Here is a 121,896-nt window from a genome sequence, read left to right on the forward strand (position 1 = left end):
AGTGGTAATCTTTGTTGTGGCAATGTTATATAGGTCAATGAAGCTTAGGATGGAATGTAAAAAATACTGGACCGTGAAAATCTGCCATGTTTCTGGCACCAGTGCAATATTATCCTTACACAGCAGTTGCAGACAGGGAAGATGTCTATGCTTTTCTCATGATGTTCTGCCTTTTTGTCATCGCTTTCAGCAAGAGCCGTTTCAAATTGCTGTGTAGAAGACAATTCAGAGTGCTACACTTATCAATTTTGCATAAGCTAGAGGAGTATATACCACTAAGCAAGAGAGGAGACTAAGCTGGGTTAGTCAAGCACAAACCCCTGTCATGAAGGCAGCTCACTTTACAGCGTGGTTAGATCACTATTGTAACAGAGCAGCAGAACTAACCTGGTTCAGAGCAGGTTAAGAGCCTGAGTTCTGAGCCTTATATTCTGTCTCAGCCTCAGAACTCAGATCTGTCTCTCTTTGAACAAGTCTTTCTACACATATTATAGATCAGCACTGTAGTTTAAGTGTGTGGGCAGTGGGTATACACTGTGATAAACCTTCTCCATCGCATATAATCACTTAGAAACATGAGCGTTCAGACAGAGGTTTAACTCACTGAGGCTCCAAGGCAGTTCACCAGAAGTAGCAATCTTGCACACAGCTCTTCTGTCCTTTACAAGATTGCTTTCTTTGGTCCTCCGGAGTCCATCTCCAGATTCATAAGTTTCATATTCCATCGTATGTGCAGTATGAATCACAACCTCACTTTGCTCCTGGTTCATCTGTGCAGTGGCAGCGATGTTATGAACACAGCACATTTATGCCACAGTCTAGGCCTACATTACAAATTACTGGATGAAGCAGTGAGTATAAAGTGTGCTGTCTTTTCCAATGTATTTTAGGCTACATTTTATTAAACTAAACCTGTCAAAATGTGCAAAGAAGTAAGTTCAGATAAGCAATAATTTGCTCGATCCTGGCAAATTTACACAAATCTATTTTGTTTGTTATTAGTAGCTTATGTAATTGAATATTTTATAATCAGCTGTTCATCAGATGGCCCATTCTGGGTGTAAAACTGGTCAAATGACGCGGCACACACGCCTTTCCCCATGAATGAGCACAGAGACTGAAGCTCAAACTTTGGCTTTACAAATTCTGTGGCTACCTGATTTTGTGACACTTGTTATCCCTGAACTGAGACTCAGGTTAGTGCAATATGTTCATAGACACAGATTAGCCAAAACAATGGCAAAAAATAAACAAGCACGGTGGAACAACACAATAAACTGCAGGGGTACTGATTAATGCATATATCGATCTATATAGTGTCAGAATAGTGACTTCAGCTATCAAGTCTACAAAATTCCATGTATACCTAACAACGGAACACTCACCTCACAATTAACAAGGCTAAAAAGACTCTCTCGGATTTGAATCATATCATCACTAAATAAAACCCCAGCACCTGCAGCCAAATATTAATCAGTGCTAGTGCAGCCTCTACTTCTGCTATATGCTGGCCATATAAAAACCTGTATGTGTCACTTTAGGCAGAGTGCATACAGTTCTTTAATGGCAACACTGAGATTGCACATCTACAAATCTAAGGATGAGGTATATGGAAAAAAATGTATCTCGATTTTCGATTCGATCGTCTCCCATCTCATTGAAAACATTTATATGTTGACTCTACAGGCACAAAAAGCAGGGTGTCAGGATCACTACAGTTTTTTTATGGGACCAATAATCCCAGAGAAATCTACACGTAAAGTTTGGAATTAGTTTGTATAATGTATTAAGCCTAAAAGCTACTTACTGCTACCAGCTGAAAAATGTGAGATGTCTGTGCTCAATTAGGTCTTAAGTTTCACTCATAAATGGTCAAAAAATAGCTGTTTACTTTGTGTAACTTGGATTATCAGGATAGAAAACACAAGAGAAGGGAAAAGAGCAGAAAGATGGTGAGGAGCTGTGGTTGGATCAGAGAGAGGAAGGGGCACAGCAGACGGACAGGAGGGAGCGTCAATTAAAATACACATGCCTTATCATTGAGATCGACCAAAGTTTAGAAAGCGATCGATTGATTTTTTGAGTTTTGGCACATCCCTATACAAATCATTTCGTAACTTCAAAAATTCTGCTAATTTTGACATGAAAACATTTGTACATGTTTGGTATGGTGGCCCACAATAGCCACTACACAAATGAGGTCTGTCTTACTTTTGCGACGCCTCTGTGTGGGTCTATTGTCCGCCGGCCTGTCAAGTTAGGGGCCAGCTGTTGGAGGTTTGATCAAAGCGGAGCGGGGCCCGGGCCCTCAGCAGCTCCTGTGTGTTTGGGATTATCACACCTGCGGATCAGGGATTAACCCATCGGAGACATGGGAACCAGGAACAGAGTGGTCCGACCGGAAAATCTGCCCCTTCGCCGCCACAAAACCAGGAAAACAAAGACGCAATTAAAGCACTCGAGAGTGTTTAAAAACGAGTAGACGAGACACAATATGACATTGTTTAGGGGACAGTTGAGGTTTCATGAAGAACTGAGAGGGTGATGTTAGATATTTGGTCGACACAAGCATTTTTTTAAGGTAAGGTAAGTTGTCCAATCTGAGTTAACAAATTTAATTAAGTAATCTGGCATTTTGATTTGGCCCGAGTAAACTTCTGCACCACATAACTAAACTAAACATTCACATTGCCAAATTTCACAAACGTGATATATTTTTTTCTTACTAAAAGATGTGATTTGGTAATGTTTAAATTCATGGAGTACCACAGAATATTTTCATAAACTTTATTGTCTCCTAGAGAAAATTGTCTTGCGCTACAGTGCCATTTTAGCATAGTCTTCCACACGCATTCACAGTGACTCAGAACCATACACAGATTTTTTTTTAAAGTCAGCTCCTAAATAAGAAAAGACCAAATGGCTACATGTAGATTGTGAGCATTTGTGTATGACCCAGAATCTGAAGTGTACAAAAAAACTGCATGTTAGCCCAAAGGCGACAGCGATTGGAACTTCAAAGGTAGGTCAAAACTAAAATTTTCTGACCACTCATTACAATTGCAAGACAATGCAGGATTCCTCTAACATTGTATAAATTAGACAAAATAAATCCCTGGCAAATCCAATGCAGTCAGATTTGTTTATTGCAGACATGCATGTGAAATAAAGGAGCTCATGGGTCATTTTGTACAAAATCATCTCAGCAAAGTTGAGTGCTTTGCTCATTGATTAAGCAGAAATGTGTAACGTTTTTCAGACCCATGATATTTTCCCCCCTTTTTCCCCTACTAAGCAACCATCTTTGTTTTGATACAGACAGACCGTGCATGTCCCTGATTGGCTAATCCACCAGTTTATTTGAAAACTGGGAGATTCGCCGGTGACCAGACTCACATCTTCGTAAAGTATTTAAGTAATGTGTATTCTGGATCCCAGGCAAACAAAATGCAATACTTAATGGTACATGATGAGAGAAAACCATTATAATATAGTTAAAAGATCATAAAAATTCCATTTATAAATCACAGGCTTTTTACCAACTGTCCCGATCGAGTAGATAAAGAAGCCCATTGGAGATGAAAATGGATTTATTTTCCCACCGCTTCGCCTGTCATCGGTAAATAAGTAACTCAAGCTTATTTATGGAACAACTCTAAGTGGAATAGCTAGGACTTTGTTTGCCATCGCGATTGTGTGAAATGAAGGAGCACTTTCAAGTCCATCAAACTGAACAGAAATCTGACGGGTGGATTTTTGAGGCAACTTTTGAAGAGACGTCTCCGAGTGTTTAAAGGTAAGCAGGCTGCAGACGCTAAGCTGCTAGCAAATGGACTGGGAAATGCCAGAGGAATTAGCTAAACAAACACTGAGAGATTTTCTGCGTGGTTGGGAAAGGCTGATCCAGCACTGACACATGACACTGGCAGGGTTGTCAGGCTTCGGCGACCCAACCCACAAAAGAGCATCTGAAAAAACATCCAAAACTCACAGAATGAACACCACGTTTGCATTTTCCACTGTATTTATGAAAGTAGAGCTCTTCCAGTGATGCAGACCCACCCCCCTCCCCTCTCTCTTGCAGAAACAGAAGTTACACACAGCGCTGAAGGCTTTGGGTATTCAAATTTGTCACCAAACTTCAGAACTTTCAATAGGATTACTCTAAAATCAATACATTTATATGGTAAATAGCTTTGGTCAAATCCACAGACAATATTTTTCAAAAGCCGCCCAATACACAGGTAAATCATGTATCTGGCAACACTAAAGACTGGTGCTTTACTCAGGTTGAAGTAAAAAGTTATTCAAGTAGCAGTCAAATGTATGCTATTTGGGGAATTATAATAGTAACTTTAAGTAACACATAAGTTCAAGTTAATGTAATTTGAATGACAAAAACATTTAAATAAGCACATCTGGTATTTGCCTCAAACAAATGATAAAAATGCACCCTTTATACACCCCTGATTCCTGCTTACTGTGCTTGCTTTTGTTGTCTTTGCACTCCAAACTAAAAGTGGCCCTACCTGATTTTTTTCTGCAGAGTTGAGTAAAATTAGTTTTACTGCAGCACAGATTGTGTTATGCCTTGTGTTATAATGCCTTTATCTGACATGGTACAGTCATGCCTAACTGTTGTTTTACATAGCTATTTTTCAAGTCTATGGGCCTATGTGCTATACCCATAGACGGCCCAGCCTATAAGCAGACTAAACAGCTGCTTAGGGCCCTGAGGCCACGAGAGGGCCCCCAAGAGCCCATACATTTATATTGAAAATAATGATTGGAAAGTTCTTTTGGAAACTAAACGGCACTCGGATGTTTATACTCGTCTAAATATCCCTCTAAAATAATTAGATATGTATTATTTCCAGTAGCTAAATATGTCCTGCATACATTTGTTTTGAGTGGGGCAGTGGTGTGGACAGTTACACCGTGAGCAGTGCCCCTCTTCCCTCGAGGTGCACTCTGGAAGTACATCATGGATATATTTGAATTGGTGTTTTACTAAGTTAGTGAAGTTAAGTTTATCTCAAGTTTTGGAGAATGCATGAGGCCAGAGGAAGATCATTTTTGAGAAAGAGGGACTTTTCAGAGATGTCAAAATATGTCCCATTTTAGGGACCACTGGACCTGCAGATAAAACAGTGAAGCTGGATGTGTATAATTATCCAGACAGGACACACTTCAGAGGGACAGAGGACAGACAGGACACACTTCAGAGGGACAGAGGACAGCAGGTGAGTCTGTGTAATACACTGCTGTTTTTGGTGGGTCATTCTCACAGGGATGCACTGATACCACTTCCTAAACAAGTATGAGTACTTCATTTTGAGTACTCGCCGATGCCGAGTACTGATACCAGACATTATTTTTTACAGGGGTTTGATGATGTTTTAAAGTTCTACTGAAATCATTGTAGTTAGGTATAATTCCAATATAATTTATTTAGATAAGCACCTGGCTTTAATATTTACCACTTCCTCTTTGCAGAGTCCGCGCTAACTGCTAACATGCTAACTGCTAACGAGCCACTGTTAGCACAACAGTGAGTGTGACCTTACTTTTACCACAGCCACACTTTCACCAATATGTACATGCTATACCTGTATATTTGAACCAGCTCTGTTCAGTTGTTAATTTTTTTTTGTTAATTGCAATAAGGTACAATGTAGCACAAGCAAATAATTGCCAGCACCACTTAGCAACGTTAGCATGCTACTGTAAACGTGAACTGCGCACATATACTTTGTGAACTGTAAAACCTAATCTAACCAAAATATTTGTGTATTTCATGTGACAGTCACATATGATTACATCTGTGCTTAATGTGCATCTTTGTGGTCACCTCTGTGCAGTGCTCTGCTCAGAGCTCACTGCTCAGCTGAGAGATGAGCTGTGAGTCAAACAAGAGGCAGCACAGCTACAGTGGTATCGGCTCTTGGTATCGGCAGTCCATTGGTGAGTACGAGTACTGGCATAGTGGTATCTAGTGGTGTATCCCTACTCATTAATATTCACAGAAATTTCCACTAATTTCATATGCAAAAAACTCTGTGTTCTTTTATTTGAAGTTACCAGATTTTGTGCATTATCTAATGGTCAGTCCAAATGATCTGATGATTATAAATCTGATGTTATGTCCAGACTTTCTCTGATGTGAATCTAACTTGGATCACTACTTTATACTTCTTGAAAATTATGCTTTTGAAGTAAACGTACCTTTGCTTAAGTATATCTTTTGGCTACTCTATCCTATTCTGCATTTTATGACATAAAGAAAAGGTAAATGTAAGCTCATTTTAGTCAACTGTAAAGCACTAAAACGCTCCAGAAATCAAGAAAAAAATGCCTCCTTTCCTTCCGTGTTTTTATACTGTTATACATATGGCTATTGCTGTTGTGAGCCTTTAGAGTTTTCAGTCTTTTTTTACAACTGGTTGAGATGATGTCTTAATTTTGTCAGACATGAATACCTGGCACTGAAGTGACTGAAGTGACCTGATTTTACAGTCTTTAAAAAGAAATGTATACATACCTGAGAAACATTGTACTGAAAAGTTACTTAAGTAAATGTAATTGAGTACTAACTCCTCTGATCAATATTAAAGCACCACCATCCAGAAATGGCAAACGCAACAATAGTTTTTTCCCACTGCTCGACATCTCATGAAACATTTGTCTATGATAAAAAAAAATTCAATAATCACAAGGAAAACACATTATACTAAAAGATACATTTATGTGTTTATACATTTACTTATACAACTTGGGTATACAACTTACATTTTTTCAATGGATAAGACAATATTGAATGAAAAAGAAGAGTTGTATTTATGCAGGTTGTCCAGGAGGTGGCACCAAACATCAACTTTTATACTTACCCAAATTTGAAATCGCTTGCAGGTTTAATATGTAGTACTATTTACATTATTACAATTATCAAGCAATATCTTCCAATAGTATCTGCTAATACTATTTGGAAGAAATGTTACTCTTACTTGAGCAAAATATTTATGGTTTGGGGATACTCTACCCACCTCTGCTCACTGATTACAATATTTCAGTCCTCCATTATTGATCATTTTTAGTAAAAAGTGTAGGATATCTCTGCAACAGAACAACCTTTACAATTAATGCATGGTTAGTTTACTGCCCATTAGCTACAAGGAATTCAATATCGCCTACAACTTACAGACAACAACAGTGACATGAACATGAAGTAAATAAATATATATCAGCAGTTCAAATGTAATAAATACAGGATTTCACAATTTTTGGTGATATATCAATAACTATATAATCGTAAAAAATATATATATTTTTTTTCTCTACACAAATTTGACATTGTGATATCTCTACACACTACTTTTTATTTGAATATTGTAAAAATCACATATAATCACAGCATATAGTTTTCATTGTTACACAGTATAATGTTGAAGAGAAATAAGTGCAAGGTCAGAAACAATTGTTGAATGGATAATAGATTGTTAATAAAATAATTAGAAATGAGAGAGAAAATGCATTACAATATTTTGAGACCAATTCTTAATGGTATGTCAAGTATGCGCCACAACAGTCAACAGTAGGTCCTCTCTTGTGTATCTCCTATTATTGTATTCTTTTGGATATTTTGCTTGAATCAATTGAATTTGAAATTAAACAGCATAATTGCATTGCTTCCATGTAATATTGTGGTAAATATACATTCAAATTATTCTAAAAACGTTGTAGTGAATTTTCTATGTTGAGAATGGTTCTGTTTTAGCTGTTCTCGGGCAGCGCAGGAGCCTTTTAACATGTTTGTATATCTCTGCCACTTTGAGCCCGTAGACCACTGGGTTGAAGACAGTTGGAATCACCACTACAAGGATAGATGTGGTCACTGTAACACTATGAGACTCTAGGCGCCTGTGCAACAATTCAGTTGAGGCAGTGAGAGAAAAATTCATGAAGACAAGTATATGGGGCAGACATGTGTTCAAAGCCTTAGTGCTGAACGTTCTGGAGCGCTTCAGACAAATGACTAGAATTCTGCCATAAGAGAAAAGCACAAAGGTGACAGGTAGGAAAATGGTTATTGTAGCACTCATTAGGCCATACATGTTGCTAATTCGAGTCGATGCACCTCCACAACTCATACTAATAAATGTGTATGTGTCACAGTAGATTCTGGTGACCTGAGTGTAACAGATTGGAAGGCGACTGCTTAAAAACATAGCCCCTGCCACACGACATGCGGGCAACATCCAGCAGACCAGCAGAAGGGCAGTGACAGTGTAAGGAGACATGAGAGCGGCATAGCGCATTGGGCGGCAGATGGACAGGTAGCGGTCAAAAGCCATAGCCGACAAGAGCATGAAGCTGGAGCTGCCGAGCGAACCTGTCAGAAACGCCTGACACAGACATGCCAAACGGGACACCTGCACCACACGACATCCTTGTACGAGATCCCACAGTAGCTTGGGGTAAATGGAAGTGCTCCCCACAGCTGAGTTGACGAGCACGGCCACCACAAACACATACATGGGCTGGTGCAGCCTGCGCTGGGAGCAGACAATGTACACCACCAGACTGTCACTCAGCATCACAAAGACATAGAGCAGCAAGAAGAGGAACGCCAACCACAACCTGTGCTCGTACAGCTGGGCCACGCCGTCCAGATGCAGAGTGCTCACTGAAAAGTTCATTTTCACAATTGGTCGACGGTCAGTTAATTACATAGTAAATCATCACAAGATTAAAGAGTAAACCGAATGCAGAGCATACAGAGCCACAGAGCCATGTGACAGCATCTGCAGCAGCAGGAGCAGCTTGTTCTCAGAGAGCTGACGGAGAGAGACAGACTTGAACAGCACACACATCCTGTTCAACATACTGGAGCACACACCTTCATGCTTCACACACATGTGGTCCTGACATAAGTCTGCTCTGCCTTTTATTGTACAATACACTGAAGGATACTCCTTGGGGAGCTCATTAGGCACAGAAATGTTTAGTTTTGTCATTATAAATGGTGGGATTTAAAATGTTAAAAGATCTGTTTTATGAGCACCAAACTTCAACACCATGGTTGTCCAAAATGTTAAATAACAACAGGCTTAATATGGGGTATGCCACAGACATACATGATAGCACCACTACTGTTTATATACAAAATAGACCGTAAGTGAGCATTAATGGTCTGATAAACCTCCAGTGTAATAATCCAGAAATGTCAATTTTGTCTTTTTTGTGAATTAGCAACTTGGGTTCTGTCACCGATGGCATGCAGCTAGCAACCGAAACATGTCAACAAGGTAATTACATCTCCTTCTGTATTGCCTTTATAATTAACCCAGTGCTTCTCAATTATTTTCTATCATGCCCCCCCTATAAAGAAGAAAAAATTTTGCGTTTATTATTAAATTTTTATTTTATTTTTTATTTTATCCTTATTTGAACTATACATATTGTTGGAACAACTGATTGAACCGTTTGATACTGAAAAAATAAAATTTAATTAAATATAAAAATAAAACAAAATAATACATTAAAATTAAAGAAATATCAAAATAATACATTAAAAGTAAATAAATATCAAATTATAAGCAATTTAGCAATTTGGTACACCACCTTATATGATGCTAACAGTGCTCGCTGCTTTAAGTGACATTCACAAAGAGGGATGGTTGTTGGCAATATTTGGCACGTTTATGCTGAAAAAACTCCAGCGTCTTGTCAGCGTGACTGAGGTGTAATGAGGTGGTGCTTTAACTTATTTGGCTTCACACTGTCCACTGCCATCATTTTCAGACACAGCAGACACCGGTCTGTCCTCGTGTCCCACCGGAGTCACGGTGAAGCCAAGTGCTAAATACTCTTCATCAGACTTCTTCGTCTCACTTTTCGGGTGACTTTCATGCATCTCATTACCTCTGTCTATCTCCGCCTTTCTTTTCATCCCTGTTATAATGTTTTCTATAGTGACTCTTTAGCAAAAGTGTTTCTTGTTCACTGTGTCACGATCTGTTTGCTCTCTCTTGTTCTTTGCTGTGTGTGCACTGCGTACGCTGTCTACAGTACTACAGTGCTATCTACAATACCTACAGTGTCATACGCGGAGTAATACGTGTATGACAGTGTAATAGTCCATTGTTATGGTGAATGGTTTTCGGTTAGTTTTTTAGTAATTGCAATACATGTAAAGCAAACAGAGCTTTATTTTTCACTTTTAAAAGTGTGAACCAAAGAGATGTGTAGGGGCTGCTCACATTAAGACAAGGCAGATGTGTTTAGTGTTGGAAAGTAACTGATTACAACGATAACGAGAATATGTATTTAGAATACACATCTTGAGTAACTGTATTCCAGTACAGTTACTTTTCATTGGTGGTATTCAGAATACAGTTAATTTTTTAATTTAAAGGAATACATTATTGTACTATGATCACGCAATTTTATGTATTATTTTACAATTTATTTTTATTTATACAGGGAGAGCCCAATGAGAGTACTGGACTCTTTTTCATGAGCGTCCTGTTATAAAAGAATATGGTAAAATAAGAACAAACAAAACAAATAACTGCATATGTCCATCTAAAACATTAAAACCGGTGCAGGTGTGAATATTAGTGTTTATGACCAGACTATTCATGTTTCCAATGTATCCAGTTTTGTGTGTCCTTGAAAGTATTCCATTTTTGGGAAGCAAAATTAAATGAATTAAATAATATATTAAATTGTGTGATTATAGTGTGTGCAAACCTGGTGAAAAACTATAGGAAACGTTTGACCTCTGTAATTGCAAACAAAGGCTACTGTATCAAATATTGACATTGATTTTCTCAGGTGTTCAAATACTTATTTGCAGCAGTAACATACAAATGAATTATATGAAAAATCATACAATGTGATTTCAAGATTTTTTTTTTAGATCATGTCTCTCACAGTGGACATGCACCTAAGATGAAAATTTCAGACCCCTCCATGATTTCTAAGTGGGAGAATTTGCAAAATCACAGGGTATTCAAATACTTATTTTCCCCACTGTATGTGTTCAGGCACTGACCAAGTGGGATATTTTTGGGCCTGACCTAACCTCTGCTCTTTACCCACCTGCCTCAAGTCTGACACAATTGTCTTTGTTCCTAAAAAATACAGCCATAACTGGTTCAAACACCTACAGCCATCCCATCTCCCATCAGTTAGCCTACAAGGTAACGATCAACGGAGAAGGCTATCAACAGCTCTCCATGTTGGCAGACTGTCTGGATGATGAACATTAGTTGTGTCTTTAACACAGTCATCCCCAGCTTACTGTGGGAAAGCTGACACTTAAGGACTTCACCTACTTCAGGACACTGGACTTCCTCACAAACTGCTCACATGATGGTCAACGTCACCCCAACCAATGGCCTTCCTCAGGGGTGTGTTCAGAGCCCTCTACTGTATTCCTTGGCACCCCCCACCAATGCCAACTGGAAGAGACATCACGAATAGTGCATAGTGCAGATCTTCTGTGAGTCGACCAATGAAAATGATAATGTTAGGGGACGTCATCCACAGAATTTGTCTTTCTCTATCAGTGCCTGCTGTTACACACTCAAAATCTGATTACTGTCAGATTTCTGGTGTTTAAGGTTAATAAAATGACATGTAAACAGCAAAATCATCATATTTCTGATCATGATCCTTCTGAATACTCACATCAGATTGTGCAGTTTTCATGTCATTTAACGCTTAGCTATGCTGTCAATCAAACTTGTTGCGTACATTAGAGGGAGCTGATCTCAGGAAAAGAAGGCATTTGATTGGTCAGTTGTTAATGTTCATATCTTGATTTATGGACATACAGTCCAAGGCGTGTTATGACAATCAAGTGTCAAGTGTTATTTGTATCCCCATTAGTTGCTTCCGTTCTACCTACTAGCCTTCCTGGGGTCCATATCTTCAAAATACAATAAAATATACATACAATTATAAAAGAGGACTCCAATATGGACCAGTAGGTAAAGAGCACTTTAAAAGACATGAATTTACACCTTGCTAACCAGAGTCTTACTTGGCTCTTTTTTCAAACAAACATGTTTATTATACTCACAGTCACCCAATATGCATTACATGTTTTTATGTTTTATTTACATGGTCTATATCATAATGTAAAGACATACATTTTGTTTACAATTTTAATGTAATACTTGATTAATGTAAATATCTAATTTTAACTTGCAGATATATGCACATATTGTTACTGTGGTGTGATTGTGGACACCTTTACCATCTGTTTGGTGTCACTTTGTGATCTCTGACAGTGCAGCAGCTTCTTTAGGCTCTGGTATATCTCGCGCACCTTTAGCCCATAGATGATGGGGTTACTCACTGTGGTTACGGCCACAATGAGAAGTGTGGAGGTGAGGGTACCGTGGATCTGGCCTTCGCTTGGTGTTGCCTTTTGCTGCATGTCTACAATGGTGCACACCGTGTAGTTCACTACCACGATCACGTGAGGCAGGCAGGTATTCAGGGCTTTCGAGGCAAATGTCCCAGAGTGCTGCAGGCAGAGGATTATAATTCGCCCGTACGAAAAGAGCACAAAGGCTATGGGGAGGTAAAAGAGCATTGTCCTGCAAAGGAAACTATAAACTATCCTCCCCTGCATACTCGCATACTCTCCTGAACAGCTTAAACTGAGATAAGTATGCATGTTACAGTACAATCTAGTGAGTCTATCAAGGCACGGCTGCAAACGATGAGCTATTAACACGGCTCCTGCTATGGGCAAGGGAGGGAGCAGCCAGCAAAGCAGCAACAGTGTGGTGACAGCAGCGGGAGACATGAGAGCAGCGTAACGCATTGGGTGGCAGATTGAAAGGTAGCGGTCAAACGCCATGGCTGAAAGGAGCAGGTAGCTTGAACCCCCCAATGAACTCAGGATGAACGCCTGAGAGAGACATGCCAAACGGGACACCTGCACCACACGACGTCCTTGCAGCAGGTCCCACAGCAGCTTGGGGTAAACAGAAGTGCTCCCCACGGCCGAGTTGACGAGCACGGCCACCACAAACACATACATGGGCTGGTGCAACCTGCGCTGGGAGCAGACAATGTACACCACCAGACTGTCACTCAGCATCACAAAGACATAGAGCAGCAAGAAGAGGAACGCCAACCACAACCTGTGCTCGTACAGCTGGGCCACGCCGTCCAGATGCAGAGTGCTCACTGAAAAGTTCATTTTCACAGGGGCTAGATGCTGAGATGTATTGAAATCAAATTGTACTCACAATTTGTAAATGGCAAAGACTGCAAATAGAAGTTACATAATTTCCTCTACAAACAACAAAATTTCACATCTAATCATGTCTAAATGCTCCTGTATGTTCTTAAATGCATGGGATTCTTGTATGAGTTTAACAGTTCAGATTTCAATCTTCTCGCAAATGTTTATAGCTTGGTTGTGTTTAAAATGTAGACAGAATCCTACAAATTTACATAAATCACAAATCTAAACCACAATGTGTTCAGCCCCATTAGACACTATTATTTACCCTAGGCCCGTGTGTGCGTTTTTTAATTAAATCTATTATTATTATTATTATTATTATTAAAATTGGCACACACAAAAAAACAAATAATAAATCAAACAAAATAAAATAAAGAACAAAAACTGGGGATTAAAAAAAAGTAAACACAAAAATAAAATGATGCCACTGCTTGCCTTATTCAAGTAGTATTGCAGACAGTATTCAAAAATGATTTCAATCTGTTTGACTACAGTGTCAAACATACACAATGAGATATTTGGTGTTTTTAAATAAATGTCCTTGACCTTTGCCCAGGCTCTTCACTGTCCTTTAGAACATGATATACCCAATACAATTATGAAACACTTAAACAGCAGCAAAAATCAGAACAAAGGTGAATCTATGAACAGCAGACAGGAATGATCATATCGTGGTTTAGTTACATACAAATCAATACACATGAACCATACAACAACAATAATATAATAATCAGTATACCTGATTGAAGTTGACAATAACCAAGCACTATAAAATACACTATAAAAGTGAATCACATTATTTTTGGGCAAAACAAATGTATATATTTTGGTTATTGAGTTGTATAATTATGTTACCAAATGGGTAATAAACAGCAACATTAATATAGTTACATAAGACCAGCTGACAGCTCAACCCTCGACCCTGTCAGGAAAAACTACGAGAGATGTCATACAAGTGAATCACAGTTACAATTCATATTTTGGTCAAAACAAATGTATACGTTTTCGTTATAGAGTAGCATAATTATGTTAGCAACTGGCAAATATATAGAAGCAATAATTGTCAATAAAAACACAGAGAGAAGATAAAACGCGCAGCAAACAGAGTCAGCGATATCAACCAAGGTGTGTAGCAACTGTAGCTTGTCCTCTCGAAGCTGAAACATATTCACATTTCATTAGCACACACATTAACATGTTCACTTCACTGTCAGGTTCAAACTACAGTCCTGACAGGAGCAGAGGGGGCACTGTGGTCTGTAGGAGCTTTTATCACCCTCCCGACTCTCCACAGAGCTCATTAGAGACCGGGATAAACAGTTTTCAAAAGTAGTTTAGTAAATGGTACATGGGGTTCTCATAGTTAACCTTTAAACCTGATACCTCCAAATTCATCAATTTTGATTAGTTGAGGGACAAAACATACAGAGATTTAAAAATAAAAGGACATAATCTGCATAAAGTGAAATCTTGTGTGTTCTAACATTACTTTGGATTCCTTTTATGAGTGCAGCTTCTTCTTGCTAAAATGAAAAGTAGGGGTGACAAGGGACAGCCTTTTTTGATGCCTTTACTTATTAGAAATGGGGATGATGTTACTCCGTAAATACAAACTGAAGCTTGTGGTGCGGAGTAAGAGTTTCACCCAGTCAGTAAAAATGTCTCCAAAAGAAATTTCTATTACTCTGTATAGAGTATGAAACAAATAGGGCCATTTGATGTGGTCAAATGCCTTTTCAGCATCTAGGGTTACTATTCGGGCATTTGATTTTTGGATCCTAACATATTGCAGCATATTAATAAGTCATCTTATATTGGTATATGAATCCCTGTTTGGCTTAAACCCTGTCTATTGCTTCTGGCTTTAGGAACAATATTGTTCATTCTACCTGTGAGCAGTTTAGCCGCTTTTGCCGTCCGTATTTTGAATACTAATGAGCCTATATGAGGCTGGGTTGTTTGGGTCATGTTCTCTTTTAGAATAACTTTTATGGTAGTTTGTTGCAGAGAGTTTTTTAATAGTGAAGGTGTGAATATACATTTTGGTTAATAAAGGCACAAGAATATGTTTAAATGTCCTGAGATTTTAGCCAAGACTGGTACTTTAGCTGAATACAAGAGAGAGTATTATTCATTAAAAACTTTTGCAATTTCCAAATTTGTATAGCAAATCTTGTTATTTTTATCCTTTATGTTTAGTATAAAAGGGGTAGGCGCCATAAGCTTAGGTTTCTGCCTATTCCTTTTTTTGGACTTTTCTGTATTTTGATTTGCTTCTTTGAATTAAGACAGAAATGTCTGGGAAAAAAATAAAAATAAAGTCATCATCCTTAATTCGGGGAATTCTCTTTTTAGCTTGGCAATAGGCAGTATTTAGCCTCTTAAATAGGTTTTGTTGTTTTAAATAGATTTGAAGAGTTTGTGTCAGGAGGAGCAGTGTGGTTTTCGTGCCGGTTGCGGAACACTGGACCAGCTTTATACTCTCCATCGGGTCCTCGAGGGTTTATGGGAGTTTGCCGAACCAGTCCACATGTGTTTTGTAGATCTGGAGAAGGCATTCGACCGTGTCCCTCGTGGTGTCCTTTGGGGGGTGCTCCGGGAGTATGGGGTCCGGGGCCCTTTGCTAAGGGCTGTCCGGTCCCTGTATGACCGGAGCAGGAGCTGTGTTCACATTGCCGGCAGTAAGTCAGACCTGTTCCCCGTGCATGTTGGACTCCACCAGGGCTGCCCTTTGTCACCGGTTCTGTTCATTATATTTATGGACAGAATTTCTAGGCGCAGCCAGGGGCTGGAGGGGGTCTGGTTTGGGAACCACAGGATTTCATCTCTGCTGTTTGCAGATGATGTTGTCCTGATGGCTTTTTCGAGCCAGGACCTGCAGCAGGCACTGGGGCGGTTTGCAGCCGAGTGTGAAGCGGCTGGAATGAGAATCAGCTCCTCCAAATCCAAGGTCATGGTTCTCGACCGGAAAAAGGTGGTTTGCTCTCTCCGGGTGGGTGGTGAGTCTCTGCCCCAAGTGGAGGAGTTCAAGTATCTCGGGGTCTTGTTCACGAGTGAGGGAAGAATGGAGCGGGAGATTGACAGGCGGATCAGTGCAGCGTCTGCAGTGATGCGGTCGCTGTATCGGTCCGTTGTGGTAAAGAAGGAGCTGAGCCCAAAGGCAAAGCTCTCGATTTACCGGTCAATCTACGTTCCTACCCTCACCTATGGTCATGAGCTCTGGGTAATGACCGAAAGGACAAGATCGCGGATACAAGCGGCTGGAATGGGCTTCCTCCGCAGAGTGGCCGGGCGCACCCTTAGGGATAGGGTGAGGAGCTCGGTCACACGGGAGGAGCTCGGAGTAGAGCCGCTGCTCCTACACGTTGAGAGGAACCAGTTGAGGTGGCTCGGGCATCTGCTCAGGATGCCTCCTGGACGCCTCCCTAGGGAGGTGTTCTGGGCATGTCCCACCGGGAGGAGGCCCCGGGGAAGACCCAGGACACGCTGGAGGGACTATGTCTCTTGGCTGGCCTGGGAACGCCTTGGGGTCCAACTGGAGGAGCTGGAGGACGTGTCTGGGGTGAGGGAAGTCTGGGAGTCCCTGCTTAGACTGCTGCCCCCGCGACCCGGCCCCGGATAAGCGGAAGAAAATGGATGGATGGAGTTTGTGTATTCATTATTATTCTTCTATATAAATAAGTGCAGTTCTTTATGAATCACAGAACAGTCTGACAAAATAAAGTGATTACAATTCCATCTGCGTCTACTTGAATAACTATTACACATATTCATGTGCAGGAAGATCAGCATGGTCTGATATATGATTAGATCCAGAACTGCATTTTTTAATAATTTAAATTGAATTTTGTAAGACAAAATAGAAGTTAATTCTTGAATAGAGCTTAGGAGCCTTTGAGTGAAATGTGATGTTCTTATCTAGAGGATTTCGTCTGCACCAAATGTCTATCATGCCTTTTTCTTGAAGCGTTTGATGGATGGCTCTCTGTCTGGACTTAAAAGAGCTTATATTGCTAGGGTGTTTATCTAGTTTGTGTATTACGCACAAGGTTGTTGATTCAATGCCCTGGACCACACCATTATAAGTCAACTGTCCCCTTCACAATGTGAATAGAGCAAAGAGCAGATAGTGGCCTGGACCAGGGGTCGGCAACCTGTAGCTCCAGTGCTGCATGCGGCTCTTTCATCCTTATACTGCAGCTCCGCTTGGCCTGGGAAAATACATTTTTTTAAAGTATTTAATTGAAGTGTATTTTGTTTGTGTTAGTTTTTTTAAAATTGTAGTTTAAATTGGAAGATTATTGTAATTTTGAAATATTAAAATACAATTATATTTTATTATTTTTCAGCCCTCAAAATAAGCATCACTCTTACGGAACTATGTTAAAAACAAACACAGACGACAGCTTACAGACCTGCATAAAGATACAGCCCCGATTTGCAGACGCTGTGCACAGAGGTTCAGGAGCAGAAGTCTCTGTAGCACTTCATGGATTTCATAAGTAATACACTATAGTTATTTATAAAGAAAAACGCAAAGGGAAAAAAATTATATATATATATATATATATATATATATATATACATACATACATACATACATACATACATACATACATACATACACACACACACACACTTTTTTTTTTTTGGGTATGTGTGTGTGTGTGTTTTTTTCGAGCAAACCAGGTCCAAATGACACTTTGGGTTTTAGACAGTCCATGGCGAGGGCCTCATCGCTGCTTACATCTTTAATTGCCGATTGCTTCTCAGGTGTTTATTTGTTAAATCTGATTTGGAAAGCGCGGCCTCTGATTGACTTGCTTGTGATGGTTAACGTCTTGTCTGAATGGCCAGCCCAAACCTTTTCTCCAACCTTAACCATCTCAGCCAGGGCCTCACTTGAACCTGACAAAGGCCTTACAGCAACAGAGAAGGAAAAGCACCCAGTCAGGGACTTCTGAGTGAATCGGTACAGTCCAAAAGTCTGAAACATAAAATTAACCATATTTTACAAACAAATGAACTTTTTTTTAAAGTAAAATTAAGTAGCCTAGGAGCCTCGTCATGGCCATGACAGATGACATGCACTTGAGAATCCGCAAGTAGCTTCACATATCTTTGTGATTTACAGAATAAAACCTGTGACTTATAATACAGGTCAACTCCATGTGTAAAACATATTTTAAAGATAAGTTGACCAAACAGTAACACATCGTATGGGAGAATAGTACATGATGATATAACACGCCCCACAACAGTTGTTTGTCCTGAGCAGGTCCCTAATGAGCTCATTAAGATTGACCTGCTGCCCATCTGAGTCCCTACAGACTCTGTCCACCAGGGTCTACAGGTGTTTACCTTCAACTAAAACTCACACAAGGAATCATATGCAAGATTTTTACTTAAACATTACCTGTCTTTGTCCCCATATACAAGTGTTCCTGTTCAAACAATTAAATATCAAAGATAATTCTACTGCTAACAATTGTAATTCAGATTTATTCTTAATTAGAGAAACAATGGAAATGGTCCCGTTTATTTGTACTATAATTTGGTGATTTGGCTCTCAATAAATTGCTAAATCAGAAAGCAGTTTCAATGCTGAAATCAAGAGTAAAAGCCAAAAGTAAAATCTGTCAACTGGACAAAAATGTTTGAGTGAAGACTTTTCGCTGTTCATCTAAGAAGCGACTTGGATGAGCAACAAAACGTCTTCACTCCAACAACTTTTTTTGTCCAGTTGGCAGATTTTACTTTTGGCTTTTACTATGGATCAGACGTGGACGACTGAGGGATTACACAGGCAGCTGAAATCAAGACTCGACAAACTGCTAAACTGTTCATTCGCTCCAAACTCTGTGGACTGCCCTGGAGCAGACTGACGGAAGCAAGGCTGCCAATCTGCGCCATCGGCCCCTCTGATCACCACCATCACTCACACACCCTCTGATGGTGAGGTATCTTGCCTAACAGCACAACAACAGAACGAACAGTCCTCCAGAGTCACTGTTACCCCCATGTTCATGTAGCCTTTGTTTAATTTGCATTTTAATAATTTACCAAGGACACATAAGTTTATCACTACCTACGGCAGGCACATTTACCCATGATGCATTTGGTCTTTAAAAAAAAAAGAAAAGAAAAAAAGATTAACTTTGCTGGCATGGAGCTGTACTACAGCAAAAACAGTTCATCTACTTAAAAAAAAACAACAAAAAACCAAATTGTGTTTGAAAGTTTTAAAAATGCAAATAATTATTTTGTCATTTTGTGGAGGAAATGATGGTACTGCAAAAAACTGCAGCCTTTGTGATTTGTTAATTGTGCCATTTGAAATAGTGATTAATCTTGTTTTTATTGTCGGCTGTTACTCAAATGAAATGCCTCTGGAGGGATAAATAAAGTCATCTAAATCTGAACATTATGCCGTTACACTGATAAAGGACATATAGACTATTAAACACACAGAAACAGCATTTTATTTTGTGATAAAAATTTATTTCGTTTCTGTGAGCAACTGCAGTCGTAGTGTTCTCATACATGGTATTCGCAGTTCATCAAACATATATTTATAAAAATGACTCATCTACATACAACGTCTAATACAAAACAATCCAGGTGAGACACTGCTTTAGGAGGACAAGAGAACACTGGTGGAAAAAAAAAATTAAGTGCAGACAAGAATCTCAGACATCAGATAAGATAAAAAATACCATAATTATGAATCTGTGCTTTAAATAAGTCTAAAAATAAAACATTTGTTAAAACATTGAACACAAATAGACAGGTACATTTCACACTGACACTCCGGTGAAGGGCAAAGGCAAGTCTTTGGTTTTGGCTGCAGCCCTTAAATACATGAAAACAACAGCACACAGTCTGCTGGAATGTGGCAACACTAAGATAACACTCACAAGTGTTCAGACAGGGACAAGAGCTCAGGCAGGTGCAGGCAGGTGAAATGAACAAGGTCTATGATCTTGAAACGAAATATTTATGTAGCAGAGTTATTAAAGGCACTGTACCTAAAAATGTGAAAAACAGAACTAGTTCATTTTAAAAAGGTTTGCAGTGATCTGAAGTTCTTCCTCACTTACCTTATGCATTCTAAGCATTCACTGTGATGAGTTTATAAGCACTTTTCACAAGAGAAGAGTAAGTTCTGCAGTCACGGTAACAACAACTAGCATGCTAAGGTACACTTCCTGAATATCAGACAATTTCTCATTACAGACAGCACACAGTGGACATGTTTTGAACTCAAAGCTACATATACAATATATCTGTATAAATACAGGGCCTTTAATTGTTACAGTTCTTCCAATGTGTCTGTGTTCAGTCAGAATGGTCAGTGACACAACAGAGGTGGGTAGTTACATTCAAGTACATTTACTTGAGTAACTTTTTAATAAAATTGTACTTCTCCAAGTAGTTTTACTCTTAATCACACTGGGAAGAGCACCCAAAATATTACTCAAGTAAGACTACAAGTGACAAAAGCTTTATGTTGTCAATATAAAATTATTTGAAAATGTGTGTTTCTTGCAGCTTCAGATATGATTTAGCCTAAAATGTGTCATCTACGTCTTTGAAAATACCAGATTTGGGGCATTATTTAAAGTTTTGTGCCAAATACTGTTTTACTCTTACTTGAGTAATTTCCATGACCACTACTTTATACTTCTATCTGAGTAAAATCATTTTGAAGTGATGTTACTCTGACTTGAGTAGAATTTTTGGCTTATCTACCACCTCCCAAGAATGGCACACTGCTGGAAACTGATATGACAAATGACAGAATTAGAACGTTTTTTATACTTCAATTTGGTTTGCTATAATCCTAGTGATGGTTTACTCCTTCTACAATCTTCAGAAATTATATTTTTAACCATGCCCTGCAAAATTTGTAGCTGAAATATACTGCATAATTCTTAAGGCTCATATTAAGGCAACAGTGGAAAACAAAGGCACAGTATAAATAAGTGCTCAGACAGCAGAACTTTTGACACAGAAGCAGCACAGCAAGACATGGAACAAAAATAAGTCTATCAATATCACCAGAGCCTTGTGTTGACAGAGTTCAGGTATCACCAGAGCCTTGTGTTGACAGAGTTCAGGGTAGCTTCAGTTATAATAGTGTTTTGACAAAATTATGCTCTTATTGTAACTGTCTTATGTTTTAATCAGTGATATTTGACCTTTCAAAAAATTTGAAAGCCATCGATAAATTTAAGTGTGGTTGTTAAAGGAACGGTATGTAGTCTGTGCTCTCACAGTTTTAAAAATTGTACTACAATCACACACAAATACAAGTTTTTCTCATTCTCAGTATATGGACAGCTCATACTTCAAGTGAAAGCTCAGAACCTCCAGAATTCACTCACTGAGCTGCAGAGGCTGCACTAGCACTGATTCATGATTGGCTGCACATGCTGGAATTTAGGTATTTCAGCATTGAAACTTGCAACTCAAATGGGAAACTCAAGTGAGGCTCATTCTGATTTCTGATTGGATAATTTACAGTTGTTATCAGTAAAACTTGTTTTTGATTTGAACATGTTTACCTCATATCTGGTGACAAAGTTAGGTCGTGTTTAAGGAATTTTAAATTGAAATATTGCATACAGTTCCTTTTATTGCAGGTTGCTAAACCCATGATTACAGACAGTATGTTAAGAAATGGATCCCACTACTGCCATCCACCTATTCAATGGGCCACAAGCACTTTCCTGCTTTGCTCCTGTTTTTAATGTTTTTAATAAAATGGTACAAGCAAAATGTCTGCGTGTCAGGCTAGTATGTTCAACAGTCATTATAAGGCTCCAATTATCACATTTGCGAGACCCCCACAGGAAAAGTTTAGGGATATTTAGTCACATTTAACCCTCGTAATAAATAAATACAAATCATTTTAAAAGTGGAACTCGCATTTTCCTGAACAATGTTACAAAATATTGTAACATTACATATATATTATTGTAATAATATTTTAATATTACAACGCTCACTTTTTTTAGAAAACTTTTTCCTATCCACACCTTCTATTGGTCAGTCTCCTTCATGATTTGAGTGATGGTGGATTTAACCAATGAAAGTGCAGTGTGCATTCTGCATTAAAAATAAAAATCAAATCTAAAATACAATGCAAGTGTTGGTGAAGAAAAAATCATATAATCTTAAAAAGCAACACAATTTGTACCACTACAAAAGTAATTAGATGCTAAAAAGAAAAAAGGAAATTCACAAGTTCCACCTTTAAGTATTTTAATTGGTTAGTGCTTTTTAGTCAGCTCCGGAGAGACGTTGCCAACCTTTGTCCTAACCCTAACCTTAATCACTACCAATTTCCTAACTTAAATTATAACCCTGTTCCTGATCTTTATCACGTCTAATGACCAATCACAGCACACTGTCCCTCTGGGGCTTACTATCTAGCATTAACCTTTGTAAATGCATTAACGCTTATAGCCATTATATATCCTGCTTAAGAACTCTTCCTGTGGGGACCCAGACTTCTTGAAATTCCTCCTATACTCCACTTCTTCACTCTTCCTCCTCTTCCTCCTCCTCCTCCTCCTCTCCGGCCATCACCTCCACCAGAAGCTCAGCCGTGCAGGTGGCCTCCCCGAGACTGTTCACTGCCTTCACTGTGTACTTGGCGTCATCGTCCCCTGACACCTGAGAAGGTAGATTTGTGTTAGCAAATAATTCAAAGGTTATGTATGTAACTACTGTCCCATGAATCCTGGATGACCTCCAGAGGGCGGTGCTAAAAGCACTGAATTTTCCCTGCACATGTGTGAAGTGAACCTTCAGTGCTTTCTGCACCGCCCTCAGGAGGGATGAAATACAACTAAACATAATATAATGATTTTTTATGTCAGCATAAGTGCATATGTACAGTGGTGTATGTACAGTTAACAGATAAAATAAAATATGAAAGAGTGGAGTGGTGACCTCTGAAATGACCAGGCTGCAGTTGCCCTCCTCGTCATAGTCGATCTGGAAGTGCCTCGTCTCTTTGATGGGTTGGTCGTCCTTGTACCACACCACCTCTGGATCAGGGTAACCTGGTGTGGGGACGGTATTATGCACATTTACAGGAGACTACACATACTGGATACAGGATGTGTGATAGGTCATAAGACTTGCTGAATGTTGGAAGCTGGAGTTGACAATTGAACAATTTACTGGATAAAGGTTATTTCACAATATAGTAAAGTATTAATGCTAAATACGTGAGGATTGGGTTGTTCAAAACGGTAAATGTCAAACACATCAGATTGATCTTTGCCCGTGTGCTTTTTAGTGGACAAGTCCATCTGTGGTGCATTGGTAGTGTGTGCTGTGTACCTTCTATCTTGCAGTCAAAGCGAGCGGCGCTGCCCTCCACCACTTCCACGTCCTTGATGACTGAACTGAAGGTGGGCTTACACTCGGTCTTCTGCTCGTACTCCAAACACTCCAGGAACTGGTTATCCTCTGAACCAAAGCAAAGACATGCTTAGTTTTTTTTTTTTTTTTTTTTTTAACAAGTTCTAATCAACATGATTAGTGAGTTTTGTTATAAACACAGAAATAACTAATAATTAAAGGAGCATCGAAATATGATAGTAATTAACTTTCACACTGATTTATTTTAAATCTAAATGTACTAAAGGCTCTGCAGACCTTCTGTGGGTGAGCCTTTCTTGGCGCTGACTCCTGCCATCATGGCCATAGAAGACAATCTGCCAATCGCTCTCACTGCATGGCCCGTTTTCTGTGAGAGAAATATGAGGACACAATCAGAGAAAGCAACATTTTCAAGATTAAGTAGTAGGTAGCAATAAAGTACATTTAGAATGATGTAACTTTTTGCTTTACACTTCACTTTACTAGTACTTAAGTACTGTTATTTTGAAGTAACAACATGTTTTTAACATTATCTTGAGTAATAATTTTGGCCACCACTTTACTTGTAATTGTAATAGTTTTGAAATATTAGTACTCTTACTACGCAAATAAGGCATTTGTCTTGATTTACCTGCCACTTCCTCCTTAGTATATACTTCTTCATCCTCTCTTTGGACAGTTTCTTAGCCTTCATGGTGTTGGTGTCCTGTTTGAGCCATGGGTGTTCGTAGCACTGGGCACAGGTAAGTCTAGTCCTGCAACACACAAATACACATGCATAAAACCATCCCAACCCTCAGAGCGCCCCCTGGTGTCTGCAGACAGTACTTCATGTCCTTCTTGAGCAGATTAGTGATGAAGTCTTTGGCATTGTCTGAGATCTCATCGAAAGCCTCATCCTCAAAGTCCCAAGTTGCTGAGGTGACATTGGACAGGGTCTCGTTGTCGTTGTCCCCCATGAACGGAGACAGACCCGAAAGACTGGAGAGTGAATCAGAAAAAATATAAATGTAAAATTTTTCCTAGTATTAATTAGGCTGTAATATCAAAGCTAAGGTATGCTAAAGTAGTTTTAAAAAATAAAACTAAATAAAGAAACTAAACAATGTAAGCAATGTAAGCAATGTAAACGGATTTGTTAATATCAAGTTCATATCCTGATTTGTTTCGCTCTAAAAACAGTCGAAATAGGAAATTCAGCACAAACTTTATTAACAGACTAACATAAGATAAATAATATATCCACAGGAAAAGAATAAGTAAATACACAATTATTATGTGGCAACAAGACAAAAGATTGTTGTATTTTGAAACTGTAAGTAAATGTTGCCATGATTATATGTGTTTGCACATAAAACTTAATGCTTTTAATATATTTATGCTAGAAATGAACAAAAATGTAACCTATTATCTGTAAAGAATAAGTACATGCAGTGTCTCAAATCCCAATGTGTGAACATCCACAGTGTAATGTGTTATTTATGCCACCAGATATCGCCAAAGAGCCTAATGCCACACACAAGTCAAAGGCAACAGATAGAAATTTGTACATTTAAATGATTGGAAATTAAATTAGGCCCCAATAAAAATAAAAATAAATAAATAAAAAAACTTTTATAATGAGTGATTTTATATGTGATTATATGCAACTTCTTCATTATACATCTTTAGTAGCCCAGAAAGGTGGGGAAAGAATATGCAGAGCCAAAGGATTATTAACTACTCCTTTCTTCAGTAAAATATAAGACATATGCTCACAGAATGTAGCAGATGACTCCTATGCTCCACATGTCTGTAGGATAACTGATGGCTTCATAGTTGATCACTTCTGGAGCCACAAACTCTGGGGTCCCAAACAATACCTTCAGAGTACCAGCATTTTCTGCACAAAAACAACAATAAAAATGTATGAGTCCACATATTTTATTCTTTATCTTCACTAAATATTAGTGTTTATCAAACTGTGGTGTATGTAATTAGGGTACTGTGTAGCTGTAGTATTAGTATATCTTCAATCAAAGTACAAGTTTTTGTTGAGGGAAGATCATTCCCACCTTAATGTGGCTAAAAGTAACAACTATTAGTATGAATGTGGTTTGTGGCTAGATTGTAAGGGCCTCAGTCTGCCCCAGGGCAGCTCTGGCTGCAGATAGTTTATTATCACTGTGTATTGAATTAATGAATAATGTACAAAAATGTAAAACTACTTTGAGCGTCGGTAAAAGTGATATACAAGACTAATACATTAGAACCAAAATCAGAATTTATTCATCCCCAAGGGGAAATTATTTTTATTACAGACATGCAGCCGAACAGTGAAGAATAATTAAGAAAATTAAAACATTTTAAATGAGTAACATAGAGCAAATAAGTACAATATGCTTTTATCAACTAAACCCCCAGAGAAAATAAAATTGTAAATATGTTATTGAGGGTAATACATTTTTAGATCTCTATATTCAGTTTCACAATGATGAGGTATGAACAGGCATCAAAGAGACCAGGAGAGGAACTGCAGCCTGGTCATTTCAGAGGTCACTATTCCACACTTTCACATTGAATTTCATTTCATTTTAACGGAATAATATTTCATTATTACTAAAAGGACAAGTATTATGCACTACTTGTATTGTTATTTGCCTTGAAACAAGTACCTCTGTTTTGGCATGTCATGTGTTAGAACTCAAAATAATGACTTTTCTGACAATAGACACCGTATTCATACAGTTTTCTGTACTGGAACTGGGGTTATGTGGGCATCTACAGCCAGCGGAGGGAATTACATTTACAACAACTGGAGTTCGCAACTTTTTCCACATACTAACAGCATGCGGTTGTAATGAACACGATTTGACAACAGAAACGCTCAGATTGTCATTGATGGACCTAAAAATAGCAGGAGACCTCAGGACATTTACCTGTGATGTAACAAACGTCAGAAATACAATTTTTTGGTGTTTGTTCACAATGGCCACAACTTTTTTTTAAATAATTCAATATTTATGATTAGAAAAATTATGATTAGATTAATAAATACAAATGAGAATATTTTGTATTTCATTAAACTCAATGTTTAATGTGTCAGTAAATGCATTCCCATTCCTTGTGTGTAAATTGTCACTGCATGTTGAATGGATTTTTCTGGGTTGATGACATAGTGGTATTCTGTTTTAAAACTCACCGCTACTTCTTTTTGTAATATTCTTCTCAACTTTTTTCCCCGCAAACTGCCACTTAACTGATGTAAAACTACTGAAAAAATGTCCCAAGTACTTGCAGATTGTCATTGCTGTACCTAGTCTCCTGGCCAGTCCGAAGTCGATGAGCTTGATCTTGCTGCCGGTCTTGTTGACACACATGATGTTCTCTGGTTTGAGGTCCAGGTGCACAATGCCCTGTTTGTGGATGAAGCTCACTCCATCGATGATCTGCAGCATGTATTTGATCACCTCCCTCTCCGTCAGCTCAAAGTCCTCGTCGATGATTCGCTCAAACAGCTCACCACCAGAAATACTGGGGAACAGAGTGCAATGTTTTTGATTTTAAACATGGTAAATTAAAATATTCCACAAAGAGCCCTTACCCGATTTTTTCCATGTATTTGAGCTAAATTTGTCTTATCCTAGTACACATATACTGTGAACAGCTTGAGGTATAAATAAGACCATTGTGTTCTGTCTGCTTCTAATTATAAACTGGTGTATTGTCCGATCAGGAAATGTGCAATTAGCATGCCAGTTGTTGTCAGCTTTACTGTAGCCGTACACTCCAATGGGGTCTATGAAAGTTGTGAAATGTGCTTATAAACTCATCGTGGTGAATAATTAAGGGGAGTGGAATGCAATAGGTAAGATCGAAATAACTTTGTACCACTGCAAACCATTTAAAATGATTTTTTTCATGTTTTCAAGACAGGAAAAATCAGGTACAGCTCCTTTCATTGATTTGATAACTGTGTTTTTTTGCCTCGGAAAAACACCTTGAAAAACATGCATTCTTACTGTAAGTGGTGTCCAGGCAAACCAATAACTTTTCCATGTAGATAAGTAGGTATTGGAGCTACCACCAAAAAAGTTACATAGTGAAGCTATTAAGTAAACCTGTATTGTGTGGAACCACCTGTACTACATGACTGTGGTAGAGCTGATGAAATTTAATATGAATATGAATATGTTATTATGTTTCCATTGCTGCTCTATATTTAGCAGAGGAAATAGCTGCTTTCAGATTCCTCTCATAGCTGAATCTCAAAGCTGTAAAAGCAACGCATCAAAACGCAAAGTGCTCAGTAACAAAACACAATACCAATAACAGCATTATAAGAGTGGTATAATAAGATACAATTACTGTTACTTTTGGGGCCCTTAAATCGTGAACTTATACCCATTTCCCTGTTCTTAAACTTATACAAATATTTTTGACGGAATCATATGATGTAATTTTTTATTAAAAAAAGCAATCCCTTTTAGTTCAACTTCCTCTTAAGAGTTTAGAATGCTAACGCTAATGCTAATGTGAGATCATTAGGCGGTGATGCATTAAAAGCATATAACAGGTTTTTGTGATTTTTAAATTACTCTGATTCTTATAGAATCTTAAATATATTTATGTTAACTATGTTGTAGTGAATGATGTCTAACCTGCACTTTAAAAGAACTATCAGGTAGTTTTTTACCTTCTTAAAAATGTGAAAAACAGAACTATGTCTGTGTAGACAGTCAGTCGTCCAGGTCTGATCCATAGCAAACAACGAAGTTAAATCTGTCAACTGGACAAATCTTGTAGGAGTTTCACTCCTACAAGCTATGCTAACAACTAGCATGCTTACAGCACACCAGCATTACACACGATCTACTTCCTAAAAACGCTTACATGACATAAAACCAGGACTAAATTAGGACTCGAAATAGGACTAATCCAGAACTAAACCCGGACTAAAACAGTAGTGAGTGAGTAAGCACGATGTGGGACGTCCACACACTGCATTAGTTTGGGGTGAGCAGACTGCTCATGATGCTGATTCCCAAAACCCAGAAAAAAACAAGACTAAACCAGGACTAAACCAGGACTAAACCAGGACTAAACCAGGACTAAACCAGGACTAAACCAGGACTAAACCCAAACGAATCCAGAACTAAACCTGGATTTAAAACAGTAGTGAGATGCTACGTACAGCTCTAGCACCATGACGATGTCAGACTTGCCCTCGAAGGCGTCCACACACTGCACCAGTTTGGGGTGGTGCAGACTGTTCATGATGCTGATCTCTTGCCTCACGTTCTCCTTCTCCTTGGCTGAGTAGGCTTTGATGAACTTGCCCGCCCAGATCTTCTTTGTGGACTTCTCCACCAGCTTGAAGACCTGTCCAAACTTACCCCTGCAACACGCAACACAATGTGTGAAGTTAATATGGTTAACTGAGATTCAGAGGGAGGACCATGCCTCAACCTCCTTCTGCTCCTCTCCAGCAAACCACAGGTCACCTCAACCACTCACCATTTACAGAGAGACAAGTCCTGAATGGGCTAACCACCTGAGACAGAGCCTCCATCCTGAGTCTCTACCCAACCTCCACACACCTATTCATATCATCATATCACATATCATTAATAAATAATCCTCGCTAGTGAAATATTTCCAATAGTTTTTGAGGAACACCTGTTCTTTTTAATAATATATATATATATATATATATATATATACACACACATGTTTCGCAGTATGGCATTAAATTTAATTATAATGAATTTATTTGATTGCAAGTCTTTATAATGCTAATGAACACAACACTATGAGAAACAAACAAGAATTGTAACTTTAAGCGCGGTCACCACTCCACATATCTGAAGTGTAACTTGGCAACAGTTACAATCATGGAGATTTGGATCAAATTATCTAAATCTATACTAGTTATACTAAGCTTTATTTAGATAGATTTAAAGGTGTACTATGTAACTTTTCTGGTGGAGGGTCCTCCACCTGCTTGTTTCCATGGAGATCTTATTGCTTTGCTTGGTATGTTCCCATATCCCGATGGAGACAAGCAGATGACCATGCCAGGTCAAGTTACAAATCAGGTCTGTAGAGAGGAAACCCTGTCCTGTGATTTTGAGCAATTAAACCACCTGTAATTTAATAAACACATAATAGATGAGTTGGGTGTTACACAGTGCTTCTTTAACTCCATTAGTTTGGCTCATGCGTGTTCTTACGTTCCCAGCCTCTCCTCCACGTCGTAAAGGTCCTTCACTTTCATGTCTGCCCTGATGGTCACGTCTCTGTACTCTGGCTCCTTCTCTGCGTCTGAAACACCAGTGTCACTAATGACTCTACATGTAACATATAAAACATACTGCTGCTCCCTCTATTGAATGAAGATTTTAATATTCTATTCAATTTGTAAAAGAATCGTATGAAAGATTTTCATATGAAATTTCATAAACATGACCTGACGTTGTCCCCAGATATGAGGTAGAGATTTTCTAATCAAATATAGCTTTTACTGATAACAACTGTAATGTTGATTCACTCTCACTTACATTTATTTATGTTAGAATTTAGTGTTTTTGTTCTCAGATGATTATCAAATCAGAAAGCAGAATGAGCCTCACATCAGTCACATGGCCTGCCAGTTTCAATTCTGAAATTTGGTTTGTTTAAACCTAAAGAGACTCTCAGATCTGAAAAGTCACTACCTAAACCCCAGCACCTCCAGCTAATCATTAACCCTAGAGCACTATCGCCGGGTGATTTTCACCCGAGCAAATGTATTTACATGATTTTCAATATGTTGCATTTTTCTGAGTGTCATGAGTCCCTGGGTAGCTTCACCATTATTTTTGACATCTATGAAGGTGTGGGTGTTTCCCTACCCCAAAGCCCACTTTTTCCTACAGGCTTGCTTTCGGGTGATTTTCACCCGGCAATAGTGAAAGAGGGTAATGTACGTTTTGGGTGGATTTCACCCAGTGATAGTGTTAGTGTTTAAAATCAAGCGATCCTGCCACATGTCAAGGGTGACAACATTCAGGCTACTTCATCTGCCACACCTGATGAGGTCCCTGCAATGCATGATGAGGTCCCTGCCACACACTATGAGGGCCCTGCCACACACTATGAGGTCCCTGCCACACACTATGAGGTCCCTTCCACATCTGATGCGTTCCCTGCCACACCTGATGCTGGTCACAGGAGGAGAGGACGTTTCCATGAGAATGATGGTGAGGCCAATATTGTGAGACTTGAACACAGCTCTTACAAGAGTAGTTCTGGTTTCCAGTGGAGTTCTCGGCCTCAGACATTGGCAGCTACCAGGACAGCTGCACAAAATATTATGCCTGCTTTTGCACCAGGACCAACACCAGAAGCATCAAATGCTGATACCCCTGAGAAGTACTTCACATTATTTTTTGAGGACCAAATCAAGGTGTGCTGACTGCCCCGCAGGCTCGGACAGGAAGACACGGCACAGGTGCCATGTCTGCCGTCGACCGGTGTGTCCACGCCATTACTAACCTGCGTGTACTGACTGCATGTAAGGAAAAGGTAAGTAAGAATGTTCTTGGAATGTGTATGCTAGCCTTATTTAGTGCAGTGGTTATGAATATATATCACAAAGTGGTGATTTCAAAGTGAATTCTTATGGTGAAAACAATATTTTAATCAAGTGGTCATTTTTACACACTGAAAAAATACTAATTTTTGTTCCTCTCTCCTGTAGCTGTTTGCGTGCCAAGGAGTCTGTGCCTTCACCAGGGAAGTCTCACATGTCTCAGGGATGGGTGGACCAAAGACCAAGTTTCCTATATCTTTTTTTTTTTTTTTAGGAATTTTTTGTTCTCAAATTCCACATTTTTCAGTCATTTTCGAGCATGTTTGTAGGATCTTCCTATGTTTTTATTTTCCATTTTGTTACACATACCACAGTTGAAAATAAAAGAAAACCACTCTAATTTATCAAGTGTTGTCATATTTTGATCTATTTTTTATGACAAGTACTTTTTGTTGGGTATATTATATCGGGTAAAAATTACCCGGCAAAAGTGATGGTGTAACTTTTTATAGCGAAAGTGTTCTAGGGTTAATCAGTGCTAGTTCAGCCTCTGCAGCTCAGAGACTGAATTCTGGAGGTTCTGGGCTTTCACATAAGGCATGACCTGTTTATATACTGAGAATCAAAAAAACTTGCACGTGTCCTTTATCTGCTGGTTAAGGCATCAGCAACTGAATTCTGCCCTGTTTATGTTTTCAATATTGTTACTTGTTCAAATGAATATTACATTACAAAACTAATTTTAGTCACATTTTTTTTTTGACAACCTAATGATTTAGTTTGTTTCATTGGTTAGTCCAAAGTTTAAGTGACAAAGTATTGAACTAATTATGCTTGTATAGAAAAAAAGAGAGTTAAACAGCGCTAAAAACTTCAAGCACATTTGCTCAGTAGTTTTATGAAATATGACTATGATTTCTTTCATTATTGATATTTCTGCTGTTTATAAATGAATACAATGAAATCTATTACTACTACTACTACTACTACTACTACTACTACTACTACTACTACTACTACTACTACTACTACTACTACTACTACTACTACTATTATTATTATTATTATTATTGTTATTATTATTATCATCATTTACATTGTTAGAAAGACTGAAATTAAAAATGAGTAAAGCCCCATACCATCGTCCTCTTCTTCTGCCTCAGCCTCCTCCTGGTTCTCTGTCAGAAGAACCACACACACGTCAGTGCAGTTAAAGTGCCAGGTTTAGTCAGGGTTAGCTTAAACGGCTGCTTGTTAATTAGTGGACCAAGAGCAAAAAAAATTAATGCTTTCAGGCCTTTTCAGCTTTTCTTTCCCTCAACACTGCAAAACAATAGGCCCAGGAGAAATCGCTAAAATACTCAAACATGCATAGATGACATTTAAAACCCCTTCAGGCATGTTTTTGATGATGGAACAATGTTAAAACATTGTAGAACCTAAGTAAGTAACCAAGTAGAAAATCATTCTGATAAGTTTTGATTTATATGTTTATTGGTCTTTATTACTTGGCTAGTTTCATACTGTTTCTGACTGATTCAAATATTCTTATCCAAATTCAAAGTATGGTTGCCAGCTTGTCGTTACTCGAAAGGGGTGGGTCCAAAAACCACACCAGCTGAGGCCTATGAATCATCCTGAGTTGGTCTTGGCAGTGTTCTCACCATCTTCCACCAGCCCCACAGTCACAGCCTCTGACTCTGCACTGGGCTCTCCCACTCCATAGATGTTCTCCGCCCGCACCCGGAACTTGTACTGACGCTCAGGGAGAAGGTTCTGCAAACACATACAAATATCAAGGATGATGGTGTGAGAGATCAAATTATCTAGATGGAGACTTTTGATCACTGAGGCAGCGTTCTGTAGACCAAATACATTTTTACCCATGTGATCTATGTCTGATTTTTTCATGTCAATGTGAACAGCTCAATTCTGATTTTTTCATATCCCACCCAGGCCTCCTTTGTATGTGATCATATATCTGATATGTGTTGGGTATGGTTGCAATCTGAATGCTCATGTCTCATTCATTCTACCTACACATCATCGACATTTAGGCTTGTTTGAGATGACTGCACCTCGCCTGCATTGATGGCAGCAGTCGGGGAGTAGAAAAAGCAAGTTGGACTCCAGGAGCCCGAAATCAGCCAGGCTGCCTCAGATCACCTATTGTCCCATCTCACAAGCTTTCTGATGCCTACATACCCGTGATCTACACAGATCAGATCAGTGCAGTTTTTGCTCATCACAAACAACATTGACATCATGTGTAAGCAAGCACCTGTAGCCAGCCAGTACGGCCCAACTTCTACACACCTGCTTAGGGGAATGGATCAGTGGAAAGAGTTGGGGAATGGCAATCAGGTAAAGAGAAAAAAAGTTGGATTCAATGAAATGGCTCACATTAGTGTCCCAGCACTTTTGGCTCTGACTCCTCACCCACAAGAAGAAGAGAAGAGACAGATTGCCATAACCAAAATCCTTCCTCCTTCATAAAATAATCTGGTTAAGGAATTGTTGGCTCCGGTTGCCCAAATAACTTGAAGTAGACTCGGGGCCACGTTTACTTCTGCAAACACAGGGTTGTGTATTACGTTGTGTTTTGTTGTGCACATGTGGGCCTCTATTCCATTCAGTATTCCATTCACATTAGGGATAAATAGCAGTCACGTTTGCATTTTTGTTGTAATGTGAATGACTACATAAATAAACACAAAAACAATACAAACAAAAAATCTGAATTGGGCCACATACCCTGCAGTGTGAACGCAGCAGTAAGGCTGTACTCAAATTATTGCAGAGGATTCATAAATTGTGTTTGTCGGGTATTAAGGGCATTGTGAACATGAAATTACAATGTATTTGCTTGTTCATTCTGAACATGCAATAAATGTTATTTCAAGACAAAACATAATCAAAAGACAATAACATAATCTCATGTAGATGATGTTTTTACATATCACACCAAAAGAAAACTGACCAGTATTGATAATTCATAATCTTGATGATATGCAAGTAAGTATGGTACATACATATTTAGTCCCACCCAAATGTACCTTGTATCAGGATAAGTATTGTATTGTGAGATACTTTGCAATACCCAGTCCTAACTAACTGCCAGATTAATGTTATTTCAAAAAACACAATTCTGGCAGTGCTTTCCTTTTGGGAAGTTTTTCCATCTTAATTCGATTTTGAAGATATATGCATTTCATTAAAAATATTTTGATATTTTCCTAGATAAGAAAAATAGATAGATAGATAGACAGATAGATAAATACTTTATTAATTCCCAGACCAGGGAAATTCATTGACAGGAGCTGCTCGGACTTGCTGCCACCACGTCGGTGCACGTTAACCTACTGCCTACAAATAACATTGGACAACAGCATTTTCCATCTTGGATGCAGCAGTGAACTGGAGATTTGACAGCTACGCTCACTCTGACACTCACTGACACAAAGGCAAAGCCAGTGTGGGGCTTGATTCAAACCTGGGACCCACTCATTCTTTGGCAAATGCTGAGCTACTGACCACAGTACTCAAATTAAACTGTATCTCATGTGTTGTGCACACTCAGCCTAGGCTTCAATTACCTCTAAGGTTAATCTAGTAAAGTTACTGAAAGAACGCTGTATATTATGCATCTTTAAAAGTAAAACTGACCTGTCTCCATTTAAGAGTCTCTATACTGTAGAACATTCCAAAACAAAAAACACCTCCATAAAGAAGTAGGTGGCAGACCTTCCAATAAAAAGTTGCATTGTGCAGTTTTAAACAAGGAGGACAATATTCTTTTCCTCTCTTAGGCCTGTCACAATAACACATTTTGAAGTGAGATATATTGCTGAAGTACATGTAGACGATAAACTTTATTATTGAAACTAATTTATGTCACTGACACAATAACCAAAGAGCAGATTTAAACCACAAAAACTATTCTAAATCTATGCTCTTGTTTAAAAACCATCAGCTGCAATACATCAACAGCAGAATGAAACACTTTAGTTATTAAATTAATTATTCATTTAATGAATGCATTTGGAAAACAATTTGTACAATGAGCCTTGCATATTCATGCTTTGCTACATGTTACAGGCCAAATCTCTAATGTAATATATACATATATATATCCTGGCCCAGCCCTGGTTAAATTTTAGAACCCATTGTGGCCCATGTGTCAAAAAGTTTGCCCACCCCTGGGTTAAGGTCTGGACTCTGTGGTGGACAATCCATGTGTGAAAATGATGTCTCATGCTCCCTGAACCACTCTGTCAGAATTTGAGCCCGATGAATCCTGGCATTGTCATCTTGGAATTTGCCCGTGTCATCAGGGAAGAAAAAATCCATTAATGGAATAACCTGGTCATTCAGTATATTCAGATGTCAGCTGACCTCATTCTTTGAGCACAGACTGTTGCTGAACCTAGACCTGACCAACTGGAGGAGGCTCGGACCCATTTGCTTAGTTAAATCCAGGTGCCGACTTTATTTTTGGCCAGGCAGTGTACATTGAACAATGAGTCAATATAGTAATGATCGTTACCAACCTCTTTTTACTGTCTGTTACTGTTAACCAATCATAGCCAATTACCTCTCCAGCCATTCTTAAAAATACTAAATAGAAAAGACTTATTTAAGTAAAAAGAATTGTTTAAGTTACTCTCTGCCGAAGCAAAACTGTCAGCCTCTTTATCTCCTCCTCTCCCCCGTCGCCCATGGTGATGGTGGGCACATTTTTTAAAAATTAGTTTTTCCTTTATTTCCATGATTAGTTACATTGTAGCTTATCACTGAAAGCATCAATACTATTAATCAACACAATTGGAATGTAGCAAGCAAAAAATAAACTACAAATAATTCAAAACTTGCTTAAGATTTCATATTGTTAAAAATAGCCACCCTTTGCTTGGATTTTTTACATTGTTTGACCTTGAAGTGAAGTGAAAACCATTTCAGGAGATTTCATCAAGAAGCCCACTGAGAGGAGGCAAAGGGTTTGCTGCACTGTCAACAAAGCAAAGGGTGGATACTTTGAGGAGTTGAATGTAAAATAAAAAAAATAAAAAAAAAATATATATATATATATATATAGTTCAGTTCTACCTTTTTTCTTTGCTACATAATTCCATATATCTTGTCATATATTCGATGTAGTCCATATGTATATAAAATATAGAAAGTAGTAGACATAAAGAAATCAAACACTGAAAAAAAGTGTATAAATATAAGCAAACAGTGATGCGGACCTGTACATTGTAGGAGGTGCTGTTGCAGGAGACCAGGTGTTTCCACTCCTTCCCTATAGAGTCCCAGATCTCCAGGTTGTAGGATTGCACAGCGCTGCCCCCATCGTAGGTCGGGCCATACCAGGACAGGGTCAGGCTGGCGCGCCTGATGTCGGAGGCGGCTGGGACCTTTGCTGGAGGGTCGGGCTTATCTGGAGAGAACAGGGAAGAAAGAATTGACACTTTGCAGCTGATGTCATCAACATTCCCCTGGTGGTGATATGCTAACTATAAGCACTGCTCTGTCTGAGGCATGTTATACTAAAATCAAAGCTTTATTTTAACACAATCTGACCAGAAAGAGCTGGTTTGGTTGGAACTACAATAGCTGAGCTGATTTGTGCTGTCTCTAACACATAAAATTAATCTGCTTGTCTGTTAATGGCCAATGACTAATTCTCTGTTTATGTTTGTTAAATCAGATATTCTGCTGTTGTGGGCTCTACAAAAATTAATGTAATTGAATGTTTTACAGAAAATAATGTTTGAAACAAAAGATAGGTGTTTCCATACCGACGATGGTGAGGTTGAGCGCGGCCTGCCTGAGGCCATAGCTGTTCCTCAGCTCCACAGTGTAACATCCACAGTGCTCCTGCTGGCCGCTGGAGATCGTCAGTCTACTGCTGCTGTCTGTGCTCTCAATGGAAATGTCTGATGCCCCCTCCTGAATCTAAAATCAGATAATTTTTTTTTACATAATTAAGTGAATTTGAAAGATTGATTTGCAAACCTTTTGGTGTGATAGTAACATTCTGTTCTATTTTAATGAGAGACTTCAACTGAACATAATATGTGTTAATTGGCTTGCAACGTGTGCGTGCCCACATGTTTATAAAGTGGGACTAAAACCCTCAACTTCAGCCACAGCTACAGTCTAAATGAGCTATTTAACTGGGCAGTGCCTGGAGGACTAAAGAGAGTGCGAGAGAGGAGCAGCAGGATCTGGAGGTCTTAAGGAGTGTAATGGGGGAGGAAGGGTGGGGCCACAAAGACTAAAGGTGAGAGTGAGGAGGGGCATGGCCTTGAGGTGCAGGGTTTGGAGAGTTTGTGCAGTGTCATACTGTAAACAGACACATGGCTGAATAATACATGTCTTACTGGTTTCCTGAACTTGAGCCAGGTGCAGTTGATGGGTGGAGCTCCGGAGAACTTGCAGAGGATCTCCACCTTCTCTCCAGCCAGGATCTTCATGTCTTCTGGGAACTGAAGGATCTGAGGAGGCAGTGCTGGGGAGATATACAGAAGGAAACTGGTATGTGAAAGGCTCATAGTAATAGTACATGCTTTAAGTATGCTTGAAAAGGATTCAAAACAGCTGAAATGCTTTAATACATTTCATACGTTAATTTCAGTAATTAAAAACAGACACCCCACTATTTTTCTCAAATATAACATTGTCGCGAATGAACAAACAAAGTGCTTTACACTATGTAATGCAATACCTTGGAGTGTACCTAGGGGGCACACCGGTAGAAGAAGGTAGAACTACAAGGGCCAGTGCTGCAGAATAAACCCTGCAGTTGTATGATGCACAAAACAAATGATATTTCCCTTGTATTTCCTTCTCAGATTTGTTAAATGTTGTGTCACATCCAAACAGTACTGGTGTTGAGATAAAACCTTTAATAATATGAAGACTGGTTGAAGTAAAGTTAGGTGTAAAACGCATTTTGAACCAGTAGCTAGTATAGGCTAGGCTAGCGCGGAGTTTTATGGTAACAGCCGCGGTGAGATAGTGCTGGTGTATTCCAGTTAATTATTAGACACTGTGAACTATTCACATATGTCTTTATTTAGTACATGCTGTGAAGTTTTAGTGCTGAATGTAACAGTTACATTTGCACATGTTCAAGTGTAATTACTGCTATCACATTTGAACATTTGAAACAAATCAACCGACTTTATATCATATTTTAGCGGCAAAACCTTTCTCAAATTCTCCATTGAAATAAATGGGATTCCTTAACCGGAAGTGCCACCGCACAGAAAGTGCGGTTTAGAGCATTTAGAGGCAAAAGTGGCAGGGGTGGAATAAGGTCAATAGTTACTACAGAGACAATAGCACATTTTTGTTTAGGTTATAAATTAATGTAAAACTGGGAATATTTGATGAATAACATCTTTAAGTAAAATATGCAATAAAAACATTGTTGAAGAGGTTTATAAAACAATATGATAATGTTTGTTAAAAGCAGAATAAACCCTGCAGTTGTATAATGCACAAGACAAATCAACTGTCCCTTGTATTTCTTTCTCAGAGTTTACGTTCTCATCCCTCTCAAGAGTGAGAGCAGCAATACATGCATTTAACCAGGACTTCTCTTTCGACACTGTCCCATTACATATATGTACAATTAAGAATGGGCAAGATAGGTCAAATTAAATATCTTAGTAGTTTTGTTGTTTTTTTAACTTTATGTCAGTGATGATAATGCATCAGGAATGTGTTAAAATGTGCTTGTACATGTTTTGGTTGAAGTATCGCACAAAATGTGAATGGGCCATCAAATGAACAAGAAAATGTAGAAATATCACTTCAAAAAGCACATCGTCAAGGACTTATATACTACAATAGAATGAATGGGTGGTAGTTCATAAGATTTGTGCACTATTTTAACCTGTAAAATAATGTTTTATCTGTAAGCAAAGGTCTCTATACATATTATCAGATCCTAGGGTACTTGCAGTTAACTAGCTAGCCAGATTCTCATTGTGCTTTATATAGAAATCAACAGTGTTGGGCATCTTACTTGTGATTTTACTTTAATCTTACTGTAATTAGTTATAGTTACAAGTTACCTTGCTCATAGTTACAAGTTACCTTGCTCATCTCAAACAAGCCTTTTATCTCACCCCTAGCCTCCTCTTTCACCAAAGAAACACAACAGCGTTGCAGCTCCCTTGGCTGAGAGACTGCTCTGATGAAGAGCAGAGTGAACTGAATTAATAATAACGCGCCACATTTTACTGTCAGTAATGGTAACGGCGTTGGGACACTGGGAAAAGTCATTAGTAACGCCGTTATATTTTAACTCCGTTCTTCCCAACACTGGAAATCAATCATAGCAGTACTACACTGAAATTCTGCTTGGAATAAAATAAGAAAGTTAGGGTTAACATGAAGTAGCATTCACATGATAAATCCTGATAAACACAATTAAAGCCCCACCATGTTACTTTTTAGCCAAAAAATGACTAAAATAAAAGCATGTTTTTTTTATGGTTTTAGTGCACTGAAAACATGCGTCCTTACTCTGAGAGAGCTTGCATCTCCACAAACCCTTACTTGGCCTGCATGAGGAGGCCCTCCTGCTTGTTTCCATGGAAATGTTCCTTTGCCTATAATATTCAACGGTATCGCTAAAACTTATTTATGATATGGTTTTAACTTTCTGTTTCCAAGGCATCATGTACAATAGCATTTTCAGTTCATAGAGATTGCAGATTTCTTTAGAAAGAGGGATCATTTCAGAGTCTCTCTTCTACATATTTGAAGAGTTAATTTGCAAATGATGTAAATTACATTTTTAGAAGTCATTTGAGGCTTGCAATTCACTCTAATCAAAATATTATTCCATTCCTCATTGATGGAATCCACAATAAATTATTAATATCTGTACAAATATGTAAGAAAAAGACTTTTAAAAATTGTGATATGTGTTTTTTCATGTTTTTCTAAGAGTGACATGAGTGGAAGGCCTTGCACATGTATCATTCACTTTTACCTTGTTTTGGAGGTGTTTTTGGAGTTGGCTTCTTTATCCTGGCTTCACCTGTAAAAAACATAAATCAGTCAGATTAAACTGTAGGTCACAAAGAGGACATGGTTCACGTGTTTTTACAGTGCATACAGCAGCATACAGGGGGGAGAGGAGAGGAAGAATGCAGGAGAGACTGTCCTATGCCCTTATATGGTCGGCCCAAAAATAGCCCCGTGTTCAGATGGCTGCAGGGGAAGAATCTCACTCTGAAATATGAAATGTACACGCTTTAAATAAACCTCTTTAAATAAAATGTGGTCTTCTCTTGGCACCGCCCCTCAGTGGAAACATAAACACAGATTTCCAACACAAGATATACTTTCAGGGAAATTCTAGCAAAGCTGAATGCACCATCTATGCTCCAACATACAGTACAATACAATTTTAAGATATTAAATAAAATACATTCTATGCTTTTTAGGAAGAATAATTAATCCACGCTGTTAACTAAATAACACAAACAAGTTTTGTTTTTTGTTTTTTTACATGTTTCAGTAAGGAAGATCGACAGTGACAATTCATTAGGACATTGTGACCAGAAAAGCAACAAAGCAAAGAAACATTACAAATACAATCACAAACCTGGAACTAGACCAGGACTAGAATAGAACCAAAAAAATCTAAATCAGAACAGAACTGGGTCAAACTAGGATAAGTGTGCATCTACCCTTAGTTACATAAGTTACATATTATATATAACAACGTGCTCTAACTTGAGAACCCTGTGGCTCACGCTCCATATATTGTTATCCTGCATAAGGACAATGTAAACCATCATGGGAGGACAAGCCACTGCTTGGGATGTACTACCGCCGGAACATAACTGAAGTGGCTGATATCAAGAAATCCTACCAATGGCTTGAGAAAGCTGGACTGAAGGACAGCACAGAGGCACTCATCCTGGCTGCACAGGAGCAGGCCTTGAGCACCAGAGCAATAGAGGCCCAGATCTACCACACCAGACAAGACCCAAGGTGTGGGCTGTGCAAAGAGGCCCCTGAGACAGTCCAGCACATAACTGCAGGGTATAAGATGCAGCAGGGAAAGCATACATGGAGCGGCATAACCAAGTGGCAGGCATAGTGTACAGAAACATCTGTGCAGTACGGACTGGAAACTCCAAGATCAAGGTGGAAACACCTTCAAAGGTAGAGGAGAATGATCAAGCCAAGATCCTATGGGACTTCCAGATACAGACTGACAGAATGGTGATGGACCAACTGGACATTGTGGTGGTGGATAAACAACTGAGCAAAGCCGTTGTGGTGGACATCACAGTACAAAGTGATTGGAACATCAGGAAAAAGGAACATGAGAAACTAGAGAAATACCAGGGGCTCAAAGAAGAGCTGGAGAAGGCCTGGAAGGTGACGGTATCAGTGGTGCCTGTGGTCATTGGAGCACTCGGGGCAGTGACCCCCCAAACTGGAGAACAGCAGATCCCGGGAAAAACATCAGACATCTCAGTCCAGAAAAGTGCAGTACTAGGAACAGCAAAGATACTGCGCAGAACCCTCAAGCTCTCAGGCCTCTGGTAGAGATCTCTACCATATATATATATATATATATATATATATATATGGTAGAGATCTCTACCATATATATATATATATATATATATATATATATATATATATATACACACACACACACACACACACACCCACACACACACACACACACACACACACACCCACACATATATATATATACACATATACATATGTATATAAAACTCTGACCACAACACATGACTATTAATTCATGATTAATTGGAATCAATTGTAACTGTATTTTGTTAATTGTTATAGTTATCTGGACTATAAAATACATGCCAAAAGACCTGTTATAATGAAGACAGCAGCATTCAAAATGAATAAACAATTCAATAATAGTCTTTCTGTTTTCATAAATATTATATATCTGAAAGCCTTCATTCACCATATTTCAGTTTTTTGGTTAAAATGTGTTTTAAAACATCTCAATGTACAATAGAAGCAATTGTTTGACTAGTCGACTACTAAAATAATCGTAATCTCCAGCCATAGACTCTATACATTAATACATGCTGAAGCTACAATGTGCCCCCCATAGACATTACTCCTATACAGTTATACAGCAGTGGCGGGGTGAGTATATTAATAGCAGGACATGGGGGGACATGCTGTTGCTGTGTTGACAGATCGATACTAGTCTCAGTCCCATCATGTCATCACACTCACACATACTTAGTGCTGTGATAAATAGACTGCTGATAAGCCTCTATACCGTCAATGGGGTCACACCAAGAGCTTAAAAAAGGATAAACTTTGATACAGACCTTGGCAGGTAGAGATATACATGAAGCAATAAAGGAAAAGCTTGCATTAACTGTTTTATGAATTACCTACAGATGAAAATGAACTTGTAACCATCTCTGGAATATTATGTAATGTCCCGGTCAAATAAATAAATAAACAAATATACAAAATAAGATAAACAATGCATTATTCTTATTTATTATAGTCACAATACAAAAAAATATATTGTACGGGAAAGGCTCAAAACTTGGCACAGATTTCAATACCACAAGGATCCTAAAAAAAACACTCTTGAATGTAATTTTCAACTGTAACTTGTCTGATCTAGGGCCTTTCCCCTGCTTATAACCAGGGAGCATTGTTTTTCCTGAAATGTTTCACAATACAGAATTAATCTTTCATATCTTAACAGGTCAAATTCCAGGTCAGAGCTGGGAAGAAGTGAGCCCACTCACAGCACCAATGCATTTGTGAGCATATGAAACCCCTGTAACTGAATTAATGCAAGAGAGAGACATTTAATGCCATATTGAGGAACATTTTGGATAAAGCAATAATAGCTTCATGGAGACAAGCAGATTCTTCCTTGCTACAGTGAAATAGTGCACATTTCACTCAGCAACCTGTGGTATTACACTAGTCCTGACAGAGAGCACGATTTATGTAGCAGCTTTCTTATATTAAACTGGAACTGTCAAGACAACCATTCACTCTCACATTTATTTACAATGGAGAGTGGAAGAATATGCAAAGGAATACCGTAGAATATGTAACTTTTGTGGTTGGGGTTAGAGTTATGTTGTTGTTACTACTTTGTCCAGAATGTTCCACAGTATGGCATTAAACATAAATACATGTTTTACATTTATTCAATTACAGATGGTTTTATAGCTCAAAAATACCTTAAAAACATGCACTCTTGCTGTGAGTAGGCTTGCCTCTACACAAACGTGATCTGTGTCTTTGCCAAGTAGCGTTACCTGCTTGTCTCCATGGCATTATACTTGTATATCTTCATGTAAACAACCAGGTAAAGCCACCAGGCTACAGTTCAGATGTATGGAAGGGCAGAATGTATGTTTTCCCAAGATATTTTTCAGAAAATGAAATGCCCGTACTAAAAAAAATCGCTAGTTAGACATCTTAAATGGCATACTGTGGAACATTTCCCGCAAATGCACCCTTCAGCAGAAAAGTTTACCAAACCCAAAGTGATGAGTATGAGTGTGAGGCAACACGTCCTGCTATCCTCTGACCACAGTCAATCTCTCACTACTAGAGGAGAGTATAATGCACTTTTAACATAAAAAGTTCAGACTAAAGACTAATGTAATTGTAACATTTGAGAAAAAAAATTAACTACAGTGCCCAGTGAACAAAAATATGACCAGTAACACATTTTAAACAATAGTGGTGAGAGGAGATGTATCTACACAACCAGTCAAAAGTTTGGACACACTTTGCATGTTTCATGATTGTTTAAATTGTAGATTTTCACTGAAGCCATCAAAACTATGAATGGACACATATGGAAGGTATTGAACAAAAAATAAACTAAACTTTTTTGCTTTCATCACTGCTTTGCACAGTCGTGGCCCTCCATCTTGACAAAAGCACCTCTGTCATCATGAAGCTCACTGAGAGAAGACCAAGGGTCTATAGCACTGTCAACAAAGCAAAAGGCCACTTTGAGGAATATAAAATATTTAAAAAACGATTTAGTTGACTTATTTAACTTTATTCTTTCTCCTGCATAATCACCTATATCTTGTATCATATATTTAATGTCTGTGTATCAAAAAGGTAGAAACTAGTAAACAACAGAAAAAAAAAACATTGAATGAGAAGGTTGAACAAACTTTTGACTAGCAGTGTAGGTGAAGAAGAGCACTGGACTGTTTGTGGACATTCTCCAGGAAGTATTTTACAGCAGAATCCTGAACATAGCTCCGAGCTCTGGTTTAGATGAGACAGATCAGCCTTTTCCACCAGTTCCAGAAAAACCCAATAAACAGAGCACCAAGAAATGTGGGAGGGCATTTATGATATTTTGAGGACAAAAGCTTATGCACACTCACATCATCATGTTTATTATTCAATCAACAGATATGGGTTAAAATAAGTTAGTTTTTGTTTCAGATTAGACAAGTAGTGACTATGGTTAAGATTGGGATCAGTCTGCAAGAAATTAATAACACTGCATTAAACATTTACCTCAACAACAACTATTAACTTAGTTACGTCAGTGAAAGTGAAAAAGTGAATTTATTATTTCATTCGACCATAAGTCACATCCTTTTGTTCTGCATCAAAATTTCCCAAATTCTTGAAGCATGCACATTTGAACAAAAGGGTAAAGGTCATGAAGTTTATAGCAGTGTCACAATCAGAAAAGGCTGAATGCCATCTTAAGTGCACATATCGAGCATTCTTTTGGTATTCATTGCCTTTAACATGTCTTTTTTTTTGCCTTTTAAAAAAAAGTTTAGAATGTCTAAGCCCTAAATCCTTTGATTTGCACTAGAGCTCCCTCTGCTGACAATAATATGAACAATGGAATAAAAGCCATTTAGCTGCCATTTAAGCTAGAGGATATGCATACAAATATATCCATGTGTTCGTAGTCTCAGCTTTATGTTTTGGAGGCAGCACTCCAGAGGCCACAAAATGTCCAAGTACTACATGACATCACACATGACTCCCCTTATTACAGCCAGGTGTTTCTGATTACAAACACCATTCTTTGGAGTGTGGATAGACCAATCACACTGTTCCTCATATGTCCAAACTCCACCCCTCGTCCCCTCTCACTCCCCCGTTTAATCCTCCAGGTACTGCCCAGTTTAGCAGCTCTCTTTGCCATATGGTTTTGGGCTGTGTTTAGGTGTTTAGTCCCACTTTAATGGAACAAATGTGATTGAGGTAAAATGCAACTCCAGGAATGTTTTGGATAGGGGAACAACACTGTTAAAAGCTACTTTTGCATGATATATCCCCTTTAATATTAGACGACATCTGCAGTACAATGTGGCTTATTTATTACATTTTTAACTAACAGATTCTTGGGTGTTAACAATTTGTGCTCACATTACAATGGACACAGTTGATGTACAGCTCTTCTGCACATGGGAGTCTCATTGTTCTAGACACAGTAAGGCTCTAAGGAGAGCAAATGTCCTGGGACAGTTTGTTACATTGTTAATGTGTCTTGATATATTTCCATGTAGAAGATTACGTTACTCACAATACAAATAAATCTTGCCTTTAGTTGCTAGTAGTAGTATTTAGTTCAAATGATGAAGTTAATGCTATACTTTGAACATTCCAAGAAAAGAAACAACATCTCTGTGGAGACAAGGAGGTGGCAGACTAGAAGTTAAACAGTGCCCGTTCAAGCTTTATATTTGAACCACTGTATTGTATTGCAACCACATCCTGTCTTACAGTCTTTACCTCCCAACCAATCAATCTCAATCAATTCATCAATGCACTTTCTTCCACCTCTATCACCTTACTGTTTTAGCTCTTTTTATCTCTTCTTCCCAGACTGTATATATAAATGGACTTGGCTAACCCCCTAGCCGCCATATCCCAAATAGGAAGTGAGCATGGGCCTACTACTGACTCCTTTGACTCCAATTCAGTTTACAATGAAAAACTGTGGCCCCTCTCTCTGTAGCTGCAGCTCTCAGACTTGTCATTTTGGTCTTACAATGTTCATAATAATCGACTCTACATGATCCTGTTTTTTCATTTCACTATTGTGTCTGGAACTTAAGATATGAGCATTAATAACAGACAAATTAGGTCACTCCTACTAGCAATAGCTAAGCACTCCCTGATAAGTCAGCAGTGCGAGCGTAAAGGAGCATTACTTTCAATAGCCTTGTGTCAGATTGGCTCTTTGTTTGATATGATACTTATGGTCGGAATTCCAAATAGGGAACTTGGCCCCAAATTCGACTCTGTAACTGCTAGAGCCTCAATGAGCTTCATTTGACTCGATATGGGTGACGTCACACTCACTTAATCCACTTTATACAGTCTATACTTCTTTCCCAGTACCAGTTTCAAAGCTATGGGAGTGAGTTCTTCTTGTTCTCCTTTACTCTGCCTAGGCTTGTTACGAAAACAAATACCACGAATAACACGATAATAAATATTGGATAATCCCAGTAAACCATTTTTAAATAGACAGTTTCATTAAAAGGCCTGAGCTGCAACAAATAAACAACTGAAAAACAGCAACAGCTGCTTTGCTTCTCTTGTTATGAGTTTCTGGTAATGTTCTACGATATGGCATTAAATTAAATATATTTCATTAAGTACAGGTGTTCTGACAACCCTAATTTTGAGCAATAAAAAGTATAGAAAATCAGGTACTAATCAATATTAAAACTAATATCAATACTAAAAAAAGTTGCATTCACAGGACAGAAATGAACCTTTCCTGAATATCTTTAAAATGATCTTGAGCTGTATCAGAACAAGTATAAGAAACATAGACTGGAATACGCCTATGGACCACTATGCAATATACCTGGACGAGTGAGGGATTACACATGGTAATATAAAAGAAAGTACTACAATTTAATTTTGAAAACCACATTCACATTCATTGAAATTTTAGTATCATGACACTACTCAAAACTACATTGAAAACCATGCATTCTAACACTCCACAGATTTGAAATTGGTGTCACTTACTGGTCTCCAAGATATGTTTTATTCCCTACTGTGAAACAAATACGCTTTTGTATGATGCTTTTGTATGATGCTTTTGTATACTGGAAATTGCCGTGTGGGAGCACAGGTTATGTAGGCTTGTTGGCTGAGTCTTACACAAAATCTAACTGTAAGGAGGGTTTGACTAGAGCCCGGGAGAGATCGCAAAATTACTCAAACATGCATGGATGACATATAAAACCTCTTCGTGTTTTTGATGAGGGAGTAATGTTATAACATGGAAGAAAGTTGATTTTGCATAATAACCCCTCTTTAAATCTTGCGTGGAACTTGACAAACAGCACCACCACAGCTTACAATCCTTAACAACATCAACTGTCACATCTTGCAAACATCTCGGAAGCAAATTTCACACAGTTCAATTTTTACAAGCTCGTAAGAACAGTGTTGTGCCCTGCTTGGCGATATGCCCATTTATACTGGCGCTTTTAACAAGAAGAGGACATGTTCATATGGTTCTGCACAAGTGTCGAGCTCTTCCAAACTTGGGCCCTTAGACTGCAGACTGCGGAGGTGCGCTTCTTAAAAGGAGAGCGCTCCAGTGTTTAGTGTGCACCGCATGGAGGGAAAACAGTGCTCCTGTGGAGGAAAGACGGCCTTATAAGGAAGTGGTGCCGAGGGGCCGGTGTGAGGGAGAGGGCTCCATCGCACACTTATGTACAACTTTATGCTAGTGCTAATTCAGAGAATCTCAATGTCATGTGAGAACTGTCAATGTTTTTTTTTAAGAATATGGTAGTATTTTTTCAGGCACTGTACCTGATTTTTACCCTCTTCAAAATGTGAAAAACTGAACTAGGTCACTTTAAACGGTTTGCATTGGTCCAAAGTTTTTCCTCCCTACATTATACATTCCAAGCATTCCTAATTACTCACAGTGTTGAGTTGATAAGCATGTTTCACAACTTTTACAGTCTACCAGAGCAGATTTTTGCCATCACATTAATTCTTGCAACAACTAACATGCTAAGAGTGCACTTCCTGACTCTCTGAGGATAAAATGCTTTATAATTAGACAGCACACAACAGTTTAATTTTTACCTCAACACCTGCTTATGCATCTTTACTGTGGTAAAATAAATTTTATTGAAGTACACAGAAAAAATCGGGTACTTTATGGTTAGGGGACACATGTAAAATGAGATTTCAACTATGTTATAACGATGTTTGTTCATCAATGTTTAATAAAAATTGTAGCATCTTGCACCTGAGGCTTGAGCAATTAAAACTACGTAGCCATTTCCCCAAAATAAAAACACAATAAAAATTGCTGCTTGCTATGGTGAAATGACAAATGCACAAATCACATTTTTTCCCCATATAGATCGATCATGATTTTTTACATTTATTTTGCCTTATTAAAAACAAATAATAATGGCTTTCAATATTTGTGAATATTGAATACATATTCCATAACCATAAACTAACTTTGTCCCATGATATGAGATAAACATGCTCAAATCAAACATAGCTTTTACTGGGCTGCCAGTTTAAATGCTGAAATCCAGTTGGTTTAACCCTAAAAGGACTCTCTGGTCTCACAATCTAAACCCCAGCACCTGCAGCCAATCATGGATCAGTGCTAGTGCAGCCTCTGCAGCTCAGTGAGTGGATTCTGGAGGTTCTAAGCTTTTACTACATATTTTTACTGAGGATTGGCCCAAGCTGATCACTGACATTGAGTGCATTTACATGTGTACGAGTATCCTGGTTATGATCATGTTTCTTGAGTATCCTTCTTTTGTGTGTGTCCATGTATATACGCAGTATCTTGATTTCAGTGTCCTGGATAAGCCAGTATCCTGGTTATGAGAAATCAGGATAATCTCACGATATTCTGACAGTATTCCGGATACTGTGGCATGTAGACACAGTATCCCGATTTCTCACACTAGTACTGTACAGAGCTTGTGTGAAGTGAAGTAACAAATACGGTAGAAGTAGCAACTTTTCCAAAACAACTCAAACGTTTACCAGAACTTTAAAAAAATAACATTAATAACATAATAAACATTTAATACCTACAAACAAAATAAAATCAGTGTATTTCAATACAATCACCTTTTAACAACTTTATTTTAAACTATATATTGTTCCTTTGTCAACAAAAAAAGTCTTAAGTTACCAAAAATGTTTAGTCCTTTGCCTTATCTGTGCCATGGTTGACTTAGTGACCCCTCTCAATACCCAGGATACTCTGTCTGCGCATGTATACAGGGATATAAGTATCTTAGTTTCTCTGAGCGCACGTAAACGTTATAACCAAAATACTGTCATAACCGGGATAAGGCTCATAACTGGGATATTCGTGTGCATGTAAACTTACTCACTGATTAGAAATAATTGAATATCGGTTTTGATTAAAATTCAAATAATTGCACAGCCCTCACCAAACACAACCAATCCACTACCTCCATTACTGCAGTTTTAGCCACTCTGAATGATGCATTTCATTTGTTAAATGCCCTGATGTCTCCGTGTTTATTCAGTGGTCGTCGCTGTGGTCTCTGAAACGTGAGCCTGGTCTGGTTGTAAACACACTCGCTCGTCCCTGTGCACAGAGAGGGTGAGGGAGGCCTAAGCCGGGATGATAAAGATAAGGCGCGCTTTTTCCACTGCACACAAAACATCCATTAAACATCCATACCAGCGCAGATTAACGGTTTGAGGCTCGGGTCACAGTGAGGGGAGCTGAAATGTCAGATATGTCCGGAGAGGGGAGGCCTAAAGTGACCCCAGTGTAACAATACACGTTGCATTTGTTTATGTGAGTAACTTTTAATAAATAAATAATTATAAAATAGAATAATAAAAATAATAACAATGATAATAACAGTGACAATAATAATAATAATAATAATAATAATAATAATAATAATAATAATAATTATTATTATTATTATTATTATTATTATTGTTATTATTATTATTATTATTATTATACCATTTCTCCAAGTACTTTTCAGACACTGTACTCCTATGTGAGTAACTAATTCATTCATTCATTCATTCGTTCCATTGGGAGATTGCTATTGCTTTGCCAAGAATGTGCCATGGCATTAAACTTCCAGACTTGTAAACAAGCAGGTGGAGCCACAAAGCCAAAAGCCAAATACGAATACATGTTTTTTGAGACATGTTTCAGCAATGTAAACACCCATCATGAAATAATAACTAGATACATATGTTAAATGGTATAGTCTGGAACATTCCAGGCAGAGCAATAACATCTCCATAGAGACAACCCCAGAGTTACATAGCAACTTCAAACCTAAAAAAAAAACTTACTTTGATTGGGATTCAGTTAAGATGAAAGCCAAAAACTTGAACAAACCAGTGCTCCGTCTAGTCACTCAATACTGTGGTTCCACTATTTTGCTCTATTGTTTGTTGGGATTGGTCAGTCACAATTGTTGACAAAGCTAGAAAGGCATTTTGAAATGTGACATTTGAAATTTAAGGCCTGTATTAGTCAATCTAAGCAGGCCAAATGTGGAAACACTAATAAACAAAAGCAGACACAGGAAATGCACTGACCATTTGCTGACCTCCTGTTTATGAGCACTGCATCGTCCACAGTGTGGCATGAAACGTATCATATAGAATGTTCCGAAATATGGTTTTCACTTCATATTTCCATGCAGCCATAAGAGTGATGTGCCAACTCCAAAAAGTTACATACTATTTAAAACCGTGACTTGAGTTACAATATACTCATTCATTAAAGGCAACACATTTATTTATCTATACCTACCAATACTACGATATCTACCTTTTGTGGTAGAGTTTGCCACAAGCAGATACTGCCACAAGGCCAAGTTATAGGTCAGATCTATGGAGTGGCGATCCCACTTACAGTAAGAACATATGTTTTTTAAGGTATTTTTTCGCAATAAAATCGCCAGTGATTGAAGAAATGCAAAATAGATAAGTTTCATGTCTAACATTCTCGACAAAAGAAAAAAAGTGTTTATGGAGACATGCAGGTGAACAGTGAAAGAACAAACTGATTGAATTCAGGCAAAAAGATGGACCTCCATTGCAACCTATGTGCTAACATCTGTAAAAATACCTACTATAATTATATGTTAACCTGCTCTACTGGGGCCGTATTAAACAGGACATAAAGTGATAATCTAGGCGGTGTATGGATTAATGGTTGGTCTTTAGAATAACTTGACCTGCTTAGATCAGATTAGAAGTCTATCTCAGAGGAATAAGATCATGTGATGAGATGGGCTTGGCTGTCTTCCCTGTCTTATTTAAGATGGTAAACAAATATGCAAGGTACTTCTGGTGTGGCCGGTGCAATGTTATGTACTGTAACTGCTAATTTATTTCAAGAAAAAGGCAAAATGGTTGTCCTTTTTACAATATCATAAAACATAAAAAAGACAAACTAACGACTTGAAGTCAGAATATTAATATTGATTTTTACGGTGTTAAAACACGCTTTTCATAATTTTCAGGGACCAAAGTGGAGTTTTGTTGTCACAGTACTGGTAACAATAACTACCATACCAACAGCATACTTTCTGATTCTCAGACAATAAACCGCTTTATAATCAGATGCAGACAGTACACTGTGGACATATTTTTTAACTTGCTTATACTTTATATCTATAATGGGGAATTTGACTGAAATACATGGTAAAAATCAGGTCAAATCAAGTATCATTGAATTTGCTGTAGGTTTTATTTTTATTTTAAAGGTCCCATATTAGTCTGTTTTCTGATCTATATGGTCACATTTTTACATACTTTTCCATGTTGAAGGAACTCAAAGCGCTTTACATCAAGGAAACAACTCTACCAACTGAGCTATTATGATGTTTCCTCATCACAAACATAGCTGGAGTTGTGTTTGGTTTCATTCAAACAAAACACACAAATTGCATATTAAGGCTGAGTTCTTGTGTCAAACTGAGAACACTCTGTTTCAACTTGTGATGTCATGTCGTAATACAGGTGCTCCACTGTGTTTTTAAACTCCATACAACTTCACTAGAATCATTGGATGATTTCAGCCCTGGACATGCCAATCTCAATCAAGACTGAATAAAAGGTAATAAGCAACTGTTACTTGAAAAGTACCACTACATGACATCACAAGGTAGCTCTTGAGATGTAGACAGATGTAATAATAAAGTTACTCAAACAAGTGTGAATGAAACAAAACACAACTTCAGGTATGTTTTTTGAGGAGGTAGCAACATTATAACATGGCTAAAAGCTCACAAGAATCAATTTGGTGTGATATAGCATGTTTAATGTAGATAGTAGTCCACAGTGCAGCGATAGTAGTTTGTCTTCTCTGCTGATCTAAAACAAGTACACTTCTAAACACATCTTTTATTTTCCTGATTGTTTCTCACCCTGTGCAGTTGAACGCCTCTTTACTCTGTACCTACTGCAATTAGACAAGACCGTTACATACAGCAGCCATCCAAGTACACATGGACTTCTTCATGACTGAGGGATTACATTGTTTGGACTAGGCCAGTCATTTTAGGCCAGTCATTTTCTTGGCGTGCATGTAAACGTATTGAGTGAAGCACTTGTAGTCATTGTCCACACTAATCTTTGGTGGAGATGTTTGCTTAGAGGGTGTTAAGTCCTCAGAAGCAGACCTCAGCATGGGGGTGGAACCAAGCCTAGACGCTCCTCGTGATGGAGAACTTAACACTTGGCTGGAGGCTTGAGTGTTCACAAGTGTTTATGAGCTTCAGGCTTCACACTACTGAAGGAGAACTAAGGACCCATCCTGGATAAGAACTTAGGCCACTTCAAACGGAAGCACAAAACTATGTCAAGATATCACAGATTTTCCATAGAAGAAGTTAGTCAAAAAAAAATACCATTAGAGCATCAATGGCTGTACAGCTATGTGCATCTGTACACCCTGAACTGTGCAAACATGCTCTAAAGGGTGATTCCTGTATTAGTTTACCAATTCATCTAGATGTTTAAAAAGTGAAATTTGAAATTCAGAATCCTATTATTAAACCATAAAATGCAAGCATTATCACAATACTTGTCTTTTGAATTCATTAAGGCATGAATGCAAGAGATGATGTTGCTATAACTGCTTCTGGTAAGAACTTGTGATAAGCCTCTGCATCCTCAGTACAAATAAAAACTTCAACTTAGTGTGCTTAGTTTAAACTGCAACATTTTTTATCTGTCTAACAAATCATCCATAGTTCTCACAAATGCATTGTTAATATACAAAATATACATATACATAATACACATTGATTTCCCAAGGACTGCCAATCAGATCGTTGCTTTCAGCACTTACTTCTGTAAAATATTTACTGAAAAAATAAATTAGCTAGCTTTAAGTGTGACAGAAGAGTGAATGAAGAACGCTGCGCAACTTTTGAAATTGCAAAATGCTCTGCTACTTCCAGTGTAACTGTCTCAAGTTATACAGCATACATACTGGTCTCAACACTATCCTTTACAACTTCACTTTCATTCCAACTACAAGTTCTGTCCCACAGCGTATGAAAAAATTTTCATGAACTAACCAAAGAGACAACCATAAACCACATAAACCGCCGTCTGTCTGGGGTTAGCGACCTGGAGGCCAATGGGAAATGCAGTCCTATCATCCAGAGGTAGGAATAATAACCTGACAGTGATATACTCCCTGATAGTTCCAATGATATACAAAGCACTCGAAAATAGTCCCATAGCCCTCTCTCCCTCTCCCTCTCTCTGCATTTGTGTGTGTGGGAACCAGCCATCCCAGCCCGCACAGCCATATTGGGACAAAAGGAAGGAGTCTGCAGCCCCGCATATTTTGGAAACTCACTCTCTGAAGTCGGAGTCGCCTTCTTGGACTTTTTGTCGGCTGGGGAGTTCTCCGCCGGGTCTGCGGAAAGACAGAGGAGATGATAAATTAAAGGTGCTGTATCTTAAAAAGTGGAAAAAAAGATGAGTTAATTTTACATGGCTTGCAACAATCCAAAGTTATTCCTCACTTACAATATGTATTCTGAACACCCAAATGATTCACTGTGATGAGTTTTTCACGTTTCACAAAGATACCAACAACTAGGAAGCTAACTGCGCACTTCCTGATTATTTGACAATGAAACACTTAAAACAAATGTTGTCATGATAGAAAAATTTCAAACTTGATTTCAATACTAAGGAATAGACTCCATACTCAATACTGATTCCGATACCACAATGATAATAAGAAACATTCTTTCTATAGACAATAAAATGTGATTTCAACATTAAATCTTTCTTTTATACTGCCATGCTGTCTTATATCTGTGTAATCCCTCAGTCATCCAGGTAGTTTCCTTAGTGGTCCATGTGTGTATACTAGTCTATGTGGTCTTATAGTTACTATCTGATACAGCTCAAGATCATTTTAAAAACCATTTAGAAAAGGTTCATTTCTGTCCTGTGAATGTGACTTTTTTAGTATCGATGCCTGCTCGAATGAGTAGCTAATTTCAATACCAGTTTCAGTATGATATTTTCAATACTTTCACAACCCTAAAGCAGACAGTACAAAGCAGACATATTTGATCCCAAGGGCCACTTGCACAATATATCTGTACTGGGACACATTTTGCTCAAATGCATGGAAAAAACAATCGTTACAGGGCCTTTACCACAGTCGATAAATCTGACGTATAGTGGTTCATGTTGCGGTTTGTTCCAGTGAAGCAGTGAAATGTAGTTTTACTACAGCTCTCAAAGTGGGATAGTGGCAGGAGCAGGCCTGTCCTGTCAGATTAGGAGCATAAAGTTACCAGTGAAATGTGGGGTTAGTGAACTAAAACATGCAGACCGTAGTTTCCAAGAAATTTAAGAGCTATAGAGTTTGTGTTTATAAATGCAAGCAAAGCAAAGTAATCTGGAGTAAATTTTGACTTGAAGATGTTTTGTAGGTATGTAAAAATAACTGCAATATCGTGATATTGTATCGTCAAAAGTCTAATATCGTGAGCTGTCACAATATCGAATTATAAGCTACTTTGCTTAAATGCATACATTGTTTTATTGCAGCAACAGCTAAAAAAACAAAAACAAAGGGAAATACATATACCATAGTCCCTTTCCTCCATTTTAGTGCAGACAACATGAACAAATAATGGTCTCTTTGGATTATGAGCAATGATTCACACCAAAATCTTACAGAATTAGCTCCTTCTAAAATATTGCAATAATCTTGTAATGTGAGGTTTGGATATTGTTATATCCCTAGTTCCATGTCTTTGCCTATGTATTTACTTACATTTAGTAGCTGTGGCAAAAAAGTCACCAAATGATAAATAATTAAATTAGTACAGAAAGTAGAGAGTAAATTGATCAATGAGCAGCTTTTTCCACACCCCTTTATCTCGTATAATTAATTAAATAAAAAATATGTAAAAGTCTACCTCTAATACATATTTTGAGTGGTAGAGTAAACCACGTTTATGTCTTACCTTTCTGAGCATCTTAATGATTCACCATGATGCTTTTCACAACTGGTATAGGCCAGAGTGGAGTTTTACCATCATAGTAAAGCTAACAACTAGCATGCTAACAGTGCACTTCCTGATTAGAGGACAATATAACGCTTTATAATTAGATGCAGATAGCACACAGCTGACTTATTTTGACCTCAAGAACTGCTCATAAAATAAGTCTGTACTGGGCCAAGACAGATGTTTTCTCTAATACATCCAAAATCAGGTACAGTACCTTTAAACTGCTATTTGCATGTCCAAACTGCGACTGTGCAAACACAATTCATTTGCATGGATTGAACTGTAACCCCAATAACAGTAGCCTACTAATGCTTTGGCTTATTTAAAAGAACATTTTGATATAAAGTAATTCCCCTAAGCTCCACTGTTAATAAGCCTCTTACAGGAACAGGTCTGGTAAATAAAAAATTAGACTTTGCTGTAATTACAGGAAGCTGAGGAGCAGCTGAGACAAGAGGAATCCTCAAAAGACACAACACATTACTGGGTTTTATGTAGTGTTTAATTTGAACCAGTATCTCTATTATGTAGCAGGTCTTAATGCCAGATGCCCTTCCATCACAATCAGCCAGATGTAGTGTGGATGAAATTTCAATGACATACTACGCTGTGAATCTCATCAGATCTCAGAAGCTAAAGTCAAGCATGGTTAGTACTGGAATGGCAGACCACTGGGAACATCTAGTGCAAACTCTTCACTCACCTTGGCTAGTATGAATATGGTATGTGTGTGTGATTTAGTTTGTATTATAAGTTATGTTGCATTATTACATATCACCACTAGATGCTATCTATGTTAGTTGCTGTCTGATGCTGGTTTGACCTGGCACAAGGAAACCAGAGAGCACAGGGAGCCTGAACAAAGGCCAGGTGTGGGGAGGGAGGAACAGGTTTCACATCAGCCATGTACTGGTGAAAAAAATTCAAATAAACTTACAAATGGTAGCTTTAACTTAACAAAATCTGATCTGAATTTCAGTAGGTGAATCACAATTTATAATGAAACTTTATTTGATTTTGTAACTTTAATGTTCTTATTAATTGTGTTGGACTATTGCATTAGTTTAGCAGTTTATAATTAGGTTTTCGCATATTTACATCTCCTCAATATGTTCACACTTGCAATATTTGTGAAAATCAATTAGAAATGGATAGTCCTTGAGCTGTACTTACCGTCCACTAGCACCATACAGGAGCACTCGCTTTTTCCTGTGGAGTTCTCTGTTATACACTTGTACTGGCCCTCGTCCTCTGGCAGAGCTTTGTCTATGGTCAGGGAGCACAGGCCGCCTGCAAATACAACACACACACACAATTAAAAAACAACGACAAGTCTAGTCTACTGCGGCTTTCTGATATCTGTACAAGCTATACAACAAAATTTGAAAAAAGTAGAATTTGTAGTGTGTACATGGGCAAGTCAGTGTAAGTGTGTCACTGTGATTATGGGACGCCCCCCCCCCCCCCAAAAAAAAAAGAAAAAAAAAAAGTTGATGCAGAAGTCAAGCTGAACATCAATACATTTTGTGGGAGTTGCAGTATCCACAGGTTTAGTGATGAAAAAAATTGTACCGTTGCTATGGCAATTAACAATTCAAAACGAAATATATCTTTTGAATGGTGAAAAGTTCTCAAAAGGGCATCTGTAACAGGAAGATAAGCCATAAATAAAACATCAGCATGTAGCATAAGTCTGCTAAAATTCTCCCCTAAAGCTGGGCTTACTTACTTAAGGCGATTTCACACGATTTTAAGATGTTCCAAACTATTCCCAAACTGCGTGATGGTCGTATACGCTGACCTGCTCACACTGTACGGAGCGATGGTCATATACACTGATCAAACTGTACGAGGGACAAGAGGCAGAGAAGGGATAGGTGCGGGGCTGTGGACATGTTTGTGACATGACTATTTTTTTCATATAGAGCGTTTAAACTCCTAAGACTTCATTGAAGTCCATTAGCAAACCATTGGCACTGCTAACTTTAGCACTTTGTTTAAAGTCTGAGGCTTTTGTCACCAAACCTTTGAGGCTTTTCTGTCAATATCAGTCAGAAAATCACAATGCAAGTCCATTTTAAGATTTTTCTCAGCCTTGAAGCTGGCAGCGATTGTGTTTTGTCTAGCCTCATTTTAACTGTTACACTTTTTAGTGCATACACAGAAGCCAAGTCCTAGCACCATCTGTTCAAAGATAAGAAGTAGATGTTGCTATGCTTAACAACACCATCAAACAAGTCATCCATTTTTAGTGTGAGCTGCCTCTGCAAACTAGTAACTACATAATTTAAAGGTGCACTATGTAACTTTTCAGTTAACTGTCCACAGAAAGTTTATGCCATCACCATGGAGATGTTTATGCTATGGTTATGCCGTCTCTCCATGGAGATGGCATAACCTGCATTTAAATAAATACTGTAGAACATTCCAGGCAAGGCAATAACCTATGGAAACAAGTGTGTGGCAGTAGCAGAAAGGTTACATAGTGAACCTTTAACTGCAGCTGACATTATTTAAGCAAGATGACTAAGAACCTGAAAAACAATACCTCCTATGTCTAGCCAGAAGATCAGCATGGTCCAGTCCAAAATAAGATTAATGAAAATTTTTCCCGTGGTGCACTGCAGTCATTGACATTACAGTGGCTATGTTTACCTCAAAGTCTGTCTTACCAGTCTAAATTTACAACAATGCAGTCAGCTATTAAACCCTATACCACTAATGTAACACAGCAAAGTTAAACCATAGTTATTGAGGTAGAATGAAAATTTTACAATATTAAAGATGCACTATGTAACTTTCTGTTTATCCATCTTGTATTCATTTAAAGATCTTGTACCTGATTTTTTTCCATGTATTATACCAAAATTTGTCTTGCCCCAGTTCATCATATCACTCATATATTGTATAAGGAGCTCTTCAAAATAAGGTCAAAATAAGTCAACTGAATGCTGTCTGCATCTGATTATAAACCGTTTTACTGTCTGATAATCAGGAAGTGTGGTTAGCACAGTCAATAATTAGGAAGTTCAGAAGACATAGGACAGGTGAGGAGTAACTTTAGTTTAAAGCCAGGTGTCCATGATTTTGGCCGTCTGTAAAAAAAGATTTCTGATCATGGGGTAGCTAAAGCTTGTTGGCTATAGGTCTCAGAGTGAGACCAGGACAAAGATCAAACTTAGAAATGCTGCCAAGACGGTCTGCGACTTATATCAAGCATGTCTGATACTTTGGAGTCTTGGTCGCAGAGAGAGACCTCCCGTTGCTGTATCTGTGATCAATCTTTGTGGTCAACAGTGAAACGAAGTGCTCCTCAGAAGAGCTCTGTTGTGAATGGGACCTGTAACTTGGCTTTGTAATGTCAACTGCTCGTCTCCAAGAGGACAGACAAGTTTATGGCATATGGTGGAATATTTCAGTCAAAACATTAACATATGTATGGAGATAAGGAGATTGCTGACCATCCACCAGACAGGTTACATAGTGCATCAAAGTATTTTGACGCAGGGAACCCAAATGAATAAAAATAAAATGTAAATTCCTGAACATTAGAAATCAAATTGTTTCAAAGTCTAAAACCAGGACCAAAACATTGGTAACAAGGACATTTGGAAAAAGAGCATACAAGTTACATTTCTGAACTCACACAATATTTTCATGTTAGAATATGTAATGTAAAAAACAATAGAGTAATTTTTGACACACACTTTAAGTAGTATCTACTTTAGATAATCCTTTTAGTATTAGTAGCTGAGGATCTGGAGTCTGATTTTTTTGAAAACCTTAATAAGACATCTGCAATGAGTTAAGCAATATAGTATTTAGTTTCTTTCTACATGTATGATTCATAAGCACAGGGCAAGCAGTTACAGAATTTAAAAGGAAGTTAAGTAAACAATTCTACAGTCTCTTCCTAATACCCTAACCTCCTCATATCCTAATCACAAGTACATGACCTATCCAGAGCCGGTCCAGCTGTTTGGAGCAGTGATCTTTGGCCTTTGGGTAGTGACCAGTCATCCTCAGCATGTGGAGGATCTGGACATGGGGCTGTTCTCTGACCGAAATAACAGAGGATTAGTGCACACTCATACACAGGGAATCCTCTGCCCCCGCCTACTCATATGGAAGAAGGCTACGACTAATTTGGCAGTCAAAGAAAAAAAAAATCAGTTTTGTAACTTTTTTCCTATATCAAAGTTTTCACTGGACCTTTGGTAGCTCCAGCAAAAGTCATGGACATCAGATATGACATATGTAATAGATATGATTTGAAAAATGATACATTTATTTTGTTAAATCAATGTTTAAGCTGTCAGAAAAAATGCCTACCTTCTGTGCGAATTGTCTCTGTATTTTAGATGGAATTGACAATGACAGTTAGTGACACAGGAGGCATTTTGTTTTATAACTCACTGTTACATCCTGTATTTTCCAAATTTATGTTTGATAATTTTCTTTACAAATGCTACTTGACTAATCTAAAATTCAGATACATATTTACCTCAGGTACTATCCCACCAAACCAAGTCAAATTAGAACAATGTATTAATCTGTCAAATGTGCTTTGTCCATTTTTAGAAAGTGCCTTACAGAATTTGTTATAAATATATATTCTGTTCCATTTCTTCTCACCGGCTGTGATCCAGGAGTCGTAAAACCCTAATTACATTTTTACTTTTTATTATAATTTGAATTCATGTATTCATAGGTATGTGCTGTGAAACATTTTTTTGTTTTTTGCATCACGCCTTCTGATATGATTTAATTTTTTTTCTCATTTTTGTGGTGTATCAATTGAAAATTCCAAATTTGTGCATTATTTAATGTTTTGATCTTCCTTTAAAATATAAATCCAATGCTACATCCAGACAGTTACTCTTACAATTACTAGGCTTTTTGTAAATTGGCTTCTACCCACCTCTTGTAACCAATTGAAAGTGTGCCTAACGCCTTACACAAAATACAGACCAAAACTACTGTAACCCGTACAGTACAGTAAACACATTTCACTATTCAAACATTACATAAGAAGCGTCAAATATTTTAACCTCCGTCTGTCAAAATAATCTACATGAATCCATATATAATCAGGGAGTTCTGATTTAATTACATTTCAGTTGTTATCCATTTATCTTAGCTTGAGATTAGATTGAGAATGTTTGGCATACTAACAAATGCGAGCAGTGTTTATGTGGTTTTGATACAATCTCCTCATGTCTGTCCCATAGGAGGGCGTTGATCTGGGCCCTGCTGGTGCTGTCCCTCTGTTATGATATGCAAAGCAACTCACTGATCCATTCAATACTGACAATGGATAAAGAATATTGTGCGTGACTTGTGTGCCTGGAAACTGCAGCTCAAATATAATGCATTTAATTTGATTTGTAAGGTTAAGACAAATGTATTAATCCCCCATGCCTGGCAAATCCAATAGGAATATATACAGTAAACTGACTGGACTCCAGAATTCTGAAAAGATCCCGGATTTGCATGAAGTGTCCAAACAGAACTGTTAAAGGGACAGTATGTAAGATAAAGTTTTTAAATTTTAAATAAACATGACCTAACTGCGTCCCCAGATATGAGCTGGACATGTTCAAATCAAATATAGCTTTTACTGATAACAGATGGAACTTAGGCATTGGATATGATGGCCAGGTTGTCTGTTTTAATTAAATTTTCAAGACAGTTATTGTTGTGATTGTAATACCTTACTGTTGACGAGACAATTCCCACAAGATGAGACGAGAAACAAGATTAAAGACAAGATTTTGACACATTTATAATAAACAAATTGGCTGGTTCTAATCTTTTTTTTAATATTTCTTCTCAAGAGCTGTATTCTCATCAGGCTCAATTATTCCAGTGTTTGTTATGATTTTTGTCCCTGATTGGCTAATCCACTATCAATCATGCTTATCTGAACTCGGGAAGATAAACTAATGTCAATCCAGACGACATGTCCAGGCAAGTAAATTATATTAAAATTTTATAACATCCATAAATCAAACAACAATATATCAAGAGGTATAAGTATGGCCCAGGCCTATTGTTTCACTTCCAATTAGTTTTAGTGGTAGGATCTGGCAACCCAAAGTGACCAAAGTGATTTTATTTATTTTTTTCTGATTGTATAATTAGCAGGAGAAGCAAAACACAACACCAATAACGTTTACCTATTGAGCGTTGCTGTAATTGTGAATAAATTAACCAGCAAACCTGTGCATTGTTTAAACATTACATTACCTTATATCTAAGGACACAGATCGGTAATGTTTAGTCTACCTTTAATGTCTGATGTTGCTGTTTTGAACCCTCTTAACACTTGTGTCCCACTCCCAGAATAAACACCAGGGGTACAGTAAGGCAGCTCTATGTAAAACGATCCCTGCTCATATGAATCCAGTGACCGTCATACATCACATCCGTCTGTCCATTGTTTGGGATAGAGCTCTATGTTTAGCTTGTGGAGGGGGGATTGATGGGGGACTCTCACTTTGTTAGGAAGTATGTGCGGCGTGTCCCATGTGAAAGTGTTAACTGCTGGTATTAAAGGTGGCATTTATGGAGCCCATCCGTGTCATCAAAAACAGCAAAGTTTGGAGGGGAACTTTAGTGGGAGACTGTATATATAAATGGACATAGCTAACACACTAGCCATCGCGTTCCTAATAGAAAGCGATCATAGGCACGCTTCCGGCTCCATCGACTCTGGTTCCAATTTACTTTACATTGAAAAATGATCACCCCTCTCTTTAACTCCTGCAGTGAGCCTCATCATTTTGGTCTTTATTTCACTACTCTGTCAGTAAATCTAGATATGAAAATGAATAACAGACAAATCAGTCGTCTTCTTTCCCCGAGGTCACGCCTGCTTGCCTTAGCAACAGGTTTGATAGACAGCATTGCTAAGGGCTTGCTCCATACTAAACCAGAGGTGTGAGCAGGAAGGGGGGTACCTTCGACAGCCTGGCTCCAGATGGCTCTTTGGTTGTTATGATACTCTTTGTTGGAATTTCAAATATGAAACTCTGCTCCAAATTCAACCCTATAACCGCTAGCCTCGATGAGCTTCATTTGATTGGAACCTAATTCTATGGGTGACGTCACAATAACTTAGTCCACTTCTTTATACAGTCTATGGTAGAAGAACTAAAGTTTTAGATGTTTCTTTGACATGTTCATCAAAATATAATGATCCACTCATGTAGCATTAATTGTTCATTGAATTCTGATCTATTACATTAAAAGGTAGAACATGTAACTTTCTGGATGTGGCAGGTCACCTGCATGATTCCATACTGTGGAAGATGATAGCCAAAGGAATAACTTTTCCATAGAAACAAGCAGGAGGAGGCACCTCCCCAAGTCAAATATGTGTCAGGTTTGTGGGGATGCAAAACCCACTCACAGTAAGGACGCACATTTTTCTAGGTTTTTCAGTACAATAAACCAAACAATAAATAAAATAACCGAAGTATTTATTGACTAAAAAGTTACATACTGTGTCTTTAAGCTTCAGGATTTTAAAGTCTATAAGTGAATTGTTTATTTGTGTACAAACTTTTGACCAAAAAAAGACATGTGCTTACACAATTTTACTGTGACAGGTTAATTTATCTGACAATGGCAGTATAGTGACCTAAATTGCAAGGTTTTTTGCCATAGCAAACACATTGCATATGACAGTGACCAAATATCATTGGGGCATTCAAAGCCTGATGCTCAGATGGAGAGGTTGGTACTTAGTGAAGCTATTTGGCTTTCCTGTGGCTCACTGCAAAATATGTTCTTTCTGACCAAGAGAAACAACAGGTGAAAATCACCTGTTAGAGCAAAGCTGCACTTGTGTGGTCTGGGTCTGTGCCCATGCTCCTGTGTGACAGATGACAGGAGAACATGAGGGGAGTGTGATGTCAGGTCAAGTGCACAACACATGCCATCTTATACAAGCCTTAAGCTAGATCCATGTTCAGCTGCTCTGGAGGTTAGCCTGATCAAGTGGTTCATTAAAAAAAATCTACCTCCCTTAAACACCCGCAGAATGGGTTGTACCTGATTTTAACTGTCTTAAAACAGAAGTACTCCAACTAGTCCATTTAAAATGGTTTGCAGTGCAGTTATTTCTCACTTACCTTAAGCATTCTGAGTAGCCTAATTATTCATCATGATGAGTTTATAAATGCTTTTCACTGCTCTGAGACCAGTGGGGAGTTTTGCTGTGACAGTAAAGCTAACAATTACTACAATTACCAAGTGCACTTCCTGATTATCGGCCAAGAACAGGCTTTATAATTGGATGCAGACAGCACACAGTGGACTTATTTTGACCTTGACAGGGACAAGACAAAAATCGGGTAACGAGCCTTTAAGAAGCTACCGTATGAGTGCAACAGTTGTATGCTTCACTGTGTTATACTCTGGCCCTTATTGCAGTATTCTCATGATTTGTGGTTTGTGCATGTGTCTTACCTTCATTGGCCAGGACAATGAACTTGGACGCCTTGATGACCTTCCCGTCCAGCGTCCAGGTGACAGTGGCGCCCGCAGGGTCAGCGAGCCGACACTGCAGCCTGAGCCTCTGTCCATCCAACACTGTCACGTCGCTCAGCTTTTCCTTAAACTCAGGTCCTTTTCCACCTCCTACACCTGCACCTCCACCCACCGCAGCTTTCTTCTCACGATGCCCTCCATCCACGCAGTTATTCACTGCCACTTTGCTGTCCTTCTCTTTCTCTGCTGTTTTCACCGGCGTCTCTCCATTTTTCTCTGGAATCTTCTTCTTATTTGCCAAAACCGATCGGAAATCTGTAGCATTTTTATTCTCGCCTGGTTTGCTTGCGGTGGTCGATGATGGAGGTGCTGGAGAAGAACCTTTTTTCCCTAAAACCGCCCGGAAGTCCACCTGTTGTGCAGAATTGGTCTTGCGATCGTCCTCGAATTTGGCCTTGACCCCTTTGAGATTGGCTTTAAAATCCATCTTATCGTCTTTCTCAACCCCAAAATCGTTATTATTGTTGTTGCTGTTGGGATTATTTCTACGTCCGAGCAGCGAGCGGAAGTCTAACTGCTGTGCCTCCCTTTGCCGGATTTCGTCTTCTCCGCGCTCCCTGGTCTCCACCGAACGCTTCAGTAGACCTTTTGGAGCACCTAGATCTTCCTGTTTGGGATCTTCTTGACCGCCTTGCTGCTTGAACTCCCGCTTGGAGCTCTGCCACTGTGCACTGCCACTCCTCTCCTCCGCTCCACCGGCTCCGTGACTGGGAACAGATGAAAAAAGGAAAAGATGAGGGAGAAGAGATGGAGAGAGGGGAGAGAGAGAGATGGTTTAAAGCTGCAAGTGGACAGTGAAGCCAGTAAAGCCACAAGCCCAGCCCACCCTAGCATAAGCAGCTAGGGAGGAGAGGGGAAAAAGAGCGAGGGGAGGGGGGAAAGGGAAGGGAAGAGGGACCTCGACTCTAAATGTTACATCACAAATGACTCGCCGGTCCATATAAAGGCATGCGCCCGGTCAGTTCTCAAAGCATAAACACATGTTCCTCCCAGTTCACTTGATTCCCACTGGTACTAATAAAGTGAAAATACTGGGAAAATTTATCATACGCTGTAAAATGGGTGGAATTAAGAATAGTAGAAGAGTAGGTTTTAATGGTTTAGATGCATTTACCATGAATTAAGAAAATGGTTTAATCTGAGGAGGTTTTTAAAAGTTTGATTAATTTCCAAACTATGATTTAAGTAGTTTTAACAATGTGTATTAGTTTAGAAATTTTGGTTTGTTGTAGCTGTTTTTAAAAAAACATGTTTTTCTTACCAATTTACAGCCAGATATTCCCAAAATTAACTTTTTTTCTTCACTATTTGTTATGTGGCTGTTTCAACTGCTCTTAATTGTAATGTATACTTTTACAATTTCTACCAAAGTTTTCAACCAGTGATGCGAGAAATTTTGAATTACCTACCTGCATAACATATTGCTAGAACTGAGAAAAAAATACTTACATTGAAACAAGTCAGAAATCTGAAACCAGGCAAACATATCGGTCTACAAATAAATAAATCCAAATTATGAATTCAAGTACTTGTAAGCAACTTATTTCGTTTTTGCAATTCGGTTGCCTCATTTTGCCTTGTTTTCCTCAGAAAAGTAACATGATTTGTCCAGAATGTCATTCCAGAGCCATGTAAACAATGGGAGCGTCCAGCTGGGAGGCCCGGAGGAAATGCGCCTGTGATTGGTTTGGGTGATATGGAGGGATTAGAGGAGCTTTAGGGAATTTCTGGATATAGGACAGACGGGTGGAGGAATGGATGAATGGATGAATACAGGGATGAAAACAGGAGGGCTGGGGGCTGGTCAGGGCAGGCTCACATACAAAACTATCATGTTCAATATGATTTAATATCTAGTAAATGTATACAGATCATTCATTTTAAAGTGGAACTAGACACTAAATCCACTTTTTTGCTACTAAACTGTTTATATGTTGCTTTAATACCATTATATACTGTTCCTAGTCATTTTTTGGCAGCTTTAAAACAAACTACGTAAACTTGCAGCTTTCTGATCAAACTCTAAATAGTCTAGGTCAAGTCTAAATCCAAGTTTGTCTGGCCTCTGCAGTATCCAGTAGTTGATGACATCACACATGACTGCTCTGATTACAGCCGGGCATTTCTGATTACAAACACCTGGCTACAGAGGCAGAGTTTAAAGTTTGGATACTTGTTAAACACCTTATTTCTACAGATGTGCATGAATGAAGCAAAATACAACTTGAGTTATGTTTCTGATGAGGGAACATTACAAGATGATTAAAAGCTTTAAAAAGTCAATTTGGCATAAAATGTGTCCTTTAAGTTGTGCTCATGTAAACCCCCAAAAAACCTATAATAAAAATGCTCTGTTACACCTTGTGACATCATTAGGTGGCAATGTGCCTCCATGTTCAAAAAATCCAGACACATTTAAACTTATTTTAATCAGATCTTACACTGAGTTCACTAAAATACAATACATATTTCACACTGCTTCACTCCTCCGTTTGCCAGCACCTCAGTTTCACATCCTATATCTCATCCAAGAAATTTAAAAAGTAAGTTTTGAATACAATATATTATTTAATGTTATCAAACAAGAAATACCAGGGCAATAGCATAATATGTCCTCGTTAAGTACCAGTGTAAGCTGATTAAGAGCATAATGAAAATGGTCGATGGATGCAGCTGGGCCCTAAAGTCTCCACAGACTGGTTATTACGTTATTATACAGAGGATGTGGAGCCATTTTGTCACTTCTGTACAAATCTAAACCAACATACATGATTCTGGTGGTGGCCCAGCCCAAGACCGAAGAATTTAATACACTGCTAATATGTATATGAGAGCCACTAACTTAAACAATTATGTTTTTCTGATTTTTGCATTTCTGCAAAATTGATGCAAGATGATTTTTCTAATACATTTTATGAGGGGTAAGTATTTTATTTTCTTTTTATCTACTTGAGCATAATAAATATAGTAATTGGTACGTTAGTTTGCACTGACATTGCCAAGTTTGCCAAAAAAAAAACAATGGTATTAAAACACTATATAGAGTTTAGTGGCAAAAAGTTGATTTTAATGTTTGGTTCCACTTTAAAGAACATATATTATGCAAAATTGATTTGCTTTCCTTGCTAGCTTTTAACCATTCTATAATATTGTCACCAGAAACATACGTGGACTTGTATTTAGTTTCAGTCATGGTTGTTTCATTCACCCCTTAATCCAAACTCGTCTTCTCCGAGAACTCAGAAAATTTGTTCACATAATGGCTGTTTGGTTGTGTCATAGATAAAACTCTGGAATTCTCAGTTTTTAAGTCCATTAACCATCACTGGACTCATGCTTCTATTAGAATATCATTCACAGAGTAAAAGGACTTCAATTGTTTCCTTTGTAAATGTCCATTCTCGTTGCAGACAGCAGAGAGGAAATGTTTATAAAATATATTTTCCATATGCAGACAATATTTGAAGTTAGAAAATGTGGAATATGTATCCCAACAGTTTAAAAGGGAATTAAAGCCACAAGAATGCATAATATGTGTTATTTAAATATATTACTCAAAATTGACTCGTGCTGTTGTTGCCTCCTCAAAAACATACCTGGAGTTGTGTTTAGTTTCAGTCACACGTTTGAGTAATCTTGGATTATTAGGGTGTCTGTATCCCCAAAACTCAGAATGCTCTATTTCACCTTGTAATGTCATCTAGTGACAGTTTTAAAGTTAACAGCTATTTTAGCCTCAGTTAAACTGCTTTACTCTTCAATACTCTAGAAACCTTCAGCTGTTGCATTTATTTTTGAATATATATGTATTATCTTTTGTTCAGTTGAGACTGTCGATAGAAAGTCTCTAAAATCTGCTGTTGCACCGAGGAGTGAAGCAGTTTCAATGAGGCTAAAACGATAACTGTAACTTCAAATTTAGGCAAATCCAGGGCTTATGATCCGAATGATTCTAGTGAAGGTGTATGGAGTTTAAAAACACAGTGGAGCATTTCCTATGAACACACCCTTATGATGCCATGTTTACCACATGACATCATATGAGTGTTTTCATTTTGAGAAAAGAACTCAGCCTAAATATGCAAGATTTGTGTGTTCAACATAACATCAAAACAGAACTCCAGGTAACATCGTAACATGAATCGAAAATAGTAAAATACGGGCCCTTTACGTAACGGTATTCTTACTTTATTAAAAATTTCTGAATCCAACAGTACATAATGTATCCATCTACATACCTGTGCTGATCTCCCGTGCCCGTTGTTCTCCGTGCCCTGCTCCTCTCGCTCTCCACCTCCTCGGTGACAGATAGAGAAGCTACAGAGCTGCACTCTCCCACTGTGTTCCTGGTCCACAAAGGATTCGTGTCAGAGCAGCTCATCCCACGGCTCCAAACACCTTGAGTAGAACTTGTTTCTGCCATAACTTCCACCCCTGCCCCCTGCCCCCTGCCCCCTCCCCTTTGTGGCCAAATGCGGGACAAACATCGAGATTAGCACTATGTTCATTTTGGGCACACCTATTGTTATGTCCTGTGACATAATAAATGGCACGGTCACATGATTTAGTTGCTGTAGTTTCATCCCAGAGGGAAATGTGCTGTTTGACAAATGCTTTGGCAAATGTATAAAAAATCAGGTAGCCCCAATGACTATATAAAGAAGAGGACTAACAGAGTGTGACATCACCCATAGTCTTCTGCTCCAGCCAAATGAAGCTCATTAAGGCGAACAGATATATAGTGGCAAATTTGGAGCCGAGTTCTATATTAAGAATTCTGATTGCAAGTATCATACAACGAAAGAGCCAATCGGGAGTGATTAGCAATGCTGTCAATTAAACCTGTTGCTAATGCTAGCAGGAGTGACCTCAGGGAAAGAAGGTACCTAATTTGTACTAATGTTTATATCTTGATTTACAGACACAACAGTGAAATACATGTAGAGCACGTCAATGCGAGCATTTTAAGAACAAAATGAGGAGCCTGACAGCAGCAGTTACGGAGAGAGAAGCGCTAGATTTCCAGTGTAAAGTGAATTGGAGCCGATGTCGAGTCGATGGAGCTGGAGGTCTGCCCATGAAACCAGTGGGGAGGATGATACTGACTAAGCATTCGCTTTACTGGAATACAAGTATTTTTAGTGACACAGCATGTATTTATTCCCCAGCTGTATTGTTCACTTTTTTATATTGTTTTGGATGTTGCGTGTGCTGCTCTCGATTACAACAAACATAAAAAATAAAATCAATTTAAATAAAAATGTATTTGAATTTAATTCTGTTGATATGCTTGGGTCTTTTTTAACTTTTTAATCATTTCCAATTTGAGTCATTCCAGCTTGACTGTATTTTTATCATTTTACTCACCAGAAATGGTTAAAGCAGACCTATTATGCAAAATCGACTTTTCAGAGCTTTTAACCATTGCTTCCTTTTTTCCTTTCTCCTCTTAAAATTGTATTTGGAGCAATTCGTGCATGTTTGAGTATTCTTTAATCACTTATTTTCAAGATGCCATATTGCCAATCAACCCCCGTTTTCATTGCCACCGGCATATGCCCCTGCTCTCTACTTAGTTCGTTCTTAAATTTTATGTTTTAATCGTGATACATGTAGGATTTTGCAGCATTGCGTAGTCACTTTGGTGCAAATGAAAAAAAGTCTTCTACTCGCTAATCTGCAGCTATTCATATGAGGGGCCGACAGCTACACAGTTCCTTGTTGTGATGATGTTTATGGTGACGTCTGATCTCATTGGGTGGAAGTCAACTGACTTGTTGTGGAAATTATAACAAAATGATCCATGGGTGCCATAGATTATAACTATAGAGCAAACACAAGCACAATATGTCAGTTCTAGACATAACTCACTATTCTCTCGAGTTAAATTAAGTTAAATAGAGTTTCATAGCATTTATTGTTTGACACATAAAACACCGAGCTGCCATAATCAATAATTTTCTCAGGTTTATTAGCAGTTAAATGTTATGTCTATTCATGGGCTTCAGCTGGGGATGCACTGATCCAGCTTTTTCAGCTCTGATATCAATACTTTGACTTTAAGTATCTGCGAATGTTCGTGTACAAAAGACTCACCTGAGGCTGATCAGATATTCTCCAGCGTGATGCTTCTGGACTCTCCTTCAACACAACATTAGAAAAGAGAAGAATTAGCCTTGTTGTTTGATTTAAAATGCGTTGTTTGCAGCAGCACAAAGGTACAACACAAACATTATATAGACCATGATCCATTTAAAGCAGTACTATGTATTTTTTCAGTGGGGGGTCCGTCACCTAATCTCAATGAGATGATGTTGCTTTGTCAAAAAATGTCCCACAGTATGGCATTACACTTACCTATCTTGCATTTATTCAATTACAGGTTTTATATCTCTGAAAAACATGCATTCTTACTGTGAGTGGGCTTGCCTCTCCCCAGATCTGACTTGCTACTTGGTCTGGTGGTGTCCACTGTTTCTCTCCATGAAGATAAATAAGTTCAATGCCATACAGTGGAAATTTCCAGGCAAAGCAATAACATTTCTTAGACCCCTTATTTACTGCTGGAAGATTTACACAAATTAACAGCAGCACATTAACAAGTGTTTAGGAAGGAGTCCTCTATGTGGAGACATTTTGGTTAAAGTTTGTGCTTTGTTTTCACATTATAATGAGTGAGCTACTGTTCCTAAGTCATTTCCCTTGTGGATAATAAAGTTGATCTAAGTCAAACTAAAACAAGCCCAAGTAAGGCTGCAACAATACATTATAAACCAAAAAAGGCTACGGTATGGTGACTGAACACTTCTAAAGAGAGAATATTTACGAATAAGTTGCATTTAGGATGTAAATCTGAAATTGATTTAATAATGTCACAGTTTTTATTTTAAAGGGGTATTTTCATATTTATTTTAGAGTCTAATCGCAATAAGTTGATAAATCATTGCAGCCCTGCACACAAGGATAAGACATCTTCAATACTGCATGACTTAATAAAATATTGCAATAAATATGGTACTATAAAGTGAATACTGCCCTGTGAAATAAATGTTACCCCTGGAATATTTAGGCATCTTTCAGCATGAGAAACACACGACATCAGTCTTTCCGGCTTTTTGCCTACTAAGATCTGTAAGTAAAGGAATACTGGCAGGTATTTTCAATAAAAATGTGGTGCTTTGGAATACAACTTATCCCACTGAACACAATGTTTGTTTTGTATTGTGCCAAAAATCCTTTTAGTACGGATTTGGATGGAACAAATATATTACAAAGCAAAGCTGTATCCAATCACAGTCCTCTTCAGCTTTCATTTAAACGCTATCTCTTATCCCTTTTCCTGGCATTTCTGCTACATGTTTTACAACAGAAAAACTCTGCACATCCCGCTCTAGGACAGGTGCATAAGAGAGAGCACACATCAGGCAAATCAAAGTTATGCCTGATGGAGACCAAGAAACACATGTTCATTATAAACTGTAATATTGATCTGAAACAGCTTGAAGAGGTCCATTGACTTCCTAAACCATCTTGACAACTATCTACAGTACAAACCTGATCAGAAGGGAGATGACGTCCTCCTTCTGCAGTAGCTCGTAATCTCCTCCAGAGGTCAGAGGTCGGCTGGGGTCAGAGCGACTCCAGGTGAATTGGGGGAAGGGGTCACCGGCAATGGCACAGGACAGCAGGACATGCTGCCCCACACTCGCACTCACCGCCTTGGGCTTGGTGATGAACCAGGGCTGCACTCCATCCTGGGGCTCTGTGGATACATGTACCAAACAGAATGACCATTATTGAACATATATGGACTGTGTGTAATGCATAACAATTATGTTCAAATGTTTATACAATGCTAAAAGTGTAGTTGTCAATTTTCAACAATAAAATAATGCTTAAAGGTGCTGTACCAGATTTTTACTGTCTTCAAAACGTGAAAAACAAAACTAGTTTATTTTAAAGTATAAAGTTTGAGCTCATGTTTAAAGTTTAGTAACAGTATTATGTAAAATCGACTTTTTGGAGCTTACTCCAATGCCTGAAGAGGTTTTAAATGTCATATATGCATGTTTGAGTAATTTAGTAAACACTCCCTGTTTAACGTCTTGCTGTGAAGCACTTTGTGACTTCCTTGTCTGTGAAAGGTGCTATATAAATTCATTTTGCTTGCTTACTCCCGGATCTTATACAAACCCTCCAAATGTTCTCAAAACAATAAAAAGTATCTTCTGTGTTAGCAGTTAATACCCATAGAAATGTAATATTCCCTTTTTAAACAGTTTGCTGTGATGAGTGTATAAGCGAGTTTTGCCCCCTCCATAATGCTAATAACGACTAGCATGATAAAAGTACACTTCCTGCTTCTGATGAAGATAAAACATTTTATACTTGTGCAGGCGGCACACAGCAGTCTCATTTCTACCTTAAGAGCTGCTTATACAATATATCTGAACTTTGTGACAAAAAATCTGACTGCCACACGCTGTCTCTATGTAATTAGTAAACATTTTAGATATTGCAAACACTTTGGGATGAGAGTTGATTAGCTTTGGTGACCCACCCTGCTTCATTAGCCATCTGAAAAAGCTATTCTCTAAAGCTGTGTAGTACAAATATGTTAATGTGAAAGCTAGGAACAAGTTAGATTTAAATACTAGTGTTGTCACAATATTAAAATTTCAAACTTGATTTCCATACTAAGGAATATAGTATAGTATACTTTCTTACGTTACCAGGTGGTCCTATATCTATGTAATACCTGAGTTCTATAGTGGTCCATGGGTGTATAGTAGTCTATGTGAACTTATACTTGTTCTGATATAGCTCAATATCATACTAAAGCTGTTCAGGAATGGTTTGTGTGACTTTTTTAGTAGATTAGTAACTAGTTTCAATACTTTTGACAACCCTGAACTGTACACTGCAATAAATTCCATGACTAAAGTATCCAAAAGTAGTTCTAAAAGTCTGAATAATAATAATGTCTAAGGTTTATATTAAAGTAAAGTAGTGCCTTACTGTAGTCCATTAATCATCCACTCTCCACCTGGCTGCCTTCTGCACCAAAAACCTCCTTGACAATCATAAATCATGCTAAAAAAAGAAAAAAAAATCACACTGGCAATGTGGGCGAAGTGTCTTGCCAAAAGACACAACCACCATATGCAACATTTAAGCTACAGCTGAACAAATAATAAGTAAATATTAGAACAGTCCTTTAGTCATTTAAAGTCCCTGTACCTGATTTTTCCCCATGCTTTTGAACAAAATTTGTCTTGCCTCAGTACAGATACAGTTGAAACCAGAAGTTTACATACACTATTAAAAAGACACATACGATTACCAAAATTATTTCTATTTGCTAAATGCCAGATTAATGAGAGAAGGATTTTTTTAGACAATTTTTCATTACAAAGATATCAAGAAGAGAATTGTGGACTTGCACAAGCTTCAGATTGCCTGAAGGTGCTTCTATTCAAACAATTATATGCAAGTATAAAAACTATGGGAATGTCCAATCATCATACAGCTCAGGAAGGGGATGGGTTCTGTGTCCCAGAGATGAATGTGCTTTGGTCCAAAATGTGCATCAACCTAAGAACAAAAGCAAAAGATGTCGTGAAGATGCTGCTGAAGCCAGTAAGTGTGTGTCATTATCCACAGTGAAACATGTACTGTACCGACATGGGCTGAAAGGCCACTCCGCAAGAAAGAAGCCATTACTCCAAAAGATTAAATTTTGAAGACATGTCCTTAGGGCTGACAAAACAAAAACTGAACTGTTCGGCCATAATGAGGATCATTACTTTTGGAGGAAAAAGGGGAAGCTTGCAAGCCTGAGAACACCATCCCAACTGTGAAACACGGGGGTGGCAGCATCATGTTGTGGGGTTGTTTTGCTGCTGGAATGACTGGTGCACTTCACAAAATAGATGGCATCATGACGAAAAAATATTATATGGAAATATTAAAGCAACATCCCGAGACCTTAGCCAGGAAGTTAATGGACAATGACCTGAGGCAAAACGTGCCAAACTTGTTAGAACATGGCTTAAGTATAAGTACCAAGTACCAAGTCAATGTTCTGGAGTGGCCATCACAAAGCCCTGATCTCAATCCTATTAAAAATGTATGGGCAGACCTGAAAAGGCATGTGAAAGTAAGGTGGCCTACAAACTTGGCTGAGTTACACCATCTTTTCAAAACAGGAAAAATGTAGTTTGATTTCATGTCGACAGTGAGAAAAAAGCATATGTCTTTTTATATAGTGTATGTAAACTTTTGTTTTCAACTGTATATTGTATAAGCAGCTCTTGAGGTCAAAATATGTCTGTGTCATGCTGTCAGCATTTAATTATGCTATTATGGATGACAGGAGTTCAGTTGGTAGAGCATTTATCCACTGATCCGAAGGCTGGGGGCTCAAATCCCAGTCTTGACGTAAACATCAATGGTTGAGCGAGATCCACTGACCTATAGGTTGGTGGTGTGATTCCAGCTGCCACAGATGAATACTGTTGTCCTTGAGCAAGACACTTACCCATCTCGCTCGCAATGTCTGTGTACACTGATGTATGAATGTGTGTGAGAAAGAGAGAGTGGTTCCTTGCCTTGAAGGTGGAAAAGCACCATATAAAAATGTAGCCATGACCATTTGACCATTTATCATGTCCAATAATCACAAAGTGCGCATTAGCATATTAATTGTTGCTAGCTTTCGCATCACAGCAAAACTTGGCTCTTGTCTATGATGCTCGGAAAGCATGAGGTAAGTGAGGAATAATTTTTGGACTATTGCAAACTGTTAAAAGAGAACTAGTTCTGTTTTTTGTTGTTTTTTTCTGTTTTTTACTAGTACTTCTCTATATACATTTATACAAGATATTAGTAATTTTGAGAGCTTCTGCTAGTGCCACGCCAATCCACTTTTTGCACTACAAAACAGTGTATATGATACTTTAACAGCCTTATCTATTGTTCTATATATTGGTGACATCACACATGACTGCTCTGATTACAGCCAGGTATCACTGATGATTAACACCTGACTGCAGGGGCAGAGTTTGAAGTGCGCTTACCTGACCAATCACAGTGTTGCTTATGCCTTTAGACCCCGCCCTCCTTCCCCCTCACTCTTCTTTACTCCACAGGCACTGCCCAGGTTAGCAGCTCTATTTGAAATGTGGTTGTGGGCGGAGTTTAGGTTTGTTCCCACTTTAAAGAGGGAATAAACGTATAAATTTTGTTCTTTTTTTAGCTTTCTACCATGTTATAATGTTGTTCTCTCATGAAAAACATCCCTGAAGAGGTTTTAGATGTCATCCAAGCATGTTTCAATAGTTTAGCAATCTCTCCTGGGCCCTATTTGAACCCTCCTTACGGTTAGCTGCAAGATTCTCTCCATTGCTAAGCCCACAGGCCTGCGTCATCCATGCCCCACGACAATTCTCCACAAATATACAAAACCATGATATAAAACTGTACAAAACAATTTGCAAACCTGATGCAATGTGCCGTAGTTTCATTACCTGGATGCATGTGACAGTGCTCTGAAAGAGGGGTGACTTAGAGCGGAGAGCAAAGGGAGCGGAGATTCAGAGTGTCAAAAATGGAAGTGAAACTTCGAAAACATGTTAATTTGTTGTACATTTTGTGAATATAGCATTTTCAAAACAATAAAAGGTAACACGGTGATATGGTGTTAGCAGTAAATTTGCAGTGCCCTTCTCTTTACTTTGCCTGACTTGCATGACTCTGGTGTGGTGCATACAGGCTGGTGGTTACCCTCCACAGTGAGCCTGGCGTGGGTGCTGGCCTCCCCGTGCTGGTTCCAGGCCCTGCAGCTGTAGGTGCCTGTGTCCTCGGGGAAAACTTCCTGGATGAGGAGGGTGCAGCGGTTCTTCTCCCGGAGTAGATGGAAGTCTTCTGTTTCTGTCACCTCCTCTCCATCGTGGAGCCAGAGCACCTCAGGAGGGGGCTGGCCTGAACAGGAGAGCACAGTGCAGTCTGTTTAATCATCTTTACCATGGTAGTTTAAGGTGTAGTTTAGAATATTCATTTCTCTAAAACATAGGTAACATAATTATATTTAAGATTTTACTGTAAATCTTGCCTAGTATTTTTCTAGCTTTTAATTACTGGTGAAATTTATAATTTTACTTGCTGGTTGGACACAAGCAGATTAGACATTAGACAATTCCATAACTGTTCCTTAGCAAATATAATGATAGCAAGGGCCAAAACTAGTCTAAATGGCAGTGATTAGACTAAACCTTAATTTAACAAAATAAAGTGAATAAAGTCTTAATTTATTTGTATTAAACTGCCAGAAAAAATGCCTTCTTTGGGCATAAATTATCTCTATATTTTGGATGGAATTTTCCATGTTGATGACATATGTAGGGGTATTCTGTTTATTGTACTATTCTCGTCAACTTTCCACAGACTGCCACTTAACTGATGTAATATCCACAATGGTCGAGTAGCTAGCACTCCTTTCTGTGTGGAGTTGTATGTATGTTTCTTCCTGTGTCAGAGTGGGTTTCTATCAAACACTCCGGTTTTCCCCATTGACACATATAACTTGGTAAAGGTAAAATCCGTGGATCTATTAAAGTAACTGAATAGGGTATTGCTATCAAAGAGTTATCTTAGGTTGGATTAGTGGCCACTCATTGTTACTACAACAAAAAATTCCTCCTGCCCAGAAAGGATTTTTCTCATAGGGTGCAATGTAATCACAAACTGCTTCTGTTTGGCTGACAGGGCACCTATGGCTTTCACAGAAGTTGAATTTTGTGGCAGAGGTTGAATTTTGTGGCAGCTCAAAATTTGTCTGTCTTAAAAAAAACTATTTTTAATTGTTAGCTTCGGCTACACTCTATGTCCACTCTAGCTAAACTCAAGTGCTGATTGGTTAGAGCAGTCATGTGGTCCAACATGAACGGGCATGTGAGCGATGTGAATGAGCCATGGGTTTAAAATATGGTTTAGATGCACCCTGGAAGCATAAACATTATAATTTATAATTTCTTTATTATTCCCTTTCCCAGGGCAGAACTGTATGTATCTAGCCACTAAAGGCTAAGATCGCAACATGCACCATTACGCATGGCTCATTGACTTCAATGGGCTGCCATGTTTAGACCCCGGGGCTTGGTAAAATCCTACAGATAAGGTAGTACTGATCAAGACTAGCTCCAGGTCTGAAGATGGGTTAGCTATGAACCCACTGCTCCTAACAGGTTAGCACAGCAGCACTGAAGGATGGGTCAAACGGGTTACATTTTTCGGGTAGCAAACATATTTATTTGGTGCTACTGTTAAACTACCCAGCCCTAATGTCGGCTTGTATATTATTTTAAGTTCTAAAACATGAGCTCAAGTACTCAAGGTCAGTGGCAATCCAAGTAATTAATATCAATATGTGCAACAGAGTAATTTCTGGAATAATACAATTCCAGGTATGTTTTTGATTATAGAAAAACATCATATAGCATTGTTAAAAGCTCCAGGATTTCAACTATATCTTTCATTCACAATTATTTGGCCAGAGGTTGCCTTTAAAGGCTAGGCACGAAATAAATATCTAGATGATAATTATAATTTGACAAGATAATTTAATTACATTTGAGAAAGGTTTGTTTAGAGCCCATTAAGAAACATGCACAAAATCATAACATTTGATCAAGGGAGTTATTGTTGCATTCTTACTAAGGCAAAGAAACCACTTACCAAAGACTCTACACCAGTGCACAAATGAGGAGTTGCAAAAACAGTGCTATTAAAAAAAAAAAAAAAAAACAGTTTGTTTTCAAAAGCAAAATTTTTATTATTTAATCCCTTATTGAGCAAATGCCCGAAATGTTATTAATAATGTTTAAAATATGGTACAAAAACAATTTCTTCAAATGTTCTATGCACTATTCAAGCATGTTTTTGTACAGTCTTAGCGTCAGTGGAAGTCCGCAGGGACGGTAAATCTACGTAGCTTGAGTATACATTTGTCTGCATGTCTTGTGTGGGTCTGCGGTGTTGTGAGAGCATAGGAGAGCTGCTCATGTGTGCAGACAGATAATACTGCTCTGATCCCCACAGCTTATATGGAGAAGAAGCCTCAGTGGAAAAATCATTATATAACAAACACAAAGCAATGACAGGCAGGGGGAAGTTCAAATGGACTTTTTAATGATGGAGCAGTGCATTTCCTATTGGTTTTTCCTACCTGCTGTCACATGTATATCACTGTCAGCCAATCACAGCCTACTACCTCTGCCTCTCAAGTAATCACACTTAAAAATTTTGGAATCAAATATATTTATATTTCGACAAACATGCTGATTTAATAGACAGTCTGTTCTAAATTCTTGTACAACAAGATATCATTTCTTATTGTATATGGAATATGGCTTTTTTGTCTTTTTTCCTGGGATCCATAATATACACTTCTCCAATACTTTATAGAGATATGACTCTGGTCACAGATGGATTAGCCAATCAGGGAAGCACATGGTCCAAAGAAATATAGCTTCTTATGAGGAAAAAAGAAAGGGAAAAATATCGCAGAGACTTAAAAACATTGCATATTTCTGCAGAACCAATGAGCAAAGCACTAAACTCTGTTAATCTGAGGTGAGAGAATTTTTATTTTGTTAAATATCACCATGACCAAAGCTCCTTCTTTTCCCATGCGTCACTGAAACAAATCTGATTGCATGGTTATGTAAAGACACAGTAGAGAAAGTGGATATCCCTCTGTATAAAAATACAGAGGGATATCAGTTTGGACTTGCTAGGCAATACAATGTGCTATATTTAATATACACTTAACTGTTGTTGCATTGCTCCACAATGCTAATATTAAAATGCACTGCAGACTACACGAGCAGCTTTGCACCAAGTTTCATTCAGATAATTATTATACTGTATTTGCAACTGAATGGAGCAATAGTGAAGTTCACAATCACTTTTAGATGATTTGCACAGTCCTATCTGATCATATGTATAAATAGACTCTCCTCGCTCACCACTTCACTTCACTACCCCACTGCTGAAGCAGAACATTCAGCCTCTTCAGCCTCTCTGTCTCTTCCTCTTTACTAGTATCTAGTCACATGGTGATATTATATAATGCTTCAGGGGGAACACATTGTAATGGAAGACCTAACTTGTAACGTTAATATAGAAGAGATCATAGCAGAGGAGGAAATGAAATCTGTCCTGCTCTAAACTCCCACACTCCGCAGATCTGACCGGAAATACCAACACACACACACACTTTGGGTTTTCATCCTTCTTGGGAACATTAGCTTACATTTTTTCCTGGAGAGCGATACTAACCATAATCATAGTCACTACTTGTCTAACCTAAACCCTAACCATAACCTTTTTTAATCCATATCTGAACTTTAAAGCAATTTGTTGATCTAATAATAATGGAGGCAGGTGGAGGGTGTACACAGATTTTAGTGTCCACAAGGTATTAAAGGAACTATATGTAAGATTTAAATTTTAAATCCCCAAAACATGACCTGTGTCCAGATAAGAGATAAACATTTTCTAATCAAATATAGCTTTTATCGATAATTGTAATGCTGTTTTATTCTTAAACATAAAATAACCTAAACCTCACTACCTAAACCCCAGAACCGGTAGCCAATCAGTGCTAGAGCAGCCTCTGCAGCTCAGTGAGTGAATTCATATATACACACAGCAAACTACAGTGTCTTGCAAAAGTATTCATCCCCCTGGAACTTTTTCAAATTTTGTCAAGTCACAACCACTAATTGAAATATTTTTTATTTTGCATTTTATGTGAATGAGTAACACAAAATGGTACATAAGCGTGAAGTAGAAAGAAAATTATTATCATTATTATTATCATTTCCAGATTTAAAAAAAAAAAAAAAAAAACAACTGAAAAGTGCAGTGTGCAAAAGTATTCAGCCCATTTTTGGGGTATGTCTCCACCAGTTTTGCACACCTACAGACTGAAATTTTTGACCATTCTTCCTGGTAAAACAGTTCAAGCTCTGTTAGATTTGATTGAGACTGTTTGTGAACTGTAGTTTTCAGATCTTGCCACAAATTCTCAATTGGATTTAGGTCCAGACTTTGATTGGGCCATTCTAACACATGAATATTTGCTTTAAACCATTCCATTGTCGCTTTGGCTTAATGTTTAGGATCGTTGGTGAACTTCCGCCCCAGTCTCAAGTCTTTTGCAGAATCTAACAGTTTGCTTCCTGTATTTAGCTCCATCCATCTTCTCATCAACTCTGACCAGCTTCCCTGTTCCAGCTGAAGAAAAGCCCCCCCACAGCATGATGCTGTCACCACCGTGTTTGACTGTGGGGATGGTGTGTTCAGAGTGATGTGCACTGTTAGTTTTCCTCCACACATAGCATTTGTGGAGGATTTTGATTTTGTCTCATCAGACCAGAGCACCTTCTTTCTTCTGTTTGCTGTGTCCTCCAAATTACTTCTAGCGAACTGTAAACAAGACTTCTTATGGATGGTTTTCAACAATGGCTTTCTTCTTGCCACACTTCAATAAAGACCAGATTTGTGTATTGCACGACTAATAGTTCTCCTGTGAACAAATTCCCCCCACCTGAGCTGTGGATCAGGTGGGGGAATCTGTTCACAGGACAACTATTAGTCGTCGTCCACCACCACCACCTGAGCTGTGGATCTCTACAGCTCTTCCAGAGTCACCATGGGCCTCTTGGCTGCATCTCTGATGAGTGCTGTTCTTGTTCGTTCTGTAAGTTTTGGTGGACGGCCATGTCTGGGTAGGTTTGCAGTTGTGCCATACTCTTTCCATTTCCAGATGATGGATTGAACAGTGCTCCTTGAGATGGTCAAAGCTTGGAAAGCTTTTTTAGATCCATATGTGAAAATGTTCTCGGGGATGAATACTTTTGCAAGCCACTGTACCCATCTTTGTCAGGACACTCAGTTTTGTGACATATAATTCAGTAAAATCCACTGATGCTGGAAAAGTGAAATCATACAAAATAAGCAGAAAGAGCAGATGATACCTGTGAGCTCCACAGTCATAGTGACCCTGCTCCCGTCCATCACCTTCAGGTCAGACAGACAGGTCACAAAGCGAGGAGCCTCACCCACTGCTCTGGACTCTGTCACCTTTGACCTCTGACCCTCAAACCGACCTGGAACACAGAAATATAGGCAAGACATTTTATCATCTTGTCTATATGACAACTTTTGAGGTAATGTATTCTACTTATTTAGCACTGTTTGGACACCCAAAGATGGTCTACGTTGCATTATTCATTCAGTCCCTACCAGGTGATGTGTAGCCGCAGCTGCCCTGGTGTAGACTGACAGAAGTGAGGTTTATCATTATCCTTATTTTATTTATTTATTTTTATTATTTGGTAGTTAATTCTTCTTTCAAAGGCCAGTTCCCATGCAATAGTTATTAAAGGAAAATCTAGCTGCAGTGGCAAAATTGCTCACAAAAATGTTAAGGATGTATTTGCCAAAACTGTTCAGGTCAGATTTGTCGCTCAAGTAGATTTCCCGGGACCACCCTAAACTGAAGCACTTGTGTACATCAGAATTCGTGCTAACAGAGAACGCAGAGTCAGCTCTGTGTCAGTCTTAGATAACAGCGACAACCCAGGCTTTATAAGGACCGCAGATCTGCTCCAGAGCAGGAAATCCCCCACAGGAGATTCCCACAGATGGACCCACTCGAACCCAAACAGCCACGTTCAGATGTACAGAAAAATACTAAAGTAATACAGACAGAAAAATTTGACTTTTTTCTGGCTTTTAGCATTGATAATAAAAATAAATAAAATAAGTACTATCTGTATGGGAAAGACGTTCTATTTTTATTGTTTCAACCTATACCATTATCCAGTTTTTGTTGCAGTGGTCGATTAATGACATTCTCCTGTATCAAGGTCTGGATTTTAAAGATTATATATATATATATATATATATATATATATATATATATATATATATATATATATATATATATATATATATATATATATATATATATATATATATATATATATATATATATATAAACATATGTTACATCATTCTCATATAATATCCATATAATTCCAATAAAATAATGAAAACAAAAAAATGAAACTAAATAAAAAAGGTTGATTTAGACACCATCAACTGATTTATGGACTAATTGACTCAAGGTCTACAGCCCTACAATGTTACATTTTAATACAGTCCCCTCACTAGCCCTATCACATGACCAGACTTTCCCAGGACGATGTGAGCTCTCATTGGCTGATCTCCCCAGTGAGTGACAACTTCCTGTAGTAAAATCTTGATTAGTCTGTATCAGAGGCCAGTGGAGAGCAGAGAAACAGACAGTCTCACACACAGCAGCTAAATAAGGCACATTTCACATCAGTATCCTCTAAAGGACAAAAATATAAAAGCATGTTTTTTTTTGTTTTTACAACTTCACAAATCCAACTCTTATTTGGTTCCAAAGAATGGTTTTAACATACTTTGGAACCAAAGCATGACATACATACTTTGTAACCAAAGTATAATGTGGTACCTCCCGAAAGTTACATTATGTTGCAACATAAGAATATAATTGTGATTTTAGAAGATTCAAATATGTAATTATACTATATCTATACTAATCTATACTCCAAAACTCTGAGCTATGCATTAAACAATAAAGAAAATACAAGGCAATAATGACAGCTAAGACAAAAATACTCAAATACATCTCCACCCATGACTATTACGTTAAAATGTTTGGTGTCGTTTACCCTAGGACAGGGTACCCCTGAGTGTTGTTTACCCTAGGATAGGTTAACCCCGGGTGTTGTTTGCCGTTTGACAGGTTACCACAAGCAGTACTACACCGCTTTGCTGCACATGTTGCCCTCACAGCATTGAAGGATGGGTCAAATGAGAACAATTTTTCAATAGCAATCAAATCTACCTACCCTTTAACTTAATTTTAAACATGGGTCTAAATTGTCCAACTAGGGCTGCGTGATTATGACGAAACTGTAAGACTGGATTTTGAATCAGACAATCAAGTTTATCTGCGTCTCCAGATACAAGCTAAGTATGTTTAAATCAAATATAGCTTTTACTGATAAACATTGCATGTTGATTTTTACTCATGATTACAAAAACATTGGACATCATTATCAAGTTGTTTATGTTATAATTTAGTGTTTTGGTTCTCAAGAAGATTTATTCAATCAGAAAGCAGAATAGACCTCACATGAGTCCCTCATTTAAGTTGCCAGTTTCAATGCTGAAATACAGTGCCTGATGGATTTCAGCATTAACCATTAATCAGTGTATGTTATGGTTATTTCCCCTTCTCATTTACTCTCTCAAAGTTGTATTTGGAGTGCTTTGTGCATGTTTGAGCCTAGAACTCTCTACTTACCCCGTTCTCAAATTTTATTCTTAATTGGAGATAGATGTAGGATTCAGCAGTGTTGTGGAGTCATTTGGGCATAAATGAAAAAAAAAAAATCAACTCTCTAGCCCAGACATGGGCAAACTACGGCCCAGGGGTCATATATGGCCCTTTGGGTTTATTAATCTGGCATGCCGGACGTGACCAAATTATATTAAAACAGGTAAGGGTAAAGGGAACAAGGGCTTGTTCAATTTACCTTTTCAACAAGTTGTTGATCTTTTGGCACTCGATAAAATTGAATATGAGTGTTTATTTAACAGAAATTTAAAAAAATAATTATTATTGTTCATTAATTTCATTAATGCATTTGGAAAACAATTTATACAATGAGTCTTGCATATTCATGATTTGCTACATGTTACAGGCCAAATCTCTAATGTAATATTCAATTTATATATATATATATATATATATATATATATATATATATATATATATATATATATATATATATATATATATATATATATATATATATATATATAGCCGGCCCCTCTGTGAAATTTTAGAAGTCATTGTGGCCCATGTGTCAAAAAGTTCTAGCCTGATGTGCATCAGAGGTGCCAACAATTTCACGGGTCTTTGTTGTGATGACGTTTATGGTGATGTAAGTTCCAATTGGACACTGTAGTTTTCTAACAGGGAAGTGTTAGAAAGCTGACTTGTTTCATTTATTAAATTGCTTTTGATGGATATTGCGATTTAACATATGCACGTTAATGGTCCATGGGTATCGTAGATGATTAACTATATACCAGGCTCAAGCACAACATGTCTTCTTTAAGGCACTGGCAACCAAGGTTCAGGTTTTTTTTCACTGGTAAGAGTGAAGCTACATGCAGTTCCTTTAACCTGTAGAGAAAGTTTAGATGTTTTTTTTTTTTTTATTTAATAATTTTAATTAATAATTTTCTAACCCTATGCAGATTCGAAAAGTGGTTTTGCTCCAGTTTTTTTGGGGCAGAAGTTGTCCCTGTGTCATTCTGAACAAAAGCCAAAAGACAAGTATTTTCAATTCAATAAACTCAAATAACTGCAGAGCCCTATATCCAGCTATAGTTTTCTACTTTTTCTTGTAAAACCTCACCCTATTAATAAAGCAGTTTTTTTTTTTCAGCACCACATACTTAAAGTGAAGTTGAAAGCATCATTTATGTTCTGTATATAATTTGTAACCAAGTGCATTCTGGTTGTGTGTGTCTGTGTGTTTGTGTGTATGTATATGTGTGTGTGTGTGTGTGTTTTTAGTGCAGAGACAGTTCAGTGAGTGAGTACTGATCCAGACCTTATAAGGAGTCCCCATTTCCTTTTTGCATCCTCTCTCCCTCTAACCCCTCTGTTTCTTTTTCTCGCTCTTTTCCAATCTCCTTTTTCTCTCCTCTCCACCTTTCCCGTCTCCTAGTCCCCCTTTTTCTCCTTTCTCCCCGCTTCATCTTCCTTATGTACTCCCTCTTTCTCCATCTTCCCTCCTCTTCCTCACTTTTTTCCATCTATGCCTTCTTTCTCCCCCTCTAACATCTCTGTCCCTCTTCTCTCTTCCCCCTCCTCTTTCTCTCTTCTCTGTACTCCTCTTTAACCCCCTCTCCATCTTTTTGCCTCCATCCCCCTTTCACTCCCCCACCCTTATCTCCCCCTCTCTCTCTTTAGCCTCCCCTTTCTCCCTCCCCCTCTCTCCTTTCTACCTCCTTCTACCCCTTTTCATCTCTTTCCCCTTCTATCTCTGTGCCGCTCCTTCTCACTCGCTCTTCCCGTACGCTCCTCTCATGCTTTTTTATCCATCCCTCTCCCTCAATCTTCTCTCCTCCCTCATCTCTATCAATCTCTTTCTTCTCCTTCGTTTCTCCTTTGCTCCTCTCTCTTTACTCCTACTCCTCTTTTTGTCTTTAACCCATCTCCTCCTCTTTCTCATCCCTCTTTCCCTTCCTTCCCTCTCTCCCAATCTTCCTCCTCTGTCTCTCCTCTCTCCTCCCTTTCCCTTCCATTTCTTCCCCTCCTCCCCTCTCTCCCCGTCGTCCTCTCTCTCTCCTCCCTCTCTCTCCCTCCTCCTCTGGCTCTCCTGTCTCTCCTTTCTCTTTCCCCGCCTCCCTCTCTCCCTCCCCCCATTATCCCCTCCTCCTTTCTCTCTCCTTCTTGTTCCCTCCTCTTTCTCCCCCTCCTCTCTCTCTTCCCACCCTTCCCTTGCTCTCCCCCTCCTCCTCTTGCTCCTCTTTCTCTTTTCCTCTTTCTCTCCTTCCTCTCTCCCTCTTTCTCTCCCCCTCCTCTCGCTCACGTGCCTGTATGTCTGTATGCTCTCTGTCCATGTGTGCTGCTCTGGGTTGTGCTCTTTGTACATGCTCTGTGTACATTTCAGACATACCAGAGGAGAGCCGCTGCTTTTGTCACAGAGCAGAGAACACACAGACACTAACAGTAACGGGAACCAACGGATATGTCCAATATGTGACGCTTTCATTCACTAAAAATAACAGTATAATGATTTCTAGACTCTCCAGACAGGCTACAGGCTTTTTACAATGTAATGCATTCAAACTTAAAGGGCCCATATTATGCTATTTTCTTGTTTCTTCATCACAAACATACCTGGAGTTTTGTTTCATTCACACAAATATTTAATATATTATTATGATATTTTTTCTCTCAAAGAAACATTCTGTTCCACCTTGTGATGTCATGTAGTAATACAAGTTATCCATTGTGTTTTTAAACTCCAAACACCTTCACTAGAATCATTTGGATGATTTCAGTGCTGAAATTGTCAACCTCTACTGAACTAATGGTAAAAGGAGCTGTTAACTTGAAAACTACCACGTCATGACATCACAAGATGAAAAAGGGCATTTTGAGCTTAGAAAATGTAGACAGATTGATAAAGGATTACTCAAACATGTGTGAATACAAAACACAACTCCAGGTACTATATTTTCCAGACTATAAGTCGCACTTTTTTTCATAGTTTGGCCAGGGGTGTGACTTATGTGTGAAATTATTAAAATATAATATAATTTCACATCTTTGTTATTGTCACACTGATAACCACGCGAGGGCACTCTAGGCTTATCTACCAGTATCACAGCCACGCGGAAGCAGCGCGTCATCTACTTCCAAAGTTGGCGGAGTCGTTCAGAAGCGACACCGAGGATGAAGAATTCAATGGATTTTCTGCTATTCAGCCTGTTGTTCTCTATTGTATTGTTATTACTATAACTTGCCTGTAAAGATAAAATGTCTGTTCTTGGTCTCGCATTTTGTAAAATAAATTTCCCCCAAAAAATGGGACTTATAGTCTAGTGCAGTGGTTCTTAACCTGGGTTCGATCGAACCTTAGGGGTTCGGTGAGTCAGTCTCAGGGGTTCGGCGGAGGTCAAGACACACATCTGACTCATATGATTTGCGGACTGCGAGCGCCTCCAGAAGCCGGCCGTGTCTTAATTTGACAAATCCATCCTTCGATGTGCCTATCGAAGTACCCGCCTGACTTAAATGCGCCGTTCTTTGGTGAATTGCGACACAGCATGAGACAAGGCCAGAGTGATGCCCCAGCGTTGACTGGGAGGATCCCGGCGACAATTACACTCTGATTGGTCATCTTCGAGGGACCATGAAAGCACATTACCATAATGACAGTAACATATTTAAAGAGCCTCATGTCTCTGCTTTGACATGCCGTTTGAATTTACATGAGAGCACAATTGGTTGCGGAGTCACGGTGTGTGTTAAAATGTAAAAAATAATAAATAGCATAAATACAATAAGTTCATTATTATAATACATAAGGTTAAAAATTAAAATAATTTCAATGTGGTAGTATTAAAAAATGTCATGTCTTTGTGAAAAGGTATGTATGTAATTTGTTGTGAGTTCATGCATTGTATTGGTTTTATTCTTTGAACACAGTGATGTTAATGCACGGTTCATTTTGTGCACCAGTAAAACATACATGTGTCTTGAATTTGAAAAAAATCCTATTTTATTTTTCAATAAAGAAGGGTTCGGTGAATGTGCATATGAAACTGGTGGGGTTCAGTACCTCCAACAAGGTTAACAACTACTGGCCTAGTGCAACTCATATATTTTTTTCTTCATTATGCATTTTTTTCACTGGAGTACTCCGGACTACGCCAGAGTGACGTAAAGTCCGGAAAATACGGTATGTTTCTGAGGGAGTAACAGCATTAAAACATGGCTGAAACATCTTAAAGGGGCACTGAGTAACTTTTCTAGTGCAAAGTTCACCAAATGCTAGTCTTGATTTGCTCCATGTAGACAATCATCAGGCCACATTATATGTCATGTCTGTGGAGAGGTGAGAATGCATGTTTTAAATGTATTATTAAATTGAATAAATGCAATCATACAATACTGTAGAACATTCCAGATAAAGCAAAAGCATTTTGCATGCATCTACAGTGTTTTTTTTTCTCTCAAAATGTTGTTTTGGATATTTGTGATGTTTGTCCTTTAGAACAAAAATACAGCACACATTTTAGACACATCCAGAAGCAGACTGAAATATGAACTACTTAACTAATACAAGAATCCAGCATATTTTTAAAATATGTTTGTAGAAGTCTAAACAACATGGTTAGCAAGATTAAAAAAGAATAAGACTCTATTGAGACTACAGAGAACATTTTTGATTAATCACTCAGTTTAACCTAAAAGTCTACCATAACCATAATAAGTATGTATAAATCATAATTTGTTACTCAAGTTACTCAAATCTAAATTCTTGATTTAAACAATTTTACCAAATTGCTTTTGTATGTCTAAAAACGGGTTTGCTATTTCTCGACCCAACAAGGGCATTGCAGAGGGAAGCCTTCTATGTGCGTGTGTGGGTGTGTACATGTCTCTGTGTGTCTGCGTGTACATGTGTGTGTGGTGTGCGAAGCGGCGTGTTTTGTCTTTATATGGTTCCAGGCCTGTATTTGTTTAACACTGTGAGCCCCTCTCTGTTTTTTACTGCTGCTATTTTAGTTGTGTTGATTCCTCAGTACTCCCCTCTGTGGCAAAAGTGCTGCTCGATTTAATGACTGTCCAATGCCAATCAAATACAGGATCATTTAGGTTTAGCATTAACATGAGAACTTAAAGGCACTGTATAAAGCCTCAGCGCTTACTGGTTTGAAAAAGATACTACAATTACAACTAAACCTCTGTTGCCAGTGACTTAACCTGCAGATAAAGGACACAGACAAGTGTTTCTCATTCTCAATATATGGACAGGCCTCATGTGAAGACTCAGAACCTCCACAATTCATTCACTGAGCTACAGAGGCTGCACTAGCACTGATTCATGATTGGCTGCAGGTGCTGGGGTTTCGGTAGTGATCATTCAGAATGGAGAGAAACGTTTTAAGTTTAAACCAACTGGATTTCAGCATTGAAACTGACACCAGAAAGAGCCCCACATGCCTCTCAAGTAATTCATCAACCATAATGCATTACCTTCCCCTCCTTCATCACATGATAGTCTGCATGTGTAACGATACTGCACCCCACCTCCATCACAGCAGCACAATCATCAGCCTCCTCAGCCTCTTCATCTCCTCTTCACCATTTACCACAAATCAATATTTCTTTTCAACCATGATATATGTGATGTCTTGATCTGCCTGAATCTGACTACCTAATTCACCCATTTATCTAAGCTCATGTTTCTATTGTCACAGTAAATATCTGATCTCTCTAAATTGCTTTAGCATATTGCCAGCTTCATAGCATAACTGCATAATTTTTTAATCATTTTTGGGATAAACTGAATGTTTGGTCTCATTCTACTCTCCAGACCCTGATGCATCTGTAGTTCTATCCTTAACCACTAAGAAAGATGTTTACAGCCAAAAGCAAAACACATATCGTCCATTCATCTCATTTCCATCAGCAGTTTATTTTTATATTTTCCCCGAAAAGTTTGAAAATGCAATTATGCTTTGAGGGTAACGATATGTACTGTGACTGTGGTCAGCAAGATGTGTGGTTAACAGTTACATTGGATTTGATATCAAGGGTATGTTTTCTTTGTGTACAATTTCAAAAAGTAAATTCAAAAAAGAATATCTACTCAGTTTTACGAAACTGCTTTCTCCGATTTGATTAAAACAATACATCTCCTTCATATTTTAAATTCAGAAGTACATGTACACACTTTTTGGCTCTGCTGCCACCTGCTGGTCACTATAACTACACTACATTTCTTATTTGGTTCTTATTATGACTGCAAAAGGCCCGCTTGAGGCTGCTAATAGTGCACACCTAAAAACTCTGTCAGCCCAGTGACTATTTTACTTATTTTTTCATTCTGAAGAATCTCAAATCAAATGTCAGTGGAGGCCAGAAAGTAAACTAAAATGTCTTGGCATGATTTAATGTTCATAGGACATGTTTTCAGGCTTATCTAATTATTACTTTGGTGGGACAGCGTGTGTGGTAAATATTTATCATCATTTTACCCTTTTAACTGCAGATTATTTTGAAGAAATACACTGCCAGATCCAGAATCTAGACTTCTCTACTAATGAAACAACTTTTGATTTTATTTGTAAATCATAGGGGACCAATTAGTCCTTTGTGTCACACATAAGCTAATTTGAACATACGATCACGTTTGACCGGGCTTGAGACGTAACGGGGAATGTGGAGACCAGAATGATATCAGTCTGTATAAAAAATACAGAGAGATATCAGCCTGGATTTGCCAGGCAAAATAATTTGTCATTGATACTCAAAATTCCATTCAAATTGCAGAAACAATTTACACCGAAGAAGCAATTTTCTGGCAGTTTAACATTCATTTAACAAAATAAAGGTGCAGAAATATATTTCTTCTTTGTAAAATAATAACTATTGTGTAAATTAGACAAACTTTAGCCCTTGTATGTTTGCTAGGTAACAGTTAAAGAGTTACATATGTCACATCTGCTGCCCATGTCCAAGCAGGAAGTAAAAAAATAAACAAATTATTCAAAATGATTGAAACAGGGAAAAAAGGCATACTTATTAGTAAAACTCTTATAATAATCACATATTAATGAAAACTGTAGTTTAATCTGTCATATTTAAACTTTAAGCTTTAATTTAAAATGTGAAACACAACCTATCGGACACTGCACAGACTTACTGTTAACTTGAAGGGTCCATGTTGCTGAGGCGACGGTGGCTCCTCCCCCTGTGGTCAGCTGACACCTGTAGGTCCCCTGGTGCTTGGCTTTGACTCGATCTATGGTGAGGGTCAGTCTGGGACCGTCCTGTCTCTGCTCCACCCCAGCACCCAACCCAAAGGGGGTGCCATCCTTCAGCCAGGTCACCGTGGTAAAAGAAGCTGTGGATACTGACAAAACAATACATTACATTTAACAATTTTTATTTTTTATTATTTTTTGGCAGATTTTTCTAGACAAATTTTTGCAGTACATATATATATATGTATATATTTTTAAATAAACACCTTATTTTATTTATATGAATGGAAATAACTTCATGGTTTTACCACAGTATTAACCCGTTTTGTGATCTTATAGCCATAAAGAGGTCATTTATTGTGATATTGTCCAATCCTAGTTTACATTCTTTTACTGTTCCAATCAAATAAATAAATAAATAGTATGATATGTTTTGGGAAGGCTCTTAGAATTGAAAATGAATTCAATAATAAAGTCTTTGGTGTAAACATTAAATTAAATCAAAATCAGGAAATACTTTAAATGAACAGTGAACTAAATTTACAACTAGCAATATAAATTCAAAATTTAAAATAAAAATGGTCAATGTAGTATGTTTATTGACTGACTCACAAAACTGTTACAAAATGCTTCACTTAGTGATTTTTATCCCAATTAAATTACCTGACAATGTTAATAAGTACTTTTCATATTAATAATGGAGAGACTCTACAGGAAAACTGGACTCACCATACACAAAGACATGTTCATCTCACACATCCTCCATTACAAACAATCCATATCCACAGCAAGATCCACATACTACTCAAATTTAATCAGTTCACATGAAGGAAACTCAAAAACACTATTCTCACTCCTCTCACAGATCATAAAACCCCCAGACTCACTTCCACCTCACCTCTATTCCTCAGAATTTTGCAATAACCTGGCTGCTTTCTTCACCACCAAAATTCAACTGATTCATCAGCAACTCAACCCCTCTGTTTCAAACCCACCTGTTTCATCTTCCGCTTCCCCAATGCACCTGCTTTCTTCTTTCACCCTGCCCTCTGTCACCCAAATCTCTACTTTCATTCGGAACTCCAAATCCTCCACCTGTCAACTAGACCCTCTCCCTACTGTCCTCATCAAAACCTCCATCCCTGCACTGTCCCCCCTCATAACTGAAATCATTCACTCCTCTCTCACCTCCGGTACTGTTCCCTCCACCCTCAAAACTGCTGCCGTCACTCCGATACTCAAAAAACCCGGTTCTGATCCCTCTGACCTCAATAACTTTTGTCCCATTTCAAACCTACCCTTCATTTCCAAACTCCTTGAGAAAACAGTTGCTGCCCACCTCCACACTCATCTTTCCTCCAATAACATCTACGAACAATTTCAATCTGGCTTCCGTCCCCTCCATAGCACTGAAACTGCCCTTTTGAAAATCACAAACGACCTCCTCCTCTCTGCTGACTCTGGTTCACTCTCCATCCTCCTCCTGCTAGATCTCAGTGCAGCATTTGACACCATTTCACACTCCATCCTCCTTGACAGACTTTCCTCCATTGGTGTCTCTGGTACTCCCCTCTCCTGGTTCCACTCCTACCTCTCAGATCGCTCTCAGTTTATTCAGCTCAAGTCATTCACCTCACACCCCTTCCCTGTCACATCAGGTGTTCCTCAGGGTTCTGTTCTCGGTCCTCTGCTCTTTCTAATCTATCTTCTCCCCCTTGGTTCCATCTTTAGAAAACACCACATTCACTTTCACTGTTACGCGGATGACACCCAGCTCTACATTTCCAGTAAACCCAACTCTACACTTCCACCCTCTTCCCTGACAGACTGCCTCACAGAAATACAAACCTGGTTCACCTCAAACTTCCTCAAACTTAACGGCAATAAAACAGAACTCTTACTCGTCGGCACCAAATCCACCCTAAGCAAAATAAATCATTTTTCCATATCTATTGATGGCTCCTCTATCTCCCCCTCCCCTCAGGTAAAGAGTCTGGGTGTCATCCTCGACAGCACACTTTCCTTCACCTCCCATATCAACAACATCACCCGGTCCGCCTATTTCCACATCAGAAACATCCACCGCCTCCGTCCCTCACTCACCCCACACACCACCGCCATCCTCATCCATAGCCTGGTCACTTCTCGTATTGATTATTGCAATTCTCTTCTGTTCGGACTCCCACAGAAATCACTCCATAAACTCCAACTGGTCCAAAACTCAGCTGCCCGCACTATCACATACACACCCTCCCATCACCACATCACACCTGTCCTGCAACAGCTCCACTGGCTCCCCATCACGCACCGCATACACTACAAAATCATACTCCTCACATACAAAGCTCTCCACAACCTGGCCCCTCCATACCTGTCTGACCTCATTCACATTTCCACACCTGCCCGCTCCCTCCGCTCCTCCTCTTCCCTGCACCTCACTGTCCCTCCTGCCCGTCTTGTCACTATGGGGAGCAGAGCCGTCAGCTGCTCTGCTCCCCAGCTCTGGAACTCCCTCCCCCATGACCTCCGCAACACACACTCACTCCCACACTTCAAATCTAAACTCAAAACTTATCTGTTTAGAAAGGCCTTCTCATCCTGACCACTCTGACCATAACTGCTCTGTCTTTTAATCTATATTTGTTTTTAAATGTATTTTTAATCATTTTACATTGTTCTATTTGTATTGTGTATGTATGTATATGTGTACGGCGACCTTGAGAGCCTTGAAAGGCGCCTAACAAATAAAATGTATTATTATTATTATTATTATTATTAATCATATATTTCATTGTTACCTTGGCAGGTGAAGGAGACCTGTGCCCCCTCTGTGGCCTCCTGGTCCAGAGGAACTGCCTCAAAACGTAGGTCAGGCCCTGACAGAGTTTTTCGCACACTTCTGAAATATTATATGTAAACGTAATTAGCAAAACTTTAGCAACTCCCATAAAAAAAAAGAAATAAAAAAAAAATAATAATAAAATAAAATCTTATTCCTACACTGATATAACTTAAAACATGAATAAATAAATAAATAAAATTAACTTTTAATTTATCAGCCAAAAACATTAAGAACAAATTCTTATTTACAATGTTGGCCTGAGTATTTTAAAACCAGATATTCAAGACCTGTAAGTAACTGGCGCCATCTGTTGGACAAAAAAACATATTAACTAGAATACTTTTCTTAATGTAAAATAAAGAAAAATCACTAATGTTATTTGTATATATGACAAGCCACAAGATCCACCACAACCAAATCTGCAGTTTGATAATTTTGCCTTGCTTCTACCTCAAATTAACATATATCACATAAATTACATTACAGTACTTCTCTTTTACTTTCATTTAAACCTCTACAAGACACATTCTTCTTTGCCAAACAGGTTCTAAAAATTTGTCTAAAATTTAAGTAATCTAAAACATATATTGGGGCCAATAGAAAAGCATAGCCTGTACCTGTTATTGTCTGAGCCACTCGTAGCAACTTGGAGAGGTGTTGAAGGAGGATTTGCTGCTGATTGGACCTATGCATTGAAAACTTGTATAAGAATTCTTTAAAAGGCAGGCAAGGCTTATTTTTCTCCACCTCTCGGATCTCACTTTTATGGGAGCTGCAGTTCTCCTGGGGGCCACAGGCGGTAGCTGTACAGCAGGTCTGGTTCTGGAGGTGCTCTGTGGAGGGTCTTCTTGAGTGACTGTGGGCTGTTCTGTGAGTGAGTTAGATATACTCATGCTGATACAGTCTTTCATATTAGGCTGGTGCACAGTTCTACAAGGCAAGACAAATATTGCTGGGTTTCAGATAACATCACAATGTTCTACTGGCTAATAACATAGGGGGGCAGATTGGGGGCAGCTAAAATGAATGTTGTTGCAGATTTTTTTTGTAATACTGAAGGGTCATCAGTTCAAATTATGATCAGAAATGTTGAATATGGCTGGTTGTGACAGAAAGAATATTCAGTTCCAAAAACTGCCAAAGAAAATGTGCAAGTGGTTTGTTGTGGCAAAAATAAATACATAAAATAAATAGTAAAATAAATGACAAAAAAACCCAAAACTTACTTTGTAGATTCACCAGGAGAAGCTGTAAAAACAATAACTGTTACGGTAAAATACTAACAGTAATCAACATTTGAAAACAATGCACGTGACTGGTGGCTCACCCTGGATGTTGAGATCAGCTGTTGCTGTGGCAGCCCCGGCATTGTTACTGACTATACAGGTGTAGCTCCCGCCATCCTCCACGCACACTTCCTTTATCTCCAGGAAGTGAAGACCAGAACGCTCATACATGGAGACCCGCCCACCAGCCTCAAGCTCCGCCTCCCCCTGACAAAGAAAACAATTTGGTAATTATTTATTTATTCTCAACACAAAACATTATTTTCTGACAATTTAGAGGTGCACTGTGTAACTTTTTTCTGGCTAAGAGTCCTCCACCTGCTTGTTTTCATGTTATAATTTTGACTAGAATTTTCCACAATATTACATAAAACTGATTTTACGCAGTGACTGCATTGTTCTGATGTGCAAAGGTAAACTATTCCACAACTGTGATCCAACCACAGAAAAGGCCCGATCTCCTCTGGTCTTCAGCGTAGTCCCGGTTAGAGCCAGGAGGTGCTGGTATGCAGAGTGAAAACGCTCTGGATGGTGCATGGTGCTGGAGGAGTTCAGATAAATAAGAAGGTACCATTCCATTAAGACATAAAACTAATCTTTAAAATTTTAAAATGAATTCTAAAATGGACAAGGAACCAGTGCAAAGATGGAAGAACAGGTGTGATATGGTCCTTGTGCTTCATCCCTGTTAAGAGACGGGCTTCTGCATTCTGGATCCTCTGTACACAGCTGAGGTGTGTCTGGTTTATGCCTACATACAGAGCAGCAACTGTAGTAGTCAAGCTGCAATATTACAAAAGCATGGATGGTCTATTATGATGTTACAAAACCTTAATGAAATCACTGAGTTAAAAGTACAATTGTTCGATTATGGCAAAAAACTATGATTATGATTATTTAGCTCATGATTACTTCCATTACTACTTCCTTATATACTGTTAAAATGAACGTGAAGAGGAAACATAGACCTAATATACAATATAGACAGACCTAAATTAGTAATGTCTTGTGACCCTTTAATTTAAAAGCTTCTAAATATGAAATGGGACCTCACTCGTAGTTTTGAGAGGCAGAACTAGGCAGCACTTATTCTAAACATAAAGTTATCAACTATATTTTTGATGAACTCATTTTTGTAATTTTATTGAATCAAATTTATAATTATGATTTCAGTTATTACTCATCTGATTAACTGCACAAACCAAGTGAAAAAAATAAAATAAAATCATAAACTTGTCTCACCCGCTGCCATGAGATCTGTGGCTGTGGACGCCCGGTGGTTTTGGCTGAAAACTTCACAGTTTGTCCTGCTTTGGCACAGACCCGGCTGGGTTTGGTGATGAAGCGTGGTGCGCTCTCTCCCCAAATACTGGCTCTGCTCTGCATCGCTGGGACCGCTGAGCGACACCTGCAACCACAGAGCGGGGAACTCATTTAGCTGTGCATGTGGAATGTTCTGTTCATTTGCACATCTGTGATACCACTTTGGACATTAAGCCTCATAAATCAGATATGTCAAGACAAGAATTAAACAGATATTATATACAGCGGTGAAAAATAGAGCGAATGGTCCAAATATCAAATTCTAGTATATAAAGTAATGTCTCAGGGGTGAGAGCACTCTGAAGGTTTGACAATCGATTCCTGCGTGGAAGTTTTGTTGTTGTGTCCTTAGGCAAGACACCCCCAGGATAAATACTGACATGGGGTTAAGTGTCTTAACTTCTTCTACTACTTTCCTACCACTCCTTCATTAGTGTAGTGGGAAATTTGGTCATTTTCTCTGCAATATGATACGATTGAAGGTAGTGAAGGTTGAATTATGAAGTAAAATTACACAAACTAATTACTTAAGTGTTATATTCTGCTATTCATTTATACCGCTCAACAATATTTAACAATATTATACATTTAGAATACTTATTTGTGAATAATTCTGCTTTATGGTTTGGTTTCAATATTATCGTTCATCGTCTATATTGACTTCAGCAATATATCGCATTTCATTAAAAAACAAAATTTATGCAAACTCATAAGAGCAGTTATGATAACATTTCTAAGCAATTTGTGACATTACCAGCTCAGTCCTTGTTATCTTGGCCTACATCATCAGAGGTATAATACTCCCTTCAGCGGAAGCATAGCCAGACTGGACTGCACTAGACTGGAAAGGACAACACTGTCATGTCTGGAAGGTACATGTCTCCAGGTGATGGGTCCTCAACTGACAGTGATTGGAAAAATACTTTGAAAATGTAATTATTTACAGAATACTGAATTAAAATGTATCTGTATTTCAATACATGGCCCAATCAGAGTACTGTATTTAGAATAATTGGAAAAATTTAAAAATCGTTACATTCAATTATAGTGTAAAACAGCTTTATGCTTGTTTGACTGTTTCTTATGCATTTATTTATCACTAATCGGAGAAGAAAAACTCACACCTACATTCACCACAAAAGCTGTGTTTTATATTATTCTTACTAGTTTGCAGCCTAAAAGTGTGATCATGTGTCACAATGTATTCCTTTGATCTTGTCTCCAAACTCTAGTGATACTTCTATTTGTTCTACAACTATATAATTATTACTTAATTCTTAAACACAGTATATTTTACATAGCAAATAATAATACCTACTTCATATAAAATGTGATTTTCAACATTAAATAATACCACTTTCTTTAATATTCCCATGTGTCCTTATATCTGCGTAACCTCTCAGTCGTCCAGGTAGGTTCCATAGTGGTCTATGGGTGTATACGAATCTATACTTGTTCTGATACAGCTCAAGATTATTCTAAAGCTATTCAGGAAAGGGTTAACTTCTGTCCTGTGAATGGGACTTTTTTTATATTGATACTTGTTCAAATTAGTATCTAGTTTCTAGTTACCTAAAGTTTTATTATGTCTTGATAAAATATACATGAATGCATCGGTTGGAGTCTTAGTCCTGAGCCAATAACATCACCCGCATTTCTTTATGTTTGGGGTATTTACGCAGACATTTATGCAGAAACTCGGGACTCAAACCCACAACCTTGGATCACCATGTCCCAATGAGCACCTTTTCTGTGACCTCCTTCCTGTACTAACCACACCTTCAGAGACACATGCTTTCACTATCATCCTCCTCTGCAGGCCACAGTGCAGTGAACTATGAGAGGAAATGTTTAGCCTGCTGGATGGATAGACACTGTTGTGAATATGTGAAAACCATTAGCAGAGAACAGTAGCAGCAACACATACCAGAGAGGCTATAAAGAACTGCAGATTCACTTAGAGAAGCCCCATGACACACGGGAGAGTGAGAGATTTAGTACTGAGATCATCTGCTGGACTGAGGTTAAGGAACAGACAGGTGGAGAGGCACCTGTTAAAGTGGCCTCTAGATTCAGCACTAGATTCTTTTCCATGTAGTTAAGCAAAATAAAGTAGGAAGTAGATATTTAAATCTTTCTAACTTGTTCTTTGGCACACAGTTACTATTCAGATGCATGGGTTCTTTGGCCATTAGCAGTTTTAGAACAGCTTTCTCAGATGTAAAAGTGAAGCAGGAAGAACTTCGCTTAAACAGCCGATCAGCTGTCATCCTAAATCGTCAAATAGTGACTCACATTTCTCTTTCTTACAAGTTTGCAACAATTCTTTATTCATTTTTTATTGAATGAAGACAGCATGTAGTGGTCTCAGAATTCTGATTTTACAAAACACTTTCTGAGGGAAACAAACATACGTAATTGACTTTTTTTTAAATGTTTGAGTGCTTCAGTTTTAAGTTCAATATCAGACCTCTATGTACTGTCTACAGTTAATTATTAAGTGTACAGGTACATTTTTTCACAAATCCATGACAAATAGATTGTCTTATAGGAACATTTTTAATAAAAAATTTAAGAGGGCGCTAGAGTTAGACAAGCGCCTTGAATTGCATATCATTACATTGGCTTTTTCCATTAAAAAAAAAAAATGCGTCGAAGAGAATTTTTTTTTTTAAACTTTCACCATGACCACGCCCAAAGTCATATTCATAATATAATTGATAATCTTTAATTACATATGTGTTTAGTATCTTTTGTCCAAATTGTTCGTAATGAAAACTAAACTAAACGAAAATTAGAGCTCATCAAGTTCTAATTTTCAAAACTGGTCACTAGGCATGTCCTTTCTTGTTTACGATTGTTTGCGATTTTCATTGCTTCAGAAGCGGTATTAATTATTCCCCCACCGGGACATTGTCCTCAACTATATTTCTTCAGTACATTTTACAATACTGTGAGTGCATATTGGATAGAGCCATTTTACAGAACATTACTTCACAGTACAGAGGTTTTTAGAGTTTTATCTTGACTGAATAAGACTGAGAACTGTAAATACAGGATGTGGCACTTACCCAGTTTTAATGGATGAAGGGAGACCATACTTCTTGTTGGAGTTTTCTGAGGAAGAGGAAATAGATTTTAAAAGATTGAATGGATAAAATGTATAAGTACTTAAACCAGAACTTAATAACCTTCAGTGATAGAGCTCCCCCTGCAGTTCCCTCATAAGAATATGCAATCAGGGAACAGACTCAAAAGCGCTTTCTTCTCTTTTCTTTTTTATTGAAATAAGGCAGTATAATCACATAACAAACATGTAATAAACATGCAAAAAATATATATAAAAAAGAGCCAAGAGAACTCTCCTCGGGTAGAAGACAGCCATGTTGCAAGGCTGGTTTTCTGCCCAGACACAGCAGGTGGAGACGACAGACCCTTCAAACACTATGTAAGTCCCTGTGATGGTTAAATACGTATTTACGAAGACATTTAATAAAGATAAAAATGTTACTTAGTTCCGCTTAAAAAACAAACAAACAAACAAAAAAGAACTTAATACCATTTATACCACAGTCTGACCACCAGTGAGACAGAATACTCAGTTACCTCTAATATCTTCCACATTACATGAAAAGGAAAATCTGGTAGCATTTAGAACAAGAATCTCATAGTTTTATTTGTAGTTCAGCAGTCTCACATCAAACGCACCTTTTCTGTGATGAGACAACATAGACCGCAAATGCAGCTGTGTTACAACCTATTGGGAAAAACAACACTAAATAAATCCTAAATGCTATATCCATACCAAGACTTTCCGTTTCCGAGAGGTTATATGGGGGGACTACAGTCCCCCCATATAACCTCTCAGTAGTCACAGACTACAGACTACAACACATCAGAGAAGCAAATTCCATATTTAATACTGGCTATGTTTACAAGCACATCCAAATCTCATCATTATCTGGAGTTATCAGATTATTGAAATGTAATGTAAACAGTTACATCTGATGTGAGTAATCTGATTTATTTTTGATTGTTCACAAATGTGCAGAATTAAACTGTGCAAAGAAGGCCAAACTAATGTGGCAATGCAAAATTAAAGCAGGTGTATTTCACTTCTGAAATTTTTTATGAAAAATTGACACCTGGGCGTAAGGGTGGTGTAGACTTATGGGCTGAACATTGGACAGATTCATACTGTTATCTGTAAGGAGGATTAGAATAGGGCCGTGAAATACTAAAACATGCATGGATGACATATAAAGCCTCTGCCTTTGTGCATGTCTATGATGAGGGAATAATGAGGTAGAAAGCTCCAAAAAGTCTATTTTGCATAATACTATTGACTGGCAGTGCATATTTAAACAATACCAGCCAAATGTTGGACACACCCTCTCATTCAGTGTTTTTTTTTTTCCTTTATTTTTATTACTTTCTACATTTTAGATACATACGTAAGACATCAAATATATGAAGCAAGATATGCAATTATGAAGTAAATTGTTGTGGTTATAAAATATGTGGTTAAGTGGTTATAAAATATGTTTTTACATTCATAAGGTGTATGGAATATATAGTTTTCACTTCCTTAAAACTGCTCTTGATTGAAGATTGTTAGGCCCAGACTTCTTGCCCCATTGTACAATGGGTGTCCCAACCCGGATCTTATTCAAATTGAATATAACTAACAAAAAAAATCCCTGCAGATTTGTGTTCAGCACTGTAGCCAGGCTGACAAACTGCCACAGCGCAGATAAACCCACAATCCATCTTAATATAATAACTATCTCATTAGAAAATGGCTATATGCCCTAGTCTTTCAAATATGCAGTGATTAAACTGCTTCTGAAAACACTAATGTTGAACCTGACTGACTGCCAACTATAGACCCGTCTCTAATATTCCTTTTCTCTCAAAAATCCTCAAAAAATCCTTGAAAGAGTTGTAGTTTTGTCACCATCTACAGGCTAATAATGTATTTGAAATTTTTCAATTAGGATTCAGAGCTGGTTCTGCTGGACCTCAGTGCAGTGTTTGACATCATCATTTATCGGAGAGGATTGTACCTATCCGATAAATCCTATTTACCTGATAATGTAAACCAGAGCTCCTAGCCCTGTTCTAAAATAGCCTACGGTATGCTGCAGGGTTCTGTAGATGGTCCGGTCTTGTTCACACTTCATATGTTGCGGTTAGGCAATATCATCAGAAAACATGGCATTAAATTTCATATACTGATGACACATAGCTGTACTTATCAACAAACCCAGATCAGACTGATCCAGTAGACAAGCTTAGTGCCCCGTGTGAAGGACATAAAAACCAGGATGACACTTAATTATCTGCTTCTTAACTCTGAAAAAACAGAGGTCAAGACTCTATCTGACCAGATAGCTACACTGGACAATGTCAGTGTAGCCTCCAGCTCTACTGTAAGGAACCAAGTCTTTGTTGTTTTTTTTATCTTGGGCAAATGGACATCTTTTCTCTTTGCATAGCCTAGGCAGCCACAATAAATATCAATCAACACAATGATACAAGAGAAAAAGAAACAAAAACAGACAAGCAAAACACACAAAAAAGGGTATCTCCGATTGCCCAAAAAGGAGTGGGAAGAAGAAAACTTATTTAATCCCACCCCCTCTGTCATTATTACTTAAATTTAGCATACTTTACTTCCTTTTCATGATTGTATTACGTGATTACATTGGGGACTATGAGTTAGACTCATGCAACTTAAGTGTTACATCATATTGGATAAGGTGCCAACAATGGTAAGGAAAGTTATTAATGCCAACAATTGTAATGGACAGCAATACAACAATGGTAATGGACAATAAATACAACAATAGTAATGGACAGCAAATACCAACAATGGTAAAGAAATGGTAGATATAAAGCCAGCATTGCAAGATTACTGAAATTATATTAGGACTCTTCCTCTAGATACTGTGACCAGATCATATTTTTATATCGATGCTTGAACGTACTGATACTATGGCATTGCTTGATGTGTATATCCAGACTGTTCCAAAGTTTAACACCACATACCGATACACAGAAACTTTTTCGAGTAGTTCTAACTTTAGGCAATTTGAATTTCTCATACTCTCTAAAATTGTATGTTCTCTCTTTGGTTTAAACAAAACTTGCAGAGCTTACTCGGTAGCACATTTGACCAATAGCTCTCATTCATATCTCCATCCTGTCTACAAGATGCTGTAGTACAATATCATCCAAACAGAGCACTGCATTCTCATAATGCTGGAGTACTGGTGGCTCCCTGACTGTCTAAAAACACAGTAGGAGGGAGAGCGTTCAGCTGCAAAGCTCCAGTGTTATGGAATCAGCTCCCTGCCAAAGAGCCCCTCAAAGTATCTACATTTAAGACCAGGCTTAAAACGTTCCTCTTTAAAATTAGCTTATAGCAGAAATAAGGCCCAGAGTTTTAGCCAAGATGCCTTAGAAGCATCTGTCCTCTGTTTTGTCCTACATTCCCTGTTAACAACATTCACTTCAGTTCACCTGTAGTTTGTTCATTGCTATTTACAAGTTGTTCCCTGTCCCACTCCCCTCTGGAGGGTGCAACCGTTTCAGATGCCTGGCCGCTGACCGCCTGGTGATAACTGTAACCTAGATGGCCTTCCTATGCCCTGATCTTGTTGCATGGACCCAGAAAAACCTGTGTCTGGTAGTGTGCAATGAAGAGGCCTTTAATGCTATGACACAAATCACATGAACACTGGGACTATGGGACTAAACCAAGACTACAACAGAAACAAACCAAGCTTATATCAGGAGGAAGTTGGAATTAAAATGAACCCAACCAGTCAACATACAAAAAAATGGTCAGAGAATAAATGTGAGGAATTGGAAGCTAAAAGGATGAATGAACAATGAGTTACCGTCCAGCAGGATCTCCACGGTAACCTGCCGACTCCCTGCCTGATTGGTGGCTTGGCATGTGTAACAGCCCAGGTCCTCTGCTGTGATTCTGCCCACCACCAAGCTAAACATGCCCCTCCCACTCTGTTTGATGACACAGCGCTCTTCTCCAATCACAGGCCTCCCCTCTTTGTACCATGTGACCTGTGGCTCTGGGTGACCGTGTACCTGAAAGGACAGAATAGTTTATGGTTGGCAATGTATGACAATGAAAAATAGAACTTTCTATTAAAAGAGAAGACTATGCAGGTCACTGTAAATATGTGATGTAATTTTCTAAGCACAATCAAAAATAAAAATCACATTCATACTAGGCAAGGTGGGTTAAATGTCTTGCCCGAGGACACAATGACGGTATACACCAGTCTGAGTGAGATTCAAACTTCCAATCTGGTGGTAGCGTAAGATACATACAATTCTTTAAAATTCTTTTATTTTTAGTTTTATAAATATAATCACAACTGAATCTGTGTTGTCAATGTCTAAATCTGGTAAGAGTTTTTCTCATTGTCAGTATATGCACTGTATATATTGCAGCTGCAGAGTCACTGATTAATGATTGGCTGCAGGTGCTGGGGCTTAGGTAGTGAGGATTCAAAGGCCGTGTCCCAATTCGACAAATGCCGACGAAGGGTACTCCTCCATGTAGCCGCCATTGTTCCGAAATGGGACAGGCCTATGCCATGGAGTGTACTTCAACAGCTGTGTGTGCGCTTACGTTACGTCGCCTAGCAACCGTGACGACTGCTGACTAATGAGCTATAGGGCTGTTGACTCATGTTGACTCAAAGAAGAAGAGTCAATTTGTTGTCGTTGCAGCTGTTTATTTCTGTTTAGGAATTAAGCTTTCCCTTTGAATATCAATAAGCAAATATATAATGTTCAAGGTGATTTTTTTCCCAACTGTAGCTAGTATTATGCAAGTTTAAGAAAATATACCTTGTTTCTCCCATAAAAGAAGTCACGCGTGGTGCATGATGTGATATAGCAGTGCGAAAAGTGTGCTCAGATGCACGCTTCGTGCACGGCTGAACTCCATGGAAATACAGGGCACATTTTCAGCCGCATTCGTCCGGTGTATGAAATGGGACAGGCCTTGTCGCGCCGGAAGTTACATAAGTGCCCTTCAATGCACCCGACGAAGTGTGCATTTGTCCAATTGGGACAAGAGTCCTTTTAGGTTTAAATCAACTGTATTTCAGCATTGAAAACTGGCAACCCAAATGAGACACACGTGTGAGACTCATTCTGCCTTCTGATTGGATAATAATCTTGAGAAACACTTAAGTATAACATAGCTTGGGCACTGTAATTTGAACATGTTTATCCCGTATCTAGGGACATAGATAGGTCATATTTATAGAATTAAAATTCAAAATCTTACATACAGTTCCTTTAACCACTCAGTCAACATTTACCTACTCAACAAAAGCAAAAATCATAAAGTCTGTGTTTAGAGGACATGTAAGAAAATGAGAATGGATACAGTGCAGCAGGTGGTATGCAGATGTACTGATAGTTTGATGTCTTCTGAGTTACTGCAGGTCATGAACTCCATCTCCCAGAAGTCCTTTCTCACACTACTGCACTAATGCTTTTTTTAAGCCAAATTTTGCTGCCCCAGTACAGCTATATTATATAAGCAGCTCTTGAGGTTAAAATAAGTCCACTGTGTACTGTCTGCATCAAATTAGGAAGTGTTTTATTGTCTGATAATTAGGATGTGCATGTTAGCGTGCTAGTTGTAGCTTTACCGTCACAGTAAAACTTTGCTGAGAGTTGTGAAAAATACTTATAAACTCATCACGGTGAATAATTAAGGATGCTTGGAATGCGTAAAATTGTCATGATGCCTGTTTTTCCTGTCCTCCTGTGCTGTGTTTCCCCCTCCCTCACCTGCCTGTCTCCGGAGCTGGGCGGAGTCCTGCTCCTCCTGCACGCACCTGCAGCCCATCTACGCAATCAACACCACCTGCTGTGGATAAGAGGAGTGAGGACCAGACACTCGGGGCTGGAGCGTCTGTGTGTCACATGTGAATACTATTGCCTGGCTTTGTATCTTGATTTTTGTGAACTTTTTGCCTCATTGGGATTTTTTGCTTTCCCCAGATCTCCGCCCGAGTACCAGCTCCGGAAACCCTGCTCCTGTACCTTCTTGTCCTCCCTGGTATGGTCTCCAGTTATCCTCACCCTGCACTCGTGACCCTTCCTGGTCACGGACCCGCACCCACACTCCCCAGCACCCTTGGATTCACGGACTATGTTAACTAGTGCACTAACCTTTGAAATATCCTTGCTTCCCGGCCCTGTGGATTTATGAACTCTAACCCTGAACATTTTGTGAATAAAATTCTGTTAAACCTTCATGAGTCGTGCAATTTTGGTCCCTCCATCTTACTGGTTACGACAAAAATTCAGGTACAGTGCCTTTAATTCAAAATGGGTGTCTATTTGTGGGAATGTGTATCACAGCTATTTTTTTCGTCTGAAAAAAATGGCAAACGTTCTGACAAGTTATTGTGATTCGAAAAATCAGGATTCAGTTCCCAGTGCACATTTTAAACGCATCAAGGATTATAAATATTTGAAAGGAGACATAAATATTAACTGCTAAAACTAATACAAGAATCCCATGTATTTCAGAACATTTGTGTATAAGGTTAGCATGAGTTATGAGATCTTCTGTTGTTGGAAAAGGATATTATGTAAGGAGACATTGTGCAAAATGGACTTTTAAGAGCGCCAGACTCCACCCACTGCTCTTTATGTACTTCGTTCTCCAATTTGATTTTCTTAATCAGTGATGCACGTAGGATTTGGCAGCATCGTGTTGCCATTTCTGTACAAATAAGAGCTTCTCGCTAGCAGGATAGATTATACCAGATAAAAGCACAATATGTCTTCTTTAAATAATTCCAGACCATTCATATTACAGAATAATATGGCAGACCTACTATATATCATAGACTGTATAAAGAAGTGGACTATTAATTATATTAATGTTAATATCTTGATTTACGGAAACAATATTCATGGGTTTCTTCGCTTATCTGGGGCCCGGTCGTGGGGGCAGTGGTCTAAGCAGAGACTCCCAGACTTCCCCAACCCAGACACTTCCTCTAGATCCTCCGGTAGGATCCCAAGGCATTCCCAGGGCAGTGCGTAGCCACTCTGGAGGAAACCCATTTCAGCAGAGATTTACTGTAGAAACACTTGAAATGTAAGCAATTAGGTATTTCTTTAATAACTACACAATGGCTGGATGAATATTTTGTCATTTGTGTCTGTAGAAAATGGAGATTGTAAGACATCTGTTTAAAGGGGCACTATGTAACTTTTCTGGTGGAGGATTTCCCACCTACTTGACTCCATGGAGATGTTACTGCGTTGCCTATGTTCCACAGCACTGGATTAAATTCATCTGTTGCTATGGAGAAAATCAGGTCCCATAAGAATGCATGTTTTGAGTAGTCAAGTACCTTTAAGGAATTTAAAAAAAATTAAATGGAACAAATTCAAGATAGACAAGTTTAATGCCATACTGCGGAAAATTCCAGTTAAAGCAGTAACATTCATGGAAACAACTGAAAAGTTACATAATACACCTTTAAAGAAATATTCTTCAGTTTTAATAAAAACATCACATCTGATTTACTACATTTCCCCACCAAATCCCTTTTTATTTGTGGGAATGTGCCTAAGAAGGTACAGATGGTGCATTCAGGGTGCGTGGGAGAAAGGGAAGACCTCCTGAGCACCCCTAAAGCGCTTGTGTGAATTCCTGAGCGTGTCTGTGTTTTGTGTTTGCCTGATCTGTGGTCCACTGCTTTTCATCAGAACACAGCTGCCAACAAGATCTGAGCAAGTTTCAGTTAATCCTCTGCTCACCGCCTGTTTCTGCTCCAACTTTGACCAAGCAAGATTCAAGATACTGTAATGAAGGATGTTTTCAGCTTTGTTGGGCCCCATGCAAGATTCTACTAAGAAAAATGCTGCTTAGATTATCAAGGTCCACTATCTATTTCACAAGTAGCTACAAGACTAGACTGGTTAAAGGAAGTGTACGTAGCCTGCACTCTTAATGTTTTGAAAAATGTATTACAACCACAACTGAACCTGGATTGCCAGTGCCTTAACCTGCAGATAGTGGACACATACAAGTTTTTCTCATTCTGAGGTGCAGAGGCTACACTAGCACTGACTAATGACTGGCTGCAGGTGCTGGGAGGGTTCCCAATGCAAATTGCATAACTATTTTAAACAACTGTTATTTGAGTGTAAATTAGAAATACAATCAGATTTATAAGCAGTGCTGTGAAGTAACTAATACATGTATACATGTACTAAGAATATACATTTTGAGTAACTGCACTACAGTCACTTAATGTAAAAGTATTTAATTTGTAAGTCATTTGATTGGACCTGTTGTGGAAGAATTTATTTCTTACAAGAAATAGATCCAACAGAGTTGCCAAAAGCATCGCTCCTAAGTCTGACCCCAATGACACAAATCACCAAGTTTATATAGTTTGAGATGACCAGAGGACATATATTTCAAAGTAAGGATGTGACACTCATACTGAGGTGTGGTCAGACAAGCTCCTGGAGTCATGAACTGGATCCCCTCAGGATGTAACATGTGGAGTTAAAACAATACACGGTGTGATACACTTCAAAGCAAAGAGATCTGAAAGTCAACTGTTTGTATTGTATGTGAAGATGGATGCAGTCAGACCAAACACATCTTAACAAGATTAGCAACTAAAAGGGAACAAAAGGGTTTACATGAAAGGTTTTCTAAAACTCAACTACCAAACCAAATGAGTTTTAGTTACAAGACCAAGTGATTTCTAAAAGGTAAAATAATCACACAGTATTTTAATTTCCTTTACAGACCATGTATCAAAATAATTGAAATACATTTTAATGCATGTATTTGTTTTTCTTCTCCCCAAGCCATCTATACAGTACTGGAAAGGCACATGCCACTCATAGCACTGCTAAAGAGACAGCCACAAAAAATTTCAACCCATTAATAAAACAAAGTGGCTATATTAATATTATTATTATTATTATTTAATATTATTATTATTATTAACTTGCAACTTATTTATTAGTAGTGCATAATACTGAATTAAAAAATTGGCATTTCTGTTATTTTTATTGTTCCATCAAGTCCTTTTGTAATATATTTACACTAACAACACAAACAAAAACAAAACTCCACAAAAACTTATGTTTTATGACTTCACCTTGCCCTCCAGCCGGGCGTCCCCTCCCAGAGCGACTTTGACGTTTCGGGGTGGCAGGACGAAGGCCGGAGGCTGGCTGCCATGGGAACTGCCTCCTGTCACTGTGGAGACCGCAGAGGAGGCGGAGGCAAGGCGTGTGCCACTCATAGCACTGTTAGAGAGACAACCACAAAAAAAGTCAACACGTTAATAAAACAAGGTGGCAATATTATTATTATTGTTAATAATAATAATTATTATTAAAATATAATAATTTGATTATTATTATGATTATTATTATTATTATTGTTGTTATTATTAACAACGTATTATTTATTAAAAAAGTAAGCAAAAAATGACATTCTGCATTGCATACGTTTTATGGCAGAAAATAAGAGACATATTTGAAAGTATGATTGTTAAAAGTACTGGTACCTACTACGCTAATCAATACTAAAACTAGAATTGAAACTAGTATTATACACATTATACAAGTATAATGAAAGAATCACATAAATATAACAGAATTTTACATTTCCTCCATCCATCCATCCATCCATTTTCTTCCGCTTATCCGGGGCCGGGTCGCGGGGGCAGCAGTCTAAGCAGGGACTCCCAGACTTCCCTCACCCCGGACACGTCCTCCAGCTCCTCCGGTGGGACCCCAAGGCGTTCCCAGGCCAGCCGAGAGACATAGTCCCTCCAGCGTGTCCTGGGTCTTCCCCGGGGCCTCCTCCCGGTGGGACATGCCCAGAACACCTCCCTAGGGAGGCGTCCAGGAGGCATCCTGAGCAGATGCCCGAGCCACCTCAGCTGGTTCCTCTCAACGTGTAGGAGCAGCGGCTCTACTCCGAGCTCCTCCCGTGTGACCGAGCTCCTCACCCTATCCCTAAGGGTGTGCCCGGCCACTCTGTGGAGGAAGCCCATTTCAGCCGCTTGTATCTGCGATCTTGTCCTTTCGGTCATTACCCAGAGCTCATGACCATAGGTGAGGGTAGGAACGTAGATTGACCGGTAAATCGAGAGCTTCGCCTTCCGACTCAGCTCCTTCTTTACCACAACGGACCGATACAGCGACCGCATCACTGCAGACGCTGCACCGATCCGCCTGTCAATCTCCCGCTCCATCCTTCCCTCACTCGTGAACAAGACCCCGAGATACTTGAACTCCTCCACTTGGGGCAGAGACTCACCACCCACCCGGAGAGAGCAAACCACTATTCTATATCTGAATCACGGTAATATGACAAAAAATATTACTAAAATGTGTAGGGTTGTCAACAGTGTCAAAACTCAGATACAAACAGTATCAAAACTAGATACTCATTTGAACAAGTATCAATATTTAAAAAATCACACCAACAAAACAGAAATGAACCTTTCCATAACTTTAGAACATAAAAGAAAGTACTACCATGTTGAGTTTTTTTTTAAATTATCATTGTGGTTTCTTTTTTTTTTTCTTTTTTTTGAGTATCGAGTCTATTCCTTAGTATCAAAATTGAATTTGAATTTTTAATATCACGCCTTTTAAAAAGAAAACTTACTTTTATGTAAAAAAAACAAAAAAACAACAACATTCTACTGGATTCTATTGTCTAAAACTGAGCCTAAAATTGAGCCTTCCCCTTCGTGTCAAAATAAGTTCAAAGGAAAAACAGGGTGAACGAGATGGTCAGTGAACATATCATCTTGTGACTGTCTGCACATGGATGGACTTAGGAGAAAACACTCGAACTAGGCTTCATCTTATTTATACAGCACTCACAAATGTACTGTCAGCATTAACCACAAATGTTCAAATACTTAGGCCCGTTACAATAATACATTTTGAAGTACAATATACTGCTGAAGAAATATAGACAATAAGCGATACTGAAACGAATTTACGCCACTGACATAATAACCCTAAAGTAGAATCATCTCCAAAAAAAACTACTGTAAATGAAAGATATGGTTTAAAATCTCAAGTGGCAATAACTAAATAACAGAATGAAACACTTTGGTAGTCACTATCTATAATGAGTCATAGAAGTTATTTATTCCACCCTCCGCCACTCAAATCTAATCGCACAACAGGAAAAATAACAAAAAGTTCCTGACTAGTACTAAGTATAAATATTGACCCCCAAAATTATTGTTCCATCTAACATATTCTGAATGATAAGTCGACATAATATCCATCGTAACAGGCCTATAAATACTCCCAGTAAGAAAAGTAACAAAACTTTCAATCAAGTAAGAATCATTTTATTTCAAACTAAATATTTCTGAAAAAGGGGTAGGCCTGTCACGATAATCACTGTATCAACTTATAATTCAATATATGAAAGTTGGAACTATATATTTTGGAGTTCAATATTTATCGTATGTATAATTTCTTTAAAGTTTTTTGTATTTGGGAAAATGTATTATTATTTATTGTTATTTTTGCTGTGATAAGTTTTGAGCTATAGCTGTAATCCTCTGTCAGTAAAGCATGGGGTTTGGAGCTAATTTCAAACTTTGGAGTAAGAATTTTGATTTAGATTTATGATTTTTTTTTAATTATTATTAAATGGCAAAGATTGAAATTAGTCTTTCTTATGTTCAAGAAATGAATACTGACACAAAAACTGTGATAATTGAATATGAAAAAAAAAAAAAACGAATTTCATTTTATCATATCACCCAGCCCTAGTTGAAAACATTTATTTGTGCCTTTGTAATTGTTATTTGAAACTGGGTAATGCTCTAAAAATGCACCTTTCTGCTGTCAGTGCTAAATATGGACCTCGTAGTATATTTGATCAGCTCTGGTTGGTGTCATGATGTAATCCTGCATAAACAGATACTTCTCTCTTATCGCCACATGTTTTCACAGCAAACAGAATGTGTCGCCTTCCTCTGCCTGCCCTGATGCCACTGCCTTACATGGATCGAAATACCATAAGTCTGATGTGTTTCCAATACGTTTATACAGGTCCGTCGACAGACATTCTGGGGCCCAGTGCAAGAAGTCTCACATGGATCTAGCCCTGTCACGATAACTACTATATTGACTTATCGTTCAATATATGAAAGCTAGTACTTTTTCTTTGCAAAAGTGGTGAGATTGGGGGTATTTCTGTTGTAATACGATAAGATTTGAGCTGTGGATGGGGAGAATTAGTCCCTTTTATGGCTAAATATTTTCTCATGTCTTTTAATGAAAACTGCAACCTACTGTTTCAACATAAAATCCAATTGTAATTACCATACTTCGCAGTTCATGTTTTTTTTCTAAAATCGTGCAGCCCTAATGTCAGACAAACCCAAATAATTTTGAACATAGCAGATTGTTCAAAATTATTTGTAATAAATATGAAAGATAAATGTTTTGGGGGGTTTTTATTATTCAAAATAGGTTTGTGCAATAATCACATTTTAAAGGGCCTGTATTATGCTGTTTTCTGATCTATGTTATAATGTTGTTTCCTCATCAAAAACATACCTGGAGTGTTTTGTTTCATTCACACGCTAACACACAAATCTTGTATGAATGTTTAAAAGCTGCAAGAGTTGATAGTTTCGTTCCAAATAGAGATACAAGGTGATACTTTGGCATTTTATTTAATTGTATTACTTTCTGAATCTCATCAGGGGAAACCTACAGGAAATTTGACATACCCCAATTCTTCAGCTGATTAACAAACAGCTTGTGACAACAAAATCAGAATCTTGGTCATTATACCAATAGGGAAAAATGTCGACAATTGACTTGTCAAAGCAACCAAGACACCAAGGTCAAACCGGGGTCAACTGGATGTTAGGCTAGATCAATATGTTTTTTCAGTCATACTTGCTGTTTAAAAAAGCATTTATAACCTATATTATATTGTGCTTTTTACACAATAAGTTAAATTAAAACAAAAATGCATGTGCCTCAATGTATTATAAATATCAAACTTCAATATCAATATTTTGTAATATTTTGTGTCGCCAATGAAAGTAATACAAGTTATCCTCTATCGTAGTGATTCACAAATCTGAAGAAATTATGTATTGTCTGTCGTTTCTGAAGCTGAAAGTACACAAAGCTAACATCTACATCCACAGCAGCTACATGTGTGCAAAAAGAGCTTGAATTCATCACATCAGAACTCCGTATTTTGTCAATGAAACAAAGTCAGCTCTCAAAAGTTCATCACCTGTTCCCACACAGACTGGAGATAACGGCAGAGGGTCACCACGGCTACGGGAGATACCACAGCACTGACACACACTGTGGACTCAGCTCTTCACTTGTTACGGCCTTGTGTTCATGCCAACAAATACAGTCAATACAGAGTCAATACCAGGCGGTCACACACAGCAGAAAGAAATTGTCAACAAAGTTCTGACTTATTTCATCTTACAGGTTTGAAAGAGTAAAGCTAAGGCCTTGAAGGACATTGTTGGGATAAATACATGATACAAATTTTAATGCTGAGAAATAATACAATATAGCATTATATTTTTTGCATTACAATGGATACTTGCCAATTCACGGCACTATATTTCAGAACAAGCATTTAAGTAGCAAGTATTATAAATTTTGGTTTGTGTACAGTATACAGCCCGTCACCCGCATGATAACATAGAAATAGAACGTTACAACTAGGACTGTCACGATACATTTTTAAGTGTGATATATTGCTTAAGTAAATATAGATGCTAAACGCTAATATTCAAACCAAACCATAAAGCAGAATTATCCCCCCAAAAAATATTCCAATACAAATATTAAATGAGCAGAAATAACGCAACATTTAAGTAATTAGTTTGTCATAACTAACTATAACTTAGTCATAGAAGTTATTTATTCAACTTTCTTTCTACAACTTAAATCCAATCATATTGTAAAAAAAAATAAAAAAAATATCCCACTACTGCAAAGAAAAAGTACCCATGATAAATAGTGATCCACAAAAAATATTATTCCATTGATCCTATATTGAACGATACAACCAAGCTTCGGAACATTCTCCATGGACATAGATCCCGCTCACAGTAAGGACACACATTTTCAGCGCATTAAATATAAAAAAGAAAGAAAAAAAAGTCAATTATATGTTTTTTTAAACACAGATACAAATTATTTTAACAATAAAATTATGCATTGGTCTCATATTGTATTTTTATTTCAGTTGGCAAGCGTGCTCCTACCTTAGCTACCTTCACTTGTGTCTGCAACTGGAAAAATACAAAAATTCCGACTCCCTATTTTGTCAAGTATCCAACAATGACACTATTTGTAGGAAGAAGATTTTAAAGAACAAGGAAAAGTATTACATGTGGTTTGAGAGTAAATCAAAAGCTAAGCAGTTAAAGCAGGCCAAAACTCATTTCCTCATTGGTCTGCCACCTCAATTAGACCATTTCCTCCCAGTTTCAAAACACAGTCCGTATGTAAGCCCGTTCCCCTCATACACTTGAAACGTCCTTCAGTGCTGCAAAATTCCTCTAATTCTTGGTGTCATTTTTCAGACATTTCCCTGTGGTTTGGTGTGTGCTTTGGACAGTGTTCTGTCTCTGACTCAGGAAACTCCTCCAAAAAATCAGAGACAGAAGTATGTAGAAAAATAAATTACACAAAGACAATCAAACCATTCCACCATGGCTAAATGAGAACAGAACCAGATCAAAATAAGGACTACTAGACCGATATTGTCCCTCAAAAGCGTTGCACGTCTGAAATATGGACCTACTGCTACTAACTCGAAGCCACATAAACAAACTTTCACGTGACAAAGAATGGGGCCAGAGAGGTATGCGATAATGGTGCACACACTTAGGCAACAATGCTTTGAAATCAGTCATGTCAAATTAAATATTGTGTAAGTGCAAATCATGTCATTAATCCACATCTGCTGCCACTAAACTTAAAAGGACTCCCTCTGATCTGAATCATCATTACCTAAACCCCAGCATCTACAGCCAATCATTAATCACTGCTAGTGCAACCTCTGCAGCTCAGTGAGTGAATCCTGGAGTTTCTGAACTTTCACATGAGCATGTCCTGTCCATATACTGAGAATGAAAAAAACTTGATCTGCAGGTTAAAAACACCGGCAACCCAGGTTCAGTTGTGATTGTGATTTGTGATTTGTAGTAGTACTAGATTGTAGTTTCTTTAAGTATGATCACTTCTTGTAATGATATTCTTGCCTCTTTTAGCTTCTACCAGGCATAGTCCAGAGTCAAAATAAATCATGATACAAATAATAATGATAGTAGCCTAGTTTTACCACAATGAAATTTTAATAAAATAGATTACATAAGCCAGTAGACTAAACCACAACTAGACTGGGCCTAAAGAAGTATTGAATCAAGTGAGGAATAAAGAAGGAATAAAGAAGGAATAACAAGGTCTAAACTAGGACTAAACTTTGGTCTTTAAAGATGGACTACACCAGATCTAAACTAGGACTAAACTTTGGTCTTTAAAGATGGACTACACCAGATCTAAACTAGGACTAAACTTGGGTCTTTAAAGATGGACTACACCAGGTCTAAAACAGGACTAAGCAGGTCTTTAAAGATGGACTACGCCAGGTCTAAACTAGAACTAAACGGGTCTTTAAAGATGAACTACGCCAGGTCTAAACTAGGACTAAATGGGTCTTTAAAGATGGACTACACCAGGTCTAAAATAGGACTAAACTTGGGTCTTTAAAAATGGTCTAAAATAGAACAAAATATAGACTATTCCATTTCTAAACTTAAAAAAAATAAGTCTGAATTAAACCAAGTCTGCACACGTCTGCAACCTGATACAATTGGATTAAACCATGACCAGCCAAATTTCCTGAGAAAATTTGAGCTCAGATTGGCAGATAGGGCTGAATTCTCTAGGGTTGGTAGGCAGATTGGAGGGTTTATCGGGGCAGATTCCGTGGCGTCAGTGGAGTGTTTCACAAACTTCCCGTCGCCACAGCACGACTCTGGCCTCTGCGTATGGTCCGTATGAACTCAGCGAGCAGGCAGCTTTGTAATGAAGGGTTAGTCTAATGGAAGTATTGTTATTATAGGCCCATTATGGTTCCATGCCCTGCCTGTGTATGTGTATAATGAGAAGAGATAGCGTACAGGCCGCTCAGATGGTTCCATTACTTGTGGTTAGATGCAGCCAAGGCAAAAACCTATTCAAATTGTTAATATGTGCTCAACTGGTTTAAAAATGATAATACACACTCAAAGCGCTTTACATCAAGAAACCGCTCAACCATTCACACGCACATAAATTCACCAGTGTATACAGATACTGGGGGCAAGGCGGGTAAAGGACACAATGGCAGCATTCATCTGTGGTAACTGCGATTGAACTGCCAACCTGTGGACCAGTGGATCTGACTGCTCTACTAATGATGCTTTTTTGAGATCAGGATTTGAACCGTTGACCTTTGGATCAGAGGGTGAGCACTCGTTATATCATAGAGCAAGGGTTTATTCTGTATTCAAGATAAAGATTCAATGTCAAATCATTATGCAAGACTAAACTTGCAAGAGGCAACCAGGTTCCTCTGCGTGTTTGTGGGTATTGAAAGAAGCAGAGATAGTGGTGGAATAACCAGGAATAAGAATGGCTGCAGTAACCTGTGCAGTAACTAAAATTGTGGGTTTAAATATCTACTCAAAAGTACAATTTACCAAAAACTATTACATTAACTTGAGTATTTGCAATTAGTTACTTTCCATCCCTGGTGAAGGTAAAGTTTTAACCAAATGAAACACAAAGCCCTCACAGAGCTTAATCTACTGCAACACCATTTGTAAATCCCATCTGCAGGAGACTCAAGTGAGATCAAAGTAGTGCAACACAAGAAATATAACTTAATTCAAGTTCATTGCACACATACAGCAGCAACCTGAAAGTGATTTGAAACCTGCAGAACAAGTCGGAATAGTTCTAAAAATAGTTCACTGCACCTAGTTTTTAGGGATAGGGCAAAATACCACATTATATACATGTTAGCATGCTAGTTGCTGTTAGCTTTCCAGGTTCTAAACTTGTTAAGGTGTATAATTAGGAATGTATAGAGTAAGTGAGGAATAACTTCGGACAAAAGCAAAATGTTTTTGAGAGAAAACAATGCACAAAAAAGATAAACATGAAAAAAGTCCATGTTTTATTTCAGTGTGTAACAATTATACAGCACATGAAGTGTGATTTTACAATTTGCACAATCATTATAATTGGGAGCTGAGAGTACTACTCACTCTGCCACACACTAAGATAAGATAAGATAAGATATGTCTTTATTAGTCCCACAGTGGGGAAATTCTAATATTGCACCGCACAGTTAAAGAACAGAAGGAAAATGGTACATGCAATAAAACAAGATAATAGATAAATTTAAAAAAAATAATAATAATATACTTAAAAAATAAACTAAAAATAGACTCTAATGTAACATCTCCGTAAAGTGACTTGAGTATTGTACATAGGTATGGTTGAGTGTTTACAGTGTTCACTGTACAGTCTGACAGCAGCAGGAAGGAAAGACCTGCGAAACCTCTCCTTCACACAGCGAGGGTGAATCAGTCTGATACTGAAGCTGCTCTCCAGGGCAGACAGAGCATCCTGCAGGGGGTGAGACTCATGGCCCAGCATAGAAAAGACCTTAGCCAGGACCCTCCTGTCCCCCACCTCCTGCACTGAGTCCAGAGGACAGCCCAGGACGGAGCTGGACTTCTTGATGACCTTGTCCAGCTTCTTCCTCTCCCTCTCTGTGATGCTGCTGTTTTTCGGTCTTCAGGAGTGGCCCTCTCACTCCAAAAGACCTGAGTCTCCTCAGGAGATAGAGCCTGCTCTGGCCCTTCCTGTACAGTGCATCCTGTACAGTGCATCCTGTACAGTGCATCCTGTACAATGCATCTTGCTTTAATTGAGCTGGAAATGTCCCTTAAGCCCATGCAACCAAGGGCAGTGCTACCGTTAGGCAAGAGTAGGCACCCGACTAGGGCCCCATACCCTGGAGAGGCTACCAGTCAATTGCCCTTCAGGCCTCAGACCCATTCATATCACAATAAACGAGTAGTTGTCAAATACGTTTTATCTGTCAAAGTATCCACCCATTTCATGTTAGAATGGACTGGTCCAAGAGTGCGCACTGAGTAGGAGGGGCCATGCTGTTGCTCTGGTAGTATCAAAAATGTTTACAAAATGGACAGACATCGATCTATTGAACGATTCCAGTCAGACTTTTTCTTGCTCTTTGTTGAGGCATGAGGATGCCTGTGTAGTGAGGTAAGCAAAAGTATCTCTCATGACTTTACTTTTCTAGCTTTATTTTCACTTAAGACACAGCTACCCATCAAAAGGTCTGTTCACAAAATCAATGTTCTGATCCACTTTTAGATAAACAGCAGTGAACGAGCAGTGAATGCATTAAATGCATATTATGTGCATATTATTTGTCTGTGCCTATATAATAACTGGATCAGGAGGCAGGAAGATGACAAGCTGCAGAACCTTACACACAGAAATGTACTCCCACTGAAAAGGTCTAGACTGAAAACTATGACTTAAGTCACTTAATATAATTTATTTCAGGTTCAGACTGTGTACGTTCTCATATTTAATCTGCCAGACTTTGGGCCAAACTTTCAGTCCTCACATTGACAGTCACAGACTTGAGCTCATTCATTTGAATCTGACTCGCTCCTCTCTCTCTCTCTTTGTGCATCTTTACTTGCAGCAGCAGCGCCGTGACCAGCGCGGGGCAGAGGTGTACACACTCTCTCCTCAGACTGTGTTTAGCACAAGTGAGACTGAAGGGGAAATGGACGGAGCAAATGCCAAAGCATTGCCAAGCAGTTCTCCCATATATACTGACATGCAAATTAGCCATGTGCATCTGTGAAGAGGGATTATGTGCTCAGATCCACCAGAATCTCCTTCCCCAGTAAAGGATGAGAACTGCAGAGTGAAAACCTAACAGCCCTTGAGTTTATTTCATAGAAGAGTCCTCAAAGTTGAAGTCTTTCTTGATTTATCTCAGAGCTATTTCAAATTTGTCCTGGTTTTGTGATCCGAATTTATCTCTCTCTGACTCAATATGAAAAAGTAAAAGAATAGGCCTGGGTTAAAACATGATCTAAACATGACAAGGTAGAGCTGCATGTGTCCTTTGTTCAAAGGACTTCCGTAGAAAAAGTAGTCAGGCATTTTAAAATTATAAAGCTATTACTTTTGCCAAAATGATTTCTGTGAGTGACCTGTTACTGTAAGCTAAGAAACCATGTATGCATGTGAAGAACAATGGGGTGGAAACCAGATGATTGAATATATATATATATATATATATATATATATATATATATATATATATATATATATATATATATATATATATATATATATATATATATATATATCAAGGGCATATAAAGGGCTCCAAACTCAAAGGGGCCCCCAGATTTCTAACTCCGCCACTGTATGAAACTGTAATTTCAGATCTGAGTTTGTCCTTTCATCAGATAAAGCAGTGCCTTCAAACAGAATCTCTGGAAACAGGATGAAGCAACACTCAGATGACAGTTGGAGATAATTTAGTTTGAAACTATGAAGGTACAATTGTTCCAAAATGTTTGAATGTGTACATTTGTCTTTTTGCTAACAAATTTTGTTTTACACCTACATTTTAAATAGGTACAACTTAGTGTACAAATCTGAGACATTTGTTGTGCCGAATTTGTAAGTGTAATAAAATAAAATAGTTGTATTTACCAGTGTACAAATCAACATTTGCACAAATGTTTTGGAACAATTGTACCTTCATAGAAACTCACTATATGAACAACAAGAGCATGTACAGCCAGCAAAGCTTTTTTAAGCAGACTGAAATATGAACTGACAAACTAACAAGAATCCCATTTCAGAACATGTTCGTAGAGATCTAAACCACAGGGTCAGCTGTTTTTATGCAGAATAAAACAGGATATTTTGTCGTCTGTGGAGGAAACTCTGGTACCTTTGCGATTTGCTAATTGAGATTTAATTTCGATTGTGGGTAATCTTGCAGCCCTACTGACATGTTAGCCATATAGTTGGGTTATTTTCAAGAATTTAAATTGAAGCCAACTAGGCCTATTGTACTTGAATAATGCAATAAATGTTTTTGTTTTACTATCTATCATTATATGTTAATATGAAAATACGCCTACTTAATTTTGTAATAACTTGTATAATTATGTTCATCCAATAGACTACTCTCTTTGACACTTAACAGCACATTAAGTAACTTTATTACATTAAATACGATGCTCTATCTCCATGGAGACAAGCGGGAAAGGGTACATCCAGGCCAAGCTACAGGTTTGTGCAGAGGAGACTCCACTCACAGAAAGAATGCCTGTTTTTTCAAGATATTTTTGTTGTTATTTTCACTAAAACACCTAAAAAAGAAGGTAAGCCAGTTTAATGCTCTACTGTGGAGCATTCCAGGCAAAGCAATAACATCTCAATGGAGACAAGCAAGTGGCAAACCTCTCACCAGAAAAGTTGCATGTTGCCTCTTTAAGTTATTTTAAAATTGCCTAGTGTATTTTGACCATTTGTGGTTTTCCTGTTGTTTTCCTCTCTTCTTATAGCCTATAATTACTAGTAGCCTATCTTAAATGCATGGCCTTGTACACTGCATGGCGATCTGCAAACAGATTTTTTCCTAGCTTTAATTGTAACTGTAAAGGACTAGAGGACTAATAAACTAATAAATGGATTAAATAAGACTAACTCTAAACTAAAACACTAAATTACATTTATGACATAGCCAGGTTTATAATTTAGGTTTAAAAGCATGATTACAGCTGAACTATGTAACTTTTCTAGTGGAGGGTCTGCCCCCTTCATGTCTCCATGCAGATGTTACTGTTTTACCTGGAATGTTCTCCAATATGGCATTAAACATAGCTAGGATTTTTTTTTTTTTTTGGGTCTATGTATGGCTCAAAAATACCTTGAAGAACATGTATTCTTACTGTGAGCAAGCTTGCCTCTCCACAGATTTGACCTGTAACGTAGCCTTGTGGATTGAATTGTGGTTGAATGCCTTACTATGGCACATTCCAGTCAAGATAACAGAATAAGCAGGTAACACCCTCCACCAGAAAGTTACATAATGCATCTTAAAAACTCTGACTAAACTACAAATAAACCATACTCAACCAGACCTGGACTTAACTGGGACTAACTTATTATTTGTTATGTTTTCATTTCTTTGCATTGTATTTTAATGTCTGTCTTATTCTGTAAATCACTTTGAAATAGCCTACTCTGTGTACAATTGTGCTATATAAATAAACTTGCCTTGCCTAAATCAGTACAAACCCTAATAACTGAACAACTAGGATGTAATAACATGATATAAACAAAGAAATCGTTTTTATACCAGTTGAAAAGAGTCTGACAGCACTTTTCTGTATCTTTCTAATCTAAAATAAACTAGTAGAGTATTCTTGTCATCATCTTGGGCTCGTTCGCAGCGGGAATTACGGCGCTGGTTGCGTGGTTACGTTCCCTCGTGCCTCCCCCGCCCACCTCAACGTCCGTTTAATTTTACAAAACAAGACAGACTCGGACAAAAACACGAATACCACGAACAAAACGAAATAACCCGAAATACCTAACGCTACAAAACACTTCCATTACTTCGCCAGAATGTTAAAAGTACAGCCAGTCGAGTTCATTGAGTCAGTTGAAGTTACTTACCGTATAAACGTCCGTCTCCAGGTAAGAACAGTAGCAGCTCTGTTCACGCCAAGAATCGGGGCTTTGACAGCGGTTTTGCTAGCTTTGCTCCCTCTTCTCTCCTCTTCTCTCCGCAGTGTCGCCGGGGCTCCACCTCTCTGCACCGGAGTCAAAACACTGGCACGCAGGCTACACGAGGAGGAGGAGGAGGAGCTGCCAGCTTTCAGGGGCTGTTCCCGCGTTTACGCATTGTTTATGGGCCAAATTACACCGAGATTGAGGCCACGTGTTCAGCTCCTGTAATACATTTTATGCTTTTGTCTGCTACCTATTTATTATCTATGGCACCTGTGGATTAATTATATGTATTTTATATCTTTTTACAGTTTGTGCTACGTGGTTCCTCTATAACCACAACTATCCAACATGACTGATTGACTGAAGAAAAACTCACTCTGATTGTAGCCTAAAAGAGAAAACTTTGAGCAGGTAATAAAAGACATACCATATAGAACATATCGTATACAAATATGAATCATGAACTATAATCATTTATTTAT

General features: G+C 38.3%; 3 protein-coding genes across 3 annotated transcripts; all 3 read right to left on the minus strand.

Annotated features, from left to right (window-relative positions):
- Nucleotides 1-7,748: 7,748 nt before the first annotated feature.
- LOC117388879 (olfactory receptor 6N2-like) lies at nucleotides 7,749-8,696 on the minus strand. The gene has a single exon (XM_033986434.1). It carries the CDS (start codon nucleotides 8,694-8,696, stop codon nucleotides 7,749-7,751), a length of 948 nt encoding a protein of 315 aa, XP_033842325.1.
- Nucleotides 8,697-12,235: 3,539 nt separating this feature from the next.
- On the minus strand, nucleotides 12,236-13,222 carry LOC129457314 (olfactory receptor 11A1-like). The gene has a single exon (XM_055230757.1). The coding sequence runs from the start codon at nucleotides 13,220-13,222 to the stop codon at nucleotides 12,236-12,238; it is 987 nt and encodes a 328-aa protein (XP_055086732.1).
- Nucleotides 13,223-19,749: 6,527 nt separating this feature from the next.
- On the minus strand, nucleotides 19,750-121,476 carry mylka (myosin, light chain kinase a). The gene is made up of 35 exons (XM_033986436.2): nucleotides 121,358-121,476; nucleotides 108,667-108,817; nucleotides 103,375-103,582; nucleotides 99,541-99,586; nucleotides 96,389-96,554; nucleotides 95,188-95,353; nucleotides 95,087-95,108; nucleotides 94,622-94,790; nucleotides 94,478-94,545; nucleotides 93,817-93,917; nucleotides 90,958-91,167; nucleotides 81,415-81,546; nucleotides 76,157-76,354; nucleotides 71,927-72,134; nucleotides 70,469-70,513; nucleotides 68,611-68,718; nucleotides 64,292-65,079; nucleotides 56,990-57,106; nucleotides 54,136-54,195; nucleotides 40,234-40,281; nucleotides 37,607-37,734; nucleotides 37,022-37,178; nucleotides 36,470-36,660; nucleotides 32,885-32,996; nucleotides 32,360-32,398; nucleotides 29,881-29,971; nucleotides 28,842-29,045; nucleotides 26,964-27,181; nucleotides 25,427-25,550; nucleotides 24,497-24,649; nucleotides 24,300-24,423; nucleotides 23,945-24,035; nucleotides 23,627-23,755; nucleotides 23,231-23,343; nucleotides 19,750-22,951 (listed from the first exon to the last, which is right to left on the minus strand). Exons 2-35 carry the CDS (start codon nucleotides 108,811-108,813, stop codon nucleotides 22,817-22,819), a joined length of 5,016 nt encoding a protein of 1,671 aa, XP_033842327.1. The 5' UTR covers nucleotides 108,814-108,817; nucleotides 121,358-121,476; the 3' UTR covers nucleotides 19,750-22,816.
- Between the last annotated feature and the right edge of the window lie 420 nt (nucleotides 121,477-121,896).

Source organism: Periophthalmus magnuspinnatus, chromosome 21, assembly GCF_009829125.3.
Source record: "Periophthalmus magnuspinnatus isolate fPerMag1 chromosome 21, fPerMag1.2.pri, whole genome shotgun sequence".
Taxonomy (NCBI): domain Eukaryota; kingdom Metazoa; phylum Chordata; class Actinopteri; order Gobiiformes; family Gobiidae; genus Periophthalmus; species Periophthalmus magnuspinnatus.

What these genes read in the sequence shown, in the direction of transcription:
- LOC117388879 (XM_033986434.1), bottom strand. Translation starts at nt 8,696, where the DNA reads ATGAACTTTTCAGTGAGCACTCTGCATCTGGACGGCGTGGCCCAGCTG.
- LOC129457314 (XM_055230757.1), bottom strand. Translation starts at nt 13,222, where the DNA reads ATGAACTTTTCAGTGAGCACTCTGCATCTGGACGGCGTGGCCCAGCTG.
- mylka (XM_033986436.2), bottom strand. Translation starts at nt 108,813, where the DNA reads ATGAGTGGCACACGCCTTGCCTCCGCCTCCTCTGCGGTCTCCACAGTG. An exon ending in CCTTCATCCATTAAAACTGG is followed by an intron (nt 96,555 to 99,540) that starts GTAAGTGCCACA and finishes CTGTGGTTGCAG; the next exon opens with GTGTCGCTCAGCGGTCCCAG. An exon ending in CACAGATCTCATGGCAGCGG is followed by an intron (nt 95,354 to 96,388) that starts GTGAGACAAGTT and finishes TTTCTTTGTCAG; the next exon opens with GGGGAGGCGGAGCTTGAGGC.